This window comes from Vipera ursinii (assembly GCF_947247035.1).
Source record: "Vipera ursinii genome assembly, chromosome: 1".
NCBI lineage: Eukaryota > Metazoa > Chordata > Lepidosauria > Squamata > Viperidae > Vipera > Vipera ursinii.
Window position 1 is genome coordinate 137,906,973 of NC_139512.1, and position 144,179 is coordinate 138,051,151.

Genomic DNA, 144,179 nt, shown 5'->3' on the forward strand with positions numbered 1-144,179 from the left:
GAAAACATGAACTTTGGTGCACTAAGTGACCATTTGCTATAGAATCAAATCCTGTTACCCATTTTTGGGGTGCTTCAATAGGATACTCAAAAATCAGATATGGAGGAAAAGTATTATTCTCCCAACTTGTATGAAAGGTTAAAAATGAAGCATTTCAGCGGTTAAAGACGCTGAACTTGTCAGCTGGAAAACTGATAGTTCAGGTTTATGAGCTCAGCGCTGTGCAACGGGGGGGAGGGGGAGGAGTGAGCTACCCTTACTCGCCCCAGCTCCTGCCCACCTAGCAGTTCAAAAGCATGCAAATGCAAGTAAATAAATAGGTACCACTTTGGTGGGAAGCTAACAGAGTTTGGTATATAGTCATGCTGGTCACATGATCCCAGAAACGTCTTTGGACAAGGCTGGTTCCCTTGGCTAAGAAATGAAGACAAGCACCTTCCCCTAGAGTCAAACACAACCCGACAAGGGAAAACCTTTACCTTTATATTCATAAATCCTATAGATGTCAGCTCTCCAAGAAACAGATTTCACAAGGACTACTAGAACCCTACTATTGTAACAACAGCATTGCTTGCTGCAGTTTTCTTCTGTGCTCCTTTATATAGAATCAGGACAGGATTATTTTCATTTCTTTTTTAATTTTCGTACGCTTGCTTCTTCTCCGTGGCCGCAATTTTATTTATAGTCTCTTTTATCGGTTAAGAGCTCTTGCATTTCTTCACCGACTTCAATTCTGCCTCCTCCCATGACAAGTTACTAGGATGTAGAATATCAATTGCACTCTTTACACAGATGTTTCTTACCAGATATGTAAGTTGCTTTAATTATTCATTACTCTGCACAGCTAGAAATGTATTTTGGATTTATATAGGAGTGTTCAATTAACTTTTACATGGAAATGGTTTTTGTGCACTAATTGGGTAACATAGAGCGCTTTCCTTTCTTAAAACCAACAGATATTCCAAATGGTAAATTCTTTGCCATTTCCAGACCCAAGTTACAGGTAAACCTTGACTCAGAAATGGTCATTTAAAGACCTTTTAGAGTTACAATGGCCTCAGAAAGGGTACTTTATGGCTTGTAAAGCAGTTACGGCTGTCATAAAATCTCTCTCCCCACTGAGATAAAGATACCCCAACCTTATTTTGAGATCCATTGATCTGTCTAGACCAGGTGTAGGTAACCTTGGCTCTTTTATGACTTGTGGACTTCAACTCCCAGAATTCCTGAGCCAGCATAGAATTGAAGTCCACGAGTCATAAAAGAGCCAAGGTTGCCTACCCCAGGTCTAGACCATCTTAAGTTTTCTTTCATAACATTGGCCTGGCTGATTCAATCCTGCAGGTGCCTTCCATTGAACAATGCCACCTCTCAGGATCCCAGAAGTGTGTCTCCTTATAGCAGTGGCTGCCTTGGGAAAAAGGTTTCCGCCCTGAGATATGGATAGCTCTCACTCTACTGTTGTTTCATAGAGCAGTGAAGTCCTGTTCTTCACCCCGGCCTTCGCTGAGGGAGAGCAAGACACCTCAGTTCATCACCCTTGCCATCCATCTTTTTCCTTGTCATTTTAATTTTATATCATGCTTTCTACTTCAATTGTTGTGAGTCATCCAGTCAATTGAGAATTGGGTGGCATAAAATTTAATCAATAATTATCATCATTCTGAAATACTCTGGGGATAGGCAGTGGATATCAGTCTTCTTTGAAATTTCAATTGTACTTTAATTGTACTCTATTTTTATTTGGAAGTTAGATGATTTTTTTTAAAAAAATAAGCCTGCACAACTAAGTTTTATTTATGCCAATACTACAGTATTCACTTACACCTCTCTGTACTTTTCTATCCTTGCAAGTCATTACATTTACTTCCATTACCATATACTACTTCATACATTGCCTTTAAAGTACTATGTGAAACGTGTCAAAAAATGACTGTTTTATTAAAAGCATATCCCCCATTCATCTTCTTCATTAAAGAGTTTCTTCTTTGTATAGGATTGCATTAGGTGTTCCTTGCTAAGTAACTGTCTCATTTAACAACTGTTCATATTTAGGAAAGTGATGAAAAAATGTTACAACCAATCATCACATTTACAACATTTGCAGGTCTCTAATGCAAAGCAAAACTTAAGTAAAATCATAAGCACAGTTGCATTTTCATTTAGTGATGTTTCACTTAACAACTGAGTTGCTGGTCACAAGTGTGGTTGTAAAATGAGGATGTTTGTATTCATTAAATTGGTAGTAAATTTAATTAAATTTCCTAGCATACATTTTACTTCTATAAATACTTTGTAAGGCATCAGGATAATTTCATACATCAGTTCAGACATACTTCTAATTCTAATCTAAATTCTGATGTTATAAATCTCCTGTTTTAAAGCAAATATATATAGGCATCTATATTGAGAAGATGTACTGTACTTCAAAAGAAAATCTATTTTAAACAAATGACAGATTTAATTAACTCTCTTTATTTACATAGAAATATGTGTACACACATATTCTGTATTTGTACATATACACTTCTAAGTATATATACATTTATAATTTCCACATATTCTACGTTAAACAATCTCATTTTGTATTTAAAGTAGCTACAGAATTGGGTAAAAATACAAGTTCAAAAATAACAGCTTACAACTAAATTACAAAATCACCCAATAATGAACTCATAAATTTTAGCAAGAAATCTTAGCTTATATACAGCCAGATCTAGGCCACATGATACAAATGTGAACTAGAATTTTAAGTTAAGTTTTTTATTTGAGAAGAAAAAGCTGGGGAAAAATTAATTTGGCAAAACTCTTCAAGACAAAATAGGGAAATGATCAGGTTTTTGACATATAAATAAAAACAAACGCATTTCCAAACTCCTAATTTCTAAGACCATTTCTTTCTTTTAATAAAATGATTTTGAGCATACATGTTCCTGCTGAACAGCATGGAGGGAGATAGGAACCAACTAGGTATATAAATGCCTGGGATATGCTGATTGGGAGGTGCAATCTGGAGTTCCCCCTTGCTGATAATCATGGGAAAATATCAATTTTCCCCAGATAAAATCCTGGTTAGTCTTATTATTATTAAATAATATGGAATGGGCTACTTTCTCATGACATGCCAAATTACATTTCCCTACTAAAATGGCTGATTGTAACAAAAGCAAACCTAAGGGTCTGGTCCTTACATTATCAGAAGCCAGCTATTTTCTCTCTTTACTGGTCCTTGATCTTTTGGCAAAGAAATCTCATATTACATACCCTGAGTACAGAGGCCACTGCCATCATAGATTTATTCCAAAAACTGTTTGAATCTTTAATCTTATCCCTCAAAAATATGATTGTAAATTTATTGAATATCTTATTATTCAAGCTGCTAGAGTTTGTCACTCATTTTGCAAAAAAAATAGCATAATAAAGTGAAACTGTTTGCCAGTCTGCCTCTGAACGTGGCCAATAAAGTAATCTATCTTCTATGCACAGAAAACCTTTGAATCCCAAATGTAGCTGAGTGATGTTTCATGCAATGTGAGAATTGTTTGGTTATCACTTTTTTTGCAACAATGAATGACTTCTCTTTCTATAGGTAGACATGCTAGAATCTGCTGTATAAATTCTTGGGTGATATATCATCACATGTAACAATCCCCAAATGCACAAAGGTTTCACAGTTTATATGCCTCTTTCATTTGGTTTCTCTTGGGGATGAGGAGAATGAGGTTCTCAGAAGCACAAGGGTTAGTGAGAGTGACAATTTCCATGTATCTGAGGTCTTCTTTTTCATCTTCTGTCTCTTCAACTAAGTTCCCGAAAATGCAGAGCAGATTTGTGAATGGGTAGAGGCAAGGGGAAAAAAGAAGAATCTATTTCTGCCTCTGGCGAAAAAAAGGATGGATATAACTGAATTTTCTCCGAGACGATAGTTCCTTGGCAAAAATTTAACGATTTTAATTGGAGGATTGAGATGACACTATCTTACTGATGAAGCCTACCAGGTCTGAGATAAGTGAATGCCTAGATCACCTGGTTGCAGCCAACTGATTCACATCAAAGGTAAAATGTAAGTATTTACATAAGCAAATCTTATGTAAAAGATTCATTTTGAAAAGATTCACTGCTTTGAAAAATTAAATGTACAAGGTCTGGATTTTTTTGTTAATGAAAGCACAGTGGTAAAGACCTCATTATAATTTTATATTAGGTTTCTTCTTTAATAGGTTTTCTATAATGGTCCTGGCAAGGGTTTATGATACTAAAAAGCCAAGTCCATTTGTAGAGGAAGATTATCATCCACTGCTTCATTATCTCAATGAAATCAGTGTTATACTTTATTGCACTTGAATGAAAGCAATCTCCTTTACAGACCTTGTGATTTTAATTTTAGTACGCTTTCAGAATGGCAAAATTGGTAGAGACCCCAATTTCTGAATTACAGAAATTATAGATTAAGGACAAACTAGTTTAAATACAGAACACATTTTCTCAATATTTTTGGATTAAATGGATATGTGTTTTTTCTACGCACTGATTTTTAAAACAAAATCCCTGTGTTCACTATTTTTCATGACTGAATGAAGAATGGCAGTCTCTGCAAATCTGTATAGTGGGCAACATATCCACAGAACACTTTTATCCAGTTCTTTGCTCCTGTTACAACATGTACTTTACCTATAGATATAAACATGGCTTTAGAGGTGTGCAACTGATCTACCCAATTGTTACATAAAGGGCACAGTTCTGTCAGATTATAGCTAGAGTGGTTGTAGATATTTAATAAGCAAATAATATTGTTTGTGAATGATTCATTCACGAACCAATTTTGCAAATCTCATAGAAATTCTTCTAATTTTAAGCTCCTATAGAATTTTTGCCTAAGTTTTAAGCAAAATTCATGGCAGCACATCTGAGAGATTTCTTTCTCTGAATGTTTCTCCCTTACATCATAAAAAAAGTGTAGGTAATTTCAGAATCCATATTGAAAACATCTCTACATGTTAGAGAGCCTTTGACAAATTTGCTGGCACTGGCAGTTTAATATTCCTAAAATGCTAACAAAGAATGTTTTTTCCAATACTACCAGCTGAATCTGCTGTTGCAGCAAGTCTTAGTAAGAAATCATTTGTGTCTCTTCCTTGCAAAGAATTTGGCTTTTCGCACTTATCTATATACTATTAATATTTGATAAGATCTGACACAATGAGAAATTAAATACAAATACTGTATTGTGAAAAAGTGATATTTTGATTTTCGGATATTGAAATATTTATGATAACAGCAAAACCTTCAGGCTGGTCCACTCATTCGGTGATTCATCATAAAATTACAACTGCATGGCCAAATAGAGACTCTGATCTGAAGTCTTATGACAATGTTACATGGTGCCTGATCATGATGGCTCAAAGACTTATGCAAGTTGCTATATGATGTTCTAGTCACCAAGTGAAGAACATGCATGGATGAACCAGCCTACAAGTGATAAGTTTCCTTTAGGGAGAAGAAAGCTGCTTAGTTAACCTGATTAGGAACAATGCCTTAAGAAATTTAAAACTAGAATTTCAGACAGATTTTTTTTCTTAATATAACAGTCATTGAAGAAAAGAGAGTACATCATCCAGAGGATAAATATGGTGTTTCACTGTGGTAGTTGTAATCAGGGCAGACCTTCTGCACTAGTTTGTAATCAACACTGTAGAAAGCAATGTAAATACAGATGACCTTAAATGGTTTAGAACATAACCAGGATACATGGCTTTGGGTCTGCTCTTGGTAGCAGATTTTTGAAGGGTCAAAGTTACACAATGCAGTTTTCTTGGCCCTATCAGTTTTCTCATACTCAATTCGGCAGTTGAAAGACTTTGATTCCTTAGTCTCTAGAGTTGATTGAGGGGAAGATTCAAATTCCACCACCTTGGAAGGCGGCACCAGGCTTACAGAAACATTTCCAAGGCCTGTTGAATTGTGCCGGAAATAAACACTAAAGGTTCCATTGCCATGATCAACAATCTTCCCTGTTATCAGAAGATTCAATTTCACAGTTTTGATGTTAGAATGGAAGTCGCCCCATCCAAACATTTTTTTAAACTTTCCAGTTTTCACAATTGGTCTGCGTTTAGTTCGTGCAAGAGATTCCTGAACTTCAGTGATATTGGATAACCAATCCCAAAAGTTGTCCGTGTTGTCTGAATATGACATCTGCCCATGTTTCATTGTTGGAGAGGGCTTCACAAAAAGGCGTAATGGATTGATGATCCGAGAATGGACTCCATTAGCAACCAAAGTGTCCGCAGCATCTTTATCCTCCCAGTCCAGTAAGTCTCTGGCCTGGATGACTTGCTTAGCATCACAGAATATCTGTTTCAAAAGAGAAAGAGAAAAGAATTTCAGAAATATGGTATTGATCTAGACAATTGATATTAATACTGATATCTAATATTGATCTATATCCAACATATAAATATTTAAGAAACCAGACCATTCAAACTACCAATCAACAAGAGAACCAATCAGCTGTTCAGAATTTAAATATAGCTCCAAATGAACAACCAATCACATGACCAACTGACCAATCGGCACACAAGACATTTATAAGCTAAGGAGAATAGGACAAGAAAATCCCGCTGACGGTGTTACCTAGTCTGGTAACAAAAGGTTCAGAAACTAAATTGAAAGAAGCTTAGAGAGCAAACCACTTGCCAAAATCTAAAACCCGAGTATTTTCTATTATATAGTATAGATTACCTTGCTAGATAGGCTGAAAACAGGAAATAAAGATTTGCCCCATGTTTGGGGCCTAGCAAGGTAATCTAAATAGTTAACATTTGAAACATATCTTCCCTTGCAGAAAAAAAGCTAACAGAGCGAGAGAGACCTTGTGGCTTAGAGGCAAATAACACTGCCTCATATGCAATCAGCCCAGGTTCGAATCTCAGAAGGGTATAGCTGACTGATGACGACTAAGGAGTCAGAAATGCATCTCAGTTTCCCTTTAATTCTTTGTTAGTAATTTACACACACACACATATATATATATATACACAAATACATACACACACACACACTGTATACACACACACACACATAGTAAATAAAATAAATATCTAAATTGGAAGTACTTCATGAATAAGTGATAGTAATTGTGAGTTACTCATTCATGAATATTTTAAGAATCATAACATTAAACAGCAGTTTTACATGCAAAGTGCATCACAAATGTTTGATAACATTCTTCTTGTACTAGTATTATAAAAAGCTTCTCTTTTCAAAAACTATTTTGTAAATTTATTTATTTATTTAAGAAAATGCATATGGCCACCAAGTCACTCTCAGTGATTCCGGATGGCTTACAAAGATAAAAACCTAACATAAAAACAATAAATGTAATGATTCCCCCCCCAGTGACAACAATCAGTCTATCCATAAGCCGCTTGATGGGTTCCATCCCACTCTGGGTTCCCCAGGCTCACTGGCAAAACCAGGTCTTCAGGGCCTTGCAAAACAGCGTCAAAGAAAGGGGCGTCATGGCCACCTCAGAGGCCAGTTTGGAGGAGGAGGAGGAGGAGGAGGAGGAGGAGGAGGAGGAGGAAGAGTTGGAGCTGGGACCATCCGACAGGGAAGGCACACCAGGGGCTGAGGACAATGCTGTCCTGGGCTTCTTAGGCATTGGGGGAAATGGTTGACCAGACGGAGAGCTGCCTGCTTGCATACAGGGGAGGATCTGACAGGCAGTGAGTGGTGCTGATAGGCAGTCAATCTCCTCTGATGAGAAACTGCCTACTCCACTTGATCCAAGGGCAAGGAGAGTGGAGCATAGGCAAGCCGAGAGAAGAGCTGCAAGGCTACTCAGGAGGAGGTTGCCCCACCCCACCTCACAAGGAACACCCGAAGGAGAATAATTTAAGGAGAAGACGTGGGGAGTTAGCCTTTATCAGGAATGTTGTGTATTAAGGTTTAAAGAAACACCTAAGCACTTGTATAACAGTCACTACCAGTATGCATTTGAACTGTAACCATTTTGGCGGGAGTCAATTATGGCGGGAGATTTAGGTTCAATCTGATTGGTTGGCTGTTTACTCAGAAAGGTATATAAAGAGTGCAAGTACCCCCTAAACCCTCAGTACAGTTACAGCATGGTCACCTAATAAAGAGCTGTTGATTGTACTCATCTGCCTGGCATCATTCATACTCTTCAGAACCCACTACACAACAAGGAACAATTGTTTTGGCTTACACTGCCCCCTCACCGGCTTTTACTTGTGCCTGTTGCTGTTTGCCTTGCCTTGCTTGGAAGATTGCTCTTCCCATTTTGTTTTGGATCTTGTCCTTCTCTGGTGGCTACGTTTGGTCTTCGCTTCACTGGGGGCTTTGGAATTGCTTCTTTTCTGGGACCTCTTTCTTCATCCTGAGGACTGCCCTGGTCTTGTGCCTTGACCCTGCCTGGTGGATTGTAGTTAGAACCCTGGACTTTGCCCGGTGAGCATGCATTGGCTAGAAAATCGGTTAAGAGAAATAAAGAACTCTGAACTGAGAGATGGTTAATAGTGAAATACAGCAGACTTAAATTGTTTTACTAGTCAACTTGTCCTAAAACTGGGCTAATTTTCTTTTTTTTTTAATGAGGATTGGATTAATCATTTTTCTGTATGTGAACTGCAGCATTTTCAGAATTATGGTATTTAGAAAGGGGGTATTATTTAAAATATTAATGGATTTTGTGATTTAATTAATGCTTATTCTAGGTCAATCTAACTGAATATTTATAAGAATATTTTTATTACTGTTTCATCTCTTATTAAAAAGATTGTAATTGTTATCACAGTGTATTCTTATGTAAACTAGTATGCCATGTGTGTCTGCATTAATATCCAAATAAATGTTTTATTTGCAATTAAAGAATACAAAGCAGCATTCTTGTCACATGGAATTTTCGAAGTTCCTTAATTAAAAATCCTTCCTTCATACAATTGCTGTTTATTGCGATCTTCCAGTCTTTAGAAGGCATATGAAAAATCATTTCAGTTTCTATAAGGCTTTTCAATTTGATCCTGAACTTTTTACTCAGAGTCCTCAATAGTTTACATTTTTCAATGTTTCAATGTATATTTTATAGCTCTTTCCCCCCCACTTCTACTGCCCCATGACACAAGCAATTTACAAAATGAGGTTGACACCTGATGTTGAGAGAAGATAATCAGGTATATTTCTTTTTTTTCCTTTTTTACTATGCAGCCTTGCCTTAGATCAGGGGTTCTCAACCAGGGGTGCAAGACAATATTCCAGGGGGTGCGAAAACTTAGGTTTTCAAAATTATAGTGTATATGCATAATTCATTGCTGTTATTTTAAACTTTTGTAAGGGGTGCGAGAATATATCAGAAGTGTTCTAGGGGTGCAGGAAAAAAGGTTGGGAGCCGCTGCCTTAGATAAACAGCAATATGGTATCGAATTCTACTTGGAGTGAGTTTTAGTCATGTTAGTGCATAATCAAAAGTATAATCTGGTTGGAAAATGACCCTGTCCTTATTTCTCCCAAGGCGTCTTTGTTAAGAGATAAGCAAAATACTTTCAAGGTATATTCTTGGCACATAATATACACTTACATTATTTCCCCTTTTACAGGTAAATGTTTCAAAACAATTTCCTTAATGTGTGTGTTGAATATGGCTGCCCATCTCACCATAGCAACTGTATATGGCTAATAACATATAATAGCACAATACAAAATAATATAACATAGGATAACATTAAAAAACCCCTATAAAGGCAGTAGTGGTACAGAAAACAATGTATCATAAATACAGGACTATGAATGGGTTCCAACTAATTGCCCAGACCACAAGCCTGGGAACACATCCATGTCTCGAAAGACTTCCAAAAGCCCAACATAAGCAGATAGAATAAAGATACACTGAACACTTATTAGGCTTCCACAAATAGATGGATTAATGAATCTGATTTGGGAAAATGGTGATATTATCTTGTCCAGATAGGATAATTACCTTAGCTTAGGTCTGATTATGATTTCAAATAATTTTGCTGAATGTTATTGATAAGTGTAAATGCGTGACTTAAACAGAAAGTCAAGCCCTGGCAATTTTGCCTGATGAGAGACTTGCTTATTGTATTAATGCTTTCTTCCAGTTCCAAAACGTTAGCCACAGGATTATTCTCCATGGAAAAAATAAAATAAACTTTTATTTTAATAAAATAAAACTTTTAATAAAAAGTACTCTTCATGAGGGAGTTTGGGATGATCTATGCAATGAAGGGTTTCTGAATAAGAATTCTTTTTCCTTCTACTCCTCCTTCTCCCTATCTCTCACATCTCTCTAGCTCAATAAAGCCTCCTTATCTGGAATTTTGGTTTTGACAGTCTTATTTAAATAATCCCTCTATAATATTTTTCGTGCGTGCCACTTCCATGCTATATGCAAAGCCAAAATTCCAAATAAGAAGGCTTGTTAAAAACCTCCAGGAAAGGGGCACCCACAACTTCTGAAGGCAAGCCATTCCACTGGTTAATTGTTTGTGCTGTTAGGAAATTTCTCCTTAGTTCTAGGTTGTTTCTCTCTTTGATTAGTTTCCATCCATTGCTTCTTGCAGGTTAATTTTCCATCTCAGAAGGGACTGGATAGTCACCCGTCTGAAATGGTATATAGGGTCTCCTGCCTGAGCAGGGGGTTGGACTAGAACAGGGCTTTTCAACCTTTTCACCCATTGCACCACTTTTAGGATATGGCAGCATCCGAGTACCACGTCGCCTAGCAAGGTGTCAAAAACTTGACCAAAAAAAAAAAAAAAGGAAAAAAGTGATGAAGTACAGGTAATCCTTGACTTACAACAGTTGACTTAGTGACTGTCTGAAGTTATAACGGCACTGAAAAAAGTGCCCCCCAAGCCACAGCCGAGCAAGACACCTGCCTGCCCGCCCGGCGGCGCTCTTTCTCCTGTCCGAGGTTTTCATTGTTGTGAGCATTTCTGTTGAGGATTGGCAGCGGGAGTGGGGTGGGGGTGTTTGGTTTTTATTTCCCCCCCTCTGCTGGGTGGTTGCAGCAGGTTTTGGTCACTTCACATGACCCTGGGACACTGTGACCGTCATAAATATGAATCAGTTGCCAAGCATCTGAATGTAAACCACAAGACCCTGGAGATGCTGCAACATTCCAGCTGATCGGTGCTTCTTCTGTGCTCAGCAGAAGCACCAGAATCAGCGCCAAGCTCCAGCTGGAGCCTGGCACTTCCACTGAGCCCTGACAGCCCCGAGGAAGTGCTGATCCTGGTGCTTCCGCTGAGCCCTGACAGCCCTGCAGCTCCAGCCATCTCTCGCTCAGGCTTGTGCGGTGCTACCACCAGTTCCGCTCATTCCCCTCCCCCGCTACTTTTCTAGGATGGTCACGTACCACCTGTCAGGTGCCAAGGTACCACAGGTTGTACCCGTACCACTGGTTGAAAAGCCCTGGACTAGAAGACTTCCTGGATCCTTCTAACTCTGTTATTCTATGTTCTAACTCATCTGATTTTTCTGCTTGGAGATTAATATTTATTTAAGAAAAGATGCCAGAGGATGTTGTATGGTAGTTAGGCATTATTCAAGGCCTCCGAGCACATGTACAATTTCTGTTCATTTAATGGAGCAATTCTCATTTTCATACCAGATTTGGTGTATGTTGGCCGATTGGAATGGGGTAGTGCCCACTCAATTTGACAGAACTTCTAGTAAAGAAATTAAACTTAAGACAAATTACCAATATCTTTTTTTAACTAGGTAACCCGGTTTTAAGAATGCACGGAGACGTAAAAATAGATCTACAAGAGAATATAATTTTTTTTCAGAAAGGCATAAATCTTTTTCAAGAATTTGTATGATATGGCTCTCAACAAATCTAGCAAATAAGATAGCGAAGGTAGAGATTTTACCGAAATGTTTTTAGATCATAACTAATTTATGTTAGCTTGTATTTTAATGCTTGTTTTTGAAATTTAATAAAGGTGGGTTTTTTTAAAAAAAATGGTGGTGTGTTTTTTGGTAGAAGTATATCCAAAATCCAAGTGGGAATTGGAATTTACAAATAGGTCTAATAAGTTACCTGAGTCGCCTCCCTACAGCATTTGAGATTGCAAATTTTGCTTCCCACCTAACAATTGGTGAAGCACCTTCAGGTATTACAGTTCTACTTCACTAATGAAAAGTCGCTAAAACCCCTTTTTTCAATAGTTTACATAATTGGATTGTGTTAAGAATTCTGTCCTGTCTCCTTTGGTTTATCAAAATGGCAAGCCAACTCACAGCTGGAAAAAAGCGGGGAGGGAACTCTTTCATGAACAAATTTAGCAGCATATTAAATATTCTGCTTGTAAATAAATCTTTAAAAAGAACTATCTAGCCTTTAGAAGTTTAGGTACACCAAAATCTCTGCTAAAAATACTGAATGCAGATCCAAGTCCATAAGACATCAGTGATAAAGCTTCTACCAAAACCATATATCTTCTGAATCGTTAGGAAATTGTCAGAGCAGCATAATAGGAAAATGATAGAAAGTGGGTGAGGAATGACAGAAGTGAGCTATATATCAATATACTAATTGTAGATATTAATATTTTCCAATGTAATACATCACCTTCTGAAAAGCTAGCAGAACTGATAAATGTTAGTAGCAACTTTAAGCACGAGGGTGGAAAATGGAAGATAATTATAAATTGTGCTCAGTTTTCCTAAAAGCTTCTTTGTCTTTTATGATCTTTAAAAAAATTATTACTCAAAACTTCATACAACAGAGAGAAGGGAGAACATCTAGAAAGCATGAATGGAAGTCAGATAAAATCCATACAGGATAATGGATACAGAAGGCCCCTCCTTTCCTTTTCTTGTCTGTCAATACATTGGGAATAATTTCTAGATGTACAGCAAAACTGTGGGAGCCTTAAATAAATGGTGCCACTTAGCTTTAGGTTATTCAGCTTAGCAACAATAAAACCCTTAAATAATAATTTTAGAAGATTCCAGCTGCATTTTTCCTGTCTGCTTTCCAATTCTGATATATGAGTGTCCTGAACCTGATCTGAAATAATGACATAAATATTAATAAAGAGTAAAAAATGTGTGTTGTTCAATATGAGAGAAGTAACCGAGAACATTTTTGCTTCAAAAAATCCATTATACTCTAGCGCAATTTAAACGCACACACATACGATAGATAATAGTTTTTGTGTCTGTGTGTGTCTCTGTGTGTGTGTGTGTGTGTGTGTGTGTGTGTGTGTGTGTGTGAGAGAGAGAGAGAGAGAGAGAGAGAGAGAGAGAGAGAGAGAGAGAGAGAGAGAGAGAAACTAAATTTCTGTTTTCCTCAGCAAGGTTGTGAAACCTGCAAAGCATGGTACTGTGAAGTAGAACACGGCTCAGATGAAATTAACCAGTTATTGAAATGGCCCAAACAAACTGAGCTAAAGGTTGGTAACACAGTGTCTAGCATCATTATACCACTTTATTTGGATAAAATTCCAGTATTGTTTCATGAAGTTTCAGAGATGATAGTAACAAACATTTTGTGAGAATCTGACCATCTCATGTGATTTTGGTATTGTTATTCCTAATTCTTGTTTCATGATGGTAGACAGCACAATGGCTGCCTGTCCTGACATTAAGGTTTTTAAGTAAATGTGTCATCTCTTTCCAATACTATTGAAAATTTCTGTGCTTACCACCACTTTCCAGTAACTTCTACCAAGTTTCAATATTGTTTGCCTGCTGTTTTGTTTTTTCTCATTCTCATTTCTGACTCATGACAAAGCTTAGTCTATATGTCAATGAAGATTCTCAATCAACCAGACAGAGTTGACTGGATGTTGAGTCATGACAACTGCATTTTTCTCACCTAATCTGAAGAGGCTCTCTATGTGAGTAGCCAGAGAATCATTAAGTGTCATTTCTGCTAATCCTTCTCTTAGGTGGGTCATTAAGTGGGGCCTCCCTGGTGATCCTGTGAAGAGGTCTTGATCTTCTTAGAGACTAATGAAAAAGCAGCATAAAAAAATGGGGGACAGGTTGTGTCTGAGGCATCCACCTCTCTTGAGGGAAGGATTTCTCACTTTAGCATAAATAGATTTCTTGAACTTCTCTCTCAAACCATCTATCTTCCTGTTCAACATCTGAATATTATAGTCTTCGAAACAGTGTCCTTTTTTAAGCTAAGCTATACTGATTTCATAGTGAGTGTCAGCAAATTTTACAAACTTGTTGACAGTTTGTATAATTAGTATTTCATGATTATTATGAAGACCAATTAGAACATTTGGAAATAGCTTGATTGTACTTCAAGAGTTTTTCACAGGCTACTTAATTAAGTTCTGGCTTTGATGCAAATCTTATTAAGAAAACATGATTCGTTCTACCTCCCCATTGGGATACCTATGAACAATAACAATGTTTATTTTGCTTTTTGATAAAACTGGGTGAAATTTGCAAAGTTGCAGACAGAATAATACTCCATAGATAGGCCGTGCTCACTCTCATGCAGCAACCATTCAAAATTATGATACTAAAAAAACCTTTTGCAACCAATTGTCCTGTTTACAATCATTAACGTGTCCTCTCGTCATGTTTGCTATTCATGTACTTTGCAACCAGCAAGCGTTTACAACTGTTGCAGTATCCCATAGTCATGTGATCACCATTTTCTATGCTTCGCAATTGGCTTGTGACAAGCAGAATTAATAGAGAAGGCTGAAGTAAAATAGTCGAGGTCATCTGATTTTTCATTTAGTGAATGCACTGCTTCAGTTAATGACTGAAGGGGAAGTGAAATCACAAGCTTGTCATGGTCATTTGATTTTCTCCTTTGAGATCATGGCAGTCACGCTGACAGTCCCAACTGTAATCGCTAAGTGAGGATTACCTCTACAAATACATTCAGAAAAGAAGACTAGATTTGGGAAGTTTACGGAGGTGCAAATACTTTAACATTTGGGGAATTTTAAAATAATATCTTGCCATCCTGCTCCCGTTACAGGGACTTAGCAGAATTCTGCATAAACTATAGATACGGAAGCTTCCCACTGAATAAGCAGGAGGAAGTAGTGCTTGGTTTCTCACCTAATTTATTAAGCCATGAACACTGCTGTTCTAAGGATATATTCACAAAGGTAATAAAATCACACAAACAGCCTCTTTGGGGGAAAAAACCTCTTTAAGTATCTCCCATACTTCTTCCAAAAGCAAAAGATTGGAATGAAGGAATTTTAGCAGAGTTATTGCCTGACTAAAAGCTGTAATTTCAGCACAGATGTAATTGAGTTATAAAGCACATCACCTTCACTGTCTCTGTTGAGAATATTTACACTCAAATGTTGACCAGCCAGCCCAGGAGAATACGTACATGATATTTTCCAAAAGCAAATTGTAGACCTTGCAAAGAGTTGTAATAATGTTTCAAATAGTGTTGGAAAACAATATCTGCCTATAGGTAGACAAAAATTCCAAATCTTGTCTAAATAATCTTGCTGACTATTAATATGGATAATAATAATAATAATAATAATAATAATAATAATAATAATAATAATAATAATAATAATAAGAAGAAGAAGAAGAAGAAGAAGAAGAAGAAGAAGAAGAAGAAGAAGAAGAAGAAGAAGAAGAAGAAGAAGAAGAAGAAGAAGAAGTAGTTGGAAGGGACTTTGGAGGTCATGTAGTCCAACCCCCTGCTAAGGCAGGAAACGCTATACCATTTCAGACAAATGGCTGCCCAATCTCTTCTTAAAAACCTCCAGTGTTGGAGCATTCACCACCTCTGGAGGCAGGTTGTTCCACTGGTTAATTGTTCTAACTGTCAGGAAGTTTCTCCTTAGTTCTAGGTTGCTTCTCTCCTTGACTAGTTTCCATCCGTTGCTTCTTGTCCTGCTTTCAGGTGCTTTGGAGAATAGCTTGACTCCCTCTTCTTTGTGGCAGCCCCTGAGATATTGGAACACTGCTATCATGTCACCCCTCACCCTTCTCTTCATTAAACTACACATACCCAATTCCAGCAACTGTTCCCTATATGTTTTAGCCTCCAGCCCCCCAATCATCTTTGTTGCTCTTCTCTGTACTCTTTCTAGAGTCTCCACATCTTTTTTACATCGTGACGACCAAAACTGGATGCAGTATTCCAGGTGTGGCCTTACCAAGGCATTGTAAAGTGCCTCGCTCACAACAGTTTCCTTTTTTTCCTACTTGGCATAATTTTATAGAGTCTTTGCAGAGAAAGTACCATTGGAAGGGAAAGGCTCAAAATCTGTAATAGAGCTTTAAAAGCCATAAACACACCTTGGAACTATTCAGTGGGTTTATGCTTCTCTGTACCAAAGTCCCAGATCCACCTGATTCTATATTAGACTCAGGATTAATCTGAGACAGACCATCATAGAAAGCTATGATGAAGAAACCACAGTATTTTTCCACCTTAGAACATGGATGTCAAACTCGCCACGTCATGTGTCGCAAAATATTGCAACTCTTTTTGCATTGCTGGCAATGGGGTGGGCGCGGCTTCGGTATGATGAAACTGGCCCACGGGCCGGCAGTTTGACACCCCTGCCTTAGAATGTAGATTGGAATAAAAATGTAGTAGAAAGACTAGAGGTCTCCAAACTTGGCAACTTTAAGACTTATGGACTTCAACTCCCAGAATTCCATGCTTGCTGGGGAATTCTGGGAGTTGAAGTCCACAAGTCTTAAAGTTGCCAAGTTTGGAGACTCCTGTAGTAGAGTATTGGAAGTAGACTTCCAATGGCTGTGTTCTTTTTCATTTCTGCTCTTTTTTAAAAAAGAAATAATTAAAAATTATATGCATTTTGTATGCTTTTTTTAAAAAAAGAGCAACCAAACTAAGTGTTACTATCAGCACATTGAAAACATTTTCTATTTATCTTTTAAGAAGCGACAAGAAGAATCAAAAATTCTCATTTTTACTGAAATGCCAATCCACATACCAGTGCTTTAAGACTTCCCTGGATAGCACCCAAATTAGTTTTTTGGGGAGTTGCTGATTGAAACAAGCACAGCCAGCATTTGTTTCCAAATGGCATCAGCTGACCACTCTTTACTGAGTTTTACCTTTTAATGCCCTCCCTTCCTGAGTATTTCTTTAATACCCATGGATTTCATTTTACCTTTACTAAAATCAGTTCATTAAAATACTAATTTCAGATTGTAATTATATGTTGGTTAGCTCTGTTGGCTGAAAAACCTATAGTGCTGATAGCTGCCAAACTGCAAGTTCACAGATGTTTTACTCCCCAGGAGACACCACTGTGCTTAGAGGCAATCTACAAAAAGATTTAGAAAATGGGCTTTTAAGAATAAAGCAATTTTCAAGTGATTGTAATCAGAAGAATTGTGGGCAATAAGAAACTAACAAGAAATAAATATATTAAACTGATTTCTAAACTAAATGCCACCTAGCTTTAATTGTTTAAATTATATACACAGGTTGTCCTCGAGTTACGACCGCAATTGAGATTGTTATCGCTAAGTGACGCAGTTATAAAATGCAATGTCACATGACCACTTCACTTAGTGACAGTAATTCAGGCCATTTCAGTTGTTTTGGTAACCCAAGAAAAGCAGAAAATGGAGGGAATCCCAGGTAAGGAGCGGAGGTGTGCTCCAGGCAAATAAGGGAGGCCTGGTGCAGATCACAATAAGGAGGGAAGAGGCTGCTGCGGTATAAATGCAGGGAGGCTGGGGAAGGAAGATTCAGGGTGCATATGAGTGTAGGAAGGCCCAGAAAGAAAGACACTGGTGTGTATGTATGTGTGATGGCTCCCTTGGACGCTGGCCTGGATGAGGAGGAAGAGCCAGCTGTGGGGAATCTGACAGAGACTATGGGGAGCACCAGGGAGACATGGAAGGCTCTGTGGCAGAATTGGATGGTTGAGGTAAAGACATGCTGGGAACATCGGAGGAATTTGACACAGTGAGCAGCCGGAGAAGGCGCAGCTGTAGCCAGTTAGCGTGAATGACCAGCTGGTTGCAAAGGCTGGAGAAGAGGCTCAGCTTCAGCCAGTTAGCACGGAAGAGAAGGCGCCATCCCTGCCTGATCCCAGGTCATGCAGAGCTGAATGGAGAGAGGCGCAAAGAAGATCAGCGAGGCTGCTTCTGAGGAGGCAGCCTCGCCACTCCTAATGAGGCACACTGGTCAATGCCTAATACCTCAGCATTTGGAATCTGGGGGTTGTCAGAGACTATCTTTCATAATCTATCTAACCGTGAATATTCTTGACACATTGCCCTGTTCTCACTGGGACCATGTTGCCATCATTGTGCCTTGAACCCACCGATGCAAAGTTGCCTTTGTTGTGTCTGGAACACATTGAAACTGTGCTTGCCTTGGCCATGCCTTGAACCCTGAGCATCATGGGGGCTGTTATCCTGCCAGTGCTCTTCCCATGCCTTAAGTCCATGTAGCGCTAGCCCTGAAAGGCCGCTGGAGTCCAGGTTCTCCTGGCCTCACACTGGTCCCTCACTTAGACACCTCTGCTTGTGGTCAGTCTCTCTCAGAAAGCAGGTCATGTGCAGGGGAAGTATTCAGGTGGCTGGTCAGCTGCTGCTCTTCTTCTTCTTCCTCTTCTCTCTCTCTCAAGCTTGCCTCACAGAAGCTTCTCCTATCCCAGGGGTAGGTAACCTCGGCTCTTTTATGACTCATGGTCAGCATAGCTGACTCAGGAATTCTGGGAGTTGAAGTCCATGAGTTACAAAAGAGCCAAGGTTGCCTACCCCTGTCCTATCCTATCCCCTTCTCTCCCTCAGGCTTGCCCCCCAGAAACTTCTATCCCAGGGGTGTCAAACTCAATTTCATTGAGGGCCGCATCAGCACTGCGGTTGCCCTTAGGGGGCCAGGTGGGTATGGCCCGGGTGGGCGTGGCCTACTGGGTGGGCGTGACCTACTGGGTGGGCATGGCTAGAGTGCGTATGGCCTACTGGGTGGGCATGGCCAGCTCTACATCGTTCGCATCAAGGGTGCCTATGGGGGCCTGGGCAGGAGTGGGACAGATCTGAGGGTCTCTGGCAGAAGGAGGGTCTCTGGGCCAGGGCCAAGGCAGTGGGGGCCGTTCCCTCACTGTTTCCAGGATGGCTTCGCAGGCCACATGAAACCACTTCGTGGGCCGGATCTGGCCCCCGGGCCTTGTGTTTGACATGTCTGTTCTATCCTATCCCCTTCTCTCCCTCAGGCTTGCGTCACAGAAGCCTTCCCCTATCCTATTCCCTTCTCTCCCTCAGACTTACCTCATAAAAGCCTCTCCCATTCCTCCCTATTTGTCTGCTCTCTCCGGTCCAACCTGGGCCTCAGCAGAGCTTTCCACTCCTCTCTGACCTCTTCTGACTCCTCCCCCAGGCATCTCCCACCACTCCCTCTTCAGCTCACCCTAACCCCGCTACATGCAGAACAGACTGTGGCTTAACTTGCCACCGTTGCCTTCACTATGTCCAGGTTGCTTGGAATGGACCTTAAATCACTGCTCACATGGAACTGGAACTTGAGGAATGACTACAGGGTTGGTTGTATGAAATAAACAGACTTACTAATCACTTGTGCTGTTTGTGTGTGAGCATGTGTGTTTGTATGTGTACTGGGAGAGGACAGTCTGTGAGTGTGAGCACAGGGAGGCTGTGAAAGACAGCACAGGTTGTGTGCATACTTGCGTGCACGTGCATAGCGGCCCAGGAAGAAAGGAGTTAGTGGGTCTGTACATGTGTGCAAGCACAAGAAGGCCATTGAAGGAGGCCACAGCATACATGCCAGTAAGGGGGAGAAAGGGGACCTAGCGTATGTGAGTGAAGAAAGCCTGGAAGGGTGGGGGGAAATTTACTTGAGTGGCTTATGACCTTCCGTGCTGGCTTACTCATTTATTTTCCTTTTGGGAAGCTGGCAGGGAAGGCTACAAATGGTGATCATGTGACCATGGGCTGCTGTAACCTGTCATAGGTGCAAACTAGTTGCCAAAGATGCCAGAACTTTGAGGACAAAGTCATGTCCCTTAGTTCAGCATCGTTGTAACTTTGAACAGTCGCTGAAAGACTGATTATAACTCAAGAACTACCTCTGTCTAAATATATAGTTTTTATTTAAGATTTTTACATAAGACATTCGATCTTATTTACAGCAATTACAAACCAACATATTGCCTCTTTTCCTTCTCTAAGATTATGTCACATAATTCCTCTCTATCATATATTCAACACTTTTAGTCAACACATATAAAATCACCATTTCATTTTTTTCTATTTTCAGCAAAAAGTCCCTAAACGGTTTCCAGTACTAAAAGTATTTTTTGTTTTTTTCCAATGTTGTCATTTCTGCAAATTTTACTATCTTCACAATCCTTTCCTCCATTATCTGTAACAGTCTTGTTTCAGTCACCATGTGCAAAAGCAATCTTCAATAATTCCAAATACTTTTGCTCTCTTTCTACCTTCCCTTATGTCTGCAGCTCAAATCAACTCATACCAAAATGTGAATCAGTGTGAAAAAACAATAAGCAATACTTGTTATTTTTAATTTAACCCTGAAAAAAATAGAGCACTTTTTAAAAGGTGCAAATATAATCCCGGTTTATCAAAAGTTGAACTTTTCTGTAAGGCCTTTCTGTTTTCTCCATCTTCCCGAGAAAGACCCTGATCTTATTTCTTTTTAAAGGCAGGGTTAACGGAAAAAAAAAGAAAATTGTTCCATCAGGCTGACCAGACAAACAAAAATAGCTTGTGGAAATTATTCTTAAATGAGAATTGTAAAGTCGAGAGTAATTGAAAATTTTGGGGATTTTACGGTTAGAATTATGTGGATTATAGAAATAATGTAGATAAATGTTAGAGTAAGAATTTGATATATTTTTAGTTGTATCTTTTCCAAGGAAAGTTGAACTCATTTTTTTCTATTTTGTTTTCTTTATCCTCTTTCTTGTACTTTCACTTTTTTCTGAGCTTTTTTCTTTTTTCAAAACTTTTTTTTGATTTGTTTATTTTTAAGATGGTATTCTTTTGAAAATCAATACAGGAATATACATATAAAAGAGAGTAATTTGAAATGCAGGTTGTCTGCATTGCATGAATTCTTTTGTCTAGTGATGGATCTCTTTTGCCTGGTGATGGAAGCTGTTTATACATACTCTATTTAATGTGAAAGATGTCTGTATGAAAAAAGCTATAATAATAATACAGCTTTTTTGCCATTTTATTTTCCTTTTGATTTTACCTTATCAACAGTGTAACTCCTGCATAATGTTAATGCAGTAAGAAAGACAAGAATCTGGAAATTGCCAGCTTCAACTATTATGCTGCAACATAACTATTTCCATTTCCTCCATATATGATGGGAATAGAAAGAGACAGACATGCACATGCACACATAAAGAGACATACACATACTGTATCTATCAAGACAGTCATTTAGCCAGACTTCTAACTCGCTAGGGATCAAATCCAGGAATCATTGAAAAGAAGAGCAAAACCACTTATCTTAAAAGGCCAAAATACGTAGATAATGGGGAAGTTACAGGTATTTATAGTAATAAAGCCACACATGAATTCATTTAATCACAAAAACAAAAACAGAGAGAATATTTTTTCAAATGGAATTAAATAGACCTGGCATATTTGCAAGTTAAATTACCCCCCTCTGCCTTATTCTCACTTTTCTTCAAAATGTATTTATTTATTTTTATTTATTATTTTATTTTTATTCCATTTATATCCCGCCCTTCTCCGAAGACTCAGGGCGGCTTACAAGCTTAGCAGTAGCCTTCATTCTATGTATATGCCTGCTTATTAGGGCTTTCACACAAACACACACCCCAAGCGGCATTATTACAAAGTCAGCTTATTGCCCCCAACAATCTGGGTCCTCATTTTACCTACCTTGGAAGGATGGAAGGCTGAGTCAACCTTGAGCCTGGTGGGACTCGAACCTGCACTAATTGCAGGCAGCTGGTGTTACTTAAGGAGGCATTAGCCCACTGCTCCACCAAGGCTCTATTTCTTATCTACTCTGAAATCTCAATCCATGCAGTAGACTTGGACTGACCAATATTAATTTTTATTTTGGACTTTTATCATCAATGAACAAATAAAGCAGTTTGGACACTGAAGTTTACATTATCTTCATCAATTTATGTCATGGCATAAACACCCTTTTTATGTCACCTGTATCAACGAAAGTAATTTGCATAATTATGTCATTTGCACAATGATATCATATTGCTTACTCCATTCTTTAATTTGGTAAATGACTCAAATCAATGAAAAAAAAACAGCATTATGCAAATGACATAACATTTATTGTGATCTCATATGTAGTGATCAAAAACTAGTGGCCACAATTAAATCCTTTCACTTCACCAGAGGAGAACAGCACATTCCAGTAGCACTGAGGCTATGTCCAGCTAATGCTTGTGCACAAGTACTTTTTCCTGCCTATCTAGGACCTTACACTTCCCTTTAGTCCTCTTGAAAACAACCAATCTAAATTATAAAAGGCTATATTCCAGATAGTCTCTTGCATTCCAAATATAGTATTAAAGAGGGAGGCAGAGCCATTAAAGGTCAAAACGTGGACCGATATCATTGGCTGACGTTACAGCTCTTTCCCTCAGGTTTGAGTTCTTTCCTTGTTGAGGACAATTACAAAATTCAGGATAACCTCACAAAAACTTTTCCAGGGAAGTGTTCCTAATGATAGGTTATGATCAGCATATTTAAACAACATTATCAAAGACCTTGAAGCCCAACAGGACCAGTCTGCTTTACCTAAGAATATTTTTCCCAGTGGTCAAGCTTCTTTTTGCAACTAGTGAAATATTTGCCTCATTTCCAATTTCCATTGTGTATATTTCAGTGTTCGTTCCACAGCAGTTTTGGAGGGCCAATGCAAAAAAATCCCCTATGAGCTAGAACAGGTGTCCCCAACCCCCAGTCCATGGACCAGTACTGGGCTGTGGCACGCCAGCAACCGGGCCACACAAACAAGCAAAGCCCCCTCCATGGGAATGCAGGCAGCACACAAAACCACGCCCCCTTCGGTCCGCGGAAAAACCTCTCTCCACGTAACCGGTCCCTGGTGCCCCAAAGGTTGGGAATCTCTGCTCTAGAAGAACTCTATGAGCTGCGTTATCACTCCTTACCTGATAAAATACCTGAGAAATTCTGGTTACATACATTTATCCTTGAATGTAAAGCTAATTTTTGTTATGTTGTCTGTAACATTAGGCAGACTTTTATCATCCACTGATGATAACCCACCAAAATTGTAATATTTTATCTTGTTTTCATTTTATTTTATTTTTTATTTTTAATGTGCTTTTGTTAGTAATTCTGGTCAGACAATGAAAATATTCATTTCAGATTCATCAAGTATATGCATTTAGCAGGCACCTCTTTGTCTCAAATGGTATGTTAATCAAGGGTTATGTCTTATTTCAAGGGCTGGAAAAAGGATAACAAAGAATGGTTGAAGCATAGAAAGGAAAGAAGGTAGATAATTTTTTAGCCCTTGCCTAGGCTCAAAGACAATCCTGAGTTCCAGGATGATTTGGAGGCTTGATTCTACCATGAAGCTAACCAGAAACCAAAGGATCCAAAACATGTGTCATACTCTAAGACAGGCTATAAAACAAGCAGGAAAGAGATGCATATCAAAATGAGGTAAACTCTTTTAAGAGTAAAAACTGAAGTGAAGGTAAGTAGCACTCAATGGGTCTTGACAAGCATGTAAGGCCAGTTGATACCACAACAGTAATATTGAAACCCACAAAAAGTGCAGGATGGCTGGATCCTACCTCACTTGCCTTGTGGGGGATCTAGAATATGGATACTAGGGAATATTTGCAAAAGAGATCATAGTTTGAGTCATTCTACTACTCTCTTCTATACCATTTCAGCTCCCTGCCCCTGCTAAGCTATCTGCACAGCATATAAGAGGAAAGCTACATGAATAAATCATTCATTAATATAAGAGGAAAGCTACATGAATAAATCATTCATTCATTACATGAATGGTCATATTATGTTCATTTCTTAGTGTTTCTGAAGTTTTCTGCATATAAGAATATTCTGGCTATTTAATTTTAACATCTGACTCCTATTTGTTATGATAGCTATTCATTTTCAAAAGCAAGTATTCTTGTTTGTTTTTGTTTTTATCCCTCTTCCCATGTACCTTTCTCTTTCAATCTAGGAATAGAAGTTTATAATTATTTAATTAAAACCTGAAAGTTTACATCCTAGCTTTGATAGGCAGGAAGCTGAATAAATTCCAGAACTGCTGCAATTGTAACACATAAGAGATAATTAGGAAAGAAAGTATTATGGCCATCTGCCCCCTCTGAGAATATAACTAATGAACTTCTAACAGCTGCTGCCAAAAAAATCAAGAGTACTATCACCACCCATTACTAGACAAAGCACAGCTGACAAGTTTGAAGTGACAGATCAGTCTACCCAAGGATTAAAATAACAAGCCCCAGAAGGTCTTTTAAAGATTTTGGAAGAGATTTCTATGCATTCTAACAGCATAGAGACTGCTGATTGTATCAGTTTGCAAAACAAATAGTCAAGAGATTTAACTTGCTTAAATCAAACTTAGTAATACTCTGATGAAATTTTAATACAGAGAGAAGGGTACCCTAAAACACCAAACCAGGTCCAACTTGATATGTTTCCTTATTGAAGAGTGTTGAACTGTCATACTTCATTCTGAATTTTTAGCTCACTTCACTAAACTATTAAGATTATTTTGAAGTTTATATCTGAGTTACTAAATGTTCTTTACATAAAGAATGAGTGAAAATTACCTTGAAACATACACCTAACTTTCATTATCTGGAAGAATTTGTCAAATTGATTAAATTGGATGCAATACAATATACAACTTAAAATGGCCATAACATAAGAATGCAAATGAAATATATATTTTGTGGGAATGGATACTGAGTTCAATCTGGAGCAAAATGATACATATTGGTAACATGAAAAACATTAGAACATGAGAAAGAAACACAAGTAAACCGCTGTGTGTCACAAAACTGAAAACAACATGAAGTTAAAGTTAGATTCTTGTAAAATGATGTTATTAATCTGGTAGAAATTTATCTGAGGTCTTTTTGGAAAGGCTCCATGAAAATGAGAGTGGATCATCGCAAATCAGAATAAAAAAAATTCTTTCCATGGCACTATGACTTCTGCTCATTATATACTCAATAATGTCAGCTGTATGAATAACATCCACGTCATTCCTATCTTGAATCAATATTTTTATATGTCTCTTAGTTCAGGGGTCCCCAACCCCTGGGCTATGGAGAGGTCTGTGGCCTCTTAGGAACAGGACTGCTTCATCTGCATATGCATGAGATAAAGGTTGTGCGTGCAACCATCTCCCTCCCCTTCCCAGTCTGTGGAAGACATTTTTTTCTTCTGAAACTGGTGCCTGGTGCCAGGAAGGTTGGGGGGCACTGTCTTAGTTGATGGGATGGGGATAATAATCTATGCTGGCTGGCAAGGTAGTCTCCAGATTAGCATCTTGGATGGTATAAATGTTTGAGCCTATTTAAAATAAAACTTGACTTGGGTGGTATGGAATACTTTCACAAATCTGCCAAAATTAACTGACAATTATCAATTAGTAGGGAATCCTGCATATAATTTTGGTCTAAGGAAACCTGCAATTAGACTGTTCTCTCTTCCCCTTAAAAAGTGGCATGTAAAAGCTTTGGTTGACAAACCTACAATAGACAATGAAGGCCAAAAGGCAGGAAGATAAAGGTATAAGTTTAATTATGAACAAAACTTATACCACAAAACATGGCTTAATATCACCCAGGGCAGGCGTGCCCAACTCACAGCTCTGGGTCCCATGTGGCTCTGGGCAGCTAGTATTGCAGCCCCATAAGATTGTAAACTTTTAATATTTTATACATGAAGTAGCCGAAGGACCACTCGGGACGACAGGCTAGTAACAACAGATTTATTTAAGAGCAAAAGGCAAACATAGAATAACTTGTCCGGCTTTTATAGCCGGCAGCTGGTAGTGAGGACCAATCAGCGGTGTTCATTTTGGCGCCCTGTCAGGCAGGGACCAATCCGCGTCGTCTTTTGTTGACAGCTCCGGCTTCCGCGTGTCTTGGTGTTTTGACAGCCGCGAGCTGTCAGTGGTTGCGCCTGCGCTGTACGGTGGACGCTTTGACAGCTCAGGCTTCTTCGTAGTCCGGCGTTTGACAGCCGCGAGCTGTCAGTGGTGGCGCCTGCGCGGTGCGGGGAACTTTGACAGCTGTCAAAGTTCCCGCGTGTTTTCTTGTCAGGCTGCTTTTAGTTTATACGCTTGCTGCTGCCGTATTATTTGAACAGTTAACATATATACATCTCTCTCAGGGGATTGTTTACATATATAACACACCCCTTACCCCTCCCCTGGTGCGTTTCCGTCTTCTTGGATGTTTGAACCTGCCCACTGATAGTCTTTTAGGTAGGTGGGTGGTCTCCGATTCCTGTTTGAGCGGCGAAGGGGTGGAGGGTGGTGAGGTTCCGGGTCTTCGTTTTGGTGTTCTTCTTCCTGGTTTGGAATAGGCAGCATTTCCGGTGGGAGCTGTATGCTGGCATTGGTTGGTTGCCCAGAATTGTGTGGTGGTTGTCTGGGTCTGAGCTGATCAATATGGCGGCGTATGTTGCCCTGTGCTTGCGTAGCTATAAGGTATGAGATGGGCCCTGTTTGTTTTATTACTGTTCCTTGGACCCACTTGTTTTTATCTGTGTATGATCGTGCCCAAATCAATTGACCTGGGTTGAGTGTGCGGGTAGGGTGGGGGTGTGGTTCTTTTTCTGGATACGTGTCAGGGTGCAGTCTGTCCAGACGTGTTATTAGCCTTCTCCCCCATCTTAATTCTGCTGGTGATTTGCCGGTCGTAGAGCATGGTGTTGTGTGTTGTGCTAAGAGGAACTGGCTGAGGCGCCTCTGCCAGTTTCCTTTAACGAATTTTTTTAATGCTTCTTTCGTGGATCGTACCATAATTTCAGCCATTCCGTTTGACGAAGGGTGGAACGGCGCCGACGTGACCAGCCTAATACAATTCTTCATAGCGAAGATCTGAAATTCACGAGAGGTGAATTGAGGCCCGTTGTCAGAAACTATGGTGTCAGGTAAGCCGTGCGTAGCGAATATTTTTCGTAAAGCTTGAATAGTGGCTTGGGACGTTATTTTTCTAAGGGGGGTGACTTCCAGCCATTTTGAGTGGCTGTCTACTACAATTAAGAAACTTTGGCCTTGGATGGGTCCCGCAAAATCTACATGTATACGTGACCAAGGGTTTCTTGTTGTCTCCCATTTATGGATTGGAGCCTGGGGTGGTTCATTCCTGGTCTCTTGACAGGTATAACACCCACCTACGTACTTTTCTATTTGTTTATCTATGCCTGGCCACCACACATAACTTCTAGCCATCGCCTTCATTTTTACAATTCCAGGGTGTCCTTCGTGTAAAATTTGTAATGTTTGGTCTATGTTTCTCTCTGGTATGATGACCCTATTTCCCCACAGCAGGCATCCTCTATGTGTTGAGATCTCATTTTTTCTGTTATAATAAGGTTGGAATTGAGGTTGTGGATTTTGAGCTGGCCATCCTGTTGTGGCCCATTTGAGGATTCTGGCAAGTATTTTATCTTTGGCAGAATTATTAGCTATGATGTTTGCAGTCAGGGGGCATTCTGGAAGTTGGGAGATTGCTAAAATCTGGCTGGCTGGGGCTGGGTCTGGGTCCCTGGTTTGTATGGGCAGTCTGCTGAGGCAGTCAGCATGACCCAATTCTTTACCTGGTTTATGTATTAGTTGATAGGAATAGGCTGCTAAGAAGGTTGACCATCTTAGCATTCTCGGGGAGAGAATTTGTGGAGTAGTTTTGTTCCACGTGAATATGCCTAGCAGGGGTTTGTGATCTGTAATTATAGTAAATGGTCTTCCATACAGGTAATCGTGAAATTTTTTGACCCCTGCTACTATTGCTAGGGCTTCCCTGTCGATTTGGGCGTAGTTTCTTTCAGCTTTGGTTAGAGTGCGTGAATAGAAGGCTATGGGTCTTTGTGTGCCGTCCTTGAATATGTGACTTAAGACAGCCCCGATTCCATAGGGAGAGGCATCGCAAGCGATGCATATTGGGGTGTCCTCCCTGAAAAGGGTGATAGTTGAACTGTGACAGATAATCTTTTTTAATGATTGGAAGCTATTCTCATGTTCTTTGGTCCAGGACCAAGTTGTACCCTTGTCTAGGAGTCTGTGCAGAGGCTCCGCAATAGTGGCCTTATGGGGGATGAAGGCATGGTAAAAATTTAACAATCCTAAAAAGGATTGCAGCTCTTGCTTATTCCTAGGACTGGGTGCGGTTTGAATAGCCTGTAGTTTTTCTGAGGTGGGGTGGATGCCCTGGCTATCTATTTTGTACCCTAGGAATTCAGTGGATGTGACTCCAATAGAGCACTTTTCCCGCTTAAGTTTGAGGCCGGCTTCTCTGAGCCGGCTTAGCACAGCTGACAGCCTGTCAGCTAAGTTCGCTTCGTTTTCTCCGGCGATGAGAACATCGTCGAAGTAGGGGCAGACCCCGGGTATTCCTTTCAGGGTCTTCTCCATGATACCCTGAAATATACCCGGGGCCGCCGATATGCCAAATTGGAGCCTCTTTACCTTAAAGGCACCGCGGTGGGTGACAATTGTCTGGGCCTCCGCAGTGTCCTCAGTGACAGGTAGCTGTAAGTACGCCTGAGCGAGATCGAGCTTGGCGAACAGGGTGCCCGAGCGGATGGAAGCAAATACGTCCCTTACCGCTGGCACCGGGTAGGCATGGGGGCTGAGGGCTAAGTTGACTGTCGCCTTATAATCAGCGCACAGTCTCACTTCCCCATTAGGTTTGATTGGGGTGACGATAGGGGTCTCCCAGGTTCCCCCTTCTGTGGGCTCAAGCACCCCTAGTCCTACGAGGCGATCAAGTTCGTTTTCGATTTTTTCCTTAAGGGCAAAAGGTACCCTCCTGGCTCTTATCTTAACTGGTTGGATTGCAGGGTCTAACTGTAAGGAGATGGGGGGACCCGTGTATTTCCCTAAAGTGCCATCGAAAACGTCGGCGAACTTATCGCAAACGGCTTCTAGGCTGGGTGTTAGGATGGTGTTAACCCCAGTTAAAGCGATACCTAATGGACTGAACCAGTTTAGTCCTATCAAATCGGTGCGGTTCCCTGGTGTGACTAAAACCTCCAGGGGCCCCTTGAACCCCTTGTACTGCACTACGACCTTGGCTTTTCCTTCCACCGGAATGGGGGTTTTCTGGAAGTCAGCTAGGTGTACCTGAGTTTGTTTCAGGGGGATTTGTCCTCGGCCCTTCTGACAGATCTCCTGATAGGTTGTTAGAGAAATTAAGGAAACTGCCGACCCGGAATCTACTTCCATGTGGCAGGGCACCCCCTGAATCCTGACCCAGATCTTAACCTTGGAGCTTATGCTGTTTACCCTGTCCACAATCTCTACCAGGGGCCCTGGGTGGGGTTCTCTGCTGGCCTGGGCAGCTGGCCTACCTGGGGGGTTTGCCTCCACCTCATTGATGTTGTCCCGGCCCTTGCTGCGGCACACCGGCTTGATGTGGCCGGTCTTCCCGCAATTGTGGCATTTCGCGTTCCTAAAACGGCAACCTCCTCGGGCATGATTGCCCCCGCAGCTGGCACAGGCGGCTCGTTGCTCGTAACGCGGTGGCGGTGGAGGGTTCCTGGCTCCCCGGCGGTCCGACGTCTTTCCCCTTCTCGGCTGTCGGTGCTCCATTCGGCGTTGTAGGGCTTCTCCGTCGGTGAAATCTACCGACTCTCCGCTGTCGCTGAAGGCTGCGCTTTCCTGGTAGACGGTCGCGGGGGTCTCTGGGGTCGTGTTGGTCGGCTTCTTCTTGTGGCTGTGTTCGTATGCCATGATCTCCCTGGTCAGCTCGGCCAGGTTCATGTCGGGTTTGGACGTCAGTTTTTTTTGTAGCTTCTCGTCCCTCAGACCGATCACCACCTGGTCTCTGATGCGGTCTTCCAGGTCGGGGAAGCAGCAGTTCCTTGCGGCATGCCTGACCCCGGCGATGAATTCGTTGGCGGGCTCGTCCTGCCGTTGTTTCTTTTGCGCGAATTGCACCCGCCAGTATAGTTCTGATCGAGCCGGCATGTAGTATTTGCTCAGCTGGTCCACTAGTAGGAGACTTCAGTGATGGGCACTGGGCTGAACAACCCGACGGCTGCATCGTACACCGGGGGCCCGCTGATGTACAGCAGAGCGGCGGCCTTTGCTCGGTCGTCAGTGATCTTACTGACGAGGAGGAATCCCTCGACTTGGCCGAGGTGTGATTGCCATCTCTCGGGATGGCGGGTATCAAACTCCCTCACACGGCCGAAGTTTGCCATGTCGTCCGGTCCTGGGTTGCTCCGATGGAAGTTAAAACTTCCGTGACAGCTCTTGCCGGGAACTCCCTTCCTCGGCCGTGACTTCAGCTCCGGAGCGATCCCACCTTCGTCGCCAGTGAAGTAGCCGAAGGACCACTCGGGACGACAGGCTAGTAACAACAGATTTATTTAAGAGCAAAAGGCAAACATAGAATAACTTGTCCGGCTTTTATAGCCGGCAGCTGGTAGTGAGGACCAATCAGCGGTGTTCATTTTGGCGCCCTGTCAGGCAGGGACCAATCCGCGTCGTCTTTTGTTGACAGCTCCGGCTTCCGCGTGTCTTGGTGTTTTGACAGCCGCGAGCTGTCAGTGGTTGCGCCTGCGCTGTACGGTGGACGCTTTGACAGCTCAGGCTTCTTCGTAGTCCGGCGTTTGACAGCCGCGAGCTGTCAGTGGTGGCGCCTGCGCGGTGCGGGGAACTTTGACAGCTGTCAAAGTTCCCGCGTGTTTTCTTGTCAGGCTGCTTTTAGTTTATACGCTTGCTGCTGCCGTATTATTTGAACAGTTAACATATATACATCTCTCTCAGGGGATTGTTTACATATATAACACAATACATATACACACACACACATTATATATTTTATATGGGATCCAAGATAATTTCTCTTCACTCATCAATGTAGCCCAGGCAAGCCAAAGAGTTGGACACCCATGAACCAGACTGTTACTGGTGCATATGAAAATAAAAATTTGTAAGTTGCTGATAAATGGTAATGAGGCTTATTAATGAATTAAGCAGGAGTTCTTCTTGAAAAAAATGTACAATGTTCTGAATAAAGAAGATCCATGGAAAAAAGTTATTCTACCAAGTGACATGAATGGATGGGAGGAAATAAGATGAATGAATACAGAAAAGATACTTGAAGGAATGAAGGAGAATGGTGCTTATTTGGCAAGTATCTTCTTATAAAAAGATCTGTTTCAAGTGTGTAGTTTAAGTACAAATCTATCCATGAATGCCTCTAGTAAAAGATTGCAGGTAAAAGCATGACTGAGTTTATTGCTTAGATGAAAAATGGTGAACAATAAAGGGCAATGAAAGGTTCTGAATGTAGAATATAACATTATTTAATAAAAACTGAATTTTGGAAAAACAGATATAAAGTTGACAAGCAAAGACATACGTGAATAGACCCAGATATGGAGCTTGAAACCTTTAAGAAACAATGATTCAATAAGTTGGGTTACAATTGAAGCAAGGGGGTCTTTGAAAGGGTGTTTTGGAGATCTGTAAGGGAGTGGTATGGTTAAAAAACATGGCTGCAGATGGAAGTAATATAACTGGAAAAATCTTTAAAAAAACATGGCTGCATGATTTGCTTAAAGTGTACACAAAGAGTGCATCTGTCCACGGCAACTGGAAAAATACCATAACTATGTCCTTACAGAAAAGTAAAAAGAAAAAAAACCCACAAAAATGAATGGGAAATCTACATGGAGGTTTGTTAAATGTGCCTGAGGAGTTTGAGAAACTGAAAGGGTGTAAGAAATGACAGTGCACAAAATTTGGTAAATCCATTGGCACTGCCTTGTGCTGGAACAATCTGCACTTCAGCATGTCACTGAAAAATGTATGAGAAAAAAATATATAGTATTGTATGTTAATTTAGAGAAAGTATATGATAACTTATATAAATGTGAATTATGAAACTTTTTGTATTATGGAGTGAAAGGTTGGTTACTATTCATGAAAACCACTAGTAAGTAATACACACAACGAATAGATGGACTATATAGCCACTGCTTCCATATTGAATAAAGAATTTGATGCACTTTTATTTAATGTCTTTATGGGTTAATCTACATGGAATGCTTGTGGTGATGGCAGATGTGTTTTGTACATGTTCTGATGATAACCGCCCTGAGTTTATTTTATTGCATTTATATACCGCCCTGAGTCCTCAGGGAAAGGGCGGTATATAAATGCAATAAAATAAAATAAATAAAAATAAATAAAAGGTATCCTCCATATATATCACTACTAATCCTATAACTTGCCTTCCATAAATGTGAACTGCTTAAAGTGCCCTTGTAATAATTTACTTTATTACTTCATCACAATAAACTGAATTAACTCTGAATGGCAACAGGGGCCGGAACCAGACAGGAACTATTTTGATGGTTTGTATTTACACATCTCAAAGATAGTATAACTGCCATTCTGTGCTAATAGGAAAAGATAAATAAATAAATTAGTCACCCAGATGGTGACTATTCCAAGATCATGCTGTAATTTACACTATATTTGTCATTTTCTTTGTCTTCTTTGTGGCATAGTAGAACAAAAGTATACAATCTATTTAATATTTTGCATACTTATAATTTTAACTGTAACCTACCTAGAGTTGCTTTTTGGAATGAAATGGGTGCATCTAAATTTAATAAATAAAATAAGCTATAATTCTGCTTTTATTCAGGGCTGTTCAGCAACCTGCCAATCCTTTTCTAGGGGCCCACAGTACAGTGTGATGTGTTTGAATGCTTAATAAATTTATGATATATCTTCAAAATAATTTGATTGATTTAAGTGAGCTAACATGTACATATGTACTGTTATGTTTCAGCCCCAATAAAGTAAATGTACATATACTAATTCAGATGATGCTGAGTACCTAAGAGATTTTAAGCAGTTAATATATTGCATGATGCAATGGGAAATATGATTCTGAAAATTAATGCATCCAGTGCTAAGGTTTTTTTATGTCTGAGAAGGTAAATGGAGTGATCAATTGCAATTTATGTATCACTAGCAAACATTACAAGTAGATTTGTGAATCTTGGTGAAATGTTTACAAAAGATAAAAATATTAGAAGGAAAATGTTAAGATATGCATAGTTAAATATAAGAATATACTTCTGCCCATTTTGTTATATTAAAGTGAGAGTTTGATATGTCAAGAGAAAAAGGAAAGTTGAAAGCAGTTGGATTAAATTACTAAAATATGTCTGGTAAAATAAGAAAAAGGTCAGAATGAACGGGTGAGAAATGAATGTGAAATGAATACAAAGGTCTGTGGAAGTCATGGTTGGATGGAGTTGATGGGATCCTCCAAAAGAGCAACGTAAAAGAGCAAAGTGGTGGAAGCAAGATGTATGCATAGAGTTTGTAAGAGTAGATATATAGAGAGTGAATAGTACAGTGAACATTGTTGGTTTAAACTAGATCTATCTATCTATCTATCTATCTATCTATCTATCTATCTATCTATCTATCTATCTATCTATCTATCTATCATCTATCTATCATCTATCTATCTATCTATCTATCTATCTATCTATCTATCTATCTATCTATCTATCTATCTATCTCTTCTCCCTAAATTACTTTAATTTCTGACCTTTCTAAGCAACTTCTTGCTTTTTAAACATACTTCCAGTTACTTATCTTTTTTAGCATAGCTTCCTCAATGTACTTTGGGGTCAGAGCTATGGACTCTGTGTGTTGTTTTCTTACTAATACAGGGCATCATAACTTCAGGCTGAGGTACGGGGAACTGAAGACAATTCCTACAAATGTGGAGCTGACAACTGTGACAAAGACCAAGGAACCTTTCCAGATAAGGAGAGGACAGATGATCATCCACCTTCGCTTCAGGCAGCTGCTCCTTACAAAGAGACTGAAGCCATGGTTTTCTAAGGTGTAATAGTACCATATGTGGGGATGATCTTGAGGGACAAGAGGAAGAGATGCTACCTAGAAAATAATCAGACAAGATAGGAAGAGTCTTCAGTAGCTTAATGGTCAGAGGAATAAACTTTGGAACAACTTCCCCTGATGGATCAGGCAGCTAAAAGTATTGGCAGGAGAGTTATACCTTCAGATTTGCAAGACCTCCCAGGTAAACCCGATAAGAAATACATCCAGATGAGTTAATTGTACTTTACCAAAAGGTTGCATTAATTGCATCTTGCAAGTTTGAAGGCACAAATCTCCTACCACAGACATGTCAAACATAAGGCCCGGGGGTCAGATCCGGCCCGCCAAGTGGTTTCATGCGGCCCGCGAAGCCATCCTGGAAACAGTGAGGGAACGTCCCCCACTGCCTTGGCCCTGGCCCAGAGACCCTCCTCCTGCCAGAGACCCTCAGATCTGTCCCACTGCTGCCTAGGCCCCCATAGGCACCTTTGATGCCAACGATGTAGAGCTGGCCACGCCCACCCAGTAGGCCATACGCACTCTGGCCACGCCCACCCAGCCCCCTGAGGGCAACCGCAATGCTGATGCGGCCCTCAATGAAATTGAGTTTGACACCCCTGTCCTACCATCACTTTTAGCTACCTGAGGTTCTTTTCTAAGTTTCTTCCTCTGACCATTAAGCCACCGGAGTTCCACATTTCTTGTCTGAGCATTTCCTAAGCAGCTCTAGCAACTTTGTAGGCTCTCTTCCTCTTATCACATGCCATATTCTTACATAACATTAAAAGCAGGTTTTAGTGCTGGAAGAAGATGGGATCAGCTACCTTGCTTGCAACTGTGGGAGAGACTTTTAAAGGACAACTATGTTCACAAACCTCACTTTTTAGTCACATTTGGAAATTGCATATTAGCTATTCGAAAGCTATTAGAGAACCTTGGAATGACAAGTTTGAAAAGTTGTTAACTGAGTAAGTTTATGTTCAGCTCTGAACAAAAGAACAGTTACAGGTTTATGAATTTAAAGAATTTAAAATAAACAGAAAAAGCTAAATAAGATTCTGTTCCATGAAAGTTATAAAAGAATTAAGGGTCCAGATGAATTTGAAATATTGACTTTTGCAATATGCTTTTGGAATCAACTATAAAAAATAAAGTTTCTCATGGGACTTATTTTAGTTATCCTGGTAATAGCAAGTCATAAAAGAAAAATGTTTTTAGATATTGGGCTATAGAGGGGACAAAAAGTTTTAAGAAAAAAGCATACAAAACATGCTCTAATATTGGGATTTATATAATGATACAAAATGTTGTAACATGAGAAATATTAAATGAAATCTTTGAAGAATGGAGCCAGAAGTTAGTAACTACAGTATGAACACTGCCAGTATCAATGTTTGCTTCTAGGCGTTGACATTGTCTAAAATATGTTTATGTAGGAATGACAAATGGGAAACAAATTTTATCTGATAAGATAGAGAAAATGCAGAATGTGAAATAACAAATGATAGACCAAGGAACTGATTTGGAAAAGGATGCTTTATTGTATTTATAGTAAAAACTTGCTGAAATTTTAAAATTAAAAGGGGAATACAAATGACACACCCAAGAAAATGACCTGAAAGTTATAATAAGATGGTGTATTCTACCATATATTATACACAGGGAAACATCTGTTCTCAATAGCTTTGTGCAACAATTAAATCTTGACAGATTTTCCAGAGACCACCAGAACGTTTATAAAACAATTTGACTAGAACATTTTACTGATAGCTGCCATGACTTTGGACTTGTCTTTCACCTAAGGAATCTTTGAATCTGGGTTAACAATGTAGAGTAATGTTAAAATTCTTTTTCAAATCTACATACCGTATGCTGTTTGTGCTATTTGGTTATCACATTTAGTTAAAAATGGAGAATATCCATGTAAATGAAACAGTTTCTCTCTAAATCTAGTATTTTGTAGACTGAAGGTATCCACTTAGATAAATTCTCTACTTTATACTGTACTCTTGGAATGTATGAGAGACATCAGTAGATACTGTAAAATACCAGTTATGAAATTGACAAAATGAATTTTGCATAATTTGCAGCATGTTTACTCTTTGGGCTATTTGCAGATTCTCTGATGACTCTACCTCAATATTAAAAGTTCCCTTCTTTTCTCTATTCACATATTAATGGATTGTTTCTACAAAAAGACATGAAGTAATTAACTACACCAGCTCCTTTCCTCGTTTTCCATTCTCTCTAGGCCTTCTTACATTTATCAATTTTCTACTGATGATTTTATAAACCAAACCTCTAGAGAACCAAACTGATTAGTCAATCCGTAGTACTACACTCTGCAGAATTTGAACCAGCCGTTAATGAAACTAGGAATGATTATTATTTCTTTTACAAACCATTTTCCCTAATAAAGGTATTTTTTTATTTTTCGTTCTCTAAACTGCACATTTTTATACCAATTTTTAGTATTTTTAATTCCTATCTCTATATTTCAATTTCACTTACTGCAAACTAGTTCCCAACTACACTATTTTAGTATGAACAGAATTCTGAGGCAGAATTCACATCTGTTTAGGAATATGCAATGTAAGATATAGTGTGTTATAATACTCAAATTAATTTCAATGTTGTCATATTATCAGTATTTTTGTAATTATTATTAGTCTTGTTCTGGACTGCTACCATGTTTCCCTGTAAATAAGACTGGGTCGTATTAATTTTTGCTCCAAAAGACGCATTACGGCTTATTTTCTGGTTAGGTCTTATTTTGGGGGAAATACGGTACTAAATGAGGACCCAGATTGTTGGGGGCAATTAAGCTGACTTTGTAATAATGCCGCTTGGGGTGTGTGTGAAAGCCCTAATAAGCAGGCATATACATAGAATGAAGGCTACTGCTAAGCTTGTAAGCCGCCCTGAGTCTTCGGAGAAGGGCGGGATAAAAATGGAATTAAAATAAAAATAAATAAATAAAATAAATGCATCCATCTGGCTGATGATCTTAACTAGGGCTTATTTTGGAGTTGGGGTTTATATTATGAGTGTCCTGAAAAATCATGCTAGGGCTTATTTTCCAGTTGGGTCTTATTTTCGGGGAAACACAGTGTATAGTCCAATTAAGCTTCTAACACAATTTACACAATACCTTTCTCATAAAGAGTAGCAATTACCGTAAATGTACTATCTCTAAGACTGCTTTTGTGTGGTGTGTGTGTGTGTGCATGCCTTCAAGTAAGTGTTGACTCCTGGCAACTGTCTGGGCCTATCCCTGCAGGTTTTTTGGCAGGATTTTTGGAGTGGTTGCCATTGCCTTATTTGTAAGTCTGAGAGAGGGTGACTGGCACAAGGTCACCCAACGGAGTCAGTTTTTAGTGTAGTGCCTTAACTACTATACCAAACATTTAGTTTTTAAGTAACAGTCAATTCATGGGTCACAATATTTTCACTGAATGAGTATTTTCTTATTGCAGGATAGAGTAATTTAGTTTTTTAAAAGCCAACTGAGCCTTGGTGGAGCAGTGGGCTAATGCCTCAAGTAACACCAGCTGCCTGCAATTAGTGCAGGTTCGAGTCCCACCAGGCTCAAGGTTGACTCAGCCTTCCATCCTTCCCAGGTAGGTAAAATGAGGACCCAGATTGTTGGGGGCAATAAGCTGACTTTGTAATAATGCCGCTTAATAAGCAGGTATATACATAGAATGAAGGCTATTGCTAAGCACATTGTGCTTTAGATTGTAAGCCGCCCTGAGTCTTCGGAGAAGGGTGGGATATAAATGGGATTTTTTAAAAAATTGAAAAAAAAGTAGCTATATCTCATTCTTGTTTTGATCCCTACTTCATTATATAAGACACAAACATTAGAAAATAAAAACGTTTATATTGTTCAATATTAAAAGAAACAAGTGTGGAGCAGAAATTGCCAAGTTGTATATCAAATATTTTAAGTAAGTTGGTTTTTTAGTTGCAGAACAGGGCTCTTTTTGAAGTTTACAGCTGGCAACTTTGGAATGTTGAAATACTTAAAAGTAATTGCATTCTGTTTTATAGGGAGGCAACCTTCCCACTCAAAGTGTGACTCCTCTGCTTGAATAGGCACCAGAATGTCAAAATTGGAAAAAAAGTACTTCCATCTGCTGCAACAGAGGTTGCTTTAAATAACAAGAATTTAGAGGGAACGCTAGGAGAAAAGTACAATACACAGCACCCATTATTTATGAATAGAATTAATAAAGTTCCCATTTACTGTTGCATGGGTAACAACAATATCTATAATATACCATTTTATCATTCATTCATTCATTCATTTCTACAACTTGCTATCTCAAATGCATGACTGGGTGACTAATAATAAATAAAAAACAAGATAAAGACTTTACAACAAAATAATAACATATATAACAGGCAAGATTAAAAAAAACCTATCAGCTTAACTATCATGTTATGCGCTCAACCACACATCCTGGGCCCAGGTGCAATAACACAACCAGGTCTTATGACTTTATGGAAAGGTCGGGCATGTTGGAGGGATGAAGCTTTCCAGAGGGCCAGTGTCATGAGAAAAAATGCACTCCTCCTGGGACCTGCCAAATGACAATCCCTAATAGATGGGACCCAGAACATGCCTCACCTCTGTAAAATAGGATGAGTAGGTGGAAAGGGATGATCCTACAGGTAACCTGGCCCCATACCAAGTTCTGCAAGATAAATATTTTGTGGTTTCAGTATTTAACTCCTACATACTTTGGAATAATTTGTTGGGTTGTTTTTTTTAAAAAAGAATTTGATTTAATAATAATAAAAGACTGTAGAAGTCTTTCAGCAGGAACTTTTTGTGGAAGATGGAAAAGGATATATGCACTGATGGAATACCGTCATGGAATGTGGAGCTGAAAGAGGGGTGGTGGTGGATGTTGGCAGTAACACTGCAGTTTCCCAGAAAGAGGCAGCACATTCCTAAGAGGAGGCCAAGACAAGAGAATGCACAGGCCTGAACTAGGCTCAAGGTTGACTCAGCCTTCCATCCTTCTGAGGTAGGTAAAATGAGGACCCGGATTGTTGGGGGCAATAATCTGACTTTGTAATAATGCCGCTGGGGGGGGGGCGCGAAAGCCCTAATAAGCAGGCATATACATAGAATGAAGGCTATTGCTAAGCACATTTGATTTGTGCTTAGATTGTAAGCCACCCTGAGTCTTCGGAGAAGGGTGGGATATAAATGGGATTAAAATAAATTAAAAAAATAAAAATAAAATAGAGGGACGAGGGAGGAAAAGGTTCAGAATAGCCACATTCTAGAATCTCTCAGGGTATCTCTATTAAGTTTAAAGGTTATAGCTTTAGTCTGGCAAGACTCTTATTAGGTGTAAGCAAATAAAGAATTCGACTTGATTGGGTCTTACTATGTCGTCTTTGGGCTAAGGCCTCACTGTCAGGTTGTGGAACCTGTTAGTTAACAAAAAGAATTCCAGGCAATGCTCTAGCGATAGAAAATTGGCTTCATTCAAGTGATTTCAAGAGCGGGATTTGGAGTATATCTGTGGTTGTAAGTGTAAGTGGGCTGCCAAGCATCTCAGTTTTGATCACATGACCATGAGGGCACTGCAACGTAAGTAACTTTGATCACAGGTGGTAAGTCCATTTTTACAGCATCATTGTAATTTCTAATGGTTGCTTGTAAATCGAAGCCTACCTATAGACCAGACATGTCAAACACAAGGCCCGGGGGCCGGATCTGGCCCGCGAAGTGGTTTCATGTGGCCCGCGAAGCCATCCTGGAAACAGTGAGGGAATGGCCCCCGCTGCCTTGGCCCTGGCCCAGAGACCCTCCTTCTGCCAGAGACCCTCAGATCTGTCCCACTCCTGCCCAGGGCCCCATAGGCACCCTTGATGCGAACGATGTAGAGCTGGCCACGCCCACCCAGTAGGCCACGCCCACCCTGGCCATACCCACCCGGCCCCCTGAGGGCAACCGCAATGCTGATGCGGCCCTCAATGAAATTGAGTTTGACACCCCTGCTATAGACAATGATAGGTCATACCACATTTTTTACTGCAGAGTGCTGAACCTTTTGCTAAGCATTCCATTTTTGTGCATTCTCAATTTCCATCGTAGCCTGCTTATCATATTCAGCAACTAACGTTCAACTACATGAAAAATATTATATACTCCAAGCTTATTTATTTTATCGCATGTTTTATCATAAACTTCTATAAACGAACAAACATACAGAAAACAGCTTCCCACTTATTCAATGTTCTGCTGACCAGCAAAAATTCAGCTCCACGTATCTCCTGCTTGACATAGAAGTCACACTACATTTACGAAATATTGCTCACTATAATTTCTTGTACAATTTGTCAGCATTATCCCAAACACCTCTCAAACACATTTAATAAACTAATCCCCATACACATTTTGCATTTTTATTACTTTTCACCTTATATAAGAGGTCAGTAATAGCATTTTTCCAACTGTCATGCAGAAATGTACTCTATACAGAGACATTTACTGTATTTATTGACTTAATTCATATGGCTGCCCATCTAACAACAGTGAGTCTGAGTGGGTTATAAACGAACAGATGACATACTTTTCCATAAATTTACATCTATTTTAAAACATTTCTCTAGTTATACTGTCTCCATCCATACCATTATCATTTTTCAGCATTCCCTAGCATTTATTACTTTATTTTTATTTATTTTTTATTTTAGCACTAACATTTGTAGCATTCATTCTACCTTTGACATATTATTAAAATTCTCATACAAATCTCTAAAATTGTCCTTTCATCACTTTCTCACTTCAGTTTCATCCCAGATCTTTTCATCTTTTCTTATTTTTAATTCCATTCAGTCTTCTGGAGTTTCTTTTAGTATTTGTTTTTCCTTCCTCCCTCTCCTAAACTTCTGATCACCCTTGTATCCTGCTCTAAATACTGTAACTCAGTTTTTTTTACCATAAATAACCTAATCATGCCTTTGCATCCATTTATTTAATATTTGTATTAAAGAAACACTTAGGTTTGAACCTTTCCCCTAAAATAATCACCAATCACCATTCTCCTTTATTCTTGGGTCATCAAATAATCCAATGACTTTTTCTGTATTCTCTGAATTCATTTCTACCCATCCATTCTTGTTATCTCAGTTTTCCCTCTGGATTGCATTCATACAAAATCTTGCAACATCCCTATCCCATAAAAAAAACCCCACCACTTGCCCCTAACTCTTTTTCATCACTCACTGGAGCTCAACATGCAACTATCACCACCATACAAATTTCTACTTTCACACAGTACTGCAAAAGTCTGACATGCATTTTAAACTTCCACTCATAATTAAACTTACAGTTCCCTACATACAGTATATAGGTAGTCCTCAACTTACAATTGTTCACTTAGTGACTGTTCGAAGCATTGAAAAAAATGCCTTATGACTTTTGTTCACACTTATTATCGCTGCAGCATCCCCATGGTCACGTCATTTAGATCTGGATGCTTGATAATTTACTCACATTCATGACGGTTGCAGTGACCCGGGGTCATGTGATCCCCTTTTGCGACCTTCCGACAAGCAAAGTAAATGAGAAAACAGATTCACTTAAAAACCATGTTACTAATTCAACAATTGCAGTGATTCACTTAACAAATATGAATGGGGTAAAACTCACCTAACAAGTTTCTCATTGAACAACATAAATATTGGGCTCAATTGTGGTCATAAGTTAAGGACTGCCTGTATTTGTCAATTGCAATGAAGACAAGGCTGCCTCATATAACTCTGTTAGATCCTTCCCTTTTTTCTTAGTTTCACCAAAAACAAACACCATCACAAAATTTGATTTTCTTTCTTTCATTTCTTTCTTTTTGCTCTTTTCCATAGAGTTTTCCTGTCTTTCAAGTTGCAATCATTGATGTGCCATAGAGGGGTAATGTGGGTGGTGATTAAGGAGTTGGAGCCAATATTTACAATCTATGGAAAAATAGTGTTTAGTATGTTTTATATGAGATTGTGGTTGTATGCTTTCTTACATATAGGCACTTCCACATCTTTAACCAGTTTGCAGTTTTTCACTTTTTCAGAAGTGTGTCTAAAGCAGTTTACATGAGGATGCCAGTTATATGCAGGAAAAGTGTGCTTGTCTTCCAATTTCTTCAATCCCAATTTCCCATATAATTTTGGAGTTTATTTTTTTTTAAAAAAAAACATTGTAGCCTGTCTGACATCTCCAGACATGATTTGTTGCAAGAAGAAGAAGGGCTTCAGGTCTAACTAACCCATAATTTAAAGATTTTACTATGTGTGCCCCCCAGCTACAGATCAGTAGTTGTTGCTGGTGCTGGCAAAGACCAGTTTGATAATTTCTCTTCTGAAAGACTTGATTTGGTGAGTAAGGGGAGGATTCATCAGTCTTCTTCTACCTTAAAGAATTCCTCCAGACAGCTAATGACACTGTAAATTATATTTTCATGAAAGTTCTGACTTTATTCTAGTTTGTAAGGCTGCCCTCCCACCATCATCTCTGTCAAGGATTCTCTGTATAGTACTATTTTTTTCCCTTTTAGTAGTCAGGATTTCTTTTTAATACTATCAAGAGTAATAAAAGATACAATTTCTCTCTGTCTTCTAGAGTGTTGACTTTTTATTGTAAATGATGTATGGTTGGCAAACATCTACATATTTGTCATAGTGCCATTAAATCAGTAAGGAGGAGAAATCAGGCCTACAAATGAAGATGTTAGACAGCAGTGTTCACTTAGTATCGGCACAATTGGATTTGACTAAACTTGTGACCGAAAGAATGGGAGATAAAAGCCTCTTTCTATGATTTCTAAGGAAGAATGTTAGAAATCCTCTTTTTTGCATCTTGTTTGTCGTTGAAATATTTTAGCTCTTTCATACAAGACAAATACCACATTCCGTTAGCATTGTGGAAACATTAACAGTGTCATTCCTATCTGGGGAATAACTGGGGAAGATAATTGCAGATTATTACAACACAGAAGAGCTGTGTGTAGTCAGGGAACAAGAAGAAATAGCAACAGACTAAGAAAAATGACTAGGAATAGAAAACTGCTTTTTGGATTCTCGTATATAGTAATTGTCAAATTCTATTTTAAATACCAGTTCCTTCTAATTCTTCACAATATCTTTAGAATATTAACACCTCAGAAGTGATTAATAACCCAAATATTTTGTCCATATTTAGGTAACACTTTCTTCATATTCTATTTTAAAATGTTCTTAACACTGGGCTAATCTTTTGTACGTGAGACATCTAATTTTCCTTTTATAAAATGGTGTTTTTTGCATGAATGTCTGGATATATTTGTGTATGGATAAGAAATACTTGAATGATAAAGCAGCCTAGACTACATTTACAAGACAAGTGATATTTTTTTAAACCAATCTTGGGCATCCATTTCTTTCTGCTTTTAAATCAAAACTGAAACACAAATAGTTCTTACTTACAAAATATCCAATACAATATAAATGAGAGCAGTAAATAGCATATTTATTATGTTAATATGTTTACAGAGCCTCCTTCCCTTCCCACTGCAGAAAAAGACTTAAAGAAAAGTAATACTTATTTCCAAATTACATTTGTATCTTATAGAGGTATCAGCAATTCCATGAAGAACATATAAGTTTCTTTTTCACAGCTTTATGATTTAAAAAGTGCTAGTGGACCTACATTAAATTATAATGAACTGCATTCATTGTAACTGTGTTGATATTCATTTTTTATAACAAAATATACTTTCAACATAAAAATCAAGAAATACCATATAATGTTGTTCTTTGCCATTTTAAAAAAAACAGAAACCTTATTTAAAGTTCATTTTGTAATATTACGTTTTCCTGAAATAAGCACTTGTACATTTTTTAATTTGTAAATACAATAAGTAGAAAAATGGGATACTAGGAAAATGATGTTTCTTAAGAAAATGATAACATGATTCAATTTTAACAGCTCTTCCTTGAGGAATGGGTCATAAAATTTTCCTCTATAAGACATTTTCCTGTAGATAGTCACTTCAATTCTCTTGCTCCTGTGTACTAGTTATTAACATGGCACTGAATAATTTGTTACAATAGAAAACGTAATGACTATTAATATTAGATTTAAAAATAGAAATCACTGACATTAATTCTGGACAAACCTCTTTCTGTCACTATTTAGGTGATAGCTAGGTGTTTATTGACTGGACATGGTATTATTGTTTAAACATATATTGACTACTATATTAGCAAATGGTAATTTATATGGAAAAAATAGTTTTTGGTGGCGATCCATAGCATACAGGAAAAATGCAAAATATACAATTTTAATTTTCCATGCAATTTGTAGCATGTTTTACTGTCTACTTTAAGTACACCCTCTGTGTTTTAAACATATCAACATAATATGATGCAATTTTAAAAAAAGTTTTCTTTGTTTTACTACCAGAGCTAATGTTCAGTAAGGCATCACAAGACTGCCATTTAATTGTGGTAAAAATCATTCAAAAAAATACATATACTGTGTAAACTTCACTGCTATTTGCTAAACAAAGGATAGTGCAGATGTAATTACTTGCCAGAAGAAACAGACTGCTTTATTTACAAGGCAAAAAAGGATCCTGAATCATTGTAAGTTTTTTTAAAAAAACACCAGGGTATGTTAAATCAGCAATCAAGACTGCAAACTTAAATAGAATGCACAAACTAAAATGGGATTCTGATTTGTTCTACTGACCATAAAATACTACATTCAACTATTCTATTTTTAATTCTGTACTTAAGATTACTAATAGAAGTCTTAATCATATTTATAAAATAAGTTTCAGTTTACTATTTAAATAGAATTTCTTTCATTAAGGTAATGTGCAGGCTATTTTCTATTTTTCTATTTGCCAGTTTTCACAATATGTTTCACAATATGTCAATGTTTGGAAGACATTTAATCATTGAAAAGTCCAAAAAAAGTGCATTGTTCTAATATAGTCAAAATCTGTGCAATATTATTATCTGACAATACAGTATTTTCACTATATTCAAAGATATCTAATATTACTACAGCTAACTCATGGAAGACTTGTTCAGAATAACATAATCCTACATTCATTTACTTGGGACTAGAATCTACTACAGAGTTTATTTGAACTTAATTCCTAATGCATATGTAGGATTGAATGAGAACTGATTAAAGTAAAGTGCTCAAGAAAAGGGGGCTCCTCAGTAAGATTAAAATTACCTCAGCATAAAAATGAACTAGTTCTAATCAATAGTTTATACATATTACCATCTGAAGACAGTTTTCTCTATTTTAAATGTCTTGGTCCTTCAAAGTACCATTCATATACTAGGCAAAAGATACAAAGCAGTAAAATATTATTGCTTCAATCATATGTGAAATAAAACCAATGCCCGCTGGAAATTTTAATCAGTCTCTAATGTATACTGGATTTTTTGCAGGGAAATTTCAGTGAAGCATTTTCTTGCTTCATTCACTATTTCCCATTCATATTCTTAACCACTATGTGATGTTTAGCTGGAAACTATTCTAAGCATATGCCCAGGTTTTATTGGTTTTTTTTTAAAAGGAAACCACTGTGAAAGAAAGTATGTGCCTTATCGCAAGGCTGCAGCTTTGCATTTCATTGCTCTGATAAAACACCAAAGCAAAAGAAAGAAAAAGACCCACAATCTTACAAGACCAGCAGAGTCTTAGAAAAGGATTAGAATTTGAAATAAGCTTTTTAAAAAACTAATCAATCAACTCCTACTGTAATATTAGAATCAGCTCTTAAGAAGGCTATTTAATCCCTTCAAGGTTTATTACATATTCCATTATTGACTACAGTAACACAAATTCTCATACACATACCATTTCAGGTTGCATACAACTGGGATGAAAATAAAACTTTGCACCCTGCTGTGTGCAAGCAGTTAACATTTTCCTGAAAAGGGACATTGATTCTTTTTAAAGCAAAAGATTTAATTGCAATATAACTTTTTAATGCTTTTCTTTAGGAAAAAGGGGATATTTCAGTGCTTTTTCTTCTTTTCATACACTATTTTCATACACTATTTAACATCCAAAGTTTTTTTAAAATTTATTCTCTAAAGTACAATGTTACAACTACCTTCAGGACCCTATACTTAGTCATAAAGCTTTTTTCCTTTATTTTAGTCTACAATCCTGTTTACTTCGCCCCAACCCTTTAGCCTTACTGGGCTGTAAAAAAAAAATGCTTTACTTCCACCTAAACCTGCTTCTTAAAAGCACTAAATCCAAATTAAACTCAGTCACATCATTATAAATATACATTGCACCCATTTGCATGAGTAACCATTATAGGAGGGTGTTTTAACATCTGAACAATTAACTAAAATCAAATTTATAATAAATCTTATATCAAAGGAAACAATATCTGTAAATCAGTTATTTCTAGGCTGAACTTCAAAAAGTCGACTGATCTTCACTCCTTAAGATTCTTCTACAATGAAGTGTTTTATATATGAAAGCTTTTCAAAATTTTCCTTCATAAATCACCAAACGCCCAGATTTCCTGTACTACACATCACCACAGAGCCCTCCTGTGCAGAAAAGAGGTTTTGTCACTACGGATCATTCAACTCAAGAAATAAACTCTTTTTTAAAAAAATCAATCTGTGCAATGGGCGAAGAAAATCGCAAGTTCCTGCCTAGGAAACCATTACTTATGGAGATAATTGGTGTGGGGGGAAAAAAAAAGTTGCTAATCTCCCATTAAAGTTTCTAAATCCTGGTTCCAGTGACAGTTCGTTCAGCGGCGAATGCTCCATTTTTAAACCTTCAGACCCGAACTCAAGACGACTCGGAGGTCGGACCAACGCAGGGGCTTCTCCGGGGTTCCCAGTGCAAACGTGGAAGGCCCCCCCCCCCGTTTGTCTCCTTCAAAAGCCAGCGCTTCCCTCGGAGGAAGGCGGCGGGGGCTGCCCAGGGTTTCGCCTCGCCGCAGCTTCAGGAAACCCACCGGCCGGGTCCCGAACTGAACAGCCCGCGGTATTCAGAGACGGAAGAAAGTTTTCCACCCCGGGCTCGCACCACCACCACCACCACCCCGCCGCACTCGCCCCGCTCCCTCACTGCCAGAAAAAAGGGCGGGAGAGCAGAAAGAGCCGGGCAGGCACGACCCCATTCTCCCGGCCGAGCCCCCTCGCCTTAACACTCAAACCAGACGGGGAGGAAAACTTAAGGCGGAACGCCTAAACTCGCCTCAAGCGGCAAGGAAAGGGGAAATAAAAAAGACGACGGCGGCGGCGGCACGCTCCCTCCCTCCCTCCCTCCCACCTCCCCACCCCGCAAAATCCGGACGCGACCGCCAAGGAGCCTCTGCAGAGGCTGCCGAAACGAGGAAGGAAGGAAGGAAGGAAGGAAGGAAGGAAGGAAGGAAGGAAGGAAGGAAGGAAGGAAGGAAGGAAGGAAGGAAGGAAGGAAGGAAGGAAGGAAAGAAAGAAAGAAAGAAAGGGAGAGAGGAGAGAGAGTCACCCCAGGCAAAGCGGACTTACGAGCGGGAGGAAGAAACTCTGCGCCACCACAACCAGAGGGAAAGGCTGCCGCAGGTGCACCATCATCCTGGCTCCGGAGTCTTTTTTTTTTTTTTTAAGAGAGGCGTCCTTTGCCTGGGCTGTGGCTCATCTCCACTTCGGAAGGCAGGGCGGAGCGCAGGGACATGCCGCGCGCCCGCTTCGGGAGCCTGCCCCGCACGCGCGCCCGCCCGCCCTCAGAGCGAGGGAAGAGACGCTGGAGCGGACGATTTGAGCGAGCGGGGGGGGGGGGGAGCCGGCCGGCCGGCCAGAAAAAGAACACCACACACCCCCCCACACACCCCAAGCGATCGTCTGTCGAGCTCGCTCTCTCTCCCACCGCAGTCAGGCGGCGCTGGGGTGCGACTTTCTTTCGCGCTGGCGTCCCTGGAGGGGGCTGGCGGGCTGGGGAATGGGAGAGGGGCAGAGCTAGGAAAGACGCGGCGTGCAAGGTTGTCTCGATTATAAACGCGAAAGCTTGGGAAGAGCGCTGGGGGAGGCAGGCGAGGGCGGGAGGGAAGGGGATTCGCGCGCAAATGCCGCGGTGAGCGTCGAGCGACTCCGTAGTCTCCTCTCTCTCTCTCTCTCTCTCTCTCTCTCTCTCTCTCTCTCTCTCTCTCTCTCTCTCTCTCTCTCACACACACACACACACAGGGGTAGGCAACCTCGGCTCTTTTATGACTCATGGACTTCAACTCCCAGAATTCCCGAGCCAGCCAAGCTGGCTCGGGAATTCTGGGAGTTGAAGTCCATGAGTCATAAAAGAGCCGAGGTTGCCTACCCCTGCTCTCTCAGATGAAAGGGGGAGGGTAGGTTGCCTTGTTCGTCCTTGGCGGGAAAATGCAGCGAGGAACCAGAACTGGGTCTAACTGGTCCAGCTTGGGCCCGTGCTTTGGAAGCGGAGCTTGGGCGTCAGGAAGCTTGGCTCCCTGGCTGTGGACTATATGCTCCGCAGCCTTGTTTTGGATGGGCGGGAGAGGAGCCTTCCATTACCAAATACCAGTGCTTTTTTTGTAAAAGAAAAAGGTGCCGGAACTCACCCATGTTATACAACCCGCCTTGCCTACCCTACAAGGTTCCATCCAAAAAAGGTGCCGGAACTCCCTTCTGAGCGTTCTATGAGAAAAAAAGCCCTGCCAAATACTATTTTATTCACTAGAGTCAGACTTGAGGAGCAAAGTGGCTCTGGGCCCCTTGGGAATCAAATTTGAGTTCTCTAGCTCAGCTTAAAGCAGAATTGGCTACCTTCAGGCACTTCTTTCCTCCCACCCCCCACCCCAGTAGACTGTTAAGATGTACAAATTCAAAGGACAGAAAGGTGTGGCAGAGTTGTAGCCCGGACGTTTCAGCACCAAAGCTGAATATGGCTCACACCATTTGCTTTTGGTTACTTTCTTCCTTCAGCATCGTTGCTGAGAGCAAGGATTGCTCCTAGAGTTAAAACCATTAGCGGTCAGATGTTTTCGTACATCCCTGTGAGTCATGTGCAAAGAACCAAATAGAGACTGTCTGTCTACTTAATATATGGACATTCTTGTCTCAGGCAGACCATAAGGTTGCCAGCAGGCAAGTTACAGTATCTGTTGGCCCAACCGCCAACCAACATCTTGTTTTCCCATTGGGGCCTCATTCCCAAGATTGGATGCAGGAAGCGACTACAATACTGCCGTTGTTGATCAGTTCTCAAGACATATGTAATCGCCGCTGAAGGCGTTACCTAGCCTGGTAACGAAACGTTCAGAAATCAACCCACAAGCTCAGAGAACGAACCTTCACCCTCAACATGCCTACTCATTGTGGGTTTTGCAAAAGTAAGCATAGGCTTGTCTGTCCTTCTCAATAAAGAATGACTGCCTCCTTGAACAAGGAGATAGTGGCAGTGCATAATCAATCTTTTCTGTTTTAATATGCAGTGGACAACCCATGGCCCGTGTTTTTGTTTCAGAAATATTTCTTTACTTAAAACTTTCCCTTAAATAGGGACACAGAATGGGGGAAAAAATCAGCAGGAACATTTTTACTTCCTGTTGGCTTCCCTACTGTGGGGAATTTTTTTTACTTCCTGTTGGCTTGCCTACTATGGGAAGCTGGCAGTGAGCATGAGAAATTTTCCTTCCTTCCTTCCTTCCTTCCTTCCTTCCTTCCTTCCTTCCTTCCTTCCTTCCTTCCTTCCTCCCTTCCCTTCCCTTCCCTTCCCTTCCCTTCCCTTCTTCCTCTCTGTTCCTTCTTTCCTCCCTCCCTTCTCTTCCTCTTCCTTTCTCCCTCCTTCCCTTTCCGTTCACTCTCTCTCCTCCCCTCCCCTCCTCTCCCCAGTAGGCAGGTAAGTGGCTGCTGCCAGATGGGGGAGGAAGTGAGGGAAGTAACAAGTGACCCGTGTGGAGTGAACTCAGAGGGACTGGACCATTTCCTCATTGACTTTCCTCCTGCAAGCTTCCTAGAGACTATGCCAGGAAGAAGGTGGCCGGGAGTGTAGGAGCATCAGCAATTACATCACTTCCTTCCTGATTCCCTATTGACTTATGGGAAGCTACCATGGAATGTTGAAAGTGAGGATCGTGTCACTGCTTCCTGAGGCAGAGTGGCGGTGGCACTGAACAATAGCAGCAGAGCGGCACTAAAGTAGCAAAACCTCCTATTTCATTTCCTCCAGACTAATGGGGTCTGGCATTCTGTAAGTTAGCCCACTTGAGGTACCTTTGTTGACAAAGCTTTGCTCTGTGAGGCAACATTTCTCCCAGCTGAAGTTTGCAAAGCATCAAGCAGACACAAGAGATTTAGTGGCATACAAGTAACTTCAGGGAGTAGCCACCGTGGCTTTTCCTGTGTCTCTAAATTTCCTCCTTTCTTAACCTTTGGCTGAAATATTATAGGAAATATTGGCTAGAGAGTGAAGGAAGAAAAACTCATTGTTGGTGCAGTATCCTCTTATTCAAATGAGTCAGGAAACATTGCACTTATTATTTAAAGCACATTCTTCCAGTCACCTGTTGCTCCTCTGCTCTATCTGATGTCATTGTGCACCCCTGAGACACTTCTGGGGAAGTGCTGTTCATGTTAGCATGACCTGTGAAAAAGTAATGAATTGTAGTAATGCTGCACAGAATGAGAGAATAAGAAAAGGATTAAGACTTCAGGCATAGCACACCTCTGAAAAATCTATTGCAGACATGTCAAACACAAGGCCCGGGGGCCGGATGCGGCCCGCCTAGTCGTTTCATGTGGCCCGCGAAGCCATCCTGGAAACAGTGAGGGAATGGCCCCCACTGCCTTGGCCCTGGCCCAGAGACCCTCCTTCTGCCAGAGACCCCCAGATCTGTCCCACTCCTGCCCAGGTCCCCATAGGCACCCTTGATGCATAGGTCATACGCACTCTAGCCATGCCCACCCAGTAGGCCACGCCCACCCTGGCCATACCCACCTGGCCCTTTGAAGGTAACCGCAGTGCTGATGCGGCCCTCAATGAAATTGAGTTTGACACCCCTGATCTATTGAATACGTTCTAATTTCTCAGAAACTAGGGAAGGAAAAGATTTCTATATAATATGTCGCATTTTGCTGCTTTGGGTGTGGGAGCAGGGATCCACTCTAATACTTTTTGTTCTATTTTTGTCCTGTTATGTTATTTATTATCCCACTATACACAAGATTGCCCTTTTTCTCCACAGCCTAAGCATATCTAAGGAGTAATGTCAAATCATTAAAATGTGTGTGTTTCAAGACATTTTTGTGCCTTGCTACAGCAGGCTGTTTCCCTGCCTCATACTGCTGTGAACAATCTAAGGTGGCAGAAAAATATAAACTGCTAAGATCATACATAGGTAGAAATGGAAGAGATGATTTAAATGGATCACTTTTTCTTTCTATGCTTCTCAGTGTCTCTTTTAGAATTTGGATTCACTATTAGGCAACTCAGCAAGGCCTCTTGGACCATGCTGTGGGATATATTATAACAAGGAGAGTTGTAGCAGTTAACGCTATTGTAGGGAAAATGTCCAGAATCCAAAAGAAGGCATACCTTATTTTATCTATCATATTAACCTTGTTTCTGACAGCTATTGTAGTTGTGGGTTTGATGCAAATAGCCATCTGTATACATGTCTCAACTCCCAAAGAAAGAAAATCTGATTGCTGTAAGAGCTGAAGAAATAGGGCAGACTGACCGGACAAGTTTACGTTAGCAGGTCCCATCTTGTTAATTAGATTGTAAAAAAGCATACCTTTTTTTTCTTTCCTTCTTCTCTTTTCAAATATGTGTTAGACAGCAATTTGTATAATAACACGCCGTCTGTCATTTTGGAGAAGCGAGACAGACTGTATTATCATACCACTGTCACATAGACAATCTTTATAACACTTCCAAAGTTGTTAATTCTCATTTATTCAGAGACTCAAGTTACATGGAAACAAATGCTAATGAAACAAATACAACGAACAACTGCTGTTGTTCATACTCTCTGAATTAAAAGCTTCACTCATTCATACATATATACAGTCATACATACTTATCCAATTCAAAATTTAGCTGGCCAGACCAAGTTTGAACTCCGAACAAATTGAGGCAGATGCCTATCATGCCCATTCTCTTGTTTGGTGAAATAGCTCCAAAGTACACCTGTTTCCATCCATTTTTTAAAAACATCCAACATAGCTTCTTGGGTTCTGACCTGTTACTTTTCCACCAAAATGCCTTATCTAATTAACATGTAAACTCTCTCTTGTTCTGAGAACCACTGTGTTTTGAGAATAGTATCTTGTGTAGTATTAAACAAGTCTTCGTTCTGGTATTTTTAGACATAATAAGCTGAACTCTTCTAAAACGAGTTCTTATACTTTGATGGACTCCTTTGGTACTTGTGTTTTCCATTTTTTATACATGTCCGCTGTGGTTTAATGATTAAGGCAGTAGACTTGGATTGGGAAGTTCCAAATTTCCTTCAAGTCACTGGATTATGTTGGACCAGTCATTTCCATCCCAACCTATCTCATAGAGTTGTAAAAATTTCATGGGATATTTCCATGAAATCCACCTTGAGGAAAGGTGGGATACAGATCTAATGAACAGTACTCATAACTTCATAATTTCACGTATACTTAGATGTAGGTATGTTTGAAACAGACAGTTGGAAATAAATATAAAAGATGTACCAAAAGTCAGGTCATGTAGAAAATTTATTAAGCAATTTTCCTTAAATGTTAATGGGTTGCTATTTTCCTATAAATATTTCCTTAAGAAAACACATTGTGATTGTCCTACAGTGCCTGTTTTGGGTATATCCTATATCTATAATCCTATATATAATAAATTAATATTAATAGCAATGTGAAGACAATTTGAGTTCAATCACTTTTTATATAACTTCTAATAAATGCTAATCAATAATGAAAATACCAAATTTATTTTATTGTATTAAGAAAGTGGACAGATCCATGGGGCTCTGAGTTCTGCTACTCTGTTTTAGATTTAGAGAGGAGCTAATATGGATTTGAATTCAAGTCAGGGTGAATGCTTCTTTGAAGAACAGAATGCTTATGCTTCCTCTGGAGGAAGTGATGGTTCACCCCCTCTTCAAGAAATTAGTACTAGATTCAGAAGTACTGGATACTTTTTGCCCAGTCTCCAGTCTTCTCTTTTTAGGAAAGCTTGATGAGAAACTGATAGACTAGCAGTTCCAAAGGACCAGTGCTTTTTTTTGTAAAATAAAAAGGTGCCGGAACTCACACATGTCATACAACCCACCTTGCCTACCCTACAAGGTTCCATCCAAAAAAGGTGCCGGAACTCCGTTCTCAGCGTTCTATGAGAAAAAAAGCCCTGCAAAGGACCCTTCAGGAATCTGGATTTCTTTCAGTCGCATTCTGTTTGTAGCATTGAGGCAGCACTGATTGGCTTACAATTGGCCTTAGATTATGCCTGGGTTGGCCTTAGAATAGGCATCCATCCTGACCCTGCTTGATCTTTCAGTGGCCTTCAATACACTTAGTCACTGCATCCTCCTGAATTGGTAGAGGTTTAGGACTGGAAGGCATGGTTTTTTCAGTAGCTGTCCTTTCGCCAAGGCTGGTTCCAGAGTGTATTTCTCTCCCTTTGCATTTTTATAGACTTTTAAGTTGCCTCCTTCATTCTAGGTTCATAAACCTTAATGTGGTAGCAGAAACGATCAAACTATAGCAAAACTATGTGTTCACATTTAATATGCATCCTTATGGGAGTTTTACTAAACCAGGACTAATTGCCATCTGTGACATTTGCCTATGGAAAAAAATCAGAAGACGAGACAGTGAATTTTGCAATTTCGATTAGAAATTAGAGTTTCCATCTAATGGTCCACCTTATCTGTGCTGACTGTGTACATTTGTAATTAAAATCAAATATTACAGGTGGCAGAAATACTCTGGCAATTCGAAAGGAAAGCCCAAGGCATGCATCATACACTGAAAAGCTATTATAGAATTTCTACATTAAGAAAAGGATAACATGTAGCAAAAATATGTTGAAATACATTTTTTCCCCAAAATTGATACAGAAAGTGACTTAGAATTGAAAAGGGCAATCTTTTGGAAGAGGAGTGTAAATATTTATAAAGTAGCTTTTATAAAACGGTAGGGGATAAACTGAAGGTAATCTAATCTTTTCTACAATTTATTTGTTCTGCATTTATTTGGAAAAAAACTTCACTTAACAAAGCAGTATACAACATATACTATAGGTTATAATTTTTTAAATTGCATCTACAAAGGTCTTATTGCTTGACCATAAGAAGGTTGTGACAAATTACCAGATTTGGGTTTTTTCCCATTTTCTATTATACAGGTTATTCAGTAATTTCTGGCATCTCTCATCTATTATTCCTTCTCTTGACAAATTCTGTTCATGGTTCGATTCCTTTCCTCATAAGTAAAAGTTCAGTTAACCATTTACTTGCATCCTGAGTTGGATTATTTATCATAGAAGATATAATTCGTATCAGAATCTGATTTATTTCATTTTATTTTTGCAGAAAGTATCTTACTTTCTTCCCTATTGCTTTTTTGTTCTTATATTTATTCAATGACAGTATATTTATTCATTAGTATGTAGTCTTTTCTACATCTGATCCACATCTTGCAGAATCATTTTTATAGATTTATAAGGAATCTGTAACCAGTAACAGATTTAACTAGTATTTTGTGCCCTTCTTCTACAGCTATCATCTTTTTAAATCCAGAACTTAGAATGGAACAAGTTGCCAGTGCATGGAGTCAATTTATAATGTTTCATAGAAGTGCTGAAATTGTTCTAAAACATAGCATTTATCATTTAGAGCAATTATGTACAGTTTCCTCTGTTCAACAGTTCATTCCTATGACTCTTTTTTTAATGCCTAAAGGAACTTAATAACTTTCTACTCCTTGCATAAACAGGGAGAAAATCAGGAGAAACATAAAATGTTTATACAAGGAAATGTATCACGACTCTTCAGATATGAGAATTAATATGGAACTAGATTACAAAATCTGTCTTGAGAGGTGTTTATTTTGTTGTTGTTAGTTGCAAAGTCATGTCCAACCCATCGCGTCCCCATGGACAACATTCCTCCAGGCCTTCCTGTCCTCTACCATCTTCTGGAGTCCATTTAGGCTCACGCCTACTGCTTCAGTGACTCCATCCAGCCACCTCATTCTCTGTTGTCCCCTTCTTCTCTTGCCCTCAATCTTTCCCAGCATTAGGCTCTTCTCCAGTGAGTCCTTCCTTCTCATTAAGTGGCCAAAGTATTCAACTTCAGGATCTGGCCTTCTAAACAGCAGTCAGGGTGGATCCCCTCTAGGACTGACTGGTTTGATCGCCTTGCAGTCCTAGGGACTCACAGGAGTCTTCTCCAGGACCATAGTTCAAAGGCCTCAATTCTTTGGTGCTCAGCCTTTCTTATGGTCCAACTTTCACAGTCATGTGCATAAAACAACAAGAAAAAGCATCCCCTGGACAGAATCTTTAAAAAGAAAGAAACGTGTAAGTTTCCATTGTGGTGTGTAATAACCAAAATATATAGGAAACTCTATCCTAAGTACAGAACCCTGATTTTCTCAGATTTGTTGGTGCAAAGTGCAAAGTTGGTGCCAGATTTGGGTCAACAGATTTCAAGAAAAGATGGGCTTGGACCATTTGTGGGAACGTAACAACTCTAAGATGATGATGTGCTTAATTCTGCCCTTTAATTCTAAGCCTCCTCTTCTACAAATGGCTATATTACAAAATTATAATTGTATAGATTTCATATACCAATGTTATGTACAAACTTGCAACAGCCGTATTAATGCATTATGGTGCTTATGCAGTGCAGAAATCCTTATAAGGAGAAATACTAGTGTGTATGTGGCTTAAATTGTACAAAGGAATGTGCATTGCTACTATAGAATGTACTATTTTATAATTAATGAACAGTAAGCAGGGTGAACTGAACAGTAAGCAGGGTGAACTAGAAATTCAGGTAAATGAGGACGGATATGATATTGTTGCCATTACGGAAACATGGTGGGACGAAACCCACAAATGGAACACACAGCTAGAGTGATTTAAATTATTTAAAAGAAACAGACTAAACAAAAGAGGAGGTGGAGTTGCTCTATATATAAGAAATAACTCTATCTCTACAGAAATAGAGCACAACAATGATGAAAACTGTAAACTTGAATGCATTTGGGTTAATATAAAAGGTGAAAAAAATGACATTGCCATAGGTGTATACTATAGGCCGCCCAACCAAGCAGAGGAAATAGATGAACGTTTTGCTAGTCAGTTAACTAAGGTATGTAGGAAGCGCATCACAATAGTAATGGGGGACTTTAATTACCCTGATATCAACTGGGAGACAAACTCTGCACCAAGTGGAAGATCAAACAGATTCCTGACAAACCTAGCAGACAACTTTCTCTCCCAAAAAGTAGAGAAGGGAACTAGGGGATTAGCCATATTGGATTTAATTCTCACTAACAGAGATGAAATGATAGAAAGTGTCGAAGCCACAGGAACCTTGGGGGGAAGTGATCATGCAATATTGGAATTCAACATTCTGGAAGCACAAGCAATAGAACACTGCCAAACTAGAGTCTTGAACTTTAAAAGAGCTAATTTCAATAAACTTAGAGAGACCTTGGGAAGAATTTCATGGATGAGAATCCTAAAGGGGAAAACAACTCAAGAAGCTTGGGAAATTTTGAAAAGTGAGATAATAAAGGCCCAGTCTAGCACAATACCAACAAAGAAGAAAAACAGCTCTCAAAAGAAACCAGCATGGCTGCATAAACAACTCTCTGATAAATTGAAAGATAAAAAGGACAAGTATAAGAAATGGAAAGAGGGGCACATAACTAAGGCAGAATATCAGCAAATAGCCTGTGCCTGCAAAGCTAAAGTGAGGGAAGGCTAAGGCTCAGAATGAACTAAGGCTTGCGACCAAAGTCAAAAATAACAAAAAAAGCTTCTTTCAACATATAAAAAACAAGAAAAAAGTTAAGGAAATGATTGGTCCATTAGTGGGGGAAAATGGCAAGAAGGTGACAAGCAACAGGGAGAAAGCAGAACTATTTAACTCGTTTTTTGCATCTGTCTTTACACAAAGGGAAAAAACAGTCCAACCTACCAAAACCAGTGCCATAAAAACAGAATAGAAACGCAAGTTAAGATAGACAAGAAAATGGTAAGTGAGCACCTGTCCAGCCTAGACGAGTTCAAATCACCAGGACCAGATGGATTACACCCCAAAGTTCTCAAAAAACTGGCAGACGTGATTTCAGAACCACTGAAGTATATTTTTCAAAGATCCTGGAGCACTGGGAAACTACCAGAGGACTGGAAGGGAGCTGATGTAGTTCCCATCTTCACAAAAGGGAAGAAAATAGATCCAGGAAACTACAGACCTATCAGCCTGACCTCAATACCTGGGAAGATTCAGGAAAAGATAATCAAACAACAAATCAGCGAACACCTTGATGCAAACAAAGTCATCACTAAAAGTCAACATGGGTTTGTCAAAAACATCATGCAGACAAATCTTATTACATTCTTTGATCAAGTGACAAAATTAGTGGACCAGAGGAATGCTGTAGATATAATTTACTTGGACTTCAGTAAGGCATTTGATAAAGTAGATCACAACCTACTACTTGATAAGATAGAAAAATGTGGGTTAGATAGCATCACCACCAGATGGATTCATAGCTGGCTGACAGGCCGTACTCAGTGTGTGGTCCTCAATGGAACTGCATCTACATGGAAGGAAGTGTGTAGTGGGGTGCCCCAGGGCTCTGTTCTGGGCCCAGTGATCTTCAACATCTTCATCAACAATTTGGATGAGGGGATAGATGGGGAACTTATCAAATTTGCAGATGACACCAAGCTGGCAGGAATAGCCAATACTCCAGAAGATAGGCTTAAAATACAGGAGGATCTGGACAGACTCAAACACTGGGCGCTATCTAACAAAATGAAATTCAATGGTGAAAAAAGTAAGGTTCTACATTTAAGCAGGAAAAATCAAATGCACAAGTATAGTATAGGTGGTACCTTGCTCAATAGCAGTAACTGCGAGAGGGATCTCGGAGTCCTAGTAGACAATCACTTAAATATGAGCCAGCAGTATGCTGCAACTGCCAAAAAAAGCCAACACAGTGCTAGGCTGCATTAACAGAGGGATAGAATCAAGATCACGTGAAGTACTAATACCACTTTACAATGCCTTGGTAAGGCCACATCTGGAATACTGCATCCAGTTTTGGTCACCATGATGTAAAAAAGATGTTGAGACTCTAGAAAGAGTACAGAGAAGAGCAACAAAGATGATTAGGGGACTGGAGGCTAAAACATATAGGAAACGGTTGCTGGAATTGGGTATGTGTAGTTTAACTAAGAGAAGGGTGAGGGGTGACATGATAGCAGTGATCCAATATCTCAGGGGCTGCCACAAAGAAGAGGGAGTCAAGCTATTCTCCAAAGCACCTGAAAGCAGGACAAGAAGCAATGGATGGAAACTAGTCAAGGAGAGAAGCAACCTAGAACTAAGGAGAAACTTCCTGACAGTTAGAACAATTAACCAGTGGAACAACCTGCCTCCAGAAGCTTTCTATCTCATCCTAGAAAGGATGGAGGGAGATTGCAAATTGTCTGCTGAAGATCTGCAAGTCGTTTGCTGAAGTTCCTAGTATGTAAATGGGTTTCTTACCATATAGGTGACCGTTGGTTAACAATCCTTAATTGGCACCAGGAGCTCCATAACTAAGTGACCCAGCCGTAAAGCATGACATCCCATCACTATGCCAATTTAGGATGCAGTTCCAGCAATTCCAGTTGCAGTTGTTAGGAGAATCCCTTGTTGTCACTAAGCACAATATTATGTGATCACCAGTTGCAATCACCTGCCAACTTTCCCACTGACTTCATTGGAAGCCAACAGTGAAGAATTCAAATAACAGTCATATCAGTGGTGGGATTCAGCCGGTTCGCACCACCTTGGCAGAACTGGTAGCTACTTTTTTGTTCCCCAGGCCCAGAATGGACTTCTGGAAGTGGCATCCACACAGAGAACCGGTTGTTCACTTATCTGAATCCCACCACTGAGTCACGTGGCCACGAGACCAATGCTACAATGATTGAAATACTAAGCTGATTGCTAAGTTCCAAATTACAATCATAATTTTAAATATTTGCTGAACAAATCATTGTTAATCAAAGATTACCTGTAGAGTCATCACCAGAGTTTGAATTTCACTCAAAAAGGCTTTATCTTTAATTCAAAACTGCTGGTTTCCAAATTGTCTTCGATAACAGCCCAATATACGTATATTATTATCTGACTTAATAATTACCAAAACAGAGATCACTGATACTCGTTTCCTAGGCTATTTCTACCTGGGTATCAGCACTGTTAAATAGACTGGACTAAGGAATAAACACCCTGTAGACATAAAGCTACTTTATTAGAACAGCTATTGTAACAAAATCTTGCAAGCCTGAATGTGCTTCCCTTCTTTTCTCTTTCGTCTCCATGTGAATGGTGGGGGGAACTGTATGAACCATTTTTGTAAACCACTGGGCTGAAGCCTCTTTTATCTAATCATTGCCCTTGGTTTTCCCTCTCTCCTTCAAGGCTATCCTCTATAGACACTTCCCCTGGAAAGTGTGTGCCAGTCTGATACCAAAGCTCAAAAGCATCAATACTCCTTTGGTCCTGCTTTTTCAAAGACCAGCTTTCTTTCCCCATAAGTATAACAGGGAATTTCACTAAAGAGTATGGTTAAAATTATTAACATTTGTGGTTTTTAAAATCTGACTAAGCCAAGAGTTGTACTATATGGAAATGAATTTTAAAAGTTAATTATGTAATGTGTGAAAAATAAAAGTATTTTTAACTTGCGTTCAGAAAGTTGTAAAAAATTAAGAACAACAAGAACAACTGTTTGGAAAGGAAGGCCAATAAGCTGGAGAAGCACATAAAGTAATCCGGGTATCTGTAAAAGTAATATATTATTTTCAGAAGTCTCCATATAAGTGTAAATACTGACTTCCAGTGAGGAAAATGGCACAATGTATGCTTCCGAAAGTGTGGAGACAATTCTGAAAATGGAATTGGGATTGGGTGAGGTGCCCAATTTAGTTGGACTTTGCCAGAGAAAGAAGACACAGAAATTGTGCACTTGTGCTCTGGATGACCTCTCTTCAGAATCTGAAAGGATTCTGCAGGCACCTTTTGAGTAAGAATATCTGGGAGATGATTTGGGATCAGACTTGCAGCCTCAGCAGAATCAGCAGAAGCCCCACTTCTTAAATCACTTTGGAGTACAAGTAATTAAATTGGGGATCCCCAACCTCCAGGCTGTGGCCCAATGGGCCACAGAAGTGGCGAGCAAGTGCATGTACGCAGCTTCACTTGTATGTGCAATGGATGTGCGAGCATGTGCACAGATCCATTTTTGCAAGTGATGGGCCCGCGCTACGCTCCCCTGCTGGTCTGTAAATCCATAAAGGTTGGATGGAGACTGCTGAATTAAATGCTAAAGAGGACTTCAGAGCAGTGGTTTAACTGGACAATCTGGCTAATGTTCTTACAGCCCATAACATACTTAATAGAAAAAGATCAAGACTTAAAAAAATAGCTTGCAGCAAAAAGCACAATAAAAATCTGGATTTCAAATGTTTCAAACAATTAGGTCCAAGAAAGGGTTTTTTGGGGGGTGGGTGGGGGTGGGGGCTTTGTTTATTCCAAGTTCCTGGAGCCTTTATTCCAAGAGCCTTGGTGGAGCAGTGGGCTAATGCCTCCTTAAGTAACACCAGCTGCCTGCAATTCGTGCAGGTTCGCATCCCACCAGGCTCAAGGTTGACTCAGCCTTCCATCCTTCCGAGGTAGGTAAAATGAGGACCCAGATTGTTGGGGGCAATTAAGCTGACTTTGTAATAATGCCGCTTGGGGGTGTGTGTGAAAGCCCTAATAAGCAGGCATATACATAGAATGAAGGCTACTGCTAAGCTTGTAAGCCGCCCTGAGTCTTCGGAGAAGGGCGGGATATAAATGGAATTAAAATAAATAATAATAATAAAAAATAAATTAATTAAATAGCATGTACCTCAGCAATGAAAATCACTGGTCATCTTTCTTTAACAAAGGTAATATTGGGAAGAGGACTGTGTACTATTTGATTTTAAATTTTATTTTGCTGCCTGCTGTTTGGTTTGAATGAAGAGATGACTGTTAAGACTGTAGATGTAGAAGGTCATGGTTTGAGGTTTGGGAGTTATGGTTACTTACTTTACATAATTAAAGTAAATGTAGATTCTAAAAATCATTATATTAGGAATGCCATACTATGAATATGGAATAGATGCAAATCCAGGTTACACCTGAAAATGCCTTTGTTGGCCTCATCTCAAGAAGCATTTTACAGAAAAGAAGCAATGAACAGAAACAAATGGTTATCCTAAAGATTTCTTTGTAAAACATAATGGGGTACTTAAGATGAAATCCGAAGAAGAATCATCTGCAGAGGGATTTAGGTTCTCATATGCACAGATTTAATACAGAAAAAAAAACAGGGATAAAATATGATAAAATTGTATTTATGTACAAATGATGAAAATGTACTAAAATGTAAAATCTTTTGTCGAGATTTGAAAGTGGAAAAGTAAGTTAAAGAATGTATGGTAAACGTGCCAACAATTTTAGTTAGAATATTTAAATGAGAGAATGGGAGAGAATGTGGTAAAAAGGTCTGAAATTCTCATTGTCTTACAATTTAAAAGTAAACTTTTCAAAATGATGTGCCTTTAGGATAGAGGGAAATTGTCTAGGGTATAAAGGTACTTTTAATCATGGTTGGAAATGTGAAAAGCATGAAGGGACATTTTATCGTGCATGGTGGACTCATGAAAAAAAATGAAAAGATACTGTATACAAGTGCATATGATGGTGCAGACAGTTTTAAAAATTAATTTTCAAATGAAAATAGAACTTTTCTTATTAGGGCTTAAGGACAGTCAATTAAAAAAGGCTAATAGATGATTGGTTTTATATATAGTAACTACAGTGAGGCATATGACTTGTTGTACAGTAGAGTAGTTAAAACATCTCCATCCTGGTGCCTTCTGGGTGGCTTAAAGGTAAAGGTAAAGGTTCCCCCACACATGCGTGCTAGTCGTTTCCAACTCTAGGGGCTGGTGCTCATCTCCGTTTCAAAGCCGAAGAGCCAGTGCTTGTCTGAGGACGTCTCTGTGGTCATGTGGCCGGCATGACTAGACACCAAAGGCACACGGAACGCTGTTACCTTCCCACCGTAGTGGTCCCTATTTTTCTACTTGCATTTTTATGTGCTTTCGAACTGCTAGGTTGGCAGAAGCTGGGACGAGTAACAGGCGCTCTCTCTGTTACGTGGCACTCGGGATCCGACCCGCTAAACTGCCGACCATCTGATCGACAAGCTCAGCGTCCTAACCCACTGAGCCACTCCGTCCCTTACAGCCATCTAAATAAATAAATAAATAAATAAACCTTCAGCATTGAGAATTAAAACTTTACAATTAACCAAGACTAGATAAAAGCCAAGGGACGCGGTGGCTCAGTGGGTTCAATCCCATTGGGGTGAGATGATTCCTTAGAGAACCTGGATTTATGCCTTCCAAGGTTGCATGCATAATAAAGGAATGCGATACAATAAAAATAAAAATGTTACAATATGGTGTTTATCTATAATAAAAATGTTACAGTATGATGTTTATTTATATAGATGTATAAATATCAAAAGAGCCCCACTATCTAAAATGTTTTTGCTAGCGTATGACAACTCAAAATATAACCATAGAAAGACACAGTAGTGCTGAATAAATAAATAGAGGCAGGGATAGATTAGCTAGATCCAAATCTAAAACAGCTAAGTAGCATCAATAGCATGAATAGCAATAGAACCATTAAGACTAAAGTGTAGCTGTCACATGATAGCCTGCTATATTAGAACATCAGAGCTTTTTTGTCATAGAACGCTCAGAACGGAGTTCCGGCACCTTTTTTGGATGGAACCTTGTAGGGTAAGCAAGGCGGGTTGTATGACATGTGTGAGTTCCGGCACCTTTTTCTTTTACAAAAAAAGCACTGTAGAACATTACAAAAATGTAAGATTCAGATATGCTGTTCGAAGATTAGGTCTATAGCAGTTGATACATGAGATGCTACTTAAAATAAATTATCCTTGACCCATAATAATAAGTGTTAAATTCATTTTGATAGAGGAATTGAGTGGGTTTTTAAAAAAATATAAAGTGCAAATTACTACCAAAGTGTTTATGAATCATGTCGATAGAGGATAATATGGTTAGTGCTAGAAAAATGTCAAACATATGCGGAAACAAAGAACCACAGCAGTAGACTTGTGAGACCAAGATAACTGATAAACACCTACAATTAGAGTGGGCTATTAATGGTTAGAGATAAGTTGTGGGAAGCCAGCTTGAAATCTCAACTTGTTTACAAGGCTCACTGTATGTTTCTTGGTCCAGCTTTCATCTTGTCATTATGTGAATAAGAAAGAACAGAGATTTTCTATGGCACTTTGAGGTTTTGGGTGAACGAGGAGTACAAATGTAATAACAGGCTCTGTGGAGTTTTTTTTTCCCATTAAAATGTGTAAGGTAAAGGTAAAGGTTCCCCCGCACATGCGTGCTAGTCGTTTCCGACTCTAGGGGCCGGTGCTCATCTCCGTTTCAAAGCCGAAGAGCCAGTGCTTGTCCGAGGACGTCTCCGGGGTCATGTGGCCGGCATGACAAGACGCCAAAGGCGCACGGAATGCTGTTACCTTCCCACCGTAGTGGTCCCTATTTTTCTACTTGCATTTTGACGTGCTTTCGAACTGCTAGGTTGACAGAAGCTGGGATGAGTAATAGGCGCTCATTCTGGTACGCAGCACTCGGGATTCGACCCGCCAAACTGCCGACCTTCTGATCGACAAGCTCAGCGTCTTAACCCACTGAGCCACCGCATCCCTTAAAATAATTCAACTTCCCACCCACCCCCTTTCAACAACCATAAAGCATCCTATGGCCCTTTCAAAAACAAAGTTATTTTCACGTAAGCTTTTGTGTATTATGCCCATTTCACCAGATGGTCACAGCAAGGTCCTCTGAGACATTTTATAAGTAGAGTCAGAGTTAGATGCTATGAGAGTCAGGAAAAAAAACAAAACAATTCCCAAAATGGCTAGGCAGTGATTTGTTTTACAAACTGCAGAGAGTTCGATGCAGTTACAAAATATTATGAATCCATTATTGCAGGCATGCTTTCTGAAGAGGGAAATTTGTTTCAATAAATGATAGCACAGGGAAGAGAAATGAAGGAGGAAAGGTGAAGTGTAGGATAAAATAACCATTAGGGAGAACTAAATTGAATTGTTTTGCAAAGCAACGTGAGAAAGTGTCCTGATCTCTTTTTGATTTTTGAGAATTAGTGTTAAAGTATTGTTTAATAATATTTATAGTTAATGTTACATATTAATTTGTTAAATAGTTGTTCACTCCCCCGAGTTCCTTTCATGTAAGATGGGTGGCTATACAAATATAAAGAGTAAACAAATACATAAACAAATAAATTGCTTTATGTTCCTTTCTTCCCTCGCCCACTCCCTCTTCTTCTTCCTGTTCCCTCCCTCTCCTCTCCTCTCCCTTCCCCTCTCCTTCTGCCAGTTCCACACTATACCGTAGGGATTTGAAATGTTGTCCTCTGGTTTGAGTGTATTATCATTTGTATTGGCTCATGACAACAACATAACAACATTTTTCTGAGTGGCTTCAAAAGTGGCAGCATCCAGCAGAGCTTGAACGTGATACTACCACCGGGTCCTAGGTTTCACTTGGAAGTCCAAAGCACATCCCAGCCTTGGAGAAGGTCGTAGGAAACCACTTCTACGTGGTTACCAAGAAAACTGCACAGATCTCTCCTGGACAGAAATCAGAGTGGATTGAGAGTTATTTTTCCTCAATCTTGTTCTTTCTTATTCAGACTCTCTAATTACCAGTTAGAAAGTTTGGAGCGCTATTGATAGATTATGGTGCAGGTATTTCTGAGTTAGTGACCACTCATTCAGTGACCATTCTAAGTTACAACAACACTGAATGAGGAGACTGATGACCACTCCACCAAAGTGGCGACCATGACAGTGTTCCCATATTCAGGGTGATCAGGTTTCAGGTGCTTGACAGTTACAAGCTCACAATTAACAATAAAACTTCCTGACAGTTAGAACAATTAACTAATGGTACAACCTGCCTCCAGAAGTGGTGAATGCTCCAACACTGGAAGTTTGTAAGAGGAGACTGGACAGCCATTTGCCTGAAATGGTATAGGGTTTCCTGCCTGAGCAGGGGGTTGGACTAGATGAACTCCAAGGTCCCTTCCAACTTTCTTCTTCTTCTTCTTCTTCTTCTTCTTCTTCTTCTTCTTCTTCTTCTTCTTCTTCTTCTTCTTCTTCTTCTTCTTCTTCTTCTTCTTCTTGTTATTATTGTTATTGTTATTGTTGTTATTATTATTATTATTATTATTATTATTATTATTATTATTATTATTATTATTATTATTATTATTATCCTGTGGTCACATGATCTCCACATGCAATCTTCACTGCTGGTTTCCGACAACCAAAGCCAGGGGCAGCTGGCAGGAAGTCACAAGTTGTGGTCATTTGACATTGTGCTTAATGACCGCATGCGATTTGTGTAACAACTGTAACCAGAATTGCCAGACCTGCTGTTGTGAGTTGGCACCGTCAAGAGATTGTTCAATTTATGACTGTCGCTTAGCGACCGAGTTGTTGTTCCCAATTGCAGTCATTAACTGAGGGCCACTCACATTTTATTTGTGTGTGTTGTGTGCAATGTTAATAGTACCGGTATGATACATTGTCTAAACGTTTCTTTGAATTGCCAAATTTAACTTGTTGCAGTTTTGTATATTAATTGAATCTATAATGAAATAATCTAATAGAAAACAGTGATTGTAAAATCATATAAGGTAAACATAATAATGTGTTCCTTTTACCAAAACAATTTACAATAACACTCTGTCCTTAGGTCTGCTAAGAACAAGTAACTGTGACTGACTGCAAATGAACAGTAATTCCGCCATCTCCTATATCCACATAGCTTGAGCGCTATCTACTGCCCAAGAGAAGAATTGCATGATATAGACCAGAAACTGCCTGCTTATTGTTGATAAATTGCTTCTTTCATAACTGCAGGCAGGATTTATAGCGTATTATGCAATTAGAAAGGAAATGTATACAGGCTACAAATAGGTGAGGCATTTAGTTGGAGAATCTTTTCAAAATGTAATTTTTTGTGCTATGAACTGAACACAGTCTGAATTGCACTCACTGGTCTTTTTAGAAAAGACAAGATTTAAAGTTACGAATAAAAAATTATTTTAATAAACCCAATTATCTTTAATTTAAACAAAAATGCATTACATGCAGTCTCATTGTGTGTCTTTTAAATTTGTCATACTAGGGATCAGTATTTAGATATTTAATTTTAGACTTTCAAAACATATTTAAAGTTCTTTAAGATTTATCTTTCATAGTGTTGTAAGATGTTGATTGTGGTGTGTCAATTTTTAATAATTTTACCCTCAAATGCATATCTGCTTTTACATAAATTATATAACATTTGTATAAAGTCATCCTTTTTCCATTGACTGCTGTTAAAAGGCACACAATGAGACTGCACGTAATGCAATTTATTCCATTTAGAGCAGGGCTTTTTAACCAGTGGTACGGGTACCACCTGTGGTACATTGGCATCTGGCAAGTGGTACATGACCATCCTAGAAAAGTGGTAGCAGGGGAGGGGATTGAGCTGAACCGGTGGCAGTACGACACAAGCCTGAGCGAGAGACGGCTGGAGCTGCAGGGCTGTCAGGGCTCAGCGGAAGTCCCAGGATCAGCACCAGGCTCCAGCTGGAGCTTGGCACTGATCCTGGCACTTCTGCTGAGTCCAGAAGAAGCGCCAATCAGCTGGAATGTTGCAGCATCTCCAGGGTCTTGTGATTTACATTCAGATGCTTGGCAACTGATTCATATTTATGACGGTCACAGTGTCCCAGGGTCATGTGAAGTGACCAAACCCTGCTGCAACCAACCAGCAGAGGGGGGGGAATAAAAACCAAACACCCCCCACCTCACCCCACACCCACTGCCAATCCTTAACAGAAATGTTCACAACAATGAAAACCTTGGACAGGAGGAAGAGCACCGCTAGGCAGGCAGGCGGGTGTCTTATTCGGCTGTGTCTTGGGCACTTTTTTCAGTGCCATTGTAACTTCAAATAGTCACTAAGCAAACTGTTGTAAGTTGAGGACTACCTGTACATTTTTTGGGGGGGGTCATCAAGTTTTTGACACCTTGCTAGGCGACTGGTGGTACTCGGATGTTGCCATATCCTAAAAGTGGTATAATGGGTGAAAAGGTTGAAAAGCCCTGATTTAGAGAATGTATATTTTATCTCCAAAATGCAACACATGAATATTATTTTATGCTACTGAGAAGTACTCTAGTTCAGGAATAGCCAATCATTCAGGGAAATCAGACTTTGGAAAATGTCTTTATTTTGACAGGTGGATGTCTGTCTTGAGATATCAGCAAAGCTTTGTGATTTTGAACAGTTTACCCTCAATTTTTGAATAGGGTTTTATTGTTATTTTGATTTATATGCTACTGTGCTGTCCATAGCAAAGAGCATGTATGTATTTATGTATTCATTAGATTTTTATCTTGCCTTATCTTAACTGAGGGTGGTGAGCAGACCCAACGCCACTTTCCTCCTTCTATTTCCCCCACAACAATACAACACCCCTGTGAGATGTATTGGATAGAGAGAGAATGATTGGTCCAAAGGCTGGCTTTCATGGCTAAGGTGGGACTAGAATTCACAGTCACCTGGTTCCAGGCCAGCACCTTGTAGAAAACTTTGCCCCCATTTCTTCTAAGATTGCAGGTAAAATATGTTATTTTTGTGCACTTAGAAGCTGGGGAAAAAAGATTTGGAGCCTACACATCAATTTCAATTTTTTGTATCAGCAGATTTGAAACAATATTGAGATATATAAGTAGGAGAAAAATAAACAAATGGGCAGAGGGGCTGGTGGGAAACCCAAAATAGTTCAGTGAACACCATTCTATATTAATTGGCTATGAGGAAGGCCCTGAAAGATGAGTGGGAAGCAAAATGGAATGAAATGTCATTGGAATTGCTGTTGGAGGGGATAAAATGATAATTGACTGGATCACCAAATAAGAACATTTCACTATTCAATATTTTATATCATATCCAGCAGATTTTTGTTGAAGGCATCTACCTCCTACATGTAGAGTTTTAAAATTCAAATGCAGGTCATTATTAACCCAGTCTTTGTGGTAAAACATTGTTTTCCTGTCTATGACATCTAGTGATTACTGGTATTTTAAAGCTTTTCAGAACTTATAAATATTTAGGATGGTAGGAGAAGACTTGTTTTGGTCCTGTGAAAGAAAACAATGAGTGTGGCTTGAAATCAGGAGCCAAATAAAATTTGCAACCAGACATCCCTTTACTGGCAAATTAAACTCTTTGAAAACACAAGCTTCTTACCTGATGCTGACTTAGCTTTAGGAAACTAATTAAGAATGGAATGGATGCAGTAATGGTAATCAATGCATTCAGAGTCTTTCTATGAACATGAAAGGAGAATATAAAGAGAGTCAGAGGAAAGGTGATGAACACTCAGCTGAAACTTAATATTGATTGATTCAGAAACATTTTAGGATCAAGAGGTGACCAATATGCAGAACAGGATCTCTAGGACCTGCCCATCATTACTAGTTGACTTCACTTGAGTATCTTGCACAATGAAAACAATGTTTTCATTATATTCAAGTACCATTCACTATCATTCCTCAGGGTAAGGAGATTTAGCATTAGAAATGGATAAAAATGCTATGGTCTTCATTTTACATTTGTACTCTACTTATAGTTTTAAACTATAATTTTATGTTTTATTTTTTTTTATTTTAATTCCATTTATATCTCACCCTTCTCCAAAGACTCAGGGTGGCTTACAAGCTTAGCAGTAGCCTTCATTCTATGTTATATGCCTGCTTATTAGGGCTTTCACACACACCCCAAGCGGCATTATTACACAGTCAGCTTATTGCCCCCAACAATCTGGGTCCTCATTTTACCTACCTCGGAAGGATGGAAGGCTGAGTCAACCTTGAGCCTGGTGGGACGCGAACCTGCACTAATTGCAGGCAGCTGGTGTTACTTAAGGAGGCATTAGCCCACTGCTCCACCAAGGCTCTTTGGAATACATTTAATTGTGTCTAGTACAAAAAAGGGGGTTGGACTTTTCAATCATCTTAATTTTATATTCTTCAAAGAAAGAAAGAAAATATGTTCCTACCAGAGAAGGAACAAGAGGAGACAAGTCCCAAAGCTGAAGAAGCTTCTTGGATGAGAAGTGGAATGTCTTCAAAGGAAAAACAAGAAAGTCCAGTTGCCTCTTGAAGAAACACCTTTGGGACAAGCATGACCTTAACGACTGAGAATCTCCATAGACAAGAGGGGACAAGATTTTCAAAATGGGGGTGTGACTGGAGTAATTAAGCCCTACCTCTTTTCCCTTATAATATAGGATGTGTATGACATATCTAAATTTTTTGAACAGAAGTTTTTTTTTAAAAAAAAACATTTGTACTTACTGACTTAATTTGGATTAAATATTTGTTAAAGAATATGGTCTCTCCCAGATCAGCTGCTTTTAGAAAATTTGGCATTTATTTGCTAAAAGTTTGATAAGAGCCAGTTGTGCATTCATCAGAGTTTTCCCATTAATGCTGAAGATATAATACGGTTTATCTTCAGTATTCTAATGGACCACAAGGTAAGTATGGTTGTGATGGCATGACAATAGTTGGTCTTAAAAACATCATTCTCATTTTTTGACATCAAACTGGAGGAGACATTGAGTAAAAAGCCCATAAGTTCAAGATAGTATATAAGTGATCCCTCTATTCTTTCATCATTTGTATTAATGACTTGAATGAAAAGATTGAAGAAATGCTTATCAGATTTGCAGGTAGCACAGAATGCGATAGCTAATATTCCCCAAAATGAAATGCAAAATAGGTTATAGAAATGGCCAACAAATAACAGAATAAAATTTAATGGACAAATGTAACATCCATGACTTAGGAAACAGAACTCAAATATCCAGATGTAGGATGTGCACAATACGATTACATTCTCACAGAGAAAAACAGAAGGAGGGAAAATATTATGTATAGTTCTTTGAGTTCCTGAATGAAAGTCAGGCAGACGCAATGTGAGCTTGATCAAAATAAATATGGTTTCTACACAAATGGAAGTAACAGTTACACTCTAGGTTAGTCAGGGCCACCTTGAGTACTGTGTCCAAGGGTTTAGGATTTTGATGAAGCTAGAACAGATTTCAAGAAGAGCAACAAGGATGATCAAGGGACTAGAACCTAACTCTTATTAGAAGAGATCAAAAGTTGCTGATCAGACTAAGAAGAGATGATAAAAGAGAATATGGGAGTATTCTCAAGCTCTTGATAAAAAAAAGTGACACCGGTAAAGGTTTGAGTTCCACAGTATATCAATCTTTGACAGGCTCCTCTTTATGACTTAGATTCCTACACTAAGCAGGGAATTGCCAAAATGCCCTACTCTAGTTCTGTTACTATGTGACTGTGAACAGTTGGACTTTTTGCTTCAACTTTTGTGATTTATTTATTTATAAATTTTATAGGCCACCCATCTTACCTTAAAATAACTCTGAGCGGCTTTTGACACTATTTCTAGCAGATGTAAAACAGGAATGGCCGACTTTTAAGCCATTTTCTAATAAACGTTGGGATTTCAGATTTCTCCTCCAGTTTCAATATCAAGGAAACTGTGTATCTGTAAACTTTGCATTCTCTGTTTTGTTTTTTCAGGTCCACAGCAGCACAACTAAAACAACTAAACGACAACTGAAACAGCTGTCTAGGTCTTACACAGTTTCTGGACAGCAGAAAATAAAAAGTTCTCTCATCATAAAAGTTGGAGCTTTCATTTTGCTTTTTTTCCTAGCTATAGTACTGGGAGCCAATTAGGTTTTCATTCACACCAGGAGCATATAAGTTTGTATGATGTAGTTTACCAGCAGGGAAGTTACAAATTAGCAGTTTGGTTTGACTGCAAAAATCAAGAAGATATTTTTAAATGGCATGGTTTTTACTGGTACCTGCTGGGTTTAAATATTCTTCTCCTTCTATCATTCATCAAAAGTCACGATAAACACTTTGATTCTATTATATACAGAGAATTAATTAATATAAAAGGTAACATGCAAACTGGCAGAATTAAAGTACTTGAAAGTTGCACTTCATACCCTACTGATAAATCACTGCAGATGCATCTTCTTGTGTTAAGTAAGACTATCTAAACTTTTTGAGGTTGAAAAATAAAAGAAATAGAAAAAAAAGGTTATTTTAAAAGCTGTGTTTCTAAAACTTTATCAAAGCAAACATTTCCTTCAAGTTATGTCTCTGTAAGGAAAACTCTTTAAAAATGGTATAAAATTTTAAAATATTTTTTCTGGAGAATGCAGTAATAGTAAAACTCTGACCGTAAAATATATATAAATTTTCTACCAGGCATTCTCTCATTTTATAAGGGGTTTTTGATAGATAATATGCATAATCTTCATTATTCAAAAGTTTTATTCTCTCTCTCTCTCTCATATATATATATATATATATATATATATATATATATATATATATATATATATATATATATATATATATATACCGGTATATGTATGTATGTATGTATTCTCTCTCTCTCTCTCTCTCTATATATATATATATATATATATATATATATTCTCTCTCTATATATATATATAAATATTCTCTCTCTCTCATATATATATATATATATATATATATATATATATATATATATATATAGAGAGAGAGAGAGAGAGAGAGAGAGAGAGAGAGAGAGAGAGAGAGAGAGAGAGAGAGAGATGTAAAAATATTTAAAAAATAAAGCTTAAAAGGTCCCTAAAGTCAGTCCCAATCCTGATAAGATATAGATAGGCCATAGTTATTTTTTTGGTAATAATTTGAAGTGATTTCCATTTTTTACCCATTCCAGCTTCATCCTCTGGAGCTTTCTGACAGTTTCCCCTCCAACTACTAACCATATCCAAAGCTTCTTAGTCTTTTTTTAGGTTGCCAGGTAAGAGGAATCAGCCAAGGATAGCTAAGTGCCACCTGTTGTAAACAGTATTTCCTTTTATGAAAGTATAAAATCCTCTCTGAAGTGGCTCAGATAATGTCTGTCACAGCCACAGTTGCCAGCAGAGTGTCAGGAAGTTTGTTCTTTAGACTACAACCATTCAACCCTGCAGATCAAGACTGCCCAGTAGATTGATTTAAACCACAAATGTTTATGTCAATAAATTATCTATAATCATCACAGAAATATTTGTGACCATTGCAAAATAATGTGTCCAATGTAGATTTAGGCAGCAAGTTGGGGAATGGATTTTCTTCTCTGAGGATTGGAAGATAATCCTAATCAGGGTATCAAAATGGGAGATTCTAATATGGGTTAGGTATTGCCAATATTAATGTTTGAGTGTATTTTAAATTACAGCTTTTCCCTTGGGTTTGCTGCTGGAAAAATTTAATGGGGAAGAGAGAATAGGAATAATAAAAAAAAGTATTGATCTTGCTTGACGTTGCTTAGTTAATTTGATTGTTAACGACCTTTCTTCAAATGGTCAATTATCCTCACTGCCAAATTTATCAAAGGGAGAATGGGGAAAGAGTGATGACACATAGGAGGGGCGGAAAGCTGTGAGGAAGTGGGAAGTGGTGATTTAATGTTTAGAAAAATAGTTGGATTTATAAAATGAAAGGCCATGGATTTCACCAAAAGTAAGTAATAATGGAGCAAATCAAGACAGAGCATTTAAAAACACCCTTTACAACCATTTATACCTACTAGTCTTGTCCTACTAGATTGAACATTTTAAGGAGCTGCAATCATATTTAGTGTGATCAATAAGATAAAGCGGCATCGATTAACTATTGTCGCAAATTCCTGGAACTTCCCTGCTGAGATCTCCAATAAGAGCCCCTGTGTTTATTGATAAAACCTACATCTGTGTTTCTTTCATGTCAGATCCAAGAGAAGCATCTAATATTGTTGAAGAGAAAAAGAAGATGGAAAAAAGTTTTAGGCCAGTCTGGAAGAAAGGGCTGAAATGAACAGGATGAAATTTATCAGCGTGACATGAAAAATCCTGCAGTTGGGAAGGAAAAAAAACAAACTTGAGATATAAGCTTTTGGATAGAATATTGGATAGAAAAAAATCTAAACTGGTAGTAATACAGGTACTCGCTGACTTACAAAAGTTCATTTAGTGACTGTTCAAAGTTACTATGTGACTTATGACCGTTTTTCACACTTATGACCATTGCAGATTCCCCATGATCATGTGATCAAAATCCAGATGCTTGGCAACTGAGTCATATTTATGACGGTTGCAGTATCCTGGGCTCACGTGATCCCCTTTTGCGACCTTCTGACAAGCAAAGTCAATGGGGAAGCCAGATTCACTTAACAGCCATGTTACTAACTTAACAACTGCAGTGATTCGTTTAACAAATGTGGCAAGAAAGGTCGTAAAATGGGGCAAAGCTCACTTAATAAATGTCTTCCTTAGCAACAGAAATTTTGGGCTCAATTGACATTGTAAGCCGAGGACTACCTGTATGTTTGAAAAGGAGTTGAGTGTTCAAGCAGGTCACAAATTAAACATGAGCCAGAATGTAACATGGTTATTAAAATGGCAAATGCTTTGCTGCAGAAATAAAAGATTGCGAATTGGTCAATCAGCTCCTAAACCTTGATTCCTAAAACTAGAGATCAGACAGATCAGAGAATACGGCTATAGGATACGAATGGTAGAAATCTGGATGACCACTAGATAGCTGCAAAGACACAGGGGTTTCTTTGTTTTGTATCACTTTTCTGTCACTTATTGATCGACTGTTGCACCCCAAATCCATTACATCTGGCAGAACTTATCCTGGTGTGACCACAAAAAGCGGAAAAGAAATCATAGCTGTTGTGAGAACAAGATAGAAGCTTCCTTGTTATTTTCATAAATTGTAATTGATTTCACATTGTAGTAAAATGAGTAAATGCAAAACTTGTAGCTATTAGAAAATAGTAATTAGGAACCTGTTATCATTAGTCCAATATGTTCTGCTAATTTCCTATATATAGGTAAAGCTAAAGCTATAAGATGAAAGAATTATAGCCCATAACAGACTTGCAGAAGCAAAATTTGTGGGAGGCTGTTTAGGTTCCTATTAGTCACTACCTTTGTGAGGCATATTTTATAGCTGACTGCTTTGGACTTGAAAGAACAAAGTTTAGCACATTAGAAAGTGGCCGTTGCTGTTTAAAGGGAGTAAGCAATTTAAGGGTAAGATATTTAAATCTTTGGTTTTAAATTTTTGGTTTAAAAATTCCTAATTATGCTAATACAGTAACACATTATGAATTCTTCCTTACTCCAGATTTATGGAAAATTATGGGAACTCAGGTCCAGCACATCTAAAGTGTAGCCTGGGAAAACAGCCTTTAAATAATTTCATTTGATTTCCCTACTTCAGTAAGGCAGTATAGCAACATCAGCAGTAATCATGCTGAAAATTATATACAGAATAACAGAATAGGAAAGGACCTTGGAGATCTTCTAGTCCAGGGGTCTTCAAATTTGGCCCTTTTATGATTTGTGGACTTCAACTCCCAGAATTCCTCAGCCAAGCATGCTGGCTGAGGAATTCTGGGAGTTGAAGTCCACAAGTTATAAAAGGGCCACGTCTGAAGACCTGTGTTCTAGTCCAGTCCCCTGATCAAGCAGGAGACCCTATAGCATTTCAGACAAATGTCTATTCAATCTCTTCTTTAAAACCTCCAGCGTTGGAGCACCCACAAGTTCTGGAGGCAGGTTGTTCCACTGATTAATTGTTCTCACTGTTAGGAAATTCCTCCTTAGTTGTAGGTTGCTTCTCTGCTTGATTAATTTTCATCCATTGCTTCTTGCGCTGCCCTCAGGTGCTTTGGAGCAGGGCTTTTCAACTTTTTCACCCACTGTACCACTTTTAGGATATGACAACATCCGAGTACCACCAGTCGCCTAGCAAGGTGTCAAAAACTTGATGACTGAAAAAAAAAGGAAAAAAGTGATGAAGTACAGGTAGTCCTCGACTTACAACAGTTCGCTTGGTGACTGTTTGAAATTACAATGGCACTGAAAAAAGTGCCCCCCAAGCCACAGCCAAGCAAAACACCTGCCTGCCTGTCCAGCAGTACTCTTCCTCCTGTCCGAGGTTTTCATTGTTGTGACCATTTCTGTTCAGGATTGGCAGTGGGGGTGGGGGGTGTTTGGTTTTTATTCCCCCCTCTGCTGTGTGGTTGCAGCAGGTTTTGGTCACTTCACATGACCCTGGGACACTGTGACCATCATAAATGTGAATCAGTTGCCAAGCATCTGAATGTAAATCACAAGACCCTGGAGATGCTGCAACATTCCAGCTGATCGGTGCTTCTTCTGGGCTCAGAAGCACCAGGATCAGCGTAGAGCTCCAGCTGGAGCCTGGCACTGATCCTGGCACTTCTGCTGAGCCCTGACAGCCCTGCAGCTCCAGCCATCTCTCGCTCAGGTTTGTGCAGTGCTGCCACTGGTTCAGCTCATTCCCCTCCCCCGCTACCACTTTTCTAGGATGGTCGCATACCACCGGCCAGGTGCCAATGTACCATAAGTGGTACCCATACCACTGGTTGAAAAGCCCTGCTTTGGAGAATAGGTTGGCCCCAGGAAAATCACAAAAGCATCTCCTTTTAGCAACATGGAATGTGCGAGTGAGTTCTCACACTGACAAGATGAAAGCAGTTATAAAAGAGTGAACAAATGTATTTTGTCTCACCTTCACAAAAGGTATACTAAGTTTCCTCCCTTCTACATCAACAAAGTTGGAAAAAGCTTTGATGCTATATGGTGTTTCGTTTGAAAGCAGAGTCCTTGCTGGAATTTGTTTTGTTGCAATTTAACTTTCCATTTAATAAATACTAGTCATCAGAATTCTGAAATCTTTTCCTTGGATTAATTATTTCCAGTTAACACTAAAAGGACATGAAGTGATTTTATTGTGCTTATGATTTTAGTATGTTTAAGTTTGACATTAGCAGCTATTTTATATATAGCAACCATTTTATACTGATACTTGTAGTGTTATTTATTTATTTATTTATTTATTTAATTAAATTTTTATACCGCCCTATTCCCGAAGTACTCAGGGCGGTTTACAGGGCAACATAAAATATGATATAAAAATAGTATAAATTAAAATAGATTAAATTACATAAGCCCAACAATTAAAACAATATTAAAAGCTAAAACCCCTTCAGTCCAGGCCTGATAGATCAAAAAACCAAGTTTTCAGATCCCGGCGAAATGTACGCAGATCGGGGGCGGTCCGAAGTTCCATGTTATCATGTAATCATTGTTTTGTTATTTTGTAATCATTATTTTGTAGTCAATTGCCTGAGCGGATGCTTTATGTACATTGGAAAAGTAAAAGCTTCATGTTAAACATACAGGAGATTGCTTACATGAAAAGAGCACAGTAAATGGAGCCTGGATTGTTGTGTGTGAGTCATCATTTTGGAATTGTTTTTTTGGACCTTTTCGTGGCTGATACAAAGAACTGATCTTTTTGTTCTGGAAAGTTCTAAAAGGTGGAAGTCATCTTTCCTGGTTGTTGCTTTCATCCCTCTACCAGCCACGAAGAGGAATCGGGCAACCCCTCTCTGTTTTGGTTAAAATAAAGTTGTAATTCTTTGCTGAAACCTCGGCTCAGGAGTTTCTTTTGACTCTTTTAAATTCCTGAGTGACGCTGGGGCAATGGTGAGGCTAAGTGGGAAACCTTACAGACAAAAGTAGTGGAAAATTGAGCCTGACCTCTGCTTTTGCTCAGTACGCATTAGTAAAGTGCTACTTTTCACCCCCCCCCATTCCTTCCCATCCAACTTCAACAAATCTCATTTTTCTTTTGCAAATTCTAAGTTCTCTTGTTTATAACTTTATCTTTATTTTTGGTGTTTATCCTCACATTCAGGGTCTGAGTTATGTGTGATGAAAAAAAAGTTATTGAAGCCTCCAGGCACATGTGTTTCCTGAGCCTCATTTTTTGTGACACAGAACTTCTCTCTGACCATAGGTGGCAACTATCTGTGCTGTAAATTTCTGCCATGTTGAAATGAAAATTACATAAAAATTGTATTAAATTTCACACTCTGCTGAAAATCCAGGGGGAGAGGATTAAAGCTCACCCAGAGACAGAATATTTTGCCTAGAATGCCAAAACGTCTAGAACAGGCTCTGCATAGATCACATCATTTGTGTGGAATGAATACAAAGTAAACACTGCTCATTTATTAGATCTTAACAATGTACACCCAACAATTGAAAGTTTTAATTATCTTGGAAAAATATGTTGGTTTGCTTCTAGTCTTAAAAACTCTATACTGAGTTCATAAATTGAAATCGGCCAGCGTTTTAACATTTTTTCTAGGAATTTGGGAATTATCTTGAAACAAGGGTCAAGAAGTCAAAGAGAGTTATTGGATGCATGTATTTCTCCATTCATTGAAATATTTGAGCTACTACTATCTTTGGGTTGTGTCACGTGACATACTGTGGGTCAGGTCACATGACATACTGTGATGTATCGCAATGTTTGCCTTTGTAGAGCCACAGTGGGCGTGGCCGGTGCATGACACATCTGGCTCTTGTGTGCCAGTTTGACACCCCTGATCTAGACTATATATACATTCAGGGTGCATCTATTGAATAATTTCCAATTTTAAGATATGTATGAAACAAGTTGTATCCAAAATAATGAGATGAGCATTATCAAAGATTCCAGATACAGAATGAGGTGTTGGACTGAGAAAAAATGTGTCATCTGTCACTGTGCATAATAATTTATGCTTCATATTCACCTGAATTTTATAAGAGACTTACAGCTTTAATAGTTAATCACTTCTCAGGGCTTTAGATTAGCCTGGGAAATTTAAAAAAAATATCTCAAAGGAAGAAAATTGTAAAACATTTCTAGATTGCTTCAAAGAAAGCTACATGGATGTGTCCATGAGATCACCAAGAAGCTGAATTTGACTCAAAGGAGATTTACCTTTCCCATTATAGCTTCGTAAGCAGATTTGTAGCAATCTTGCAGAATGACCTCCCAAATTTAAAAAAAAAACTACTTTCAAAGTTCTATGGGATTTTTAATTGGATTTTGAATGAGATTTTTATCTACTTATTTTATCAAGAGACAGAAAACAGTTTTAAGGCAAGAGATCCAAAGATTTTTTTAAAACAACAACAACAACTGACAAACAACCTTGAATTCCTGCAAAGATTGACCTGAGCTAGAATGGATGATGATAGTAACTTGGCATTTACCTTAAGTAACAGCTGGTGAAATTTGGCATGTTACTTTTTGAACATTAAGCACATTTAAATGGGCTATTATTAAAATGCCTGCTGCTACTTCTTCACCTCTGTTTTAAAATGTGAACTTCAGAAATATTTTTTTTTACTCTTTGGAGTCCTGGAGAATCTGAGATTTTTTTAAAAAAACAAACAAGCAGAAAATGAAGACTTGAATAGGCAGGAAGTGTTAAAAAGGAAAATGTATTTGGGCAAGATAGCTGACTTGCAGTTTATTACACATTATTTGAAGCCAGAGAAAGCAATATGTTATCTTTCCTTAGGAGCTCTAAAAACTAAAAGAGGGAAAAGAGCAAAGTGAATGTGGCATTTGCTGTAATGCTTAGTGTGGAATACTTAGGAGCACAGCTAAAGTAGATGGGATATATCACAGAAGGAGAAAGTTGGGAATGCATATCTATGGGCAAAATTTTGCTAATTTGAAAGCATTTTATTGATTTCTTCAGTCTCAAAGATTCCAGAAAAACTAAAATATTATTTTCAAAAGGATATAAAAATGTGACATAAAAATGGATGGGAAGGCAGGAGGAAAATGCACTCAGATACAAATTTTGGGTTACAAAATCCTTAGCAGCCAGTTGGAATTAGAAAAACATTTTTGTTTCTCCTATTGTTTTCATAATGGTACCAAGGCTGTTGTGATTGTTAGGAGATGGGCAGATGAGATTGGAATTAAATATGTTGCAGTGGGCTGATGACTATGGTGGTGAACTGAGAAGGATTTAGAGCAAGGGTGTCCAACCCTGGCAATTTGATAGACTTGAACATTGGGCACTATCTAACAAAATGAAATTCAGTGGTGAAAAAAGTAAGGTTCTACATTTAGGCAAAAAACCCCAAATACACAGGTACAGTATTTATTTATTTATTTATTTATTAATGGGATTTATATCCCACCCTATCTCCTGAAGGACTCAGGGCGGCTAACAACAAAACATATAATAAGTACAGAAATTAAGATAAAAATAAAATTAAAATCATCTGTGCAATAAATTAAAATTAAAAACTAAAAATAAATTAAAAATTGTAAATATAATTAATTAAAATGCCTGTCAGTCCAGGTCAGCCTGGTGGAATAGGAGTGTTTTGAGGCCGCGGCGAAAGGATTGGAGATTTTGGGTCATCCGAAGCTCAGGGGGGAGCTGATTCCATAGGACTGGCGCTCCCACAGAGAAGGCCCTCCCCCTGGGGGTCGCCAGCCAACATTGCCTAGCTGACGGTACCCTGAGGAGGCCTTCTCTGTGTGAGCTTACTGGGCGATGGGAATTCATTCCCGGCAGCAGATGGTCCTGCAAGTATCCCGGGCCTAAGCCATGTAGGGCTTTAAAGGTAAGTACCAGCACCTTAAATCTCACCCGGAGGGCAACCGGTAGCCAATGCAGCTCACGCAGGAGGGGTGTAATATGGGAGTATCGGGGTGCTCCCATCACTACCTGTGCAGCTGCACTCTGTACCAGCTGAAGCCTCCGGGTGGTCTTCAAGGGCAGCCCCATGTAGAGAGCATTACAGTAGTCTATGCGTGAGGTAACGAGTGCGTGGGTGACTGTACGTAGGGCATCTCGGTCCAGAAAGGGGCGCAATTGGTATATTAGGCGAATCTGGGCAAATGGCCCCCTAGCCACGACTCCAATATGATCTTCAAAACTGAGTCGTGAATCTAGGAGGACGCCCAGATTGCGTGCTCTATCAATGGGAGGTAACATCTCTCCTCCTATAGCCAAAGATGGAACCTCTTGGACTAAATGAGATGACGGTATGTAGAGCCACTCAGTCTTGGCCGGGTTGAGTCGAAGCCTGTTTTTTCCCATCCAAATCTGTACCGCTTCCAGGCAACGGGACATCACATCGAGGGCATCACTGGGTTGGTTCGGGGTGGAGATGAATAGCTGGGTATCATCAGCATATTGATGATATTTCACCCCGAAGCCACGGATGATCTCTCCCAGCGGCTTCATATAGATGTTGAACAGGAGGGGCGAGAGCACCGATCCCTGAGGCACTCCACAACTAAGGGGCATAGGGCTTGACCTCTGCCCCCCTGCTAACACCATCTGCGAACGGTCCGAGAGGTAGGAGGAGAACCACCGCAGAACGGTGCCTCCCACTCCCAACCCCTCAAGACGACGCAGTAAGATACTGTGGTCGATGGTATCAAAAGCCACTGAGAGATCTAATAGGACCAGGACAGAGAAATAACTTCTATCTCGGGCCCACCAGAGATCATTCACCAGTGCGACCAATGCCGTCTCCGTGCTATACCCGGGTCTGAAACCTGATTGGTACAGATCCAGATACTCAGCTTCCTCCAGGATCAAAGGGAGCTGTCGTGCCACCATGCTCTCAACAACCTTCGCAGGAAAGCGAAGGTTGGAGACAGGACGGAAGTTGTTTAAAATAGCTGGAGTATAGGTGGTACCTTGCTCAATGGTCATAACTGTGAGAGGAATCTCGGAGTCCTAGTGGACAATCACTTAAATATAAGCCAGAAGTGTGCTGCAGCTGCCAAAAAAGCCAACACAGTCCTAGGCTGCGTTAATAGAGCGATAGAATCAAGATCATGTGAAGTGTTAATACCACTTTATAACACCTTGGTAAGGCCACACTTGGAACACTGCATCCAGTTCTGGTGACCATGATGTAAAAAAAGATGTTGAGACTCTAGAAAGAGTACAAAGAAGAGCAACAAAGATGATCAGGGGACTGGAGGCTAAAACATATAAAGAACGGTTGCTGGAATTGGAAATGTCTAATCTAATGAAGAGAAGAATGAGGAATGACATTATAGCAGTATTCCAATATCTCAGGGGCTGCCACAAAGAAGAGGGGCATCAATCTATTCTCCAAAGCACCTGAAAGCAGGACAAGAAGCAACAGATGGAAACTAACCAAAGAAAGAAGCAACCTAGAACTAAGGAGAAATTTCCTGACAGAACAATTAATCAGTAGAACAACCTGCCTTCAGAAGCTGTGAATGCTCCAACAATGGAAGTTTTAAAAAAGAGATTGGATACCCATTTGTCTGAAATGGTATAGGGTTTCTGGTCTGATCCCTTCCATCATCATCATCATCATCATCATCATCATCATCATCATCATCTTCATCATCATCATCATCAAAGATCTGTGTACTTCAATTCCCAGAGTTGGGGAATTCTGGGAATTGAAGTACACTAGTCTTAAAAGTTGCCAAGGTTGGATATCCCTGATGTAGAGGTTCCTCAGTTGCCTTCTGAATTGCAGGCTGGTGTTGTGGGGCTCTGCAGCTGTGGTGGGAAATGAGCTACAGAGTTGTTGGAGCATTCCCTTGTGGAGCCTAAATCATCAGGGAGAAAGATGGTTTAGGAGGGCAGCTCTGGGTCATTTGTCATCAAAGCCATCCAATATTTGGATGATGGAATTGTAGTAGTGTTGACATCATGGGTCAAATGATGTTGAACAGAGGCAACGTGAGAGTTAATGGCCACTACATCAGCTACGGACCTGAAACAGAGTAGAGGTGATGGGTTAGTACTTGTTGATACCTACTGTTTGGAATGAAGCTCCCTCTGAGAACAAGCTACATCCAACTCTGATGATGGTCTTAAAAACCCAATCTTTCCCCCTGAATCTGAGTTAGGGTGTTTGGAACTCTTTCCTGGGTGTATGTTATAGTTTATTATTGCTGACTGTATATTCATCATCTTGCTTAATGTTTCTATTTCAGTTGGCATATTTGTAATTTAGTTTTTATGTTGTGAGGCACCCAGTGTCAGTTTGGAAGGAGGTGATGCCCAAATTGACTAAAATAAATGAATAAATCATTTTTTAATATTTTTTTTTAGAGAAAGTGGCTGAGAAGACGGTTGGGCTGCAGCTTCAGAGATCCCATGGAGGAAGGGGAATCCTCTAATATAGGCCTATAAACCACTGATTTCATTTGTGGATTATCTCAACAGAGATTAGGATGGTGGCGTTATATCCATCCTGATACAGATACAGAATAACGGAGTTGTAAGGGACCTTGTAGGTCATCTAGTCCAATCCCATGCTCAGGCAGGAGACCCTACACCATTTCTGACAAGTGGCTGTCCAGTCTCTTCCTGAAAGTCTCCGGTGATGAAGCATCCACAACTTCTGAAGACAAGCTGATCCACTGGTTGATTGTTCTCACTGTCAGAAAATTCCTCCTTAGTTCCAGGTTGCTTCTCTTCTTGATTATTTTCCACCCATTGCTTCTTGTCCTGCCTTCTGGTGCTTTGGAGAATAGGTTGACTCCCCTCTTCTTTGTGGCAACCCCTGAGATATTGGGGTAGATATCCTGACGGTAGTGCAGCAGTTCAGATGCCAAATATTAAAATGATGTCATAATGCTAGCAAATCTCCTATCTGCTACCTCTTCTGCTTCTTGAATTTTAATGCCAATCTGTTCTGGCCTTGTTACAGCAGCCATTATCATGAGAATGCTTTGAGTACAGATGTTATTCTTTGATCTGCTCAAATAACAATGTTTTCCATGATGGGAAAGATGCTGAGAAGGGAGAAACAAAAAATGAGGCATTTTAGGCTGTTAAAGAATAGGAGTAATAGGAAGAAAGCAAGGCACCCCCCCCACACACACACACACCATTAACAGGTGAATACAGTGCTGATTATTGCTATACAAGCTTAGTGCAAACTACTTATATTTTCAAGACAAGGGCAAAAACTACAAGTGAGATTTTCTGTCTGTATTTTTCTAACTACCATCTATCTATATCATGTATCTATATCTACCCTTTATATCTGTCAGTCATCTCTCCCTTTTTCCTCGCTCTCTATTTATTTATTTTTATTTTTTTATTTTAATCCCATTTATATCCCGCCCTTCTCCAAAGACTCAGGGCGGCTTACAATTTAAGCACAAACCAATGTGCTTAGCAATTGCCTTCATTCTATGTATATGCCTGCTTATTAGGGCTTTCACCACCACCCCCCAAGCAGCATTATTACAAAGTCAGCTTATTGCCCCCAACAATCTGGGTCCTCGTTTTACCTACCTCGGAAGGATGGAAGGCTGAGTCAACCATGAGCCTGGTGGGACTTGAACCTGCACTAATTGCAGGCAGCTGGTGTTACTTAAGGAGGCATTAGCCCACTGCTCCACCAAGGCTACTATTTATCATCTATCTCTATTGTAACCAAACGTAAATAGGTTCTAACTGCAGCATACTGTATAATAACATGTACTAACAAAACCCAACTAAAAGACTTAAATTCTACTCTTTTATTTTATACAACAAATGCTTAACTGCTAGGTTTTGCCTTTCTGCTCACCCTTGTTTCTCTTCTGCACAGACCCAAGCATGCAAACACTTCTCTCCTTAACACGCTCTTGCCCAGTTCTCCAGCACCCAGACCACTCAGAGTTTATTTATTTATTTATTTATTTTATTATATTTGTATACCGCCCTTCTCCCGAGGGACTCAGGGCGGTGAACAGGGCAATACATGTTAAAAAAACAAGAATACAAAAGTTAAAAAAGATTAAACAAGATGCCCAAAAACTATAACAATAAGTTAAGTTAAAATACATAAAAACAATAAAACCCAAACCCATCACCCATCAGGCCAGGCCGGCTTGTTCGAACAGGTAAGTCTTTAGATCACACCGGAAGGAGCGAAGGTCGGGCGCCATCCGGAGCTCAACCGGAAGATGGTTCCATAAATCCGGCGCACCCACAGAGAACGCCCTCCCCCTGGGGGCCACCAGTCGACATTCTTTGACTGGTGGCACCCTGAGGAGGCCCTCTCTGTGGGAGCGCACTGGGCGGAGGGAAGTTGATGCCGGCCGCAGGTGCTCCCTGAGGTATTCCGGACCCATGCCATGAAGGGCTTTGTAGGTCATTACCAGCACCTTGAATCTCACCCGGAATACAACTGGGAGCCAATGCAGCTCGCGGAGCAGGGGTGTAACATGGGAGTATCGGGAGACTCCCAACACAACTCTCACGGCTGCATTCTGTACCAGTTGGAGCCTCTGAGTGGTCCTCAAGGGCAGCCCCATGTAGAGAGCGTTGCAGTAGTCCAAACGAGAGGTCACAAGCACGTGAGTGACCATACGCAAGGCATCCCGGTCTAGATAGGGTCGCAACTGGCGCACCAGGTGAACCTGGGCGAAGGCGAAGTTTGCTCTCCATCATCCACATTTGCATTTTTCTTTCTGCTGGCTCTTTTTGCAGATTCCTTTCCTGGCTTCAGTTGCCCCAGGCTCCTTTTCCAGTTCTCCTCCCTGGCCATGGGACCTCTGGCTCCTGGTTCTCCCAGCTGTTGCCTCTTCTGCTCCATGTCTGATCATTCCAACACCTTCTCCTCTCAAACCTGGAAGAAAACCCCTCTCCTTCTATAACGTCTGTTATAGTTTTTTTCTTCTTCTTTTGAAATGTACATGGCAGTTGGCAAAGAATTCTAAGGAATTTAAACTTCCCATTTTTCTTTCCCTGCAACTGCCACCGAAAATCAGGCTGCTGCAGAGAAAAGAAAAAAAACCTCCTTGACCTTGACAGCTGCATGCAACATTTGTCTGTTTCAGGGCAGTTCATCCTTCCTCGTTGACTTTCCTTCTTCTTCAAAATGTTATGGAACCTTTGCTAACCTATATACTGGACAGACTCGAATACTGGGCGCTATCTAACAAAATGAAATTCAGTGATGAAAAAAGTAAGGTTTTACATTTAGGCAGGAATCAAATGCATAGGTATAGTATAGGTGGTACCTTGCTCAATAGTAGTAACTGTGAGAGGGATCTCAGAGTCGTAGTAGACAATCACTTAAATATGAGCCAGCAGTGTGCTGCAGCTGCCAAAAAAGCCAACACAGTGCTAGGCTGCATTAACAGAGGGATAGAATCAAGATCAAGTGAAGTACTAATACCACTTTACAATGCCTTGGTAAGGCCACACTTGGAATACTGCATCCAGTTTTGGTCACCACGATGTAAAAAAGATGTTGAGACTCTAGAAAGGGTACAGAGAAGGGCAACAAGGATGATTGGGGGACTGGCGGCTAAAACATATAGGGAACGGAATTGGGTATGTGTAGTTTAATGAAGAGAAGCGTGAGAGGAGACATGATAGCAGTGTTCCAATATCTCAGGGGCTGCCACAAAGAAGAGGGAGTCAAGCTATTCTCCAAAGCACCTGAAAGCAGAACAAGAAGCAATGGATGGAAACTAGTCAAGGAGAGAAGCAACCTAGAAGTAAGGAGAAACTTCCTGACAGTCAGAACAATTAACCAGTGGAACAACCTGCCTCCAGAAGTGGTGAATGCTCCAACACTAGAAGTTTTTAAGAAGAGACTGGCCAGCCATTTGCCTGAAATGGTATAGGGTTTCCTGCCTGAGCAGGGGGTTGGACTAGATGACCTCCAAGGTCCCTTCCAAATAATAATAATAATAATAATAATAATAATAATAATAATAATAATAATAATAATAATAATAATAATAATAATAATAATAATAATTTCCACTAGGGACTTCAGTTTTCCAGATTAAGGTGAAACCCAGCCAAGCTTCAACACCAAGATTTGCAGATGTAGAGGAAACGAGGGAAAATTCCCTGGCTATAGAATGCTTATTGACTGACTGAAGGAAGATCAAAATTACAAGAAAGGAAAGAGAAGTAACATGAAACTTCTTGGCTGACTAGCTGGGATTCTGAATATGAAGGGGAAAAACTCCAGGCCCAATTTACAAGTTGAGACGACACAATCTTCCTGAGTCTTGGCAACAGAACCCACCATTGTGTGTGTGTGTGTGTGTGTGTGTGTGTGTGTGTGTGTGTGTACCTGTACACCTTCAGTGTTGACTCCTGGCAACTGTTTGGACTAGTTCCTGCAATTTTCTTGGCAAGGTTGAGAGGGGCTGGGTGAGGAGACTGATCCAAAGCTGGCTTTGTGTCACCATCTCCTGTTTTTTAGCCTGATGTCTTAACCACTACATCAAACTGGTTCTCATCCACCCTACTAACTACCCTGTGTTTTAGCTTCTGGCTTTGTTTAGTCAGCAATCCTTGGGCTGACTTTTTTCAAGTAACTAGTGCCTGCGTTTGAAGCTTCAGATCCTTAGTGAGCTATCTGATTGTTGTATTTTTTAAAAAGTATTTTGGTAAGCGTTAATTTCTTCAAAGCTATTTTGTTAGGCCAAGCTGTTTCTGAGTTAATTTTCTTCTTCAAATAGTATATCCCACATTGTAGCATTTTGTTTCAAGTCCTTTTACTGCATTCAAAGATCTTCAAATCCGAAGCTTTGCCCGTTGAAATAAATCAGATCTGGAGTTCTGTGAAAAGGGTATTGTAAATTGCAATAAATAATCTGCAAAAGAAAGCAAAGATAGTACCAATAGTAATAGGCACCTTGGGTGCAGTCCCAAAACATTTTAAACACCTTATGTTTAATACCTAAACACCTTTAGCATAAAATTACCACCAGTCAATTGCAAAAGGCAGCTTTACTTGGAAACGGCTTACATCCTGTGATTATACCTTTAATATTATTAAAGAACAACATCTATCTATTCCTTGGGAAAGACTTCTTAGGTAGACATACATGCCAAATCCAGCCTAAAACCCTTGAAAATGGGAAAAAGTCTATCACAAATAATGAAAAGATTGACAAAGAAAAGGCCCTAACATTTGTGTACAGGAAAACAACAGGAGTCACAAAAGAAATGCAACATGGTTCAAGCAAGTTGCAACAGTATCCACCCTGGAGACTTTGAGATAACTGAGGTAAAGCTATGAAAGCAATCAAAGAAGGTGAAAAACCAGGTCCTAGATCAGTTGAATTCCACAGATTCTGGGTGCCATTGGCCAGACAATGTCGGCTGGTGACCCCCAGGGGGAGGGCCTTCTCTGTGGGGGCTCCTGCCCTGTGGAATCAGCTTCCACTGGAGCTCTGGATGACCCCAGACCTCCGGTCCTTTCGTCGTGACCTTAAGACATTTCTTTTCCAACAGGCCGACCTGGACTGATGATAATGGGGTTCTTTTAATCTGGTTTTAAGGTTTTATTAATTGGGGCTATAGATGCAGTTTAATTTTAATATTAATATTTGTATTCTCTTGTGTTTTTATTGTTGTTAGCCTCCCTGAGTCCTTTGGGAGATAGGGTGGCATATAAGTCCCATTCAATAAACAAACAACAAACAAACAAACAAATAAATAAAATCATGAAGAAGTCTGCCTTTGAGACTGGCAGATCAGATGAGCAGATTTTTGGAAGCACTTCGGAAAATGAAGAATGGGTAGCACCTGGAAGGACATTCTTAATTATTTAGAAGGACAAAAGGAGGGAAATAAGCCTTGAAACTACAGACCCATAACCTGCTTGCCAACAACAGGAAAGCCATTTACAGGCATAATTGGAAATTAAATTTGTAGCCTTTTAAAAAGAACTACGTTACTCCCTGTAGAACATAAAGGATGCTGCAAACATTCAAGGAGAATGAAGGATGAGTTATTGATCAATTAGTTGAGTTTGAAGAATTTTTTTTTAAAAAAAGGAACAAAATGGTTTATGTCTTGAAAGGACTATCAAAGGCACTCAATTCTGTTCTACATAGCTGGCCTGAGAAATGTCCTGAAAGTTTTTGAATTGTCAAAAACATTTGGCAATTTATGAATACTTAAAAGAAGTTTTGGCGAGTGAACTTTTGGATGGCAAATGGGGAAGAGTCAGGAGAAATTGAAATTAAATGTGGAATTTTTCAAGATGGCTAATTATTACCTTTACATTTTATGCTATCAGTGGTCTCTTTGACAACAATTTTGAACAAGACAAACTGTGGATATGAATTGGCTAAAACAGGAGTACGTTTTTTTGTATTTTGCCTATATGGATGATTTAAAACTATTTGGAAAAACAAAGGTTGAACTGGATTCCTTGATTAAAAGCACAACAGAATTCAGCAAAGATATTGGAGTACAATTTGGCACTGACAAGTGTACAACAGCCATAGCCATAAAGGGAGGCAAAATTGTTCAGGATGATTATTACAGTTTGATAATAAAGATTTGTTAAGGTAGTAGTACCAGAAGAATATCTATAAAAATACAAATATTTGGGAGTTTTGGAACCTTCTGACTTATTAAAGAACCAAATCAAAGAAAGTAGTATTGCCAAATATATTAAATGAGATTGAAAAAAATTGAAATTAAAGCTAAGTGGTGGAAACATCATAAAAGCATTCAATACCTGGGCAATCCCTATAATACAGCAAGAATAGTTGACTGGATCCAGATAGAACTTGATAACTTGGAACAGAAAACAAGAAAATCAAAGACAATATACCATGCATGCTCTATACCCCAAATGCTACATCAGTCAGAGCTAAAGAGGGTAGAGGACTCCTACAAATGAATCAAAATGTGGATGAAGAAAAGCCTGGCCTGAATGATTACATTAAAAAAAAGTTGAGAATCCTTGCTGAAAGTAATTAATCAAGGAAACGTCTATACAGTAGAGATTCTCAGACATCCATGTTATGGTTATCCCAAAAGTGCTTTTTCAAAAGGCAACTGGACTTTGTTTTTCTTTGAAGACATTTCACTTCTCATCCAAGAAGCTTCTTCAGTTCTGAGGAAAAGAGAAGAAAAGAACTTGAAGAAGCTTCTTGGATGAGAAGCGAAACGTCTTCAAGGAAAAAAACCAAGTCCACTTGTCTTATGAAAAAGCACCTTTGGGTCTTTTTGCTCTTGAAAACGGCAAAGATAAAAGATGAATATAGAAAAGAAACAATTGAAAAATGATTGTTAATTATAAGAGGTTCAAGGTTTTGGTAATGGTTTTCAAGGCCCTACATGGCATGGGTCCGGAGTACCTCGGGAATCACCTGCTGCCGGCGTCAACTTCCCTCCGCCCAGTGCGTTCCCACAGAGAGGGCCTCGTCAGGGTGCCCCTGGTCAGAGAATGTCGGCTGGTGGCCCCCAGGGGGAGGGCTTTCTCTGTGGGCGCACCAGATTTATGGAATCAGCTGCCGGTCGAGCTCCGGATGGCACCTGACCTTCGCTCCTTCCGACGCGGTCTGAAGACCTTCCTATTTGAACAAGCCGGCCTGGCCTGATGGGGGATGTGCTGGGGTTTTTATTGGGGATTTTTACATTTTTCTACTGTTTTTAGTTCGGGCTCGTATTTAATTCTCTTTTTAATTTTTGTATTCTGTATTTTTATATGTGCCCTGTTCACCGCCCTGAGTCCTTCGGGAGAAGGGCGGTATACAAATATAATAAACATAAACATAAACATAAGAACAAGTCAATGCATGGCCAGTACTTGAAGAATATAGAAGGAAAAGAAGATAAAAAAGCTCGCACAGTGTTTGTTATGGTCAGGTGTGTTAAAGAAAGAAACTGAAAGCTTTAGCAGCTCAAAGACAATCTTTGATGACTAATTGCATGAAAGCAAAAATTCATCACATAACAACAGTAAATGTTGCTTTTGGCACGAAAAGGATGAAAAAAAATCATTTAATCAATGGCTGCAGCAAAATTTCACAAACTGACTATAAGTAGCATTTTAGCACCTAGTTGTCAAAATTATTCATTAGGCTGCTACTTTGTCAGTCTGGGTTTGAATGTAGAAAGAACTACTTGGACCAGGAGAAGATTTTTTTTGAAAATAAGTGGGTCTAGATTTTATAAGATTTAAAATCCAGACAGGCACCTTGTTCATGACATACGGGCCTGCTATAACAATCATGGAAAAGAAGAAAGTCTGAGTCATTGATGTTGCTATAATGGGTGATGCTAGGAATGTGGAAAGTGATTGGAAAAAATTGTAATATGCTAGGACTTGCAGATGAAAATTGAACGCTTATGGAAAAAGAAATTCACTATTAAAGGTAAAGGTAGGGTAAAGGTTCCCCCGCACATGCGTGCTAGTCGTTTCCGACTCTAGGGGCCGGTGCTCATCTCTGTTTCAAAGCCGAAGAGCCAGTGCTTGTCCGAGGACATCTCCATGGTCATGTGGCCAGCTTGACTAGACGCCAAAGGTACACGGAACGCTGTTACCTTCCCACTGTAGTGGTCCCTATTTTTCTACTTGCATTTTTACGTGCTTTTGAACTGCCAGGTTGGCAGAAGCTGGGATGAGTAACAGGCGCTCACTCTGTTACGCGGCACTTGGGATTCGACCCGCCAAACTGCCGACCTTCTGATCGACAAGCTCAGTGTCCTAACCCACTGAGCCACCACGTTCACTATTACAGTATATTAATTGTGAATAGAGCCCTAGCAACAGTATCAAAAGCGCTTGGAAATTTTGAATGTATTGGACCTGAACACCCTAATTTTACAAAAAAGATGCCCTGCTTGGGGCTGCCTATATCCTCAGATGCTGTCTAAATAATTCTTAGATCCTTTCACCTTTCTTTGTGAATCTGCTCGTAGATTGGCCATACAATAACATACTTGATTCATTTTCAGTAAACTTCGATTAAAAAATATGAAGACATGCTAGGTATAAAGCCCCAAACTATTGCCGTCAGTAATTATTTCTCACCTGTTTGTTTTCCCTGCCAGTTGATTTTAACAATAACTAGTAAAAAGAAATAGCTTTATACTGCCATCTACTGGTATATTTTCATATCAAAATGTGTGCAATGGTATATATAGCATGAATTAGAAGTTTGAAAACTTGGGAACACAGTTCACGCATGATAAACAAAAAAAACAGAAAGACTGTGTTTTGAGTTAAAATGATGACTGTTTGCAAGGAAAGGTATGATATTTTTCTCAGTATGGCATATGAAGGTAACATTATAGAAGACGTCACCCAAATTTTACAGTAAAAGCAAAAAAATGGTTTTAAAATAATAATATAAAAATCCTATGTTTAAATATATAATCCATAGGATTTAAATATAATATCCAGAGGAAGGCTGATAATGTTTATCTGTTTACCTGGCAATAAATGTCATTTAGCTCAAGTGGAATTTTCAAGATAAAAATATATCACATTGCATTGCTTTTGGGTTTTTTTTAACTCCAGTCTTAACTTACAATGGGGTTTTAATATTATTTTTCTTCTTCCTTTGATAAGCAATATGATCGTATCCCAGATTAGCACAAGTATGTATGTTATGGCTCCTGTACTTTTAATTCTGAAGTAGTTTTGCCTGGAAATCATTGTTAAAGCAGATGGCATTGATAATTACTAATTAGCTTTCTAAGAAAAGGGATGCTAATAGAAGGAATGTATATTTGCCTATTGCTAGCTCCATTTATAGAACTCTATGAGTAAATTCCCACCTAGACATGTGGTTGTGTAATTAACAGATCAAACCAGAAGCTCTGTGTGGCTGTGCCCATTGAAACCATGCTGGGCGAAGGCCTCTAAAATAGGTGTTTCCCACTGATATTTCTGGGTGCAGAACTTGCAAGGAGCTTTTGAAGACAGATGCCTGAAAAAGGTATACAGAACACATGTGTGCACAAATGCACACAACGCAGCAGTAAGAGAGCACTTTGTTGTTCTTAGGTGCAAAGTCGTGTCTGACCCATCGAGACCCCGTGGACAACGTTCCTCCAGGCCTTCCTGTCCTCTACCATCTTCTGCAGTCCATTTAGGCTCACACCTACTGCTTCAGTGACTCCATCCAGCCACCTCATTCACTGTCATCCTCTTCTTCTCTTGCCCTCCATCTTTCCCAGCATTAGGCTCTTCTCCAGTGAGTCCTTCCTTCTCATTAGGTGGCCAAAATATTTGAGTTTCAACTTCAGGATCTGGCCTTCTAAAGAGCAGTCAGGGTTGATCTCCTCTAGGACTGACCAGTTCGATCACCTTGCAGTCCAAGGGACTCGCAGTAGTCTTCTCCAGCACCATAGTTCAAAGGCCTCAATTCTTTGGCACTCAGGCTTTCTTATGGTCCAACTTTCACAGCCATACATTGCAACTGGGAAGACTATACGCACTTTTGCTGGCAGGGTGATGTCTCTGCTTTTTAGTGTGCTGTCTAGATTTGCCATGGCTTTTTTCCCCAGGAGCAAGCGTCTTTAAATTTCTTGGCTACAGTCCCCGTCTGCGGTGATCTTGGAGCCCAGGAAAATAAAATCTGTCACTACCTCCATTTCTTCCCCATCTATTTGTCAGGAATTGAGAGGGACGGATGCCATGATCTTGGTTTTCCTAATGTTTAGTTTCAACCCAACTTTTGCACTCTCCTTCTTCACTCGCAACAAGAGGCTCTGTAGTTCCTCTTCACTTTCTGCCATTAGAGTGGTATCATGTGCATATCTTAGGTTGTTGATATTTCTCCCGGCAATTTTAATTCCAACTTTTGATTCATCTAACCCTGCCTTTCTCATGATGTGCTCTGCATGTAAGTAAAACAGGCAGGGTGACATTATACAGCCTTGCCGGACTCCTTTCCCAATTTTGGACCAATCAGTGGTTCCATATCCAGTTCTCAACTGTTGCTTCTTGACCCACATATAGGTTTCTCAAGAGACAAATAAGATGGTCTGGTACTCCCATCTCTTTAAGAAGTTGCCACAGTTGTGATCCACACAATCAAAGGCTTTAGCATAGTCAATGAAGCAGCAGTAGATGTTTTTCTGGAACTCCCTAGCTTTCTTCATGATCCAGCGTAAGTTGGCAATTTGATCTCTAGTTCCTCTGCCTCTTTGAAATCCTGCCTGTACTTCTGGTAGTTCTCGATCCACATACTGCTGGAGTCTAGCTTGTAGGATTTTAAGCATAACTTTACTAGCATGTGAAATGAGTGCAATGGTGCAATAGTTTGAACATTCTTTGACACTGCCTTTCTTTGGAATTGGAATGTAAACTGATCTTTTCCAATCCTGTGGCCACTGTTGAGTTTTCCAAATTTGCTGGCAAATTGAGTGTAGGACTTTTACTGCATCGTCTTTTAAGATTTTGAATAGGTCAGCTGGAATACTGTCACCTCCACTAGCTTTGTTGTTGCTCAGCTTTCCTAAGGCCCACTTCACTTCACATTCTAGGATGTCTGGCTCGAGGTCAGTGACCACCTTATTGTGGTTATCAGGGACGTTAAACTTGCCTGTTATTCTGGTTATCTTTTGGCTTCCTACTTTAGCATTCTAATCCCCCATGATGATAAGGACATCATTTTTTGGTGTTAGTTCTATAAGGTGCTGTAGGGCTTCATAGAACCAGTTAATGTCATCCTCTTCAGCACCAGTGGTTGGGGCATAGACTTGGACTACTGTGATATTGAATGGTTTGCCTTGGATTCGAACTGAGATCACTCTGTCATTTGGGGGATTGTATCCCAGTATTGCTTTTCCTACTCCTTTATTGACTATGAAGGCTACTCCATTTATTCTGAGGGATTCTTGCCCACAGTAGTATACCTGATGGTCATCTGAATTAAAGTCACCCATTCCTGTCCATTTTAGCTCGCTGATTCCTAAGATGTCGATGTTCAGTCTTGTCATCTCTTGTTTGACCACGTCCAGCTTTCCTTGATTCATGTATCTTACATTCCAGGTTCCTATGGAGAAAAAATCTTTACAGCATCGGACTTTCCTTTCACCACTAGATACATCCACAGCTGAGCATCCTTTCGGCTTTGGCCCAGTCGCTTCATTCTTTCTGGTGCTACTAGTACTAGCCCTCTGCTCTTCCCCAGTAGCATATTGAATGCCTTCTGACCTGAGGGGCTCATCTTCCAGCGTCATATCTTTTTTCCTTTTGGTACTGTCCATGGGGTTTTCATGGCAAAGATACTGGAGTGGGTTGCCATTTCCTTCTCCAGTGGATCACGTTTTGTCATAACTCTCTGCTATGACCTTTCCGTCTTGGGTGGCCCTGCATGGCATAGCTCATAGCTTCATTGAATTATGCAAGCCCCTTTGCCACGACAAGGCAGTAATCCATGAAGGGGAAGAGAGCACTAGATACGCAATATTTTTATTTTATTTTATTTTTAATTCCATTTATATCCTGCCCTTTTCCGAAGACTCAGGGTGGCTTACAAGCTTAGCAGTAGCCTTCATTCTATGTATATGCCTGCTTATTAGGGCTTTCACACACCCCCAAGCGGCATTATTACAAAGTCAGCTTAATTGCCCCCAACAATCTGGGTCCTCATATATAGCATCTTTCTCAACTTCTTTTCCCAGTTGTGTTCCAAGATGTTAGGTTATACATATATTGGAGTGGAATTAGACTGAAATTTACAAAAATTGGTTTGTAGTATCAACACGTTTAAACTGTAACTATATGTATTATTTCTTTATTTTACTGTTTGGGCTACTCATGGTTCTTATAGTCAAATTTTCACTAACGATTTTTTCCCTCTCTCAAATGTATTCTAGGTATGAATAGTAGTTATTCCATACATTGAACGTAGTAGAAACTAAGCCCATCAGATATCCTAATAAACTTTCTATTGTGAATTGTATGCTATAAGACTTCCAAGGGATTTTTTTTCATCTCAATGACCATTCTGATTGGAACTGAATAGAGGTACGGTATATTGTGGAATTCTTGTTGTTCTCCAAGCTAGCTTACAAAAGTTTCATTACCCAAGTAAGTAGCATCATCAGTACCATCACAAGTGCATTGTTTGGCTTGTAACCTGACACTGTGGTATTTGTTTATGAACATACATTATTCTTCCTAATCACTCTTTCCAGGTAAAGACTGTTTCATGGCACTCAGCATCAGTACCAAACCCGAGAAGATATTTTTGAGAGTATGACTGGGCTCAGGTTATCTTCCTGACTTCTTATTTAACAAGAAAACCCTTCATATGTAACATTATACTGAGTGTATATTAATTGAAGATTAAAGAATTGGAAGGGACCTTGGTGGTCTTCTAGTTCAATCCCTGGCCCAAGCTCCTTACCTCTCTCTGATAAGTTTGATAAGTTTCCATGCATTACTTCTTGTCTTGCCCTCAGGTGCTTTGAAGAATAGGTTGTTCCCCTCTTCTCTGTGACAGATACTGGAACACTGCTATCTTGTCACCCCTAGTCCTTTTCTTTACTAGACTAGACATTCCCAGTTTCAGCAACCGTTCATTATGTTTTAACTTCCAATCCTCTAATCAGCTTCAATTAGTTCACTAACATTAAGTTTCACTATAATCCAATTGGATATATCATCTAGACCAGGGGTCCCCAACCCCCGGTCCGTGGACCAGTACCAGTCCGCGGCATGCCAGAAATTAGGCCGCACAAACAGGCAAAGCCCCAGAACACAAAACCCCACCCCCCTCTGGTCCACGGAAAAACCTCTCTCCACAGAACCTCTCTCCACAGAACCGGTCCCTGCTGACCTCTGCTCTAGACTGCACTACTACAACGTACTTTCCATGAGACTATCTCATGTCAGAAACATCAATTGGTGCAAAATTGAGGACCCAGATTGTTGGGGGCAATTAAGCTGACTTTGTAATAATGCCGCTTGGGGTGTGTGTGAAAGCCCTAACAAGCAGGCATATACATAGAATGAAGGCTACTGCTAAGCTTGTAAGCCGCCCTGAGTCTTCGGAGAAGGGCGGGATATAAATGGAATTAAAATAATAATAAAATAAATAAATAAAATGCAATGCCTCAAGTTTTATCCTAGCTGCATTGGGGTTGCTGCTTTATATATGCTCCAATTTGAAACATTGATTTACACCCTTAATTGTACGGGAGTCCTACTAATTAGAATACTCTCATGTAATGCATCTGCTTATGTTTTACAATAATTTTCACAGCCTCGCCTCTACTTCGCAGTTGTGAGATATTAGAAGAAGTATTTGAGTGATGATGATCCCGTTCACTTGCTTTCTTTACGTTTATTAGGGATATGAAGTCTGGCTATTCTTGAATGATTTGTAAAAGATCCCTTCTGTTTTTAATGATTCAAAATTGGTTGGTGATCTCTTGCTGCAACAATGAAAAGGCTGCAACTTAGAAATATTTGCAATACATAAATAAAAATAAACTCTTTCTGGAGAAGAAAAAAAAGCAAAACCGATCACATTTGAACTCTCTATCCAATCATTTAACAGTTTTTCCTCTTGTAAAATGCTGATAGACAGAATTGCTATATAACTTTGAAAAGTAGTGAATGGGAGGTAGTAATAGGGAAGATAGTCTATAACAAAACACAGAGAGAAAAGGAATGGAAGGAAAAACTGGACTTGGGATGTTCCCGAGAACTCATCATTCAAAGCATGGGAGCAGTCGTTCAGAGCTAAAATAAGGATTGCTATTATCATCATAGTTATAAATCCATTTTAGCTAAAATAGAACTCTATTTTCTCTTTAAATACATCTTGAACTTCCATTATATCTTTCAAACAACCTATTCCACTTTCTGTAAAATACATTCGGGGGCTACAGCATGCATTTGAATTCCATTTGAAAATTTTGGGAAATTATTTTCAGTTTGCTTAAGGATAAAAGCACGGAAATGCTGTATTATTTCACTGTCATGTTTTATATTCTACAATTAGTTGCTTAAAACCTGCAGTACCAGAAGAAAATGCACTTTAAAAAACCAAAAAAACAAAAAACAAATGTAGGTCCATTCCTCTCCTGATATTTTTCATTTTGTTTTTTTTTCTTTTTCTAACTTTTGTTGGAAAAGCTCATCATGCCTTTGGGAAAATCAATGTCTTGTCATTAGGCAAAGAATGGAAACCATTTCTGGAGATCCATTTTGGATGTTACTTAAAACATGACACATGGTTAAATATTTAATTTGTTCATTTTGGATTTTTACTACCAAGTTAGATAATTAAGAGATTTTCCACTCCACATATCAGAGTAATGTACCTGCTGCTACAGGAAAAAAAAAAGAAAAGAAAAAGAACTATAATTGTAGTTGTTCAACATACGTGTATCTACAAAGGATCAGGGATAAAGACAAATAATCAGCTTCTTGCGTACAAGGTTGTGTTCTTCTCTTAAGAAAGATTATAACATTGGTATAATATAAAGGATTACTTTTGCTTAACAAACTCACTTCTCCCCAAACCTTATAGAATTACCAGCAAAAGTTTAGAATCTTAAGTATATTCAGATACATGGCTTTCAAAATGTGTAGTAAGTGTGAACATTTTAATAATAGCAATTGTATTTGAAAACGACAAAAATTATTAGACTAGCATACAAGTTTTAAAAAGATAGCGAGAGCAAGAGACAGCATCTTTAAACTTTGACTAATGCAAACTTCTGTTTTCTGGAGAAAGAATTAAAATTGCCCAGAGATATTTGATCACATTAGGAGCCATTCAGGTATATGCCTTTCATTCTCAAAAAAAAGCCATGCCAAGAAACTTGCTTGCTATCTCACTATTTGTGAGTTTCCATATATCTGTATTTTCTATATATTATGCAATTAAAAAGTGAAGTGCATATATATGGCATGTGGTACTTGCTTCTCCCAGAAGAAGGAAGCTGAAGCCACCAGCCTGAGGATGACGGATGGGATTCCGTCGAAACGTTGCTCCTACACCTTCAACTCTACGCGGGGAAAAACCCGAATGACCAAAGATCCACATACAAACACCCGCAAAAACCTCAGAAAACATACACACACACACACACACACACACACACACACACACATACATAGAGAGAGAAGCACACAGTCATATGGAAATGATTGTTGTCATCCACTCAACTTCTTATCTATTCGACTTCAATAATTTTTTTTTTTAAATCCTACTAAAATGCTATTTTATGTAACAGGGTTGTTTCAATAAAAGCTATTTTGTATGCAGCTGGTAATGGACAAAAGTAGCTTACTTAAACACACACAAAAAGAGCTCTCTTGCATTCTTGTAGAAATTCTATTAGTCAGCCAGAATTGGCTGCTTTCTGACATAATTCAAACAATATGCTTGAAAAGTCATTATTTAGTGCAAGAATGTACAGAGTAGAAGTTAAAAAAAATGCTTACACTTTCGATTTGCTCCTTGCATTTCTGCACAAAAGATTTTGCTTTAAATGGCTTTTCTTCCTGTGAAGGTAGTGAAGAGTCTACTTTTACATTAGCTCTACAAATAGGAAGCCCACGGGCTCTCTCACTTTCTTGTTTCCAGTCAGTCATGTAGCACAATGCCAAATAAGCTCTCGCCCTCACCCACTGTTGCCTTTATATGTGCCACAGCAGTGTTTTAAAACAAAAGTTTGGATTGGACTAAACACAGGCCCAGTCTTGCTCCATCAAAAACCTTGATGTAATCACTCAGATGTTGATGCAGGAATGGGCCATTTCCCCCATCATCTTTCTCCAAAGAGAGTTAGCTTAAGTAAACATACTTCAGTTTTTACTAACAACCACATCAAGTTCTTTGTGGTTAAGGGAATCCTTTGAAATAGGACATGAATCCAGTATCTGATTTATTGCCAGTAAGCACGACAGATAAATGGAATTCAGGGCTCATGATGTGATGACAGCTAGTGGCTTAGATGATTTGAAAGGAGACTTAGATAAATGCATGGGTAATTGATCTCACAAAGCACTCATAGTTGTCTTATCACTGTCTCCTCTTTATGAGGTTTCCAGATCAATCTTTTCGGCTATTAAATGAAAGCATTTGAAACCATGCTGATATGTCCCCAAAAGCCTACTTTGTACTGAACAGTTCTATTTTGTATAGCTTTGCACGCACATTCAGTTAAGAAACTGGAATGTGGTTGATTTATAAACATTGCACAATTATGATTGTATTGCAGATTATTACAATTTAATCCCTTAAGTATATTGAGTGATTAATAAAATCTCTTCTACAAGATGTTGTGCGTCCTCCCAATTCCTGGCTTATTATACTCATTTTCCCTCCCAAGACTGAGTTGGCCTTCAAACGGTATCTTTCACGCTTTCTTGTGCAGCTCCCCAGGAGACACATTCTTGCATTCAATAAACGTGGACATCAACAGCTTCTTTTGTTTGATTTTTCTCCCACACATTCTCCTTTAGATAGAAGTAGAGAGCTACTCTAGCCAGGGAGCAGATTGGATCCTAAAACCAGAATGATAGCTTACAGTTGGTATTTGTCTCCAAGGCACTTGTTGTGATTCAGGGTCAGCCTGTGGGTTCGACAGTTGGGTCGGACGACTCAGAGGAGGAGGAGGAGGGGGGTGTTGAAGAGCTTGCTGAGGGGATTGGACAGCTTGATGAGAGCCCTCAGCCAGGCCCCTCTCATCTGGTCACGACACAGACCCAGCTGTGTGAGCCTGACAGCGTGGATGAAGATGACCCACAGCTGGCCCTGTTCAAGGACGCCCGACGCAGGAGGCAGTCAATCAGGAGTAAACAGAGGAAGGCAATGGGGCTCCTCGTAAGGAGGCAGAGAGAAGCCATACCCTGAACTGTATTTAAGGGGGAATGCGTGGGAGGGCTGGTTTGCTGAAGGCAACCGCTTGAAAAGCTCCTGTTTCTTGGTTTGTGTCTTGTTCTATTTGTTTTTGTAGCAATAAATTTGGCAGGCGTAATTCCAGCCTCTTGCCTTCTTGTAAAAGGGGTTGTCCCTGCCTTTTCTGCAGGGCCGGTAGCAGGCTGGTACAGAACAGCACTTCAGAATAGCAGAAGCACAACGAGAAAGGAGAATGAATAACTCCTGGAGAATTTTGAAGAAAGTGTTGGTTGGGGACTGAGCTACAGATAGAATGAAGCAGATGAAGCAAATAATGTCACCTTCTGTATATCCTAGGTCTTCAAAAAGTCTCATTTTATCCTGTAACATTTTTTTCTTTCCAACTATCTCTTCTATCTCTGTATAATTTGCTTGTCTCTGATTCTCATTATATATTCACTTTAAATTATGGCGAAAATGGCAACCATACAGGTAAGCACCTTGCAGTTGCAGAAGCAAGAGGAAAGGAAAGCTTCATCTCTATACATGTAGTCCTCAATTTACAACCATTCTTTAGTGACCGTTCAAAGTTATAACAACACAAAAAAGTGACTTATGACCATTTTTCTACATGACTGTGGCAGGATTCCCCCGTGGACATGTGATCAAAATTCAAATGCCTGGCAATTGGTTCATATTTATGATGGTTGTAGCATCCTGGAGTCATGTGATCATCATGTTTTGTGACCTTCTGACAATCAAATTCAATGGGGAAGCCAGATTCACTTAACCACTGTGTTATTAACAATTGCAGTGATTCACTTAATAACTGTGACAAGAAAGGTAGTGCAACTGGGGCAAAACTCAACTGACTTGCTTAGCAGTGGAAATTTTGGGCTCAATGGTGCTTATAAGTCAAGGACTATCTGTAAACGATCTACCTGCTTCCAGCCATAATGCACCCTAAATCCTTGGAGAAAAGGAAAGAAAAAGCCAACATATTTAAGCAAAGAAACGTATTTAAATGTACAATCTGAGTCTGAATGGAAATTAGACAAGACATGAGTCACTGGGTCATCATTTCAGAGTTATTTCCTTACCAGATTCCTCAATGCCTTCAGCAATGGCAGAACTTCTAATGTACTGCCTACACTAGTAAAGTTCCTAAAAATTTAGTGAGATAGTATCTGCCTTAAAAATAGCCTATGTTGAACTGTATAGCACAGTCAAATATCAGGAGTTGACCATAGAAAATGTTTTATAACATTTTGTATTATGTCACACAATGTTCTATAAAACCTGTGAAGCTGTAACATCCCCACTTTGTTTTTGTGTGTTTTTATTCATATATTGATCAACTTTTAGTGAGTCTAGTATGGAGTGGGTTTGTGTATCTCATCTGTAATGCCCTCAGAAGGCTAACACACATCACCTGTTGATGCAGAACGATCATTTTACCCTCTATTTATACCTCTCCATACTTGAACAAAATGTTGGACTTAACTTCTGACCTTTGCAGACTTACCCTTGTGTAGAAGGGAGCAATATCTAGTTGAGAGTTACATCAGATACAACCTGACCTATTAGAAAGAATAAACAATATTAGGAAGCTCAAAGTTGAAGTAGATTAATGAGGCCACTTATTGAGAAGGAGCTACCAAACAGTAGAAGTGTTTAGCTAACAAATGTCAATACTTCAGTTTTCAATTTCTTTTATTGCAGTATTCATGTCCATTAAATAACTATAAAAATTAGAATAGTAAACAGTTATTAGGCCAGCCAAGTATATTCCCCATGCAGTGAATGTAAAGGGCTCCTGCAGTTCTTATTTGGACCTAATTGTGAGTTGACTACAGATTTATAATTAAATTTCTGAAGGTCAGCATCAAAGCTGATAAAAGTAAATGCTTAAACCATAGCTTACAATTAACTTAATTCTAAATCTATAGAGATATAAATTATTTATGGAAAGAATGAATGAAGTTATGATGCAATCCACATGTAATAATTGTAAAAATGTAGACTAATCTTCTTTCATTTAATTTATTATTTAATACCTGATTTGTGCTGGATTATGCCTATCTTTATTAAAGCAATAGGAAAAATTTCTATGTTAAATTTGGCCACCAATAGACTAATCAACCAATAGTTCTACTACAATCCATTGTTCGTCCCAAAGTCCAAGATATTACACAAGAAAAATGAGATAGCAACTTCAAGAAGGATTGCATGTCAATAAACAAAACCCTCACAAATACATATCAATAATGTATCCTAATCTGGAGATTAAAAAATGCACAGCTACGTTGTCAAAAATCCAATGGAATATTCATTGCACTTGCAAGTGTAAATTTAACAATATATTATAATGATTTCAACAAACAGCTATGACTATTTTAGGGATCCTTGTTGTATTATTTATGTTTTAGCTGATTTTTAATTTATTGTGCAACACTTGTTTCTTACTGTAGGATATTTTTTGCTTAGCCAGTTTAAAATTGTCCTAGGTAAACTAAAAAAATAAATAAATGATTTTCTCACCCATTCATTTCCATAAATTTGTCCAAATTTCAGAAAACAAAAGGCTAGACCCTGTCAAAGAAAAATACAAGAAAATGTAACACTTGTTCTCCTCTCTCACCTCTCTCGTTTTTTTCACCCACCACAAGCTTCTCTTCCACCTCTTTCTGGGGCTGAAAGAAGGTGCAAAATGTACATGTTACTTATGCATTGCTTGCTGTGTTGTACTGAGATTATTATTTTTTAGTTAAGCCTAAGAAAAAGAGAAGAATAACTTCTATCGCGATTGCAGGGGTGCAGAATTGAGGCATTACTGTACTGTAAATAGTTGTTTTCTATGACTGCAATCCAGATAACAATTCCCTACTCCTCTTTTAGCAATTAGCAGTAAGTAAACAAACTCAGTCTCAGTGAGTAAAAAGATGAGAAGTAGTCCTATCTCTAAAGTGTAACAGCAGCCTTTTGATGGTAGACAGTGAATTACAGGTTAGGGCTAGGTTTTAGTTTAATCCCAATGCAGGTCATGTTCTGTATTAAAAGTTCTCTCTCCCTCTCCCTCTCCCTCTCCCTCCCTCCCCCCTCCCTCCGCTGTCCCTTCCTCCCCATCTTTCTCTCCAGCATATACGTATACAAATCCATACAGATAAAGAACATTTCATGAGTCTGCTACTGATGCCTCCATCCATTTAGAAAATGCTTCCTGATGCCTGGAGGTTTTTGCATTTGCTTTATTGGCTCTCTGCCCATGTGCCTTTGCTGCTCCTCATTCTGGACATTATGCTTCTCTCCTCAGAAGGCTTATCTTCAAAGTCCACTTTCAGGTGGAGCCACAGCTGCCTCATCCTATCTCCTCTGAAAAACTGCCTGGCCTTTTCCTCTAGCAAATGTTTTCGTTTGACATCATTGTTCTTTATTAGGCCAGCTCAATACTGTTAAATGCACCCTGTTGATTAAAGTGTCAGGCTGCAAGGCTTGAAGAGATTGGCCTATGATAGCAATTGTGGGAGGAAGACTAGAGACTATTGGGGCACATTGTTGTGTTGACAGTTAAAATGAATCCAACAAATTAATTGAATGTGAAAGTTCATATGCCTACAAAATATAATTTAAACCATCTGAGGAAGGATAAGGTGCTGGCTCATGGCTCTGTTCTCTCACATTTTTAGTGACTTATTTTTTCCCCTAACCCTAAAATTGGTCGCGCTGGTGAATGATCTCTGGAGGGCAAGGGACAGGGGTTGCTCCTCTGTCCTGGTCCTATTAGATCTCTCAGCGGCTTTCGATACCATCGACCATGGTATCCTGCTGCGGCGTCTCAGGGGGTTGGGAGTGGGAGGCACCATCTTACGGTGGTTCTCCTCCTACCTCCAGGGCCGCTCGCAGTCGGTGTTGACGGGAGGGCAGAGATCCGCCCCGAGGCCTCTCATTTGTGGAGTCCCTCAGGGGTCGGTTCTCTCGCCTCTCCTGTTCAACATCTATATGAAGCCGCTGGGTGAGATCATTCGTGGCTTCGGGGTGGGGTATCACCAGTACGCTGATGATACCCAACTTTTTCTTTCCACCCCGAACCAACCCAGCGATGCCCTCTCCGTGATGTCCCGGTGCCTGGAGGCGGTTCAGGTCTGGATGGGGAGAAACAGGCTTCGTCTCAATCCCGCCAAGACTGAGTGGCTGTGCATATCGGCATCTCGGGTTAACCAAGTTATTCCACCTCTAACAATGGGGGGTGAGGTGTTACCCCCCGTTGATAGGGCTCGCAACTTGGGCGTCCTCCTGGATTCACGGCTCAATTTTGAAGATCACATAGGAGCCGTGACCAGGGGGGCTTTTGTGCAGGTTCGCCTGGTGCGCCAGTTGCGTCCCTATCTGGACCGAGACGCCCTACGCACAGTTACTCATGCGCTTGTGACCTCCCATTTGGACTACTGTAACGCTCTCTACATGGGGCTGCCCTTGAAGACCACTCGGAGGCTTCAACTGGTGCAGAATGCGGCCGCGCGAGTTGTAATGGGGGTCTCCCGATACTCCCATGTAACACCTCTACTCCGCGAGCTGCATTGGCTTCTGGTTGCCCTCCGGGTGAAATTCAAGGTGCTGGTTATCACCTATAAAGCCCTACATGGCCTGGATCCGGGGTATTTGAGGGAACACCTGCTGCCGGCATCAAACGCCCTTCGCCCAGTGCGCTCCCACAGGGAGGGTCTGCTCAGGGTCCCGCCGGTAAGAGATTGCCGGCGGGTGACACCCAGGGATAGGGCCTTCTCAGTGGGGGCGCCTGCCCTCTGGAACCAGCTGCCGGTGGAGCTGAGAACTGCTCCCGACCTCCGATCATTCCGCCAGGGCCTGAAGACCTGGCTCTTTGAGCTCTCGGGCCCAGGCTGAGGAGACATTCATTTTAATTGGGGTTTTTAATAGTACAGGGTTGATTTAATATTTTTAAATTGGGTTTTAACTTTTGTATGGTTGATTTTTAACTCCCTGTAAACCGCCCTGAGTCCTCAGGGAAAGGGCGGTATATAAATGCAATAAAATAAACAAATAAATAAATAAAATTTCTACTCTAGTGATAAGGAATATCAGACCATGTTCAACTCCTAGCGATTACAATATCAGCCTTTAAGTGTTTCAAGTATATTCTATATAGTCTCTGGTATACCTGTCATCTTAATCAAAATATTAAAAATTTTCCATTAAAATAAATGAATAAATCCAATTAAACACCTGAAAGCATTAAAGTGCACCCAACAAGGACAACATAACCCTATTTCTCAAAATGCTTAACAAAAGCAAACAATCTTAGCTTATTTCTGAAAGAATGGAGGCTGTTCTCACTTCAGAGAGAATAGAATCTCAAAGGATTTCAGCAACGTTGCCTTGCTCAAATGCAAACCATACAACGGGTTGTGTAGCTTATCAGTGTGGGTATATTTTCCCCTGCAATTAGAATCTATTTCTACTGCAACTACAATATATGAGACCTTAATATATGATACCTAATAACAGTGATCTCTTAGATGGATTTTCCTGCAGGACACAAGTGGATTTCCCTGGCAATTCCTATCTGGTAGATTTGGTTATGAGGACTGAAAGAAATTAGTAATGTACCAAGGGTGTATGAGTGTGTCCACCCTAGGTGCAGACAGTAAGGAGAATACAGGTTATATACAGGCCATATTAGAGCAATTCATTTAGTGACCATTCAAAATTACAATGGCACTGAAAAAGGTGACTGTTTTTCACACTTTACAATGGTTGCAGCATCCCCCAAGGTCGCATGATCAAAATTCAGACTCTTGGCAACCAACTCATATTTGTGAGGGTTGCAGGGTCCCCAGGTCATGTGATCACCTTTTGTGACCTTCTGACAAGCAAAGTCAATGGGGAAGCCAGATTTACTTAACAACCATTTCAGTAACCATGTTATACTTAACAACTGCAGTAATTCATCTAAGAAAGAAAGAAAGGTAGTAAAATGGGGCAAAACTCACTTAACAGCTATCTCACTTAACAACAGAAATTTTGGGCTTAATTGCGGTCATAAGTCAAGGACTACCTGTAACTTCTGATAATCCATTAGCTTATAGTCTTCTCCATTACTATAACTTGGTACAGTACCTTGCTCAACTGTGAAAGGGATCTTGGAGTCCTAGTGAACAATCACTTAGATATGAGCCAGCAGTGTGCTGCAGCTGCCAAAAAAGCCAACACAGTGCTAGGCTGCATTAACAGAGGAATAGAATCAAGATCACGTGAAGTACTAATACCACTTTACAATGCCTTGGTAAGGCCACACCTGGAATACTGCATCCAGTTTTAGTCACCACGATGTAAAAAAGATATTGAGACTCTAGAAAGAGTACAGAGAAGAGCAACAAAGATGATTAGGGGACTGGAGGCTAAAACATATAGGGAACGGTTGCTGGAATTGGGTATGTCTAGTTTAATGAAGAGAAGGGCAAGGGGTGGCATGATATCTCAGGGGCTGCCACAAAGAAGAGGGAGTCAAGCTATTCTCCAAAGCACCTGAAGGCAGAACAAGAAGCAACGGATGGAAACTAGTCAAGGAGAGAAGCAACCTGGAACTAAGGAGAAACTTCCTGACAGTTAGAACAATTAACCAGTGGAACAACCTGCCTCCAGAGGTGGTGAATGCTCCAACACTGGAAGTTTTTAAGAGGAGACTGGACAACCATTTGTCTGAAACGGTATAGGGTTTCCTGCCTGAGCAGGTGGTTGGACTAGATGACCTCCAAGGTCCCTTCCATCATCATCATCATCATCATCATCATCATCATCATCATCATTATTATTATTATTATTATTATTATTATTATTATTATAACTTGCAAGAACATTTTCGACAATTATCTGTTTTCCTTCAGGGAGAGGCAAAGAGGCCTTGGAGATCTGCAAATATTATTCTCAACAACTCTACTGGATGCATGAAACCAAAGAGACCTTCCTTCCTGCTACCCCCCAAAACTCACATCTTCTGTGGGAATAAGGAAACTTTATGAATAATTTTTCCCTCTTTCTTCAAGTAGATGATAATGATAGTAACATCCACAACCACAGTACATGCACGCTCTGAATTCTAGCTAATAAAACATTTCCAACATCAAAGTGAATATGCACAGAAATCCAATCTTAAAAATGACTTTAATATTTCTCTATGTTACAAAAATACATTTTATTTTAAGATACATTATTATCTTCATAATATTAAATTTAAATTAGAATATAAACAAATTTGATTTTTTTAAAATGCAGGTTTTATAATTAATGCTAAAAGTATAACAAATGCCAGAGGTTTTCATTGAGGCGTGATACAAGTAATTCACTGAACAATTACAAAGAAATCATGTAGTATGTTTGAAAACTTATAGAGTATATTAAAAACCCAGCTTTTTTTATAATTGGTAGGATCCAGGATAATATTGTAATAACATATTATTCACAAACATTCTTGGTTAATTGGCTCCAATGTGCTGTCAAATGATGTCAAAAATAAATAAAAATAGATGAAAAGGGGATGGTCATGAAAAGTAATACATTTACCCCCTCAGAACACATAATATACTCTGTGGATGTCTATTTACAAGAGGATGTTCATTTCTATTTTTATATGTTCACTGAAGGAACTTAAAATGATAGTGCCTAGGCCAGGGGTAGGCAACCTTGGCTCTTTTATGACTCGTGGACTACAACTCCCAGAAGTCCTGAGCTAACTGGCTCAGGTATTCTGGGAGTTGAAGTCCACGAGTCATAAAAGAGCCGAGGTTGCCTACCCCTGGCCTAGGTGAAGACAAGTACTAGAGGACATAATCCTTTAGTTGTTCTCTTGTTCAAGATGACATTGTCTTGTATAGCTTCATTCATTACAGCAATGCTTTGATGCAGGAAGATATCCTAAAATATTACACTTTTAGGTGAGAGACCTCCATATTCAGCACTGAAAGGTCAAACTAACAGAGAGCTGGAAGACTGTGGATGTGACTTCCTTTTTGATAAAACCCATATATATTCTATGGCACTATAATGTCTACCTTCCACCCTGTAGAGCAGCAAATTGTAAAATATGTTCAAATATGCAGATATTATTCACAGTGACAAATATGTGCTTTGAAAAGGTTGCCTCACACTTCCTCTAACATCTTATCTTTTTTAAAAAAAATATCATCTCCTAAGACCAGGGGAGAGTTTAATTAATAAAACATCCTGCTGTACCCACCTGAGAAAAAATATGTTATTTATTTTTGTTTTCAAAATTACAGTAAACTGTTTTTCTCCCTGCATGTAGAAGCCATGAGCCAGATTGTACATTTTTCAATTAGGTAAACCCCAATCCCAAATTGAAATAAGATAAGATAATGCCAACATTTCATTTTTACCAGCAGAATAAAGATCCATGTTGTATCACAGAAGAGAGAATTTTAAAATACAGGCATTGTTTCTTTGGGAGGTTGTACCCAACTAACAAGACATGTTGCCCCTGTTTAAAAATGCTGAGAACATGTGACATGCCAAAATGTATTGTAATTAAAGGCTCCTCATTTTCAGACTGATTCGAGCAACACTTATTACAGGAACCATAAAAACTTATTTTAGCCTTACCAATAGGATGGCAATAGTTTCTAAAAGAGTGATCTGTTAGTGATTCAGTTGGATCACTGCACTGAAGCTGATACACAAAATAATGTGTGTCTACTCCCCTCCCTTAAATGCAAAGCAAACAAGCCATGTTTTGCCTCACAGTCTCCATCTGTGACAATGGAAAAGCCTCTTCTAACCATGGGCTGTGTTTGGATCGAGGCAACATGAAGTCATGTGAAGCACCTCATGGGATCATTTCTCTTCCTTAGTAAGAAAGATGGTATCACTTCCTGTCAAGAAGCATTCTACCAAGACAAACTCAAGCCAAACCTGTAACCTCTACTACACTTGAATAGAGTGCCATTTACATCTAAAGAACAACTGCTTTCTTTCAAAATGGTCACCCTTGTGAGACATGATAATAGGAAGCAAGATAAGGATGTAGACTCCACCTTCATCCTTTCTGCCTTTCAGCTCATTTTGTTAAGATTAAAGGTGAAAGAAACAGAACTAGGCTATGCCTTATTTTATTCCCTCACACTTCCTATTTCATAATGATCAAAGAGAGTTTCTAAATGTATAAGAATCCTAATCTCTTACTTACATTATGGTCGCCCTATGATGTTGAAAGCTATTCCCACATACGGATATGAAAAAGAGATACATGAGCAGGGTTTGATTGTATGAATTGGTATGCAAAACTATGCTCCATATAATAGCTATTTTTCTTTGTTTTCATTGTGGTGAATAGTCACTATATGATTTGTAGAGATTAAAATGATTTTTGGCTAAGGTCCTGCTGAATAACAAATAGAGATATGCAGTTGTGTAGCGTGGGGGGTGCAGGGGGGGCCGGCCGCACTGGGCGCAACATCTGGGGGGGCGCTCTGATCCGAGCCGCCGGGTCGCCGCCCACTGTGGAGGGGGTGTGTGTGCAAATTACTTGCCTTGCCCCGGGTGCTGACAACCCACGCTACGCCACTGGAGATATGTCCCTGACAGTGTGTCCATATTCTTTTTGGTACTTTGCACATCTTAGAAAGTAAATTCACTTCTAGTTTAGTCTCAGGAGACAGAAAATTTGCTAGATCAGAAATCTGCCCCCCTGAGTAGAGTTAAATAGAGCAGGTCTACACTTATCCACCAATTCTAAAAGACTTCATCATAAGTAGGCAGGCATCACACAATTTACATTGTGTGGTGCTGAACAAACTTGCTGAGTATTGCACAAGGCAGCTAAATGTCCAATGGAGCATGGAGAATGGAGGAAGTGGAGAAGTAACTAACTTTATGAAAGAAAAATTAGGGTGTTATCATGATAATCTATGGGTCAGTGAGCCATGGGTGTGACAATAGCACACAAATGCCATGACTGCATATTTTCATCACATGTTGAGACACAATACCAAAGTGTGTCCAATCACACCTGGCCAATAAATTCTATTCTATTCTGTTCTGTTCTGTTCTGTTCTTCATAAAGGGAGGAGTTGAGTAATGATACCATTGTGTATGTGTGCATGTGTGTTGTCATTGTGGCATCACTGTAGCTTGCTGAGATGTAATTAGTCTGAATTCAAACTTTATTAATGCATATAAACTGTATATAGATATAGTTTTCAAGATTGGTAGTTTATTTACGATAACGATGGAAATAGAGAAATGTGGATGCATGTTATTTGCTTTAGAATTTTTTTTGGTTAAGAATAATCCCTTTCTCTTTTATATTATTTTTTCAAAATAGGACCAATAAATATTCAATTAGATTTTTAAATATATGACACAGCATGCTACTTCTACAAGAATCCATTGTAAAGTATTGATTGAGATGATTAAAAATTAACGAATGCTGTGAAACTATAATTGGTGGATTGTTAATTTAGACTGAAGTAAGAAACCAGGTGTTATAATATATCAAAAGAATCCCAACCTCACTGCTCTATGTGTACATATGCCCTACATATTCAGAGGCTCATTTAGTGACTCTCTTCCATAAAAATTTCCACCTTATTTTGGTTATTCTGCCTGACTTTGAAAATGTAAAATCTATTTTACAGATTTATTCTAATTCAAAACAGGCCTACACATCAAGCAGTAAAGAGATGGCATCAAATATAATGTATAGCAACCATGTGGGAGAAACCTAAGAGTATGGATAAATTAAACCCTTGGAAACTTTCTCAGTTCCACACTTCAATGATAAACTAATTTAGAAAGATCCTACACTCTTTCAAGAATCGTGACTCACCATGTAGCCATTCTCCAATTTCAAATCTAGGAGCCTGCTCCTGTCTGGCTATATATTCCACAAAGGCTACTTCATAAGCCAGTTTGTCAAGGGATCTGCAATACAAGTCTTGGGCTTAAAGGTAAGGAGGACTCTGACGTGCTTGGCTCATTTCAGCATGAAGGTGCCTAGTTACATTATATATTTATTTACTAAACTTATATGCCTTTTTCTAGGCCTACCTATTGGATGGAGGCTTTCCACAGCATCTGTTGTCGAGATTTAAAAAGGTGCGCATATGCTCCTGCCACAGGTAATGGAAAATCTGTAGAAGCAATAACTTAATATTTGATATATACAGTATGCTAGCTAGAAATGCATAAATCAGCTCTAAGAGTAAAGTGCCCATCTATTAGAGAGGAACCAGGGCCTTTTAAAAAGGCTATTAGAATTCCATTTCGTTAATTTATCCATTCCTGGCCTGGACATGTCATAATGCATATGGAGACAAGTATCAAAATTTAAATATTTTCCCCATAAAAATATCTCCTACAGAAGAATGCTATCAAAGTCAGTGGCTTTTTGTCAGGGTGGGAAAAGGGTAGAGAGCTGGGGTTGCATTATAGAGGGGGAGAGAAGCTCTGATCTTTTCCACTACCAGAGTGGCACGGGGACAGCAGCACAGATGCCCACAATATCATCTTTGAAGGATAACGAGGACATTGTTGGCTCACCAGCAATGGGTCATCTTCAGCTCTTTTCTATTGGAGTGCTACAGTGGGCACAAGGTGGCCGGGCTAATGTAAAGAATGGGTAAGAGCAGAGATCTCTTCTTACATAGGACTGGAGCCATACAAACTATGCCAGAGCTTGTGAAGGGATAATGTAAAGGATTTTAATAGGAATTTCAATAGGGAAAAAATGAGTGGAAGAAAGGGAGAACATGGCTGGATATTATACAGGTAAGTGAACCACATGATTGTTAAGTGAATCTGGCTATCCCCATTGACTTTGCTCATCAGACATTGGGAAGATGACATCGCCCAGTTCGCTCCCACAGAGTCGGCCTCCTCAGGGTGCCGTCGGCCAGGCAATGCCGGCTGGTGACCCCCAGGGGGAGAGACTTCTCTGTGGGTGCACCCACCCTGTGGAATGAACTGCCCCCGGAGCTGCGGACGGCCCCTGACCTTCAGTCCTTCCGCCGTGACCTGAAGACCTGGTTGTTCCAACAAGCGGGCCTGGACTGACTACATTTTTTAATTAGGCTTTTTACCGGGTTAAATTGTCTTGTAATTTTGCATTTATTGTTTAATTCTTTTTAAAAAAATATTCTATGTTTTTTATTTTTTATTGTTGTGAGCCGCCCTGAGTCCTCAGGGAGAAGGGTGGCATATAAATTTAAACAAACAAACAAACAAACAAACAAACAAATAAATGTGATCACCTGACCCTAGGACACTACAACTAACGTAAATGCATATATTTTGCTCCACCCCCTGGAAAAACTATTGTAGAGACCCAAGTGTGAAGCACTACACTTTTTGGGGGGCGGGGGAGTCACTATAGAAATTGTCACACTTTATCCTTGTATGGCTAATTTCTAGGGTTTTCTCCTAGCCCTGGAAAGGCTCAACATACAAGCAGATAAATAATCTAATTTGCATAAATAATCTATTGTTGAGTAGAAGAAACCCACATCTTCTAATTCTGCTGTTGATAATGGGAAAAAAAATCACCACTCCTCTAGTTGAAGCCTCAGCCTGGCTCAGATACCATCAAAGAGATGGTAAAGAAACCTTATTCCCCATTAAGGAAGAAGGGAGAGGGAAGAAAGGATGGAGCATCTTGCAAAAGCACTTGAACAATATCAGCTTTGTTTATAGTTTGGCTACCGTCACATTTCTATAGGGAAGACATCACGTCTCAGCTTCATGAAACACTTGCTTTTCAGTTAAGTATATCTGTGTCAATCCTGGATGTTATGTCTGCTATGGATCTTCAGGTCTTCATGCCAAATTTTGTATACGGGTCAAGTTTACCGGTAGATCCAGTTTCTCCTATCATTACTGGGGGAGGGGGAGAGAAAACCTGTTGTGTTACATTTCCCAAAGGACAAGGCTTGAGAAGACAGAAGGGAGAAAGTTCCTTCTGATCACCATGGCCAGTGTATCATATAACCCTAACTCTAAAAAGCAAATCATGTTCTAAGTCAGGGCTGTCAAACTACCAGCCCACGGGCTGGATGCGTCATCCAGAAGCCGCACGCATCCCATTGCCAGCAATGGCAAAACCGTCCTGATACATTGCGCGATGTCACGTGACATCGCAAGTTTGACATGTCTGTTCTAAGTTATGCTGTCCCAGAGCAGTTCACTTCCCTTTCTCCATTGCTTTACAAGGCTATTGTTCTTTGTTTCTTAGACAGCAATCTGAATACCCAGGTAGTCTTTGACTTAGAACCGCAATTGAGCCCTGTTGTGAAGTAAGCTTTGCCCCATTTTTCTGGCCACTGCAGGAAAATCACTGCAGTTGTTAAGTTAGTAACCCGGTTGTTAAGTGAATCTGGCTTCCCCCATTGACTTTGCTTGTCGGAAAGTCACAAAAGAGGATCATCACATGAACCCTGGGACATTGCAGCCGTCGTAAATATGTTCACACAACCACGGGGGATCCTGCAACGGTCGTAAGTGTTCAAAAAGCGTCATAAGTCGCTTTTTTCAGTGCTGTCGTAACTTTGAACGTTCACTAAACAAACTGTTGTAAGTCAAGGACTACCTGTACATGACTAGCAGTTAACCTAAAGAAAATCATGCTGGCTAGCTTAATTTTTATCCTGTGAATTTAATAATTGGACCGAGCACCCTCAGTTCATGATCACCCATAACAAGAAAAGAGGTTGTTTTTCTGGCACTGGAAAACCCCACATTTTTAACAAACTGACTGGCTAGGGCAGCCTTTTCCAATTTGATGTTTTCTAGAGGTGTTTGGACTACTTAGCTAGATAGAACAGGACCATATGCTTAAGGAGGAACTAATTGTTTCCTAGGATCAGAGGATTGACTTAAGGGAGCGTCATTTTCGCATTGCGATTAGATAAACGGAGACCTCATGTACATTCTTGCTATTATTTGGGTACAGACCTTCCATCTCAGTGGAAACCTTTGGGTTTGCTGGCAGGAGCCAGGGAGCCTTTGAAAAAAGAGAAACATGCCATTCCTTGGTGTGTTCAGTTATGGTGAGAAGCTCTGATCCACTGACATCTCCACGATAAGGAGATGCTGGATGTTGGGAAGCTCAAGTTCCATCATGTGACATCAGTTTGGGAGGCATCAGTATCACAGCTTGGCTGCTTAGGGTTAGCACTTCTTGCACAAAAATAGCTGCCGCACCAGGTGCAACCTTCCTCACCGTGTTCAATTTCATTTGCAAAAAAAAGCCCTTGGAATCAGTCTGCTGCAAGGGAAAACAAAGCGCAAATTGTGGTTACTATTTTGCCCCTGTCTTTTAAAATGAGATCAAAATAACTGCACAATTTCAACGTGAATATCATGATATAAGTGCCACACCGTTACCTAGAGCTGTCCTGTATCCGGTCCAGCATTTACACAAGCAGCTCATCTGAATCAACATCCATAAATTTTTTTAGAGTGACAGGTGTTTGTCCTGTTCTCTGTGCTGTAAACAGAACCAAACACATCCATTATTAAACAGCAGGACACATAAACACACACATTTAAGTCTGTTTCAATATCTGTTGCCAATGCCCAGTGACCATTTCACTTGCTCTATCAGAGACAGATCAGATCAGAAGGCCGGTGCGCATACATACACACACAGAAAGATTAGATATATAGAAATTGAAATAAGATGAGGTAGATAGATAGATAGATGGATAGATAGATGGATAGATAGATAGATAGATAGATAGATAGATAGATAGATAGATAGATAGATAGATAATGGATGGATAGGTAGGTAAGTAGGTAGATAGACAGACAGACAGACAGATAGACAGACAGATAGATAGATAGATAGATAGATAGGGATAGGTAGATAGATAGATAGATAGATAGATAGATAGATAGATAGATAGATAGATAGATAGATAGATAGATGATAGATGGCTAAAGATAGATAGATAGATGATAGATGATAGATAGAGATAGATGATAGATAGATGGATAGATAGAGATGATATAGATGATAGATAGATGTTAGATAGAGATATATAGATAGATGATAGATAGATAGATAGATAGATAGATAGATAGATAGATAGATAGATAGATAGATAGATAGATAGATAGATAGATAGATAGATAGAAACTTGTAGGTCCTTATACTTTCAGGCAATCATATTCATTCACAGGGCTAAATTGTCTGTTTTAATTTTGTTTGTTTAATGTATACTGTGAGATGGGACAGTTTTTTTTAATAGTTCTCTTGAGGAAAGTGTAAGAAAAAAAGTCTCTCTGAGAAATACAAATAAAAGAATACAACACAAAAACCTGAAAAATCCAAGGGTTGCTTATAAAAGGGGGGAAAATAATAAAGGTTGCTTTTCCAGCTACAAAACAAAGCAAATGCAGTTTTTGTTCATTCATTTCTATATGCAAGGTTCAGATGAAAAATCCGGTTGTTCACATATTTGAATCCCACCACTGATCTTAACCTGCAGCATGCCAAATATCATACCACAGGCAATGCTTCTCTTAAGTGTCTTAAGGTGCTTTTTTCCTTCTCCAATAGAAGCTGCTTCTGAGCTGTTTTAAAATAGCTCAGAAGCAGCTTCTTTTGGAGAAGGAAAAAAAGCACCTTAAGCATGATATTGGGCATGCTGCTAACATAAAGATTAAGTTCAGTGGTGGGATTCAAACATGGGAACAACCGCTTCTCTGTGTGGATGCTGCTTCCGGAAGTCCATTCTGGGCCTGGGCAACAAAAAATTAGCTACCGGTTCTGCTGAAGTGGTGCGAACTGGCTGAATCCCACCACTGGTTAAGTCCTACCTTCCCATCTGTTTCGCCGTGCCAGTCATGCCATGCAGGCACCTCTTTTCTGCCTCTGCTAAGCACAGAATCTGAATCAAGCAAGTTGATTTAAAATTGTGGGATAGTGGTGTCCAAACAGTGCCACCTTCTAGAATCATGTTGGTAGCGCAGGGTCCATATCCGTGAGGGTAATAGGATTTGGAGGAGGGGGGGTGTCAGGGAAGGCCTGATGCCAACCTTACCAGTCTCCTCTGGTTGCTCAGACAGAAGGTGCAGATGGATCTTGGGCTCCCCGTGACAGGGCTGCCTTGCAGGAGAGGCTGATACTGCAGGCAAGGCTGCCTCACAAGCAAGGTCTCCTCAGCCAAGTTCCCACCAGATGGTTGCTGCTGCTGCTGCTGCTGCTGCTGCTGTAGGAGCAGCATATTTGCCAGGTGCGAGATGTAGCTGGAGGCCAGGCGCAGGGTCTCGATCTTAGACAGCTTACGGTCTGCAGGCTCGGTTGGGATGAGTGTGCGGAGGGCGCTGAAAGCGGAGTTGACGCTGTGGGTTCGGTCCCTTTCCCGAGCATTGGCTGCCTGCCTCTGCTTGTTGCGACCATTTGGCCGAGGGCTCTTGCGTTTGCATTTGCTTTGGGCCCCGGTGCCGGGCAGGGAGCGTCCCGAGCTGCTCTCGCTGCTGCCACTCTCCAGCTCCTCCAGATCGGATGCAGCACCCCCGCTCGACTTCATGGTCAAGCCAGCAGCCCCTCAGCTCCATCACTTTTATGCCCAGCAGCTGCCACCTTGCTCCTGTTAGCATCAGCAGCCGCTGCTCTATCAAAAAGTCCCCTCCAGCAGCAGGATCATTTTTTGAATGGTTGCTCCTTTTAGATCAAGCAGATGGTGGCTCTGTAAATAAGGCTGGGGAGGTGGAGCTGCTTCTCAGAGGAGCTATTGCAAGCCCTGCACCTGTCTGCTCCTTGTCATGTCAGCATGTGCGAAGGCCTGGGCAGCCCCCAGGAGCATGGGCAGAAGGGAAGCCCTCTCCTTCCGCTTTCCCCTCAATCTCAGGAATGGTTTTCATGCCTCTCTCAAATTCTCCAGGAAGATAGACATTTCCCCTTTTCGCTCAGCAGGCTCATAATTCAAAAATCGCTTGAAAACTGAGCCAAGTGTTAGACCCAGAGGAGTTGAAATCAGACTTCCTTCCTTCCTTCCTTCCTTCCTTCCTTCCTTCCTTCCTTCCTTCCTTCCTTCCTTCCTTCCTTCCTTCCTTCCTCCCTCCCTCCCTCCCTTCCCTCCCTTCCTCCCTCCCTTCCTACATTTTCATAACTTTATCATGCTGACTGCTCAATGTTAGCTATTGGTTGGCTTGTCTGAACCATTTCTTAGTGCAGTTTCAAAATCACTGCATTTGTAGGACTCCCAATTATTTTCTCACCACGAACATATAGACAAATGCTCTGGGATAATGTAAGGTCAACCATTTACAAACAATTATCAAAGTACTATTTAGACTAAGGGTATCCTATCTCATTTGGTGTGTTCTGGCATATCTCAGAGTTATAACAAGACATTTCAACTGGGTCACTCTACAAACCATTTTGGGGGAAAAATAGGTTGCCCAAATAAGCTTTATAAGATCTAAGATCTCAATCAAACTAACCAAATGGTCTAAACAACTATTTCTAAGGGCTTCAGCAGAAAGATATATGGTCAATTTTAATCCTAAAGCTCAACATCACTATTTTCTGTTTAGTGTAGTGTTGGAATACTGGAGATGGCTTCCTTTTAGCACCAATGCAAGCACTCCAACACAGCCAGCTGCTTCCACATTCTTGGCTGTGAGTCCTCCTGTCCTCTCACCAACTCTGCTAGATCCTATTTGTGGTCTGTTGCCACACTCTGTTGCCTCTGTCACTCTCACCTGCTCAATTATGCAGGGGCAGAGATCAATCCAAGACTAAAAATGGAAATTCAGAATCCAATGTCCCCTTGCCTTTAGTTCTCACCTGTAAAAGCACGGCCATGCTTCAAGGCTACGGCAGCATTTGTATTCACTGCTGGAATAAGGAACATAATACATTTTGAATTGACCTGATTAGGCATGCTATTACTTATATATCATACAAAGATGGATTTGGCTTGATTCCTGCTTCTTGAAGAGCATCGCTGCCTTTTTGGCCCACTGATGACTCCAGACTCCTTGGCTTGATTTGAAATCAATTTGATATTTATGAGCTTTTCATGAATCTTTACCCTTTAGGCTGGTGGTAAAACTTTGATTATAAGTTACGCCAAAGATCCCAGAAGGTAACCTGATAAAATCCACCAAGAAGTTACAAATGTGGCACATGGAGACTTCTTGACTTATTTATCATAATTCTGTTTTGTGTGTGTGTGTGTGTGTGTGTGTGTGTGTGTGTGTGTGTGTGTGTGTGTATTCTGCACTGGTTCTCTGAATACATACACCTAAACAATAGTATTGTGGCTATCACATATTGCCATATGGAACAGTAGTATAATTTACATGGCTTTGATAGTCTTCTGGCACCCAGATCCAAAACACCCAAAGACACCACCCCCATATAAAGATTTGAAGAACCCAACAGAAATAATGGGCTGAACTTTAATCTATTTACCAAAGCACCTGAAGGGAAGACAAGAAGCAATGGATGGAATCTAATCAAAAACTAAGGAGAACTAAGGAGAAACTTCCTGACAGTTAGAACAATTAACCAGTGGAACAACCTGCCTCCAGAGGTGGTGAATGCTCCAACACTGGAGGTTTTTAAGAAGAGACTGGACAGCCATTTGCCTGAAATGGTATAAGGTTTCCTGCCTGAGCAGGGGGTTGGACTAGATGACCTCCAAGGTCCCTTCCAACTTTATTATTATTATTATTATTATTATTATTATTATTATTATTATTATTATTATTATTATTATTATTATTATTATTATTATTTATTATTATTATTATTATTATTATTATTATTATTATTATTATTATTATTATTATTATTATTATTATTATTATTAAGAACCATCCTAGAACTAAGGAGAAATTTCCAGACAGTGAGAACAATTAATCAGTGGATTCGCTTACCTCCGGAACCTGTGGGTGCTCCAACACTGGAGGCTTTTAAGAAGAGACTGGACAATCATTTGTCTGAAATGGTATCGGGTCTCCTGCTTGAGCAGGGGGTTGGACTAGAAGACCTCCAAGGTCCCTTCCAACTCGGTTATTCTGTTCTGTTCTGAACTAAAGAAAAAACAACTGTCTGCTTCCCTGGTGGTCTTTTAATCAATCCCAGTGAATCAAATTCACATTGTAGAAATAAGGAGTTAGTCTGAAGAGTAATTCAAGGGCCATCAAAAAGGTAGATGGAAATGTTTATCTGAATACTAATAGCAGATACTATTTATGATTCTCTACCCAAGAAAAACCTCATAAAAGGGGGCTTTGATTCTTAAAACAACTGAATATTAAATAATAATAAAAAAATAATTGCAAACTCTGGCAAGTGGCAGAACCTTTATGTTGCATTGATTGGGAATGTGTGTTGTGAAATTTGAAGCTACTCCAATACCCAAATTCAGGCATATCCAATCAAATACGTTGAAGAATTCTGAATTTCTGAAAATGTTCTCAGATCAAAAAGTGAGATTCTTCCTCCAGCTTTCTTTTCTTCAGTAGAGTCTTTGGCTCTTGGTTTCTTTTCATCAGTCAGATCCCTTTTATTTGTTGTAATCTAGTCATTTTATCACAGCAATCTTTATATTCTTTTAAGAAATTTCAACTGACCTTGGACCTCTAGAAATTTCCAGTTTTTAGGGGATGATTTTATAGCTACTGGGAAGGATTATTTTCCCCATACAAGTAAAGGGAAATTCCCCGCCCATCCAGAAAACCTGTCAATGAAACCATCAAAAGACTTCTGATGTACAGTAGGGCACGACTGCCTGTATCTCTCACAGAGAGACTCTGTCTTCTTTTTCACTGACAACCTATTTTTGACATAACTGGAGGAACAGACTAGGCAGGAATCCAGAAAAGGACTGTTTTAAGTAAACAGAGGCGTCTCCACCTGGACACAAATAAATTCATCACCACCATCAGCTTCCAGTATTTAATAACACCATCCATGCATCTTTGGGCTTTCTTTATATTTGACAGCTCTGAGTTAGCAAAATTAAAAGTAAAGCCAAGAGGCTGATACAATGACAAGTTAATCCAGTGATTAAGGATCCCCACATTAAAATGATTAAATGTTCTTGTTTTTTTAGCTCTAGGATTCCTTGAAACTTCAGTGCAAAATGGCCACTCAGCTTAAAAGATGCTTGTAAAACGTTCAGAATATTGCTGCCGTTAATTGCTTAATTATTGATTGGAATAACATTTAGGCAAAGACTGGATAGAATTAATTCCTTAAGGAAAGTTTAGGACTAGAATTGACATTGTACCACGCCCCTCCCCCTCCCCAGTACTAATATATGTCAGCGTTAACAGTCAAGAGTTTTACAAGGCCAATAAGATTATTGAATTAACTGAAAAGCCCATCATTGACTGTTAATCCTCTAAATGGCGAGATTGCTTGTGTGCTAATTGCCACAGAATGCCCTAATATACAATGCAGATCATAAATTTCCTTGAGCCAAAGTCAGACTTGTGTTAAACAAGCGCAAAACTTTATGATTGCAGTGACTACAAATCAAGCCAAGCTAAGAAACAGAAGGCGCCTTCCTCACATCACTTTATGCATCATGTACTGCTAATGGCAGAATCGCTACAATTTCTCAGAATAACAAAATGATTGCTTGAACATAAACAAAGGGAAAGGGAGGAAAAGGCTCATTTTGTTGTTCTGTTTGTTTTGTGTGTTTTTTAAACACACAAAAGCAGAATGAACATGCTTTTGATTCTGCTGAAATTTGGAGCCTGTGGCCTACATTTCTATAATCTTTTTAACAGTCACTGCTTTTTTTTACAACTTGTAAATGAGTGTGCCCAAGAGGATCAAATCAGATTAGCAAGGCAACTTCTTCCTTGTCATTTAATAATGATGAAACTAGTAGTGTGTATATAGTTAGGGCAGGTGTAGAAGATCCCAAATCCTTCTACATTTACCTCCAACCCAACCCTAAGGTAAAGGTAAAGGTTCCCCCGCACAAGTGTGCTAGTTGTTTCCGACTCTAGGGGCCGGTGCTCATCTCCGTTTCAAAGCCGAAGAGCCAGCGCTTGTCCGAGGACGTCTCCGTGGTCATGTGGCTGGCATGACAAGACGCCAAAGGCGCATGGAATGCTGTTACCTTCCCACCGTAGTGGTCCCTATTTTTCTACTTGCATTTTTATGTGCTTTCGAACTGCTAGGTTGGCAGAAGCTGGGACGAGTAACAGGTGCTCACTCTGTTACGTGGCACTTGGGATTTGACCCGCCAAACTGCCAACCATCTGGTCCCAACCCACTGAGCCACCGCGTCCCTTAACCCAACCCTAGATGTAATCTATTCCTGAGTAGTATACATTTTGGGGGAAACCTAAGCAATTGCACAGGGTGACATGACTTGTGAGGTTGGAGCAGCTGGTGGAAGAGACTCTGGACATGTGCAGTAGAGCAAAGGTGTCCAACTTCCAGTCTGCAGTGCAATGCTGGGCTTCTGCCTCTTGGGAACCAGGCTACACAAGCGGTCAGTGAGTGTTCCCATGAGAAGCTGCATTTGTGGAAGCAGCACGCATGTGTGCAAAACCATCCCCTCTGCCTCCCCCCCTGGCTACCGCCACTGAGAGCCATTTTGCAGAGCCGGAAAGTTTGGGGACCACTGCAGTAGAGACCCTCTGTGTGTACGGATGAGGGAACCATCAGATGATGAACTCTCACTCTTTGCTGCCATCTCATGGTTACCTAGTAGTCTTCAGCATGAACAAGGTATTTCTAGTTTCTCTACTTCCGAGAAAGTGTCGCAAGTTAACATGGCTGCTATTCCTAGACTGCATATGCCCGTGCTGGGCCCAAGAGCAGGCCTGAAGCCTTGGAAGGAGGTCTCTAGCTGTTTAATTGCTGACTAATGAGATAATGGGGTGGTGGTGGAACTTAGAAAGCTCTGCTCCTCTTCCCCATTTGAAATAAAAAACAGAGAAGCCTAGAATTGGGGAAACTTAAATTCACTGTCCTTTTATTTTACACAGACTCCAATAATATCACAGGGCAAGCAAAAGTAACGATAGCAACTTCTGTATTTTTTGCACTTGATTCTCATCTACCAGGAAGGAAGATTTTTCAAGTATTTAATGTCATAAACTAGCAGAACGGGGAGAGCTTTTCTAAGGGACCATCTTCAATGGTCCTTTTCATGCTCTATAAATCCTATGATGTGAATGCAGTAGGAGTCAATAAAGTATGAAAGAAGAACAATCCATTGGGGATAATTATTAATTTTCTCAACAGTTGAGTCTACGAATGTCTGAATAAGTCCCTTCCTCAGCCTTTCTGCGTTCTTGAGTGGCTACCTTGGAGATACTCGAAAGAGCAGATCTCTTTGCAATACTTCACCTCTTTCTGAATTTCCTTTATGGTGAAAAGCTTTTTAATCCAGGTAAATGACTGGAACTGTGACCTGGAGCTATCATTTAAATTTAACTTTTCAGTGAACTAGGCTGCTGTTCTGCTAGATTGAAATTGCTTGGAGAGGAACTTTCCAGAAGTCTTTTTAAAATAAGCTGAATTTTCATCCCTCTAATTAGAGAAATGTCAGGAGTATGTAATTTTTCATCGCTTCATGCAATGACACACTCTCTTCTTCTTTCAAAATACACGGGATTGTAATATCTAAGACAACTATTGTGTCTCTCTGTGTGTATCTTTTCCTTGGCCAGCTTTGCTCTGTCTGGTTTTGTTTGAAAAATGGATTAGACTAGAGGAAATTGGTTATATTGTGCTGCAGTGGAACATGACCCAATTGAGATATTGTCTCCAGCATTAGATTGTCACATTGGAAAGCAATATGCCAGTTTGGGAAAGATTTGTATATATTTGTAGAGAGTAAGCTTACTTGGACATATGCAAGCTCTGTTACCAAAGCGATGAGGAGTGAAATGTGTCAGGTCCACAACAGATAATATTTGGAAGAGACCCAGTCATACACCTCTCTAATTCATAGGGCTATAAAAAGGAGGAGGAGTTACAACACAATCAGACTTGCAAGGTGTTGTAATTCAGGGTCAGCCTGTGGGTTCAGCAGTTGGGTCGGATGACTCAGAGGAGGAGGAGAGTGTTGAAGACCTTGCTGAGGGGGTTGAAGATCTTGCTGATGAGAGCCCTCAGCCAGGCCCCTCCCACTTGGTCACCACGGAGACCCAGCTGTGTGAGCCTGACAGCGTAGATGAAGATGACCCACAGCTGGCCCTGTTCAAGGACGCCTGACGCAGGAGGCAGTCAATTAGGAGTAAACAGAGGAAGGCAATGGGGCTCCTCGGAAGGAGGCAGAGAGAAGCCACGCCCTGAACTCTATATAAGGGGAATGTGCGGGGAAGGCTGGTTTGCTGAAGGCAACCGCTTGGATAGTTCCTGTTTTTTAAAGCTCCTGTTTCTTGGTTCGTGTCTTGTTTGTTTTTGTAGCTATAAATTTGGCAGGCGTAATTCCAGCCTCTTGCCTTCTTGTAAAAGGGGTTGTCCCTGCCTTTTCTGCAGGGCCGGTAGCAGGCTGGTACAGAACACAAGGTTTTGCTATGATGATGATGATGATGGTGATGTTATCCATTCAGTTGTGTCCAACTCTTGGTAATTCTATAAGGCAGGTCTCTCCGCATCTTCCAATCTTGCACTAGTTCTTTGAGTTGTTCTATGCTCTGGTTGGTGTCAGCTTTGATGGTATCTGACCACCATCTTCTTTGGTGGCCTGGTTTCCATTTCCTGCCAACTCTTCCCAACATAATTGGAGACAGTGAAATGACATGGCCAAAATATGTGAGATGCAGTCTTATAATTTTGCCTTTCAGCCACATATCTGGACGGTGTTATATGTCCAATACTTGCTTGTTGGTCACCTTTGCTGTCCAAAGAATACCCAAAAGCCTTCTCCACCACCGCAGCTCAAATGAGTCAATTTTCTCCCTGTCTTGCTTTTTTAAGGTCCAACACTCACAACCATACGTAGCTACAGGGAACAAAATAGAGCGAACTAACCTTTGGTTGCCATGTTGATGTCCTTGCTTTTCCATATTCAGCGCACATTTTAATCTTTCTTTGGAGTTGATTGCCTAGTCTGGTGTACCTAGTAGGGTTGGTAACATTATACTGACAAATAAAAACAACGAGCAATGCCACAAAAGGAATTTGTAAGGAAAAAAAATGGAAATAAAATGGTTTGAATAAAAATGCCACACGTAAGCTAATAATGACATACTTTAACAAGTATGAACAGTAGGGACTTGGTTTTACTAGGCCTGCATATATTGGTTAAATTTATCTCTGCGAGCTCAGAGAAGCTTATGCAGGGATCTTCCTTCATTTTGACTGAACTCATGGTAGACAGAACAGAATCCAGAGGAAGGGGACCCAAAAGGTACAAACATTGGACCCAACTGCATGATATTTATTTATTTATAAAATGTATTTATTTATAAAATTTATTTATTTATAAAATTTATTGGCTACTCATGTTACTGTAGGATAACTCTGGGCAGCTTACAGTTACATATACAATTAAAATACAAAAAATTAATCTCAGACATAAAAAACCCAAGGATACATGAAGAGGGTAGGGGCAAAGTGGGGGGAAGTGGGGTCTTTTATTACTTGATCAACCACCTCCATTGCAGTCTTCCCCCAATGGGGCTCCAATTTGACAGGCAAAGCCACTTCTTTAGACCCTTATGGAAAGATAGGAGGGTTGGAGCCAACCTCACATCGGGGGGCAAGATGTTCCAGAGGGCAGAGCAACAGAAGAGAAACCCTCCTCCTGGATCCCACCAGCTGGAATAATTGGGCTGACGGGACCCGCAGCATGCCTCCTCTGCCAGCACAAGCAGAACGGGCCAATCCCAGTGGGGTGAGATGGTTGATGGAAGCCCTACCCCCTTTTAAGATGTCTGACTTGCATGTGGCTGGTGCAAAGGTTTAAGCAAAACAGAGGCCAGGCTTCTACTATGTCCTTGGGTATTGGTGTATGGCAGAATTAAATTCCACACAAAGGCACTGTTAAGAATTTGGAACATCTGCCTTCTCCATTAATATTCAGCCTTGTCTGGATTATTCTAGAGAGGGCTGGACTGCATGTGTGGCTCCTTACTGATCTGAATTGATGAAAATAACCAATATTTATTCTCATCTAGACTCAACATTGTTTTAAAAACCAAGACAATCTTCCCAAATCCCAGGATGAAAAAAGTTCTCCATTTACATGCATAGCATGGCTTCAATGGTGGCAGCCCTCAATGGTTCCATTAAAACTGGCATCACAAGATGACCAAATGCTGTTTTACAGAACGAAATGCAATTGTTCCAACAGAGTTTAAAACATTTCCCCACTTTGGAATGTCTGCCTGGGTTTATCGGCTCTGAAAAAATTTGATCGCGATAAATATCAAGCATCAAACTGTTCTTCGTGTTGTCATTTTGATAGCTCTGCCCATGCTTGGTGCAGTTTTCAGCTCCATTTCCTTCTTTCCTTCACCTTTCAGGCAATTTACTCTGACAGGTTAGAGGTCACATTGATTGAAGTGTTGATGCGATTATGCAATCATATCACCATGCCCTTTTGTGCTGTGATCTCATTAATGCATGCTCATACATTGATGCACATCAGTAAACTGTGAGAATGAAAAGGCACCAGTGGGCTGCAATAGCAAATGGCATTTGGATGTCACTCATTGCAGAAATACCGTAAGTCATCCTTAAGAGTGAGCAACGCGAAACCCAAAAGCGTCAATCACGGCAAGGAAAATCCTTCTTTTCCTATTTATAACTTAAGTATATAATCTCTGTATGCTTAAACCTGCTTCTCAGAGGAAGAGATCAACCGCCTTTTGTGATTGTTCACTCTCATGAAAGTGTTTGATGCACCAGGCCCTTTCAATCCACTAGCGTCCCATCCATCCAACTAGAAGTAGTGAGAAGGGATTTGGTGGATCGGAGTGAGAATGCCTCCCCATCGGTTCACGAGTGAGTATGAAGTACAGGTAGTCCTTGACTTACGACCACAATTGCGCCTCAAATTTCTGTTGCTAAGCGAGACATTGGTTAAGTAAGTTTTGTACCATTTTACAATCTTACTTGCCACAGTTGTTAAGTGAATCACCACAGTTGTTAATCTAGTAACACAGTTCTTAAGTAAATCTGGTTTCCCCATTGACTTTGCTCGTCAGAAGGTCACAAAAGGTGATCACGTGACCCTTGGACACTGCAACTGTCATAAATGTGAGTATCCAAATTTTGATCACATGAACATGGGGAAGCTGCAACAGTTGCAAGTATGAAAAATGGTCATAACTCACTTTTTTCAGTGCCATTGTAACTTCAAATGATCACTAAATGAACTGTTGTAAGTCAAGGACTTCCTGTATTTTTCTAGCCTATCTTGCTCATCACTTGTTGATCTTTTTATTAACTTTATTTAGAATCTAAATAAGCTCAAGTATTTAGGAATTTTCTCTTTCACATAATGGTTCTAATGTGATGTATATCTTCCTCTGTCATTGCTATCAGAGACGTTCTTGCTTCTGAAATATTATCTGTTGGGGGTCTTCAGAGGGCATCTAGCAGGAACCTTACTTCAGAGGGTGAGGTTCCTTTTCTGATATATAAAGTGGTCCATTTAATAAGTCTTTGGGAAAAACTATTATTCATTAGATTTATATCTCATTTTTCCTCCAGGAGCTCTAGATGATATATCTAGCACTTTCATGTTCAATTCTATCTTATGGATACCAATTCCGGAAGTCTGTTCTAGGCCTCAGAGGCCTGGAGGAGTCCTCGCAGGCCTAGAATAGCCCACCGGAAGTGCATGATGCCACTTCTAGAAGTCTGTTCTAGGCATCGGAGGCCCAGGCCTGCATCAAATATGAGAACTAGTTGTTCAGGTATTTGAATCCCACCACTGGGCAGAATGTACATGGCCAGTGGCTAAAACTTCTTTCCACATTCCCCACATGACTTTCAGTCATTAATGGTAGTCCTGACAAGGAGAACCAACCATGAGTATTAACTTTACCTTTATTGTAAGACTATAGTAAGAGAATCTTGCAGGCCTGAAAGTACATTACTTCCCGCTTGCCTTTATGGGCCAAGAAACTAGAGAACATTCATCGTGAGTCTTTTTTTTTAATTGAAAAGTTTTATCATACATTTTATCTTTAACAATCCCCCCTAACCCTCCCCTATCCCCCCCTACCCCTCCCCCCCCTCCCCCCCCAACTTCCCAGAGCTAAGTACAAGGTATAAAGAACAAAAAAAAAACCAATCGTAAACATTCATATGCTAACAACCATAAACTCTGAAATCCATCTCTCTCTAGCTCATATAGGGTAATTACAAACACTATTAATATAAGATATATAAAAAAAGGAAAAGAGAAAAAAAGAGGAGAAAAAAAAAGGAAGACTTATTCAAATGCTACATGAAACTTCTTAGTCCCATATTTGTTCTGGATATACTCAATCCATTTTCTACACTCCATAACATAACGTTCTTGCGAGTGATCTTTCAAATAAGCCGAGATCTTTGCCATCTCTGCCAGGTCAGAAACCTTTAAAGTCCATTCTTCTATAGTCGGCAGTTCCTCCTTCTTCCAATATTGGCCTATTAAGAGTCTTGCTGCCGTAATTAAATTCAACATCAGCTTAGTGTCCACAACCGTAGCATCTGTAATTATACCCAACAAAAAAAGTTGAGGACAAAACTTTATCCTTTGCTTGAAAATCTTCTGCATGTTCCACCAAATTTTTATCCAAAAGGCCTTAACCTTTTTACAAGTCCACCATATATGAAAATATGTTGCATCTTCTTCACCACACCTCCAGCATTTAGGCTGATAGTTCGGATACATACTTGCCAGCTTTTTAGGATCTAAATGCCATCTGTAAAACATTTTATAAAAATTTTCTCTTAAATTTTGAGCTTGTGTAAATTTTACGTTCCTCACCCAAATCCTTTCCCATGTGTCCATTGTAATAACTTCTTGGATATTTTGGGCCCATTTAATCATACAATCCTTAACGAGTTCTGTTTCTGAGTCAATTTCTATCAAGGCAAGATATATCCGTTTAATATGTGCTGGACCCTGGTTTCTGATTTTCTTTATCAGGTTTTCATCAGTCATTGTAAAACCATTTTTCTGATCTTCTTTCCACCTGGCCCGTAGCTGAATATATTGAAACCAAGTCTGAACAATCTTCTCATCTCGCAAGAGACTATATGGTTTCAAACACCAGACATTTCTTTCCAAGCTTAGAATCTCCTTGTACGTAGTCACATCCTGTTTGAAACCAGCATGTATATTTTCTATTGCGTGTTTTGGGATTGCCCACAATGGTATCTTACAATCTAATTTATGTCTGTACTTCTTCCAAACCCTCAACAATGCCTGTCTTAAAATATGCACTCTAAAAACATTATCTACCTTCTTATACAACAAATATGCATGCCAGCCAAACAACAAGTCATGGCCCTCAAGATTTAATAATCTCTCTTGTGTCAAATTAATCCAATCACTTATTCCTGCTAAAGCAGCAGCTTCATAATATAATTTAAAATTAGGCATTTTAAGACCACCTCTTTCACGAGTATCCTGTATTATCTTTAGTTTAACTTGTGGCCTTTTCCCTGCCCATACAAATTTATTGATACCTCGCTGCCATTCCTCCAAATTAGAATCTTTCTTAAGAACCGGTATCATTTGAAATAAAAATAAGAATTTAGGCAGGACATTCATTTTCACTGCTGCGATTCGCCCCAACAAAGACAATTGCAATTTTTCCCAACTCTCCATTTCTTTTTGAATTTTCCCCCATAATTTTTCATAATTATTTTTATATAACTTTGTATTAGAGGGCGACAAAAGCACCCCCAAATATTTAACCCTTTTAACAATCTCAAATCCAGTTTGCGAAGCTGTCATATTTTTGGCCAGAATTTTAGTTTTTTGTGTATTAACTTTAAATCCAGAAACCTTCCCATATTGTATTATTATCTCCATCAGGTCCACAACAGAGTTCTCCGGCTGGGTCACTGTAACAACCAGATCGTCTGCGAACGCTCTCAATCTATAATCCTGATCTCTAATTTGTATACCCTTAATTTTTTCCGAATTCCGTATTTTAACCAACAATATCTCCAATGTTAGTACAAATAACAAGGGCGATAACGGACACCCTTGCCTTGTGCCCTTCTCAATATTACATGCTTCTGTCAGGCTATTATTAACTATTATTCAGGCCATTTGTTTTTGATATAATGCCCTAATTGGTTGCAAAAAATTATCCCCAAAATTCATTTTATCCAAGACTTTCATCAAAAATTGCCAATTCAATTGATCAAAAGCTTTTTCAGCATCTAAAAAAATTAGCACTGCAGGGATCTGGTTATTCCTTTCCAAAAACTCTAACACATCAACTATATGCCTCACATTATTTTTCATTTGCCTACCACTAATAAACCCCGTTTGGTCCCCATGAATCGTCTGTTGCAGAACCCTCATCAATCTATTAGCCAACACCTTAGCAAATATCTTGTAGTCTGTATTTAAAAGCAATATCGGTCTATAATTTTTAACTTGAGTAGCATCTTGGTCTTCCTTCGGAATCAAAGAAATAAAAGCAGTTCTCCAAGACGGAGGCACCTTTCCCCCTCTCTGAATTGTCTGGAACAGTTCCTTTAACGGTTTTATCATCTCTAATTGTAGATTTTTGTAATAAGCCGCAGTCAAACCATCCGTACCTGGCGCTTTGTCCACCTTCAATTCCTTAATTGCTATAAGAATTTCTTCTTCTGTTATCAATTGATTAATCCCCTCTTTTTGTTCTTGCGTAAGAACCGGGATGCTAGCATTCTCCAAATATTCATCAATGTCTTTTTCATTAATCTTCTCCTTAGCATATAATTTAGAATAAAAATCCACAAAAGCATCCTTAATAAGATCCTGTTGAAACACAACCCTTCCCTTATGCTCAATTTTATCTATATTAGAAGCCCTTTGCTTTTTCCTCAGTCTATAAGCTAACCATCTACCTGGTTTATTAGCATTGCAAAAGGTGTTGTGCCTGGCAAACCGCAAATTGGTTGCCACTTGGTCAGCCATTAATTTGTCAAATTGTCCTTTTAATAGCTTAATCACCTCCTTAGTCTTCACATCCGCTGGATTCAAAATCAAAGCCTTTTCTTTTTCCTTAATTTCATTCTCCAATTCTTTCCTCTTGGCTTCCAAAATACGTCTATGTTTATTGTTCATATATATCAACACCCCTCTCATATAGGCCTTGCTAGCATCCCAAACCATGTCCATAGAAGTGTCTTTGTTCATATTAATTTCAAAAAAATCCTTCATCCGCTGTTTACATTCTTCCACATTTTTCTGATTTCTAAACAAATTCTCATTTACGCGCCACGAGCGCCTATCTCTATTCTCCTTATTAATCTCTAGCCAGACTGGGCTGTGATCAGAAATAGTTCTTGCACATATCTTCACCTTTTTAATCCTTGAAAAAAAGTCATTAGTCAGCAAAATAAAATTGATCCTGGAAAAAGATTGATGTCTGTCAGAAAAAAAAGTATAATCCTTTTCATGCAAATGTATTTCACGCCAAATATCTCGCAGTTCCAAGTCATCCTTCATTTCAAAAAAGGATTTAGGCAGTCTAGCATGACTTGGAACGTGTTTAAAAGAACCAGCCTTATCCATCTGTACATCCAAAACACCATTCCAGTCCCCCATAAAAATGAACGATTTATAATCCAACTGAGTAAGCTTTGTGTGAAGTAAACTAAAAAAATCAGCTTGTTGTTGATTAGGAGCATATAATCCAACTAAAAGCGTCTTTTTACCTTCTAACAGCAACTCTATCATAACGTATCTTCCATGCTTATCTGCTTCAATTAAGTCCGCTGTTAAGGCACTTTTAACATAAACAACCACTCCATTTTTCTTATTCATTGCAGAAGCAACAAATTGCATGCCCAACCTTAAGTTCAATAAATACTTTTGGTCCATAGCCCTAATATGCGTTTCTTGCAAACATATAACATCTATCTTGAATTGTTTTAAATATTGAAAAACTTTCTTTCTCTTCTGTGGTGAATTTAGTCCATTAACGTTCCAAGTTAAAAATTTAGTCGCCATGCATGTCATCCCAAAGCTGTTGGAGCACTTCTTTAATAGGCTCTCCTTTAGGCCGTGCTCCTCCCACTGCTTGGCTGTAAGTACGTTTTGGAAGTTCCATAGACTTCTGCTGATCTTGTTCTTTTATTTTTTTTGCTCGTTTTAAAGCAGCACGCGTCACCCTCTGCTCTCCAGGATCAGCCAAAGAAGTTGTAGCTTGATCTCCTCCAGCACCATTCTCCTCTGTCTGTCCAGCTTCAGCCTCTTGAAGTTATCCTTCTCCAGATTCCTTTGCAGCTTCCAGAAGTGATAGTGGGGTTGCTTTTAAAACATTGTTATAAAAATCCCGCGCCTGTGTCACAGTGACCAGATGGTACCTTTTGCCTTCATGCATCGCCACCAATCCAACTGGAATCTCCCATCCGAACCTTATATCACGTTGTTTGAGCTCCTGCACAAGAAATGCATAATCTTTTCTTCTCCTTAAGATCTTTGGAGGAATTTCTTTTAAGACCAAAACTTCTTGTTCAGCAATCACAACTTTAGTATCATAGGCAGCTTGAATAACTTCATCTCTAATTTCCCTCTTTGCAAAATATACCACCACATCTCTAGGTAACTTTTTCTGTCTAGCAATCCATGAATTAACACGGAACACTTTATCCATGCCTCCCTTTATTTCAGATGCTGGCTGACCCAATACTGCTTCCAGAGCTTCAGAAATCAGCTGCTTTAGATCTTCCTTAACATTTTCTTTTAAACCTCTGATTTTAACAGCATATTGCATCTGGTAATATTGAACTAGACACAGTTCTCTGTCCATTTTGTCTCTTAAATCTTCATTCTCCAATACCTTTGCTTCTAATATGGCATTCTTTTGAGTCAGGTCCTCCACTTTTTCATCCAGATCTTGCACACATTCAGCCACACTACGCACTGTAGACAAAATGTCTACCCTCATCGCACTGAACTTCTCCTCCATCCTCTCCTCCAATTTCTCCTCCATCTTTGCCAATTTATCACCCATTGATTCCAAAATTACCTGAGCATGTTTTTCAAGAGCATCTTGTAAGTCCTTTGATGTCAGTGCAGCAGGAGGAAGCAAAGCTTGCAATGATGTCTGTTGCACCGGAGAAGTTCCAGCACTCCGAAGAGTTTTTTGGGGAGGTTTAGCCGCCATCTTTTTACTTTCACTTGTGACGCACTTTCACTTTAAGTTTATAAAGTCCATTAAGCTAGAGAGCAAGAATAAAAATCCTCTTCACCTTATCCTCCTGTACCGCTCTGCCTGCTCTTTTTATTCCATAGTCTTTCCTTCTGGCAGGGGTGGTCGCAAACGCCTGGCTCCGCTCCAGAAATCACGGAGCAGAGACGCTGAACAGCTGGGAGCAACCCAGGCTACGGGGGAGTTCAATCCTTCAGCCACCCAAGCTTTAAGCTCAGGCGGCCCCGGAGAACTCAACCCCTACCTGGGGCCTCTCCCCCTCCTCTTCTACCGAGGAGGGGGCTTCAAATTCACCCGAACAGCTGATCGGCGCTGTTTCGGGTGAAAACAACACAGCTGAGCCGTGGGCAGCCCGAAAAGGCTGTCTCCGGCGCCGCGCCGCCACCGGAAGTCCATCGTGAGTCTTTATTGGAAGCATCTTTCTTGTGAAACTATGAAAATAAAACTCCAGATGGACTTCCTGGGGAAATATGGTGAATTGAAAATAGCTCTGCAAAAGTAGAGCTGGAACTTCAGCAAAGACTAAGGAAATGGTGAGTAAACTTATTCTTTGGAACCTCTCCAGATAAGATGAGGATAGATCCTCCATGTGTGCTCTGGATGGCTACTCCTCATGAGAACAGCTCAGGAAGTTTTCTATGAGTTAGTGTGCTGGGATGAGGGAATTGGCCACCTTGCCTGCAACCACTGCAGAGATTTTTAAATGGGCACCAAGTTCACAAACCTCACTTTCTGGTCTTTTTTCCAAAATAGACTGTTAATTATTCTAGAGCTATTAGCTTCAGAATGACAGGTTTGAAAAGTCTTCATCAGGTAAGTTTATCTTCAACTCTGAATAAAATAAAAACTAATTTACAAGCTTAAGAATTTAAAGAATTTGAAATAAACAGCAAGAAGCTAAATAAGATTCGAATGGATTAAGGGTCCAGATAAACTCGGAATATTGACTTTTATTATCAGATTTTGGAATTAACTATAAAAAAAATAAACAACACCTCCTGGGAAACAGATTTATTTTGGTTCATCTGGCAATTGCCTTTTCATAACAAAATATAAGTGATGATTTAAGAAACTGGACACTAGAGGGGACTATTCTCAATTACTTTTTTTTCCCTTGCACTTATTCTTTTTCTTCTCTTTCTCTAAATTTAGTTTTTTAAAGGTTGCTTTAGGGTTGCTATTGTAATTAAAATTCTTGATTCAATTATATTAAAATGAGAATCCTTTGAAATGCTTGGAAGTCATTTTGTATACTGTAGTTCTGCACTTCTTAGGCATATTGACATGCTGACCCGCTGTAAAGCCAGATCCAGATGTGCAGGATATAAGACAGGGGAAATATGGAGGTTTGTCTTGTACTTATCGTTCAGACTTAAAAAGGTCTGCAACACCTTCTGTTCTCAATGACCTGCCTGTAAGGCAGATTTTTCTAGTTATCTTCCTGACTTTGGAAGAGCTCAGCACACAGTTATGTTCCTGGCAGACTGAACTGTTGTCTTCTTGGGAGGTACAAAGATTGATAAACTGCCTACATATAATACAGAACCATTATTTAGCTCAAATACATCATCCTGAGCTGTGGTTTCTTTCCCTTTTCAAAAGCATGATGATGCTGGTAAGTCATCCCAGGAAGTTTTAGTGATAGTTTTAGTGATAATAGTACCACCCCATCATCATTCATGTCACTAAATCATTCAAAGCAACAGCACAAACAGAAAGATTTGAGGAGGAAATATAGCCAGATATTTTATTTATTTATTTTATTTTAATCCCATTTATATCCAGCCCTTCTCCGAAGACTCAGGTATAAGTATAAGTATATAGGTATAAGTCCAAACCCTCGTTTATTGGTCTACATATGGGTGATAAATTAGGAGTTTCTTTGCCAGTATTTTGGTTGGCAATATGACTCCAGAGTGGCTTTAGAGAGAGAAGACTTCATATTAGGGTGGGGACATCCCCCTCTCTTTATTTTAATAGACACTTTAATCACTTTTATAAATATAATCAGATCCCGCCTTCTGAGCGCCTAAATAAAACTTAGTGTACCAACGTTTGAGTACCCTATAGCACCTCTTTTCATGATTAAAATTGTAGGCACCCCATATCTACCTTTCTCTGTCTTTCCCAATAGTTTTGTCCATGCTCCTGGTTTGGCGGGGCGAGTAGAGAGAGGCAGAGCACCAAAAACTCAAACAGAAACCAGCAAGTCCAATGGAAATAGGAATGATGCAATTGATTATGGGAGGGTGGGGACTGAATAGACTTGTAACAGGCTGACTTCACAGAGACTATAAGAATCTGTTTCCCAGTCCTGGCTTACACTCTGACGATGTCAGCAGGCATTGACAAAAGCTCAGTTTTAATAAATTTTTTAGTCTTGGTGATCCATGTTACTAGTTTCTAGTTTTATATAGCTATAGAGATAGAGATAGAGATATAAAGATACAGTATATAGATAGAGAGATAGATAGAGATATAGTTAGATATAGATATAAATAATAATAATAATAATAATAATAATAATAATAATAATAATAATAAGAAGAAGAAGAAGAAGAAGAAGAAGAAGAAAAAGAAGAAGAAGAAGAAGAAGAAGAAGAAGAAGAAGAAGAAGAAGAAGAAGAAGAAGAAGAAGAAGAAGAAGAAGAAGAAGAAGAAGAAGAAGAAGGAGAAGAAGAAGAAGAAGAAGTAGTTGGAAGGGACCTTGGAGATCCTCTAGTCCAACTCCCTGCTCAGGCAGGAAAACCTATATCATTTCAGACAAATGGCTGTCCAGTCTCTTCTTAAAAACTTCCAGTGTTGGAGCATTCACCACTTCTGGAGGCAGGTTGTTCCACTGATTAATTGTTCTAACTGTCAGGAAGTTTCTCCTTAGTTCTAGGTTGCTTCTCTCCTTGTCTACTTTCCATCCGTTGCTTCTTGTCCTGCTTTCAGGTGATTTGGAGAATAGCTTGACTCCCTCTTCTTTGTGGCAGCCCCTGAGATATTGGAACACTGCTATAATGTCACCCCCACCCTTCTCTTCGTTAAATTACACATACCCAATTCCAGCAAATGTTCCCTATATGTTTTAGCCTCCAGTCCCCCAATCATCTTTGTTGCTCTTCTCTGTATTCTTTCTAGAGTCTTGACATATTTTTTACATTGTGGTGACCAAAACGGGATGCAGTATTCCAGGTGTGACCTTACCAAGGCATTGTAAAATGGTATTAGTACTTCACGTGATCTTGATTCTATCCCTCTGTTAATGCAGCCTAACACTGTGTTGGCTTTTTTGGCAGCTGCAGCACACTGCTGGCTCATATTGAAGTGATTGTCTACTAGGACTCCAAGATCCCTCTCACAGTTACTACTATTGACCAAGGTACCACCTATACTATATCTGTGCATTTGTTTTTTCCTGCCTAAATGTAGAACCTTACTTTTTTCACCATTGAATTTCATTTTGTTAGATAGTTCCCAGTGTTCGAGTCTGTCCAGATCCTCCTGTATCTTAAGCCTATCTTCTGGAGTATTGGCTATTCCTGCCAGCTTGGTGTCGACTGCAAATTTGATGAGTTCCCCATCTATCTCCTCATCCAAATAGTTAATGAAGATGTTGAAGAGTACTGGGCCCAGAACAGAGCCCTGGGGCACCATACTACACACTTCCTTCCATGTAGATGCAGTTCCATTGAGGACCACACGCTGAGTACGGCCTGTCAGCCAGCTATGAATCCATCTGGTGGTGATGCTATCTAACCCACATTTTTCTATCTTATCAAGTAGTAGGTTTGTGAACTACTTTATCAAATGCCTTACTGAAGTCCAAGTAAATTATATCTACAGCATTCCTCTGGTCCACTAATTTTGTCACTTGATCAAAGAATGCAATAAGATTTGTCTGGCATAATCTGTTTTTGACAAACCCATGTTGGCTTTTAGTGATGACTTTGTTTGCATCAAGGTGTTTGCTGATTTGTTGTTTGATTATCTTTTCAAGAATCTTCCCAGGTATTGAGGTCAGGCTGATAGGTCTGTAGTTTCTTGGATCTATTTCCCCCCTTTTTGTATATGGGAACTACATCAGCTCTCTTCCAGTCCTCTGGTAGTTCCCCAGTGCTTCAGGATCTTTGAAAAATATAGTTCTGAAATCACGTCTGCCAGTTCCTTGAGAACTTTGGGGTGTAATCCATAGAGATATAAAGATAGATATAAATATAGATATAGATATTATACTCCAAGATTTTTTCCCCACAATTTCAGGTGCAGTTTACAAAAAAGATGGAAGGAAATAAAAATAAAAATTCTTTAGTATTACAGCTTTGAATGATAGCTTCATGAACAATATATAAAATATTCTATGTGTTATAGATGGTAGATAGATAGATAGATAGATAGATAGATAGATAGATAGATAGATAGATAGATAGATAGATAATGATAGATAATGATAGATAATGATAGATGATCAATAATAAATAGATAGAAAGATAGATGATAGATAGATAGATAGATAGACAGACGGACAGACAGACAGACAGACAGACAGACAGATAGATAGATAATGATAGTGTCATGGTTTTGACAGATGAAACTCATCAAAGAACTTCGAGGCATTGTTTTCCTTAAATAATCTTTATTCAAATAGCATAGCATTGGCACGTACTTTGTATCTGGGGGAAGGAAAGCTAGTTTTGGGTTCAACTATGTAGTGCCGATACTTTGTTTCCTGAATAAAATGTTCTCTAAGGAAAAATTCTTGCCTTAAAGTTCTTTAAGGGATTTCATCTATGGGAACCATGACAACTGGTGAGAAATAAATAATTTAGGACAGGAGTAGGTGATCTTTTTTCATCTAAGGGCTGCAGTTAATGCAAATAAGTGCACAAGACAGCAACAAAAGTTATCAATGACTTGAAGCTTTTCCATTTAAAAAAATTAGAAAGTTTGGGATTTCTGAGCTTAGGAAAAAGGTGGCAGAGAAGGATCTGATCAAGATGGATAAAATTATGCTTGGCATGGCACAAGCAGAAATTTCTCTGCCTTTCTCAGTACCCTATGACTGAAGGCTATTTGGTGAATCTGATTAAAAGAAGACAGTTCATTAATTCCAAACCAGGAGTAGGTGTAGATTATATTTACGTGAACTCTATATTTAGACAGCAAAGTGTGTTGTTGCTATATTTGTACACTTCACATTAGTATACACAAAACAGATTTATACTGAATTATACAGGTTGACTTGTGCAGAATTCATATAGTTAATGATGTATATATTCGATTCAACAAATATCTATGAGGAGCTGACTTCTATGCAGGAATTCAAGCATACATCAGGCGATGCTCCAGACTTTTGCATCAACTTCCCTCATTTGATGTGCATTTACATACATGTGGAAGAATGTGTTTCCTTTTCCCTTTAAAACTATTGATATTTTATATACAGAGAAAGCCTCTTGAGGATGTAAATAATTCAGTGTTTCTTAATGAGACACTGAAGCTTTCCTGATTTTAGAGGAATCACTTCAACTCTCTATATTTGACACTTAGACTGGTGCCAACACCTGTCAATATTTGACAACTGTCCTGGAGCTATAGATACTTAAAGGGTCCACCAAGTTATGCCCTATGCCAGATCTCAACACCATACTTGAACTGCACAGGGCTTGGAAGGGAAGGGAATATATATAGCCCTGGGAAGACTAATTGGAAATACTTTGCCCTGGAGGTTATGTTCTGGGCCTACAGAAACTGCTATAGGAAACCAAATCGAAGAACAAATAAATTTCAATATTACCCTATGCTCATACAGTGATTTTAATAAATTTTGAAGATATAGCTCTTCTCTTTAATTGCTAACTGGAATACAGTTCGCAGCTAAACTGGAGCATGTAAAACCACCTGTAATGGCATTCATATGTAAAAACCTTTTATGAGTGTTGTTGATCAAACACATAGCCTATAAAGCCTATTAAAATAAGCAGTGATACTGTGATACTTTGGCTACAGAGAAGCTAGTATGGTTAGGGAGGGTGTCTAGAAGGAATAAGAATTGAGGAATTGAGGAGGGAAGCCAAGAGTATAGAGAGTAGGTGGTATACACAATAAACCATCTAGCTTTGGCAACAGTGCAGACAACATTTTTGTTGGATTCGATCAGATGGTCGGCAGTTTGGCGGGTCAAATCCCGAGTGCCGTGTAACAGAGTGAGCGCCTGTTACTCGTCCCAGCTTCTGCCAACCTAGCAGTTCAAAAGCACGTAAAAATGCAAGTAGAAAAATAGGGACCACTGCGGTGGGAAGGTAACAGCGTTCCGTGCGCCTCTGGCATCTAGTCATGCCGGCCACATGACCACAGAGACGTCCTCGGACAAGCGCTGGCTCTTCAGCTTTGAAATGGAGATGAGCACCGGCCCCTAGAGTTGGAAACAACTAGCACACATGTGCGGGGGAACCTTTACCTTTACCTTTTTATAAGGATGTCAATTTTAAAAGATCTTTCTTTCTTTCTCTCTCTCTCTCTCTCTCTCTCTCTCCTCCCTCCCTCTCTCTCCCTCTCCCTCCCTTTTCCTCTCTCTCTCCCTCTTCCTCTTCCTCTACCCTGAATTCTCCTTCTCACCATACACATGAAAAAATGTTTTAAGGGTGAAAGGATCCCATTGAATGAGATGGAATGCAGAAGGAAGAATCAGTGGCCACTTTGATCAAGCTTAATTACTCCTTTCAGAGGGATCTTTCATCGTAGAGAGTCTGGCCTTTCTAGGAATGGGGAGACTGAGCAGGGGAATCTCAGGTTATTCATGGAGAACTCAATATGGTAAGATTCATAATTAATTCTAGAAAGGAAGGTGAGCCCTCACCCTAAGTCTAAGTGAACACAAACTGTGAAGATGTTGCTTAGTTGGTTGCTAGGCTTAGAAGTCTGCCATTGGGTTACATATTTACAAATGAAAGAAAGATTCAAACTGGATAAAAAGAGTCATGGGTTTGACTTTGTTAAAAACAAATTGGAAATTTTACTATGTGGTAGTGATGACCATATAAAACTATATAAAACTAAAACTATAAAACATACAAGGAACGGTTGCTAGAATTGTGTATTTGTAGCTTAACGAAGAGATGGACTAGGGATGACATGATAGCAGTGTTCCAATATCTCTGGGGCTGCCACAAAGAAGAGGAACTCAAGCTATTCTCCAAAGCACCTGAAGGCAGGACAAGAAGCAACGGATGGAAGCTAGTCAAGGAGAGAAGCAACCCAGAACTAAGGAGAAACTTCCTGACAGAACAATTAACCAGTGGAACAACCTGCCTCCAGAAACGGTGAATGCTCCAACACTGGAAGTTTTTAAGAAGAGACTGGACAGCCATTTGTCCGAAATGGTATAGGGTTTCCTGCCTGAGCAGGGGGTTGGACTAGAGGACTAGATGACCTCCAAGATCCCTTCTAACATTATTATCATTATTATTATTATTATTATTATTATTATTATTATTATTATTATTATTGTTGTTGTTGTTGTTGTTGTTGTTGTTGTTGTTGTTGCTAAGGTTTACAAAATATTATTTGAATTTGGAAAGTGAACATGTAAAACACTGTATAATTCAGTGGGCAAGGAACTTTGGGTATAATGTGATGCTTGAACAATGAGAAAATATGTGGATGAAAGGCTTAAAATTCACACTAAACTATATCTTAAAAGAAAACTTTAAAAAGATGATGTATTGTTGATATTTAACACCAGATATGTTATCTAGAATGTATAAAGGTGTCTCAAATGAATGTTGGGAATGTAAATGTAAAGAAGGCAGGCTTTTTATCATTTATGGTGGACATGTGATAAAACAAAGAAATATTGGAGTAGGATTCATATTTTAATACTGAAAATTCTTAAAGTGAATATCGAGATTAAACCAGAAACTTTTCTTCTGGGTCTACTTGGAAAAAAAATCGAAACTCTGATTTTACAGTATATATGTTGACAGCAAGCAAGACTGCTCTACGCACAAAAATGGAAGGATGTTTTGATTCCCACCATGGATGAATGGCTACAAAAATTGATGAAATTAGCAGAAAAGCATATAAATACTTTTGTTTCTCTTTGGAAACCCCTCCTGGACTTTTACATGAGGTGGAAAAAAATGATACTTTGATTTTGGGTTTTACTGATTAGACTGATTTGTTGATATCAAAATGGCTAGTTCATACTACTATAGAAATGTAAAAAGTTGAGGTTCAGTTTTAATGCCTTATTGTACTGCAACAGAGGGAGGTGGAAGTCAATACCTTTTTCTACCCCCCCTTTCCACACTTCTATTTTTCCCTTTCCCTTACCTTGGTTCCCTATTATTTGCTTTTGTATTTTTGTATTTTATGTTATAAGTAAATAAAATAAAAATGAAAACCTCAGAAGTCTACAACTGTAGAATTCCTCATCATTTAAATTTTAATTCCTAACCATCAATCTGAAGTTTGCAAGGCCTTTACAGTGGCTGGGAGGGTTTGGGGGATTCAAGTTTTGTATCTGCTTTTGGACTCACTATGTTAAACTAACTGCTGACCTATCTCCATTTTCTAATCATAGATCTTGCTTTGAGTTGTTTCCTGCCTCATTCGGTGCACTCTTGCAAGCTGCCTTGTCACACTGTGCAATTTTTGAAGGTGTGCTCTAGTAGCTTCTGGTACTTCATCTAGTTACCCCATAGTCTGTCCACCTTGCCTAGCATTAGCATCTGTTCCATAAATGCATCAGCCCACGTGATATGTCCAAGGCACAGTCATTTCGCTTCATGGTTCCTGCTTCTTACGATCATCCCTTCTGATATACTGGAGGTCCCTCACATCCTTTAAGGGGTCTATGTTAGACCAGGGTAAGCTAAAGGGTGAGGTTTCATTTCCCCCTTTGGCTTTTCCTATCTGATAGTTAGTTTGTAGCCTATCTGGCTTCAATCCCCTATACTCTTCTCTCTTTAATACAATCTTATCTGAATTGATCTTCTTTCAGGTTTTGTGTGTATTCCATCTCCCCCCCCCCAAATTATGTTTCATCATCATTAAATCCTTTCTGTGCACGTTCACTATGATATTGAAATGATAATGGCTTTCTCTAATTTTCCTCAGTAGATTCCTTGTTTTTCCAATGTTGTTGTTTTCTTTTATTTTGCCACATTTTTCTTTGTCTAGGGCAGGGGTAGGCAACCTTGGCTCTTTTATGACTCATGGACTTCAACTCTCAGAATTCCTGGGAGTTGAAGTCCATGAGTCCTAAAAGAGCTGAGGTTGCCTACCCCTGGTCTAGGGTTTGCGTATGGCTTCACGTCTTCTCATCTGCCACTGGAAATTTGCATTAAACTCTCTGGTTTTCTTAAGATCTTCTCTGGTTTTCACTAACCTTCTTTTCTCAAGAAGGAAATGACTTTGTCTGACAGTGTGTCTTTTGTTTCTTTCTGGTTTTAGTTAAGTGCCTTCAAACTTCTTTTACAATTATTGTAACTTCTTCCCACACATCTCAGGCTCTCTGTCTTCAGGATTCGGGTCTGATTCTTTCTAACCTGAATCTTACATGCTTTAAGAGCGTGCTCAAGGTTATATCTCCTAGGCATTACACCCTTTCTAGTCTTTTTCAGGCTAATACATTTTTTTTTCTGATTGGTATGCTGCGAATCTAATCTACAATCAGCACCAAGTAGTACTTTGCAAGTCAGCAGATAATTCTGCCATCTGCTGCAACTAAAGATGTAATCTATTCAATTATAGCATTGTCCATTTGGAGAGTTCCTGATATAAAACTGTCTTTTGTGTTGATAAAATAATACGTTAGCCATAAACAGACCATTTTCTACAGGAGAATTCTATTAGCTGTTGTGGGTTCCTAATATTCCAACTGTTTTCAATACACATTTGATTTCACACTTCACATTAATGTCACCAATAATAATAATAATTGGAACATTCTTTTTTTTAATTTGATTCATGACTTGTTTTAGTATTTCACAGAATTCTTCAACTGTTCTTCCCTGGTATCCATCATTGGTCTATGCGCTTGTAAAAGTGTGAAAATGAGTGTCCATTCTTGAGTCTTGAGGGAAATTATTCTGACACTGATAGGGTTATATCCCATTATGCATGCAATGGTACATGTTACAATACTTGCCACTCCATTTTTAAGTGACTTTCATTTCTAGTATTGAATATTTTGAATTTGTCTGCTTAGAAATATCCCAATTCTATCCGCTTTAGTTAACTTATTCAGGAATTTCAGTCCTAGCCCACGTCATTTTCACTTTAACAGTATCCAACTTTCCTTGGTTACACTGTGGACCCTCCACGTTCCCATTCTAAGTGTTTTCCATAAGCTTCACCCTTGTCTTTTAGTTCTGACTGTGTTAGCAAGTAGACTTCTTAAAGGCCTAGATCCAATTATGTCATGTTTCCTACACCTATTTCCAAAAGCCCTAGTAGTGAAGAGTTGTCACTAGCCTTGGAAAGTCTCATCTTCGGCAACATGAGATTCTTTGTTGATGGCTTTCTTCCCACAATTTTTTCCAGCATACCTGAAGAAATAACTTGCTATTGCTTTTTTCCTCATGATACCTCACCTAGTAGAGTTACTGTACTCTCACATATGACTGCCAGGACATGAGCCCATGCTATATAGTTCATCTTGGCTCTGCTGACTGCACCATTCACTGCAGTTCAAAAGTTGGAGCTGGACTTTTAAGCAGTTCATACTTGCCTGCCTCAGAGCCATCCTTGGGCTTTTATGGAATTGAGTTCTCTCCACAGTTCGCCACTTCCTGCTTACACTGACACTCATAATTTGCAATGGTTTATTCACTGCAATATATCTATCACAGCTAGCCAGAACTTCTGCAGGCTATCCAACTATCTACCACCACCCGTAGTCCACTGTGCCTTATTAGAGGTCAAGGAAAGACCTAATATTCTAATATTTCCAACACTTACTGAAAGGAAATGTATTCTTTAGTTTACTTTATACCCTTGGTTAGGTCATTTGAATACTTGTGCTGAGATTTATCTACCAGATTTATTAACTTGGGTATGTAAGGTTAATATATCTAAACAGGTGTAATTTGCATTTATAACATATGTTTATTGATTGGCCACGATAGCAAGAAGAAATAGTCATCTGATAAACATCAGATAAACAGTCATCAATATTAGCTCCACTAATCACCCAATCTTTTTCACTTAATAACTAAACCAGTTTCTGGTTGTTGTTGTTTTTTTGTCCTATCAAATTTAGTTGACTTTCCTTTCTTCTAATCAATCATCTCTTTTGCGCACACACACACACACACACACACACACACACACACACACCCCTAATGGATTTTGTTAACTGGAATTCACTCTAAACATAATTCCACTTGATCTCTGTTGTCAGTCTCAGATCGCTGTCTGGAGCCATTGACCAACTTCCTTCCAGATATGCCTGGAACTGGTTCATCCTCCTCTGAGGTGACATCTAGAGAGGCATCTGAAGAAGCATCTGGGAGAGTCATCACAACATAAGTGTTTCTTTTCAGATACAAATTTACATGGAGCATCAGTTCAAAAACTGTCCCAAGTGAGACTTTGCTCATTTGTTTGAATTTGATCCAAGTCTGATATCTTTATATTTGCACATCTATCAGGGTAACAGTCTTGGATTAAATTCAAATAACTGTGATCTCAATGCTTTTATACGAATGATTAATTTTAGCTAAATATG

The 144,179-nt window shown here is 39.6% G+C and overlaps 2 protein-coding genes across 3 annotated transcripts; both read right to left on the reverse strand.

Moving 5' to 3' along the window:
• Nucleotides 1-2,460: 2,460 nt before the first annotated feature.
• Nucleotides 2,461-47,810, reverse strand: NXPH2 (neurexophilin 2). The gene is made up of 2 exons (XM_083351703.1): nucleotides 47,651-47,810; nucleotides 2,461-6,354 (listed from the first exon to the last, which is right to left on the reverse strand). Exons 1-2 carry the CDS (start codon nucleotides 47,714-47,716, stop codon nucleotides 5,611-5,613), a joined length of 810 nt encoding a protein of 269 aa, XP_083207829.1. The 5' UTR covers nucleotides 47,717-47,810; the 3' UTR covers nucleotides 2,461-5,610.
• Nucleotides 47,811-112,999: 65,189 nt separating this feature from the next.
• LOC310633816 (transcription factor 15-like) lies at nucleotides 113,000-116,790 on the reverse strand. 2 transcript variants are annotated; one of them, XM_083351718.1, is made up of 3 exons: nucleotides 116,185-116,790; nucleotides 114,524-114,626; nucleotides 113,000-114,401 (listed from the first exon to the last, which is right to left on the reverse strand). In XM_083351718.1, the coding sequence occupies exons 1-2, from the start codon at nucleotides 116,671-116,673 to the stop codon at nucleotides 114,594-114,596; spliced, it is 522 nt and encodes a 173-aa protein (XP_083207844.1). In that variant the 5' UTR covers nucleotides 116,674-116,790; the 3' UTR covers nucleotides 113,000-114,401; nucleotides 114,524-114,593. The 2 variants fall into 2 exon arrangements, with proteins under 2 accessions (XP_083207844.1, XP_083207843.1); XM_083351717.1 differs by having other exon boundaries at nucleotides 113,000-114,404.
• Nucleotides 116,791-144,179: the final 27,389 nt, after the last annotated feature.

What these genes read in the sequence shown, in the direction of transcription:
- LOC310633816 (XM_083351718.1), bottom strand. Translation starts at nt 116,673, where the DNA reads ATGAAGTCGAGCGGGGGTGCTGCATCCGATCTGGAGGAGCTGGAGAGT. An exon ending in TGAGCAACCAGAGGAGACTG is followed by an intron (nt 114,627 to 116,184) that starts GTAAGGTTGGCA and finishes TTCTGTTTACAG; the next exon opens with CACAGAGAACAGGACAAACA.
- NXPH2 (XM_083351703.1), bottom strand. Translation starts at nt 47,716, where the DNA reads ATGATGGTGCACCTGCGGCAGCCTTTCCCTCTGGTTGTGGTGGCGCAG. An exon ending in AGAGTTTCTTCCTCCCGCTC is followed by an intron (nt 6,355 to 47,650) that starts GTAAGTCCGCTT and finishes CTTTTGAAACAG; the next exon opens with ATATTCTGTGATGCTAAGCA.